The sequence below is a fragment of the Centropristis striata genome, chromosome 6 (assembly GCF_030273125.1).
Source record: "Centropristis striata isolate RG_2023a ecotype Rhode Island chromosome 6, C.striata_1.0, whole genome shotgun sequence".
Taxonomy (NCBI): Eukaryota; Metazoa; Chordata; class Actinopteri; order Perciformes; family Serranidae; genus Centropristis; species Centropristis striata.
Genome location: NC_081522.1, coordinates 7,535,725 through 7,679,903, shown reverse-complemented (window position 1 = coordinate 7,679,903; position 144,179 = coordinate 7,535,725). Strand labels below are relative to the sequence as shown.

General features: G+C 40.0%; 3 protein-coding genes and 1 long non-coding RNA gene across 4 annotated transcripts; 3 read left to right on the top strand and 1 right to left on the bottom strand.

The window, feature by feature from the left end:
• Positions 1-9,875: 9,875 nt before the first annotated feature.
• Positions 9,876-11,665, top strand: LOC131973601 (hepatic and glial cell adhesion molecule-like). Its single transcript, XM_059335640.1, has one exon. The coding sequence runs from the start codon at positions 10,011-10,013 to the stop codon at positions 11,022-11,024; it is 1,014 nt and encodes a 337-aa protein (XP_059191623.1). The 5' UTR covers positions 9,876-10,010; the 3' UTR covers positions 11,025-11,665.
• A 17,172-nt stretch (positions 11,666-28,837) lies between these two features.
• Positions 28,838-117,784, bottom strand: LOC131972702 (A disintegrin and metalloproteinase with thrombospondin motifs 20). Its single transcript, XM_059334375.1, is given in 39 exon segments — positions 28,838-31,931; positions 32,216-32,320; positions 32,640-32,731; positions 34,402-34,535; positions 34,683-34,777; positions 34,878-34,972; positions 35,840-35,969; positions 36,167-36,373; positions 36,929-37,099; positions 37,957-38,130; positions 42,020-42,187; positions 54,696-54,872; positions 55,283-55,444; positions 58,372-58,641; positions 59,569-59,733; positions 61,371-61,478; positions 63,093-63,212; positions 64,176-64,346; positions 65,235-65,399; positions 66,037-66,247; positions 66,346-66,472; positions 67,308-67,437; positions 68,364-68,530; positions 71,099-71,194; positions 74,992-75,109; positions 76,479-76,615; positions 77,376-77,557; positions 77,880-78,025; positions 87,833-87,937; positions 88,615-88,756; positions 92,345-92,491; positions 97,080-97,185; positions 97,517-97,557; positions 97,648-97,772; positions 98,543-98,626; positions 101,506-101,759; positions 112,721-112,889; positions 116,990-117,354; positions 117,514-117,784. Coding segments are annotated over 39 exon segments (5,922 nt in total). The 3' UTR covers positions 28,838-31,841.
• On the top strand, positions 44,140-51,332 carry LOC131972703 (uncharacterized). The gene is made up of 2 exons (XR_009394489.1): positions 44,140-44,383; positions 45,235-51,332. It is a non-coding gene; the product is annotated as an uncharacterized LOC131972703 (long non-coding RNA).
• Positions 117,785-130,126: 12,342 nt separating the features above from the next.
• On the top strand, positions 130,127-133,382 carry LOC131972700 (uncharacterized). The gene is made up of 7 exons (XM_059334373.1): positions 130,127-130,271; positions 130,425-130,515; positions 130,617-130,931; positions 131,110-131,415; positions 132,223-132,501; positions 132,593-132,713; positions 133,053-133,382. The coding sequence occupies exons 2-7, from the start codon at positions 130,443-130,445 to the stop codon at positions 133,159-133,161; spliced, it is 1,203 nt and encodes a 400-aa protein (XP_059190356.1). The 5' UTR covers positions 130,127-130,271; positions 130,425-130,442; the 3' UTR covers positions 133,162-133,382.
• Positions 133,383-144,179: the final 10,797 nt, after the last annotated feature.

The following is a 144,179-nucleotide window of genomic DNA, read 5'->3' as shown; positions in this document are numbered from 1 at the left end:
CAGCTTTATCTCTTGGATGCAAGCAGGGTTTTTGATCTCTTGATCTTTTCTCACATTTGAACCCACATCAAAGGCTTTGAGCTATTCAAAGAAGGTGGGGAATATAGCATCCTGTCTTCATGTGAGCTAATCCAAGCCAGACAGAAGCAGAGAAGAGGACTGAAGACTGATGGATAGCCTGACATACAGACGTAGCTCGTGGCACCGCCAGACCTGCATTGCTGTGAAGCCTGTATGCTCCAGACTCTTTGTTTAAAACCTGTCACTGTGCTATATTGCAGCCACTTTTATGTTTGTCTTATGCTCTAGTGCAGCTATTCTCAACCTTGGGGTCGGGACCCCAAGTGGGGTCGCGAGATGATTTCTGGGGGTCGCCAAATCATTTTGGAAGTCAGCTCTGTCTCCACTGTGTTACAGTGTTCATGTGTTTTAGTCTTTTTAGTCACTTAATGTCTTTTTTTGTCATTTTGTGTTTTTTTGGTCATTTTGTCTTTTTTTGACCATTTTCTGGTCAATTTGTGTCTTTTTTGGTAATTTTGTTTACTTTTTTTGTCATTTTGTGTCTTTTTTGTTTTTTCTTTTTCTTTTTTGGGTCATTTTGTGTCTTTTTTTGTCATTTTGTGTCTTTTTTGTCATTTTGTGTCCTTTTTTTAGTCATTTTGTGTCTTTTTTTGGTAATTTTTTTTCTTTTTGGGGGCATTTTGTGTCTTTTTGGTCATTTTGAGGGTTTTTTTTTGGTAATTTTGTGTCTTTTTTTGGTCATTTTGTGTATTTTCTGGTCACTTTGTGTCTTTTGGTAATTTTGTGGTAATTTTGAGTGTTTTTTGGTCATTTTCTTTCCTTTATTTGGTCATTTTATTTCTTTTTTGTATGATCTGAACTGTGCGTGTGAGATTGTGTTCAGTGAATGGGGGTCGCGGACAACATGCATGTTAAATTGGGGGTCGCGACTCAAAAAGGTTGAGAACTACTGCTCTAGTGCACCTCTGTTTATTTGTGCATATTTAAAGCTTCAGTAAATATCTTTACTCTTCCATACTGAATAGTTTTTATATATATCTCTTTATATTCACATGAATTCATATCTTTGATTATTTAACTTATTATGAAACCATGATCTGTCATGCACTTGACTAAAGAGTCAAGACAACCTCTGTGACAAAAAGAAGTCAAGGTGCTGTGTTTGCCAAGACCATAAACCATGATATTTTGTTTTAACATTTCTTTTAGGATTAAAAAAAAAACAAAACATTTAAAACAAATTTGAAAGTATTCATTAGTGAGCTTTGGAGGTGCTGGAAGATGCATATTTGAACTTTGGACACAGCCAAGCAAGCTGTCTCCTTCCTTTTCCAGTCTTTATGCTAAACTAAGCTTATTGCTTTCTGGCCATATGTATCAGTTTTCTCATTCATCTCTCAGCAAGTCAGCATATAAACTCATTTCCCCAAATTCCTTGAAGTAACCTTGCTTATAAGAATTAAATGACTCAGTTAATTCCAGCTTCACAGAGTAACACAACAATTTGCATCTTTTTAGCCACATTTGGCTCATTTGCTTGGGTTTACTACAATGTATAACTCACAATTTCCCAAATTCATTGCAAAGGCTTAACTCTGTGGCTTTTTTTTTTGGCCTTTTAAGCTGGCCAGTGTATGTTTAAATTGCAACACATTACATGGATGGAACCAACACAATGTCAGGAATCATCAGGCTTAGGTTGTGGTTATGTTTGGTTTTTGAAGCCTCTGTTCCTTCTTTTTACAGCTTTCTTTTCTGTCTAAAGTGAGACACATGCTGTCTCTGGCCTCCCTCAGACAAGAAGAGGCACCAGCAAATCAATCAATCGGACTTTATTTGTATAGAACTTTTCATACAAGAGAAATGTAACACAAAGTGCTTCACATAAAGAAAATAATAATAATAATAATAATAATAATAATAATAAAACAAACAAACACCCTCCACACCAACCCCAATTATCCACCCCTGACCCTCCATCCCACCCATCCCATTATAAACAAAGCACAAACTGAGTAAGCTCCATCTCAACGTGGAGCAGTGAGGAAACACTGGAGGCAGTTTAGAAATTAATAAAATAAGATTTTAAAAAGTCAATAATAATGATAATAATAATAACAACAACAATAAAAAGGAATAAAGCTAGATAAAAAAGATGAAAATAATAAATAAATAATTAAAAAGTAAAGTATGATGACATATTTATACATAAATAGACTAATAAATAATAGAAAATAAGTAAATAAATAAATAAATAAAATTAAAGAGAAAACTACCCTCTTTTATAAACTCCACCCGTAATCAGTCAGCAGGTGGTGAAATCCACCAGAAAGCAACTAGGTGTGACTCGTTTTCACTAATTCACTTACCTGAGGGCTCAGGAAAGAGTCAAGAGAGATTTAACCCTCAAAAAATAAAGAAATCTTCAAATTCACACTAGTGACTGACTACTAACTAACAAAACACACACACACACAGACACACACACACACACACACACACACACACACACACACACACACACATACACACACACACACACACACACAGCGTGTATACCTGAAAACGACCTAAATCACTTTGACTTTTAATTACCTCTCCACCAGGACCTGCCACTCTATTGTTTATCGAAACATCAACAAATTGTGTCATATTTCCAAACTTAAACATGATGGTGTAAACTGTATAAAGTATCACATCTAAATTTTGATGGGATTACTCAGTCTGCCTGGCAAAGCAGTAGTCCCAGACTCTTAAGTTCAACAGACCTCATAATTGTTGGTTGTCAACGTGATGAAATTGTCCATTTTTCATTCAGTGCACTTAGTCAGGCTGCTATTTCTCACCTCCAGCTGTGCAGTGATTTACGGGCCCGGTCCTGTGTTCATTTTGCCCAGTCTGACACATGCTGTATTTTAGCTTGTTCAACAAAGTCAATTTAGCAGATATACAAGCATGTAATCACAGGCTTCTTGATTCATACCCTTACAAACTGTATCAAACCCACCCCACCTTTCACTTCATCACTGATAGTGCTGTTGTTGTTGTTTTTTTTAAGTCGCACATTCCTCTGCAAGTATGTAATTATAGAAATGAAAGATCTGTCTGGATATTGTACAGTAAACACATCAAAATGTATTGCGTAGTACAAAAAGATAAACAAACAAAGTCATTAAATTTACACAAAAGGCAGTGAGAAGAGAAGCCAAGTCTCAACAAAAGTAATTAGGGAGCAAACAATGAGATTAAAATGGGTTTATATTTCACATTTACTGAAAAAATGCAGAGCCACATGATAAAAAGAGGAGATGAAAGGAACACAAGTCACAAATCAGTGAGCAGAAGAATGGAATTTATTATAACATTAAGGTTTGGCAGCATTGTTAACACAGAAAACAAAAGGAAAGGCCCTGGAACAACTGGATGCTTCATCTGTGTTGGATTAACTGTTCATTGGTCATAAAAGCAAAGTGTAAAGTACAGGATGACCTTCAGGCAAGTACAAATGGCCCAATCTGTGATGCAATCTCAGAAAACAAGTGTTTGTTCATTCTCCCCAGCTGTTGAATTAACATTGGTTTAACAGATTTTTTTTGTTGGCTTTGAGAGACCGAAAACTCTTGTTCAGATAAAGTTAAGGGGTTGTTTTGGTGTAAACTTATACTTGTAAGGAACGTAGCTTTTCTGATTGGATTTAATTATACACAAGTACATTAGGTTAATGGAGAGTCCGGAGTTTATGGTCAGCCACAAAATGTCTCAGTTAAATATCCTCCTCAGTTTTCATTGGCTAGTAAGACACCGGAGAACAGATGCCCTGTATCCACAAAAAAGGAAAAGGCGGAACAAAAACAATCCTTCTCAGTTGTTTAAACTTGAACTCCAGCAGGCTGATGGGAGGTAAGTTTTGGGGTCATCGGTGCAGAGTGATTCCCCTCCCTGCATACATCAAAGATCCTCGGCATCAGCAGATAACTGGTCAAGCTGGTGAGCAAAAACAGCTGTGCCGGAGCAAAACAAAGATGATATAAGCGGCTTCCTCCTTGGTGGCGTCAACAATGATAAGCCCCAGCCTATATTGTGTTTGAAGCGCAGTTTCCCCCCGCACCACCAGCACCACCAGCACCACCAGCACCACCAAAACCAGACAATTTAGAGACCCATGTAATGCAAGAGGAAATATAAACTGTGATCTCTTGAACCCTGTCAAAAGAAAAGGTCTGGCTTTTGTCTCTACAACCATTTTGGGGAAGTAGTGGGAGTGACTTTAAGTTGCAAGGACTGTGATCTGTGAAACCACTCAAACGTGCCTCAATGTCAGCAGGGGAGACAGGGGGAAGTATATCAGAGCTACGCAGGATGTGATCGGACATAAAAATGATGCTCATGTGAAAATATTTCTCTCTTGATTTAAAAGTCTGACAAATTGCATCCTTGTTCTTCTGTTGTGGAAGATATGGAGAGCTCATTTTACATCGGCCATCATGACCAACTGCTTATACACTTCCTGAAACAAATAACAAACAACATTTCATGCTGACAGACACAATAGCCAAAGAAAGATGTTTCTCAAATGACTCACAGTGAGCAAAACGGTACCGGCTGTGGTGACTGCAGAGCTCTGGACAGAAAAAACTTTCTTAAAAAGATGACATTTTCTTGGACGGTACCCAAGGTGGAGGTAAACGTTATCATAGGATGTTCAATTTCCCATCGGATTTAGCTGACAGTGCTCCAGGCCTGAATGACAAAGTGTAAGCAAAAATGTAACCTCAGAAGTTGCCAGGAAGGTCTTATTTTTTAAGTCTTATAATATTTACTTTTTTAAAACAGGATGCAGTTACCTTTTGACCCCATAAATATACCTTCAGTCATAGCGACAAGGATCGTAAGGGAATAAACTTTTTGTCCAATACCACTGGGGTTCTTATATAATCCAAACAAAGTGACAAGGTTAACAGGATAGAGCAGTGGGAGGAATTATGCAGGATTATGCAAATGAGAGGGCTAATATGATAATTGTGTGCACATGCTGTAGGCTGATGAGATTACTTTTCATATTGGAGGGTGAATAATTGTTTTACATTATGTTAATGAATGTGTATGTACAACCCCAATTCAAAAAAAATTGTGATGTTACATAAATAAAACAGAATGTGATGATTTGCAAATCATTTGTGACATATATTCAGTTGAAATCTATACTCTATATTCTACTCAGAAGAGTAGAATATAGAGGAGGAGATATCTTTACATTTACATTTATGGACTAAGAGTGAGATGACTTCTGTAATTTAAAATAAGGCAAACAAAAGATGTATTTTGTCATTTGGTAATTTATGAGAAAGAGTGATCTTTATTTGCTAGCCCATTTTTCTAACGTGTCTTAAATCAGTAGTTCTCATTCCCAACTCATCGTGTACAGATGCTTGGTCATGACCCCTTGTTGTCAGCAACTTAAATAACGCAACATTAACTTCTAGTTTCACACGGGACTGAAATGGCGGTCTCCTGGGAGAAAGTCATGTTTGACCTGTTCAGCCACGCAGTGCTCCTCACATTGCAGACTTTCTCACTCTTTAAAGGGTGCATTGTGCATTGGTTTAGACACAGAGGGCTGCGACAAATCATTGCGATTTGATGACCTTTAAATGAGTCCGTCTGTTTTGATCTGCGTATACAACCAGCTATGCCGTGAACAGAATTGTTTACATACTTGCTTATGTATAATGTATGTTACCAGAGGATTCCAATAGAGGGCACACCAGAGAATTCAGACTGTACAGAACGATCGAATACGGCAGAAACAATGACATCGACAACATTGTAGATCATACAGTATATGTTTGTGTATATCAAGCACGTTCTGAGTATTGCCCTTGCAATATACCCTTATATTGCATCTTGCAGATACACAGTGTTAATTTCTGGTGCACAACCAACTCTCCAAACAGAAGCAGTATACATGCTGCAGCTATGTATAAGGTAACTATATTTCTGTCTCTATTGCAACCAGTTGGATTTTGGTTCATTACAAGTGTTGGTGTGACCAAAGCTCATAGCATCTGTCTATCCAGTTCAAAGAACTTGGCTCAGAGTGACATCACTGTCCCCCTGATTATATTGACTTTGGAGAGGGGCCACCCAAACCCCCTCATCCCCCCTCCGGGGCCATCCAGAGCCACAGCCGCGTCTGGTGAAAGTGTGAGTCGAGGAGCTCACAGCCAGGCTGTTACGCCTCCATCTGGGCCCCTGAATTAAACATCAGCTAGGCAGACAGGCTCCCTGCCGGAAAGCTTCAGGGACCAGGAACAGGGGCCAATTAACCCATGCCCGGTCTATTCAGACCTTATTTTGTATCCAATTAAGAGGGCATATTTCAGAAGGGGATCAAAAGGGATGATAAAACGGTTGGGTTTGATTTGACATCAGGCACACAGGGAACAGTTTGCATAAAATCATTGCTAACCCTAACCCTTAGCAATGGATGTATCCATCATAAGCTAAGTAAACAAGTTCAGAATACCCTGGATAATAATTCATATTAATTATAATATATATATAATAATAATACTAATTAGGTCAACTCGATCTTGTTTTCCCAAGGCTTCCATGAGCTCCAACTATATTTGCTTCTGGTATTTTAGCTCTTTTGCTGAATAATTCAACATGAGAACTCTTGACATCACTTCTTGACATCAGCCTCTGTCACATTGTGTCAGATTGTGCCACTATGGCATCAGCTCGCCTTTGCTACAGTGCAGTTCCTCTTCTTCATCTCTGACGCCAATCTAGTGTGAGGAAATACTTCTCTAGATGAGACTAGGAGAGGAAACACAGCAAATAACAGAAGCAGAAGTGAACAGAAACAGACATTTGTTTTCTCCTACCATTGTAACACATGGAGATGATAACAGATGTGGCTCAGCCTAGCTTGCTGTTATATTTCCCAATAAAATGTACTATTGAGCAAATCGTGTCTCCAAAGATGCCTCATTATTTATGTTCCTGTCAAGAAAAATAAATGGATTTTTATAGAGGAGTGGTGAGGCGGAATCACCAGTTTCCCTAGATGGTGAAGGGGAAAAACATTTGTAGGTTAACAAGATGCAGACTGAAGTTGATTTACCTTCCATGGACTGGTGCTCTGAGTGTCCCCAAACAATATGTCTAGGATTTATCTTTGTACTGTGCAGGCTGTAAGAATTAGGACCATGATATGTTTTTCATTGTTTTGGCTCTGGTCCAGCACACTGAATTTGAAATGAAACACTTATGAGGTTGTCGGTGCTCACGTTGATATTGCATGAACATTGCAGGTGGGAGGAGTGGATGGGGCTATATATGAAAATGGACACAGTATATATGTGATCTGGATGTAAATACTATAGGTTAAAGATGAAATATGTCCTCTTATTCTTATTATTTCATTTCAAACAGAATCACAGAGGCAAAACAAAAATGTCCTAATACTTACAAACTTCCCTCTTTTTAAAGCTCCTACAGCTTAAAGGACCTGATCTGGTCTCCTGCAGAGCAGTTTCCCCCTAATTGGCAGTGATTTATTAGTCAAATGTGTTTGTTTTGTGAGAACTTAGAACCACAGGCATGCAATTAATGGGAAGATGGATCATTATTTAATGGCCTATAGTATTAAATAATCTGATAACTGTTTTTTATTTCCCCAATGCATTAATCTTTTGCTGGTGCTGCTGACACTACTGCAGACGGGGAATGTAAAAATCTGGATCTTTTAACTCTTCCAGCTGACAACTTTCATTGCATTTCTGAGTGAGGTTCTTTTCCAGATGCATTGTTGCAGAATTTGATCAAAAAGTAGGAGATTTGGGAATAGTCACCTTCCTTGGCTCACGTCAGCTACATTATAAGACATAAGCATACCACATGTCTGCTCTGCCTTCTCCCTGTATGCGAACCTGCTGCTTTCAGCTCAGCTCAACACACTCACAAGTCCTTGTTCTTGTGTCTTTGTGAGGACCATCATTAAATAATGTAATCCCCAGCCCCTTACCAGAACCTCAATCATCAAAACTAAATGCTGAGCCCCAACCCTTACCCTACACCGAACTGTAACCTTAACCTTAACACCACTTAACCTTCAAACAGGCCTTTGAAGAAGTGAGGCTTCCCAAAATGTCCTTGCTCTTTTGGTTAAAAACCTGTTACGGTCCTCACTATGTAGGAAGTACATGTATACACACATTTACACACATGTTCCCATTTGGGAGCCGGCAGGGAAAATACTTGGAGATATAATCTTTACAACATTTGTAACTAGGAATTCATTGCATTCAGCTCTGAGTACGCCCCTCCGAACAGCTAACATTTTACATCAATCTATTCCCTCAGGGTAGGAAAAAGTGTAATGATGGTGAAACTAAAAGAAACAGGTGTTCTTCTTGCTATAGGTGTCTTTGAAGGTGCTGAGAGTTACAGAACGATTGTGAATCACTGCTAATTGCATGAAATTATAGTCATGCGGTGCAAAATGAACTCATTCTAGTGCAGCACAGTTATAGTAGTACTTTGGTGGAGGGTTTTAGATGCCATGAATTATAGAATGACAAGGGTATTTCTAGATGTTAACTGAAAAATGACTCTGGTTTACTGGAAATGCTGTAGGGGATTTACAGAAAGCTTACTTGATTATGATGATTGGGGTTCATTTTAAGAGCAATTTTTTTTATTTAATAACATGAAAAAAATGCCAGCTTACTTTCACATTCACCAAATTAAAAATTCAAGGAAAATGTGCCACTTGGAGACTCAGATTAAAACCACAGAGCCAAATGAGGTCAGGATATGTCTGGGTTTGGCTGCAGCTTCTGTTATTGTTTGTTAAAAGTAAGAGACTGCTGGTGCGGCTTTCTGTAGAACAGCTCTTCTCTCAAGAGAAGATTTATTGAAATGATTTAATTAGATTTTTTAATTGACAGCATAGCCCCGTCTCTAATTACAAAATACACATACTCTCTCGTTGAGCTGCTCAACTGAAGGCACCAAAACAAAAGCATTTGCAGCAGATATTTACATGGGACTCATTATTCACTTGGTTTATCAGAAAAGCCAGCCCTGACTAAACCAATTTAGAATAGACAAACAAAAGTCATTTGTATTCTTTGACAGACAAAAACCAATAACCAGTATGAATAATGGAAAAGTCTGCAGGGAAATATCTGACATATAATACATGTTGGGACTCCTTTAATAATATTTTATTAACTTAATATACTCTGTATCTTAACATGCTTGTATATTAAACTGTGTATTGGTGGCTGTGTCCTGTTTGAACAACACATATCAAAGCAGTTATTACCTGACAGAGTTATTCATGGTGTTTTAACCCTTTTCTGTTCTGTGTGATACTTTTTCCCTCATTGTATGTCAGACCATATGTATTGTTTAAAATATGTTATCCTCAAAAACAAGGACTAAATAAATACATTTCATATGACTTATGTCAGTGTATGTTTTTAAAAAAAATAAAATATCTATAACCTTCATTTCACAATATAGTAAAGCATACTCAACTTTTTTTCTCCCTAAATAGTACCAAGTTTCATGTTGTTTCAGTGGCACATTCAGGTCACATTTGGGCAATAGTTTTGCCATCCGGTCATGCTTATTGCAGTGAATTGCGAAATAAGACATATTTCTATATATATTGCTGTGATTTCATCACATGGTCAGAAATGTCACCACAAGACTTTGACTATACTTGTTGTCATATTCAGAGAACTGAAAGCAGACTCTTGACTCAGAGTTTCCTTCCTGCTATAGATTCACTTCTCTTGAAGAGCTCAGAGTTTGACATTTAGGCGGCAGTTATATTCAGAGAGGAGATTGTTACAACTCATCTTGACTGGACTGCTTCTCGATCAGGGCAGGGATAAAGCTTACATTAGACTAATTCAGGAAATAATTATATATTTGATATATTTGGATACCTTGGTCTCCCCTCGTACATCATGGCCTGTTTTACTGCCACGCTTGGTGTTTTCATCCTGTCTGGATTCATCAACTTCTTAGCAGCAAAAAAGGAAACTTGTGATCTTTATGCTGTCGTCGGACAGAGTTCAACTCTGCCGTTTGTCTTTGAGGGACTTTCAAACCTACATGTGCTGAGATGGACTCATAACGGCACAATCATTTTCTACAGACAAGGCTTAGTGTCTGCTGGCAAGTCGGAGGACATCTCTGCAACTGGATCGCTGTTGCTGAAGAACCCACAATTCTCAAGTGCAGGGACTTATGAAGCAAAGGTGCTGAATCCCAATGGCACCCTGGCCAAAGCATGGACTAATTTTCTCTGTGTGATGGACAAGGTATCAAAACCTCAACTCACTTATGTGTGCAACCCCAAGTCTAGTGCTGTGAATCTAAACTGCCTTGTAGCTAAACCCGAGCGTTTGGTGTTCTCATGGACACTCGATGGAAAGACCTTAACAAGCGAAACAAGACCAACACTGAGCATATCGCTGGCACAGCTGAAAGGGGAGACGAGCTTTACTTGTAGTGTGGCAAACAAACTGAGCAGGGAGACGAGTGATACTGTCCGTCCAAGTTGCAAAAGTCCTCCACCACCTCCTTTGCTCTGTTTTCCATCCAAAACTGTCACCGCAGTGCTTGCAGGAGGAGCCGGTCTGATTTTGCTCTTGCTCACCATAATCATCATATTATGTTGCTGCATCAAAAACCGAATGACACGCGGGAATAAAGGGCAGCTGAGGATGCTTTCTCTTAACAAACGAGATCCTGACTCCATCAGCCCAGATTATGAGACGATGCGCCCGTCTGAGGACTCTCCACCCCAGAGTCCCGCTTCTCCGCCCAGAGCCTGTTACGAGAACGTTTCTCAGCCTGAAGCTCAGACTGAAAACAGGCCTGCACAGCTGTCCACAGATGCTGGACAACAACCTTCAACTTCACCTTCACCTGTGCCGAAGCCGAGGACGAAGACTCCCCAGACACCAAACATCTGAGTGCATCCCTCTCTCTAAAATCTCCCGTTTTTGTCTATAATTTGAAGGTACACATTCTTTATTACTTTAACATGTCAGTGTATGCCTATATAGATGTTGCAAATAAAAACAGAACTGTCTGTCTCTAGGATCAGTAAGCTTTGTCAAAATGTGCTTGAGACAGAAAAAGTTTTACTTTCTCAGCAACTTTAAATGTGATATCATGACTTATCAATGTTAACGTTTTGTTATTAATGATCTCATTTTAGCTGTTAGGGACAGGGCTTATGTGTTGGTGGTAAATATAAAGAAGGTATTATCTGATCCCATGTACATGTTATCATACTGTGCTAGAGGAATTTCAATATTGATGTTTTGTTGTGTGATTTGTTAATATAACTGATGGTCTTGTGTGTTTTATTATGAATTCTTTACAGAGCCAATGTATGTCTGTGTCATAAATAAAGTGATTTCTTGATAAAACATTTTTTGTGTAAAATATTTATTAAAGGATATGACTGGTGATATTCTATATTTTTCTTATTGTCAAAGAAACTTTAGAAATAACCAAAACCACCAAAGCATTCTTCTGTATTTCAGCTCTTTTCAACTTCCTTAAAGCTGTTTATGGCACTCAGCCCCAGGCTCACTAGTTCCAACCAAGGACATGCATCTTTAAAAAAAGGATTGATTGATTGATTGATTGATTGATTGATTGATTGATTGATTGATTGATTGATTGATTGATTGATTGTCTTCATTTCGAACATGCAAGCAATAAAAAAACAAGTTTAAATATTAATAGATGAATAAATAAAAAACAAAACAAAAAAGTAAAAAAAATTGAAAAAAACAGACACTTTCTGCAAGCTCGAAAGGGGGTAGGAAGAAGTAAAAAAATTTCCTAAAAGTCCCACCCCTTAACAGGTCAGTATATACATACATATGTGAATAATCAATATAGTCACATACAAATATTATAAATAATTATATATATACATATACTATAAACAATTTATATTACATTGTGAATACCTATACAAAAAGAAAAGAAAAGATCCTTACTAATATCAATATATATTAAGAAAAAAGAAATATATACTTTTAGAGCTGGGCACTGTTGTATTAAAATTACACATACCTTGTGAACACACAAAATCATAACAATTCACCAGCCATTATATAGTAGTCATGTTCAGGCTGTCATGCCAATGCTTTAATAGTTGTGGGACAAACAGTGGTGATCTATGGCATGGAGAAATAAGTTATTTCAGATACACAAAAATATCGCTAGTGATTCGTGGGGATTTTCATCTTTCCACGGTAATTTGTTGACACTAAGACAAATATTGCCTATCTGCATATTTGTAAATATGTTCCTATATGGAATAAGAACTATGGTGTTACATCAAAGATATACAATATGAAAAAATAATGGACATCTTCTGTCTGTGACACAACTATTCACCACCTGACCTGTTCTTCGCATAGGCATTGTGTTGAAGGCTATTTTTAGCAGCTCCACTGATATTTGCCTTCACTTGAATCTTTCAGGAATAACAGTTACATTTTCTACAATATACAGTAATCACACAATATGTTTACATAAATATGGTGATCTTATGATCTTATATCTCATATTTGTGTTGAGAAAAAGAAGAACTTATCCGTGTCAAACACAACCCTTTGTTCCAGCTTCTTACATGTCAGCATTCTTGCACTTATTAAAATTTGCCTGCTTGCAAGAAGTTATTAAAGGGAAAAAAATCAATAGAGGAATGGATTAGCTAAGGCAAATATCTATTATCTCCAATGGGTAAATGATAATCCACACATGAAAGTGTTTGCTGTCTCGGCTAATGCTGTGTGACAGCCACATAATGGAATCCCCCTGAGCGTCATCGCCTAAAACTTACAAGCCAATGTCATCTTTTGTCAGGCCCCGCTCCGCTCCTGCTCTCTTTACATGGCTGAAATTTCAGTCCAGCCGGCAGGGATTTGGCAGTAAAGCTGGTATCTGCTCCTGGAACAATGCCACTTTTTCTTTCTTGAGAAACACTGAGACTTGGCTGGCAACACGCCACGTCACTTCCCCATACCAGCTAACAATGTGCACCATATACACAGACAGATAGAGCAGCACACATGAACATACATAGGCATACTGTATTCTCACATACAGTACACACACACACACACACACACACACACACATAGGACTGCATTTCAAGATACAACTTAATGAAACACATCTCTTATGCCTTTGCCAGATCTGGCCTGGAAATTGAAGGGAAATACCTCTGAAATGTGTTTAATCAGTGGCTCTTAGAGTCTAGAGGATATACCCTTTTGATCTTAGAGCGTGTGTGTCCAGGAAAAGGGTCAATTACCCATGGAAAGTATTTATACTCATGTCAGATCATTCTTATTACAGTTCTCTCGTTGTCACGGGCTGCCAAGTGTGGGGAAAGTACAAACCAAATCAGAGAATCAGAGGTCAGCCAGCGCCTTTTTCATCAGATTTGTCTGAAAATACAAAGATGATTATGAACTATTAGCATTCTTGAGCCAAGCTAGCAATCTGTAACCTCAGTCAGTTTTTTTCTGAAACTTAAAGCATGCGAAGCATTGAGTGAGTTGAAGTCAATATCTTCCAATCAGTCCCAAGTTTATTGTCGAAGCAATGTGGCCAATTACTCTTGGAAATCAAACAAACTGAGATATCATGACTTGGAATACCATGCTGTTTAAAGTAATAGCCTTTAAAAGTCATTCAATGTGGAAAATGTGTGCTTGGGTTGGAGACTCGCATTAGCAGCGTATTAAACAGTGGTAAAGCCCTTTTCAAATGTCCCATTAAGAATCTAATTTACACTAGCTGACAACACATTAGTTCTATTTATTTCTTCTTCTCCATCTGTGCGCCTCACATTTTTTCACACCACACATTTGCAGTTTGTGGACTGACTCTGCACAGTCTGTGGCTGTCTGTAACACACCAAATCAATTTCACAAATTTACTGAGGACTCAGGCTGCATTGATTTTTAATGGAGGCAGAATACTTTCCAGACCTTAGCGAGATTTAGCACCTCACATATATGGGATGTCTGAGGCCAAAGCAATGTTCAGTGCGAGGGAGTTTTCTAATATCTGGCTGACTCTAGTCTCACTTGTTAGCAGAGATATGGACTCACAAATTGGATGACTTTAGACTCAGCAACATCAAAAAAGAAAAGCAACTTTACATGGATTTTGGCACCAATTACTTATGACTTCAGTAAGATGTAAGGCGTTTGAATAGAAAATGCTCAATACCTTATATGTGGCTATGAATAAATTTATTCACTTTTTTTTCCTCAAATCAACCAACGTTAACGCTATTCATTTCTCGCATTCCCTGAATCCACTTTATTTAAACTAATCCAACAGCATCCAATCCAGCTGCAGAAGAGAACACATGAAGAACAAATAAATCCAAATTTTGAAAAAGCTTTCATGATTTTTGTAAATTTAATATACTGGCTAAATGAGACTGCAGAGGTTGGCTTAGTGGAGGTAACACAGAAGTCGTCAACTGTGGTGTAGTTTGTTTACCCTAACGTTAGCTTTTACTTCTGGCTATTGCATTTATATTGCAAAAATTGTAAAAGTGCATTCATCAACTTCTATTATTTTATGCAATTATCTAAAATCCAATGGTAAAATGACATTGTTTTTTGTCAAGGGAACCAGTGTGTGCTTAGGTAATCTCTGCAGCACTCTTATGTAAAGTCTATGGGCTGAGCTTTAACACATGGGTAAGGCCAGCAGCTCTGTGTGCCCCAAAGCTAAAAAAAAAGTTTTTGACTTAAGCACCAAACAAGCAATTTTCATGCAAGTGAGAAGGTGCATTTTTGAATCCTATAATGCATCAATAGGTGTGACAATCTGTTCTAATAAAGGACTGTGCAAATCTTTACTCAGTTAACATTTAGGCCTACATTATACGCTAGAAGGGATTCACTTATGTCTCGATCAGCATGGCCGACACATGGAATCCTGCGCGATTAAAGCCAGGACCACCGACTGGAGGATCTTTGGTTTGAGTCCTTAAACAACCTGAAAAATACAACATGTTGCTCACACAGTATCCTCTGGGAAAGGAGGCCACCTGTCATTCCAGATGAAATAAAGTGTAAACAAAAAACCTCACATGACAACACATCCTGTCCTCTGGAAGTTTGATAGCTGTGTGTGCTTCTTTGTCATGGTTACCCAGGGATAGCTTGTTGAATCTCTGTTTATAAAAGGATTTTTTTACCGGATTTACTTAGCGGAACATTTTCTCTGTTCCCTGCCAAACACTCTATCGTTGTCTACTTTGACATGGTGGAGGAGACTCCTGCAGAGGCTGATTTCAAGAACACCCATGACAAATAGGCGTCTAAAACGTCTCTGATCTGTGGCCTAATATTTTTCGTCATGGATGACTTAAAGTTGGAGATAGCATGTGTTTTCAACAAGGTGTTGGAAATTTTTTTTCAGAGAATGATTGTCTTGGATTCATTTTCATGTTTTGTTGCTACGTCCTTTCTAACTCCTGCACTTCTAAAACAACAGCTCATTAAAACTGAGTTTATAGGTCTGCTGAGGTCATGGAGGAAAAATCTAACTGCATATCTGGCTACAGCTCAGTGTACTGGTTTATCCTTCTGCAGCGGCAAATTCACCATATCATGTGCCCAGGAAATGAGACATGGGGGTCATACAGGAAGAAGTTTTGGACAGATTCAATGTCCAGAGCATATTGACAGTGTCAGCGAGTAGAACAAATATTCCCATAATTTCATTCTAATGCCTCAGCAGCTGCTCTGAGCCAAAGAGGCTGGCGTGTGAAAAGAGAAAAGGCTGGGAAAACAACAGCCCTTTGTCAGACACAGACAGGAGCACTGCTGCCATTTGTAGCCAGTGAAGGAATGTGACAGCACCAAGGTCTACAGACATGATACAGAGCATCACCGCTCCCAGTAGATACTTTAAAAATAGTTCAGTGGAGCAAAAAACTACTGTATTGTGTAGACACTGTTTAGAATAAAACTTGCAATAAGTTTCAAAAACCATCCATGGGTTGCTGAGTTACACTACTGCCCTGAAGGACAAGAAGTTGGGGAGCTACTATTTTTTTCTTCTTTTGACCTGCCACTAAAGATTTCCAGAAGTTATTGTACTTAACGTTTGTGCTATCTTCTCCCGATTCCACTCCACTATGCCGCCCTCAATGAAGGCCGAACCAACCTAAACAAGGGAACAAGTCGTTTGCCAATGACTCTCAAAACAACAACCATTGTGAAATGGTGGCAGGGTCACGGATTTAAAAACACTTGGTTATTTGTAGGAAATTGTGTTGTGATGTTGGTGATGCCATAACTCAGACATTAAAGTTAACATAACTGAACATTGAGTTTTTGCTGCACAAAGCAACATGGACACTGGTCTCCTGGATGAAAAATCCATGCTGAGTTATTCACATTAAGCTCCTCCATAGACTTCCATCGGCCTTTTAAACTCATCATCAACTCACTTCCTATGGCCACTAGAGGTTGCCACCTCTGTTGTAACCAGCTGCTTCAACGGATGACCTTTCCGACTTTTTCTTAAGGGGAGGATGGTCTGAACCAACCAGTACAAAGACAGAAATAAGTAGAGGCATATTTGTGTCAGATTTTTAAAAGCTGTGCGGATACCTGGTTCTGTTTTATAAATCCAAATGAATGTGGAACCATGGGTGCACAAGCACATGCACCATTTCCAGCCCATCGGTTAGCCCTAAATGGACGTAGATACATCTACATCTGACCCCAGGTGTATCTCACAGCTTCTCTCCATCTTGGGTGCTGCTGCAAATTCCAGGTGAAGCTCCCATTCAGTGGATGAGTCTAAACAAACATTCCAGGAGAATCAGCTGTAGACAAAAGAAGGGGGTAAACTCCAGTCCACAAATGCTGTAAAGCAGACCTATCATTTACACTACAACCAGAGCTCTATAATAAAATGCTTCTATCAGCTAAATTACCTATCCATGGTTGTGCACCTGATATAAATCAGATGGAAGAAAAATTCCACCTTCTGCTTTAATAAGCATCTTGTGTGCACAGACTCAACATTCATACAAAGATCAAACATTCCTGTAACATTCTTGGAGATATAGGGCATGTGTGCCAACACAAAATTACAACCTGGCAAAAAAAAGAAGAAGACATTTTTACACCCCGGTGCTGTGCATTTTGCACAATTAGACTTTTTGCTTTGACATGTGGGGCAAAAGCATTTAAGATGATTCGCCCTGATAGCTATAATACCTTTTGAGGAACACCCAGAAGAGGTAATTTGGATAGTTTGGAGCCTTTGTCTTGGTCTACGGGCCTATCTCCTCTCAGAGAAAAGGATCCCTTAAGCCCATTGTGTGTGTGGATTCATGCAAGGATAACAGCATGTCAATGAAGGGCCATGCGACAATAGTTGAAGATGAGAGAAGTGTAAAGGTGCGACGGAGGGCTAACAACACAAGGCTTTGCTTTGGCTATGCCATGTCTATCTAGCAGAGCATCAACACAACACAGCAATGTCCTCTCTGTGTGGCCTTTGTTTCTTCAAATATCTTTGAAAGGTACTCTGCTTCGTGCAGTGGCCTTTCCTGGAAAATCGCCTTGAAAAGTACTTTATCACCAAAATAGATAAGAGCTTTGGGGAAAAAAGTGTGTTTGCAGGTTATTTATTGCTGCCATGGAGACAAACTACTTGAGTGAATTACTCAGAGAAAAGTAAATACACAAATTCAAGCTGAGCGAAGCTAACAACAGAAATTACAAGATCCCTAAATGAGCAGTAAAAGATTATATTGTTATTGTATGAGACACATGCCATTTTCAGTCTTTTGTATTCAATCCTAAAGATTGCAACAATTGGTATAGAGTTTGAGCCACCTTTAAAGTGTATGTTTAGCTATGTGAGTAGTCAGGATTTGTCAGAGAGGACAACTAAATAGAAAATTATACAACAATAACAGAATACATGTTACAATATGACTGGTTGCTGTTAAAAAGAGAGTACACATTTCATTTACAAATCAGTATGCAAGGCTTTTTACTTGAACCGTGACTAATTAGAATACATCTAATCATGTGTCTAACAAGTCTTCTGGGCCAATTAATCCGAGTCAAATCTCATCCTTATGGCAACTGACAGACAGTCTGGTCAAAGTGGCCACTGCTGCTGCACTTTGTGCCAATAAATGTGTCACAAGCAGCTGGGTAGTGTACGTTGTTGAGCTGCGGTACCATATGGAGTGCTAAAACTGCATCAAAAATCCTGCTGCCATCATGGCATGTGAGAAGCTCATGGTTCTTTGTTGCAGGACACATTATATTTCATTCAACACTGTCTGGAAATCTATGTCCACAATGGGAACAAAGGCGAGGGGTAAAGGCATGAGGCTTGCATTTGAGGTTGCTTTGAAAACAACACAGGGAGGCAGCAGCACATAAGGTGGCTCCATGGTTCATTTTTGACATGAAAGTTGAGAATGCATATGTTGGTTACTTTGTACGTTTCAGAGCAGTAACCGTTTTGATTTATGTCTTGCTTAGAGAACAAATCGTTTCTCACAGCAGAAAGATTCTGACTTTCTATAAAAAAATCAAGATCATCTCAAAAAATGTAGTCCTCACAACATGGTCATTCACACACACTGGAGCAGCTGGGAACTACAGTTCATACAATCAATACAAACCAAGTAGACAACAAATGCTACACCAATCAGAGGCAGATTAGGGCGCGTCATGACTTCTCATTACGCACTCAGATACCAATGTACACGGAACACCTTTGCTCCAGTTTTGGACGTGTCAGGGACAGCGTGTTACTTTCTGCTTGTTTCATGCACAGTGACGTTTCATAATGAACTACCACATTCACAGAAAATTGTTAACTTTATGCAAGGTTAGGGTAAAAGAAAAATGTTGGTCTTAAAAACAACTACTTCTGCACTTAACTACCTGATGCAGTTATGCAGATTGACTCCAAGTAACAATGTTGACTCTTGGTTTCACACCGGATACGAACAAAACCCTCCTTTGTCAAAATCCACGGCTTGTTTGACACAAGAGTTGACTTGAGCTTGCATTGCAGTATAGTTAATTAGAAAAGCACACAATTATACACGCTGAGGGCACCACAGCCCATAGACACTTTTAAAAAAAAGGGCTAAAAACTTTCCTTTTTAGCTTGTATGGATGTATGTATACTTTTTCTTATGTTTTTAGCTGTTTTATCCTTTTTTATAATTAGACTATTATGCTTTTAACCTGTAGCACTTTGAGATTTCCCTTAATGTAAAGTGCATTACAAATAAAATGTATTATTATTATTATTATTATTATTATTATTATTATGAAAACTGTAATATGATTGTCATAACCTAACCTGTTAGGAGGTCAAGCAACTTAGAAGTTGGATTTATGCTTTTTTAAGACTTAGTTTTAGACCAAATTCCACCCAAAAAACATTTTGAGGATGAGGACTAATGAATTTAGGGACTTGTTAATGCTCAATGAGTTTGCCTAGAGTTAATGGACTCTTTCCCAAATCCCATTTAGAGCAGCACAGCAACACTAACTTTAGCCAACACTCCAATATGGTAACATGCCCTGAACAAGGCTGTTCTACCTATAATCAAACCTCTTGATGTTGTATTTCTGATCTTGAGCATGCTACTGTAATACTACTTACACCACTTCACCAAACCATTGAACGCTGCATGATTGCTGCATTTTACAGTTAAGTCAAAAGCTGTTTCAAACAGACATGTTAAACAAAGGTGTGTAGGTCTATTTTAATGCACCCACTCTGTTCACTCAAGTTCATTAAATGAATCTATTGCCTCCCATGATCTTTTATTCAAAGCTCAGCAATTACAGGCAAGGCGTACTTTAAAATAGAATAAGTTAATTTGAATAAAAGTATACTCTGAGAGTGATAAAAAGCTTCTCACTGGCCATTGAACTGGCCAACTGAAGTGGTTTTGTCTGTGTGTGATGAGCACTACACCCAGACAGACTGGTGGAGTGTGCCTCTGGCTACGCTCAAGACTAGTTGAATGTGTTTTGTGAATGTGGGCATATTTGTTTGAAGCACTTGCACTCACATGCACACACAAATCAAACAAATAGACAAAGAGATACGTAGACACATCCACTGTCTGCAGCCCAGACAGGAACACATGCTCAACACAAGACAGCGACACTTAGACTGGCGCTTAATTAGAGCAGGTAGACAGAGGGGTGGAGATGTTTTGGGGGGAAGCACGTTGTTGAGGTTTTGAGGGCTTTTTGAAGCATGAATAGCTGGACAATAGTGAGCCTTTCTTGTGGGTTAAATAAGATCACACCCTCATGCAAAGAGAGAATGATTTATAATGATAACAGGAGTTTCATTAAGTCACAGTGATAGAGAGTGTGCAACCAAATGTATGAAGTGGAATCTCCCATTTCTCTCTTATCCAGAGATGGTATCTTCCTCTGACATAGTGGGGCTAGTCTACATGTCTGTTGGGTACAAGAAACCAGAACCTATTATTTAGTCGAGCGCAGAGAAAAAGTGGCTTCTGAGAGCAGAAGACCTTCAGAGAAGTGATTGATGTGCGTTAACCTCGTCAAATGCAGGGTTATGGATCAGTGCAAAATGGGACATAAATCACTTCCAAATGGTCCTACCTACCACTGTTAGATCACACTGATACACTCTGTGGTCTCTCTGCTGCCGCTATGCATGTCTGGAACAACTCTATCAAACTAGCATTTCAGGTATTTTTATACCAACAGGAAAACTGCAGAGATTAGCTTATACACCTGCTGGGGAGCTTAGACTTTTCCCATCTTATTTCCTGTGAATATACTCAAAAGGAAGACAAAATATTGCAGTTTGACAATAACGTCAACAACAAAGATATCCACCTCATATATTAATCAATTTCCAGAAAACATGTTATATCTTGAGTTAACCATTCTGTTTTTGAATAAGAGCCCCTTTCTTGTGTTACTTATTTATTTATTTTTAAGTTTGATGCATCCCCTCTAGTTTGAAAAAAGTATTTTCCGCAGCAGCAGGAAAACAATTGGGTATGGAAAAAAGGACATAATCTATTCTGAGCTACCTTGAGAAGAATTCCCTCATGACCACTAACATTTTTTTCATAAGCTCTGTAAACTTTTCCACTGAATAAATACAGCATGTCACTTCTTTTCACACAGTATATAACCCCCAAAATGCTGAAGCCACAAGAAATAAAAAAAATAATTTTGTGGCGCTGGGGCTGGGGGTGGGGGGTTCTGTTGCTTGTACGGTCTATTGTCTGTATCATCACATGACAGGGTGTGTGTGAATATCTTGATTGTACTGTATATACCTCACAGGCCTCTTGTTAGCGTGAAAAGCAGCCGAACAAAGGCGACATTCTGTTAAGAGGTTTAATATACCCCAGTGACGTGAGCCACAACAGTGTGTAAAAATCTCCAGAAAGCTCATTTGATTGGAGTGTTAAGCTGTTAAAAATAATTAGCCTTTCCCCCCCTCTCTTGTTATCCAGTGTCTTGCCTGCTAGTTTCACACACAAAAGACATGGCCACAGCTCACAGCTATAGTCAAGTCTGGCCTTTGCCTCATTCATTCTAAGTATGCTGACATGGGCAACATTTTCCAGGCGTCTTAACAGCCAAAAGTTTTACAACGGGAAAGTATTTTCTGCAACGAAAACACTGCCACTGGTCATAATGTGTGCGTTTCCTAAATGACTGTCAGCAGGCTTTTATGAGCATTTTGCTTTGTTCACTGTGAGAACTAAAGCTTTGTTTGTGAAACAAATAAAATGTTAACCTCAATGATAGCTTCAAAATGTAAGATATATCGCCTTATTGCACGAAACAAAGATCACTAAGCAGATTCTTCTGTTCACTGCAAGCCTTAATGTGTGATTCACGCCAGAGTCTCACATTCATGGATCAAACAATGCAGGACCATTTTTCAGCACACCACATGTGCATATGGGCTATTGGCACATACACACAGACCCCAGGGGTCCAACACCAACCGCCCACCCCCTTCATACCTTCTCCAGTTGGACCATGTCTGTCTCTGACAGCATACCGCCTGGCCATGTGCAGAGAATAGGTGGTCAGCTTTGGACCTAGGCTTCAGTCGGCCACACATCACATGCAGCTGTTACAAAATGGACACTCTAGACGTGTAACACAATACCTAAAAATGACCTCATTCAGTCTCAGCCAGTTAAAGTCAAAGCTGACACGATTTCCTTCAAAAGCGCTGGCAGCCAGGCTGACGGTACAGCTCATAATGCCTGTGAGGCAAAATGCCAACAGCTTCTACCCTCAAACTACCGATAGCCCAGTTGGCAGGGGAGATAACTGTGTAATCGTGTGTGGTTTTCATGGATTTTGAAGCAGACATGGTGCATCAAAAGATGAAATTGATACTGTTCAAGGCCAACTGTTCCACTATAGGATGGAAGGGTGTGTGTTAGTGAGTGAGTGAAGGATGGGAGGGAGTGGGAGATGTGTGTATGTGTGAGGTATACAAGGATCTGAGCTCGTCTAAACAACCTTCTCCTACTGCAGCAGCTTTCACTGTGGAAATTGTTTTTGAGAACACTTGACCCAGGAAGCTACATGGTTCTGCTCAATGCTGTTTATACAGGCGTTATACAGCTCTGTAGGAAAAAAAGAAACAGAAAGAAGAGAAAATATGAAAACTGGAGCCAAAAGATAATCTCCAATATGTATAAGCAGAACCCAATCATAAAATCAATTCAATCAATCACTTATGATATGTGATATGCACACAAGTAAAATGCAGACTAATGAACAGATTGCAGTGCAAAGACAGTGGTATGACACATGATACACAATTTAAATTTTGTTTGAATAAATTATGAAAAAACTAAAATATTAAAACTATATCATGAGTGTGTGTGTGTGTGTGTGTGTGTGTGTCAAGGTTATAATCGTTTTGGATTTTTCATTAGTTTTAGTTTTAATTTCGTTGTGAATTTTTGTTTTCAAATTCAATTAGTTTTAGTTAGTTTTTAGAGTGAGTTTGCTAGTTTTAGTTTCATTTTTATTTTTTGAAAATGCTTAGTTTTAGTTTAGTTTGTATTAGTTTTAGTGTTAGTTTTAGTTTTTTTGTAATGGGTATGTGCCTTCATTTCCTTTGGTTTATCCATCTTGGCCTCAATAAGGTTATTAACTCTTACAGTTCGGGGTGTTTTGTGTTTTGGTTGGAGTGTGGACATCCCAGTCTCAGTAAACATATTTACCATGTGTTCCTGCATGTTGAAATAGAAACACTGAATTATGTATGAAAAAAGTTGACAAAGATGAAAACTAAGGACATTTTCACTATAATTTTAGTTAGTTTTAGTTAGTTTTGTAACCACACAATACAGTTTCAGTTAGTTATCGTTTTTTTAAAAACTCTTGTTTTTATTTTTATTTCAGTTAACAAAAATGTTTTTTCAATTTTAGTTTTCGTTATTTTTCGTTAACTATAATAACCTTGGTGTGTGTGTGTGTGTGTGTGTGTGTGTGTGTGTTTGTGGTCACAGTTGATGTTGCAGGGCCCTATAGAATACCATGGAGGTAAGCCAGCTCGTGGTTGTGTGATGCTATGCTGCCATCTACTGGTCAGCAACAAAGATGCATTGCAATGTTTACAGATATACTGTGTATATATTACAGTTCAGTTCCATTTAAAGGGAATGATACTGTGTTGCACTGTAAAATTCAACTGTAAATCATAATAAAAAGTTAAGCTAAAAAAAGTGAATTCTTTACAATTTTTTCTACTTTTTGGTACTGTGCTCCATTTACTTACTACAATTTTGTCAATTTCAAGGTTTACTTGCTAATCTTAATGAATGTAACTGTCATTGGTTGAATAAAAGGATTATGGTGATTATGATAAATTGAAAGAAAATATTTTGAGGGCATTTCAACAAGAACTGTGATTATGCCTGGCCATTTGCAAATATAGTTAATCAATAATCATTATTTTTGTCCTGCAAATCACTGTTATTGATGAGCAAATTAACCCTACAGAAGAATACTGATGGCTGAAACCCATTTCCCTGCTTTGTTGTCAGGGTCGTGGTGTTGTCTGGATCACTGCACACTGTCAGGGGCACTTGAATGATTTGTTAATGTTTTAAGTTACACCTGTGCTTTTCCTACAATCACATGTGTGTCTGCTGTGAAAAAGGTCGATACTGCAAGGCAATGTAAAAAACAAAAAAACCCAACATACATAAAATAACAATACCAGCAGACATTGGAAGGTATTGTTCTCAATACAAGTATGATTGTTCAAAGATGAAAGACACTTTAACTTTCTGTCTGTTAAGCCCTGGCCAAGGGGAAACAATCACTGCTGCGTTGAAATGAGTCTGCCCTCTTCTCAAGAACCCCAGCAACAAGGATAACAGCACACAGTGCAGGATTCATAATTTCTCACAATTATTACACTGTAAACAATTGTCTTGTAAATTAACAGTAAAGTACTGGCAGCAGGGTTGCCAGCATTCTACTGTTAATTTTACAGTTCAACTACTGTTATTTACTTTACAGTATGTTACTGTGATAAAAACCACATACTGAATTACAGTAAAATCCTGTATATCCTTGATTTGACAGTAAAGTACTGGCAGCTGGGTTGCCAGCATTCTACTGTTAATTTTACAGTTCCCTTACTGTTATCTACTTTACAGTATGTTACTGGGATAAAACCACATACTGAATTACAGTAAAATCCTCTATTTCATTGATTTTTACAGTAGACTAAAACACAGTATAGTGCTGTATGAATTCACAGTATTCTCGTGCAAGTTGCAATATTGTTGCAGTATACAATTCAGTCATTTTTTGTAAATAGAGCATATTACTGTCTGAATGCCAATTACTATGAATTAAGTGCTGTCTTCACTGTAACCTCAGTTATTTTAATATACCATAGGCCTATACTGAATGAGTTTGTTAAGTAAAATACAGCCATTAAAAATGTGTGCAAGAAGAGACTTAGAAAATATCAATTATATAACCTTTATTTAAAAATGATCAGTATTAACAGTATGTTCATTTACTGAATACATACAGAGGATGATTAGATGAGGAGTTGGGGGTACGGTGAGGGTCTTCTCCATATCATCAACTGGCAGACAACTGTAGGGCACAGACAGGATAATCATGGTTAGAACAGTTTAGTAAGAACTACTGTAATGGAGTTTTTTTTCACATTTTTTTAACTTCTGGTCTCATTTTTTACTGACCTTTTTATCTTTGTAATTAAACTTTTGAACACACATGACACACTTGAAACTGAATTTGTAATATTCTTATGAATTCTCATGTGGCTTACATATGCGGATAGAGTGGTATATTCAATAGAACAGACCTGGCATGGAAACAGTAAATCCAACAGTGATAAAAAAAATAAAATTAAAAAAAACTGCCAATACACACACCAAAAAGAGGGTAAGCTCACGTTTAAGTGTGATTCTTGTTAATGTAATATGTACTGCAAACGTTAAAAGAAAGAGCTAAGAAGTTCAAGCAGCCTCACTGCGTTGTTGATGTTGGCTAACTCATGTAGGCTAACATCAGCACATGAAATCAAACAGGTTGGATACAGCTTCTCACCACTTTCACCGAAAAAGAACAAACACCTGACAACACTGAACAAATAAGAACCAAAATAACTATCTTATTTGAAATAGAAATCTGCCTTACAGCCAAATTAACTATAAAAAAGCATGCTAAATGTTACTGCTGTAGCTGTCCAGTCACCGCATGGCAAGTTAAGAGGACCATATAAGAATGATTAATCACTGTTTAACTAAAATAAAATAATAGTAGGATAGCAAGCAAACATCATCTAACAAATAAAATATAGTTCAACTTACCCTGTGATTTGCTGAAGAAATGCAGGATTAAAATGGATGTCCAGAGTTGTTTGAGTGACTCCAACGTGTTGTGGCATGTCTCCTCTAGAAATACAGTAGCTTTCCGTATTTTCGCGGCCTCTCTGCTGTTGATTCTAAGATCACTCCCAGAATGCAATGCTATTTACGGTAAAGTACAGTATTTTATGGGAAACGGCAAGCTACCTACAAATATTGCCCAGAATGCATTGTTTTCTACAGTATAATACCTTTTTAATCGAAAACAGCATGTTACTGTCACAATTTGCCTGTTATTTTACAGCAATTTGTTACAGTGTAGACTCAGTTTAACTTCAACACAGACTAAGAGTAAAATAACATACAATAAGTTACTAACGTAATCAACGTCAAATTAAAAAATCTCTTAACTTAAACTCCTAACTTAGAAAAACAAAGACAAAGTGTGGTCAAACAAAAATTCTACCCATCTAAACAGATCCCAGGACTGCTATACATACTTACATAATACTATGTATAAACCTTTAGATAGGTCTAAAGACCATAGCAGGAAATATATTGGATGGACTGAAACACTGGCCTGACATTAATCCTTACACAGACAAAAAAATCTGTTAATTTTGCAACCTTTTCACAAGAACATAACATAACATAACATAACATAACATAAAACAGGGAGAGTGAATGTAAGATCTTGTTTGACTCAATAGGGGTCACTGTTTGCTCAGTTAAACGAAATACATGGTTCACTGGGAAACAATTTGAATTAATTAAAAAGAAATATCAAAAAATGAACTGATATGATATAAGCTGTGCTAAAGGTAAAGCTTTGTACACCTGTATCTTAAGTGGCAGATATGGTTGAAATTTTATTGTAGTAGTTAAATAATAATAAATAATTCTGGACTTTGCTGTACTTATTAGAGTAGATATTGCACTGTAACCTATCAACAACACTAAGAAAGCACAAACATTAGTTGCCAAAAGATAAAGTCAGTGTCGGTGCAAACCAGGTGAATAGTGGTGTGTGGATACGTGCTCTTTAGTGCAGGTTGCAGCTGCAGATCTGCACTGGAATGTCTGTGCTGTTACCTCAAAGCAGCCTGTGCTTCATGGTAAACATCAATCATTAGTGTCTTTTATGAGGATTCTCGGTGCAGGTTTGTGTTTTTCAGTTCAGTCATTAAAGATGTCTGGTTTGCACTCAAAGCAGGCCAGGGATGCTTTTTCCTAAGAGAGTCTGGAAGGACCTCAGCACATCTTGGTTTCACTGGAAAACTCTTTTTAACGGGAGTTGTTGTTGTGCTCCAGGACTCTTCCAAATCCTTAGATTAGATTTTAGGAACCAAGGCAGGCTTCTGGCAAGAAATCAAAGTGGTTCTTGAGGGACCAAAGTATCTGTTTTCATTTAATGTACAAAGCTATCTCTGTGAAATGAGCCCTGGAAAAGTGGCTTGTATATAAACAGTTTGGTTTTACTGAAGTACCTGCACCTTTATTACTGAGTCACTCTGGTGACATAATTCCTTGAAAATGGTACTTTCCACCTTTTCATGAAGTTTTCAAAGCCTACTGGGAACTTACCTCGGTGATTTGACATAACAATTTGATGAGTCATCGAGCAGTTGACAGCTTCAGCTGTTTCCAGAGTTTGTGTACTTCAGTGAGAAATGGATTTAAAGGCATTTGCTCTGTTTATGTGTTTCTTAAGTGGAACTGAACTCTTGAAAGTAATGTTGTGGAAATGCAACCAGCACCACTAAGTGAATCCACATGGAGCCACAATCTGGCGAGCGCAAGCACCCAACCAGCGCTGACCTGCTGCCCTTCTTTATTATCCAATTGGCCTCTCAGTGGTGGAGAGAAACTTTGCTATGGTGATAACAAACACATGAGGGTTTACTCACAAGATTTTGTTTTAACCTATTATTTATTATCTCTGTAATGAGTCCCCCTCTGTTCAAAAATGTGTTTTGCATATTATTAATTCATCCGGATGTTTGACCTCCACCGCACAGAGTGATGCATGTGCAGTGTTTGACACCAGAAAGCTTCTTTTTTTCATCTGTCATAAGGGGAACATTTTTCTGTGTATGTTTATAGTTTAAAACATGTATGTAACAGCATGCATTTCAGACATAACTTTTTTAGAAGCCAGATGTGGTTTAGTATGCAATACTAACGTGCAGATTGAAGCTTCCAGTGAGACATTGGGAATGGGCCTTTAAGTAAAATTTGGAAATAAACAATATTTGTATAGTCAAATATTACACATTTGTTTTAATGAGGGATGAGGAGTTCTTAAAGGTGAAATTGAACTTTTTTCACAAATTATTATTCAAGCACAGAAGGTTTATATTTATCAAACATTTATTAGGAATCTTCAAAAATTGATAGTCTCTTCAAAATGAAACACATAGTTTTCCTCCTACCTGTAGTGCTATTTATATTTCTAGATTGTTTTGGTTTGATTTTGCCAAATGTTAGAGAAGGCCAACATCTCAACAGCTGATATCTCCAACACTCGGCAACTCACACCAAAACAATCTAGATTGCTAAATGACAGGTTAGTGGGAAAATAAGTAATTTTGATTTTGTGTTGAACTGTCACTTTAAGAACCATGTTTGCAGGGGTAAACATCAACAAAAATCAACTTGTATGTAAGCTGAAAAGCATGTTTTTATTATGACTTATTTTTAACAATGTTAGTTTAGTAGCAAGACATACAGTATAGGTACGGTTAGTAAGCATAGCACCAGAATCAATCATTCATTTCTTTTATACAGGCTACATACATACTGTAGGTACATATGATTCTTAAAAACATCTTTGGATAAAGCATGACAAACAAGCACACTGTTTCTCTATTCAGTAGCAATGCCCATTCAATATTTTAGCACACTGTTTACAATTCAAGTATGAATATTAAAAATACACATATATCATAAGTTACAAATCTTAACGGTTATTACAAATAAAAACAAACAGGATTACATTTCTACAAAATGTATGGCACATAGTGCATCAAGTATTCTTTAAATTTCTGATACAGACCTCATAGAACAATTGCCCATCATAAAAACAAATGACGGCCAAAGGTTTTCTAGCTGCTCATTGACGTATTTTTTTATTTTTATTTTTTCAGCCATTCTTTCAATCAAAAGAAGCTGCATTGTCTGAGAAGAAAAAAAAAATCTGCATCTATCTTCTAACTTTGGTTAAAGCTGAACATCAGAGTACCAGCATGTTAGGTTGCTTGATAGCTGTAGACGTGGTCATGGTGAAAGTCATTTAGGATGAGTTAAGTACTACTCATGGGCAGGTTTCCTCATGCAGTGGTTTATCTGATATATCTGGCAACCTTGCAGCTAGATGAGAGGACCATTACATGCATTCTAGGCAGATCCTACATCTGCCAAGGAGCCATAAGCCAGTGTTTTCCTTCTCAAGATCAGAGGTAATTCCAGTAGTTCAAAAGCACCATTCAAAAGATCCTCATTTTAGGTTAGTGGTTATACACTACATATAGTAGTAGGCTAATACCTTTTATAGCAAAGCAGACAAAGGACAAAAACATCAGACAATGGCTTCTCCGCTGGTAGTAGTCATTGTACCGTAAAACACAGAACATATCTACAGTCAATACAGAATAAATATGGTCAAACATAAATATATTACAACACATATCTCAGTAGAGTATGGATGTTTGTGAGAGGTAGGGGTTGCAGGTACCTACAGTAGGCCCGATGGAGGGTGTGAAGTGAGACATCACACCTGATACTGTGTCACGGTGTTACAGATGAGAACTTGTCTGTGTGGCGTAATTAAAGAAAAACACTTATAAGAATCTAAAAATAATGGAATCCTTGTCGATTTAGAAAAGCCACTATACTGTACTGAAAATATTGAAAGATTTCAACTATTTTCCTCACAAAAATCAGTGAACATACCTGACAGCAGACAAACTAAAACTATCTGTAGTTGTTTTTAAGGCTCCTCACGCTCTCCTAAAGTTTGACCTCTGAAATAAGGCAGGTCATATCAGTAGTTAGTTGCGAGCTTCACTCTTTCTTTAAGTCTTGAGGCCCAATAGTTTGACATTTTGGTAAAAAACAATTTCCCTGCCTGAGTGAGATCGATACCATTCCATGTCTGTAAAAATACTGGGAACATTGTTGAACTCTAGATTTTATGTAAAGATGTCTCAACTTCTTCCAGTTCTTCAAAAATGAAGCCAATATATTGCTGCCATCTTGTGCCAGTGATGTCATTTGGAGCCAGAGTTTGTTCAGTAGTGAACAGGTGAAGGAGCCACAATATCGAGGTCTCAATTAGAAGCACAATGTGAGCTGTCAGTCATTTTTTAAAGCATCAAATAACTAATTTAAACCAAATTAATCTGAAAATCAAACAGCTTTTAATGCAAATTATGACCTATACTGCAGTCAGCCACCAGGGGGCAATCAAGATGTTTTGGCTTCACTTTTCAGCAGCAGTAATGTTGTCTTTTTATACAGATTGTGGGGTAAATAGATCCAGTCCAAAGACAAAGGTAAAGATGGAGTCTCTGCTGTTTTCCTGACAACTTCACAAGTGATGTCGAGACTCCAGGAAGTTATTGTGTTATTGTTTTTGTTTTTTGCCATCTCGCTAAGCTAACAAGTTGCTGGTGGTAGCTTTACATTTCTAGTTTTTACATTTACTAAACATGGGAGTGGTATCAATCTTCAAACTCAATCTATCAATCTGACAACCTCACAAGTGATGTCGAGACTCCAGGAAGTTATTGTGTTATTGTTTTTGTTTTTTGCCATCTCGCTAAGCTAACAAGTTGCTGGTGGTAGCTTTACATTTCTAGTTTTTACATTTACTAAACATGGGAGTGGTATCAATCTTCTCATGTAACTCTCAACCAACTCTCAACAAAAAAAGTAAGTAAGAGTAAATACCAAAATGTCAAAATATTCTTTTAAACTTGAGTTAGGCCAAGATGATCTGCAGTGTAGCTCATTAAGTAGTCTCAAAAACATACAGTGTTTTTGTATTAATTATTTTTTATATCAGTCACACTGTAATGATAACCATCCCTCACACACTATTTCAATGTCTGTCCATAGCACTTCTTTGTCACCAGAGGATTGCAATGATTATAACATACATACATACAGTGTAATGAGTTCTATACTATCTGATCAATTGCAGGTCAGTTATATAAGTGGTAACTAAATTCTCCTTACAGTGTAACTCTTAAAATAAATATCTATGTACCGGGGAAGGTGCCATATAACAAGATTAGTTCCACGTACTTCATGATGAAATTCTGGAATAAGTATTTAGCTTCTTTTTTTTTATAGAATATGCTTCACTTCACAGAATAGCCATTATAAGTGTTTTCTAAAGATGAGAATCTCTTCCTTGAAGTATAAGGTTTTCTATTTTTTGTGTAGTCGCTTTCCCAGTGTTTTGAAGTTTTATATCCCTTTGTATGATGTTAAAAAAAATGCACAACAGTGTCAGAAAAAAAAGCATTTCAGGTTCCAAAGCGCAGGTGGGTTTGATAGCAGTTGCAACACTGTTGGCATGCAAATATAGCTTGCTCTGCTTCAGAGTTTACAGTTTGGATGAAGGACCTGACGAGGCCCGAGAACTGCACAGAACGTAGTGTCTTGTATGCTTAGCTGCCATGTGGAAACCGGGGAAGTTTTGTAGGATGATTATTGTTAAATGCTCCTCCATTAAACTCACAGATGGTGAAGGGGTGCAACAAATCACCATCATTGCATGTTCCTGGACTACTGTCTCCAGGATAGATTTAGGGGTTTGGTCTCTGCATGGCCCTCAGTGGACTTGAAGGAGTAGGCCGTTGTGAGCCTGGGGAATGCACTTCCCACAGAAACCACCACAGCGGCCGTAGATTCTTGTTCCGTCCTACAGACAAAGACAAACGAGAAAGGAAAGAGTGGGCAAAGGGCAGCTTTTAACGCGGGGAATGAACGCTTCATAAATGTCAGTGGGGATTCCTCTTCAGTGAATCAGACAGAAATACTACATGGAAATTGAGATGACATTTGAGAGAAACAGTCTCATTCCAATACTCCACGAACAAGAAGCACAATTACATCTCAGTTACAAGATAACGCATTCCTTAAGAGGCAAAAAGCATCAGTCTGACAAAGGACAACCATTTTATAAATCTACTGTCAGCTTCTTACCTCAGATCTGTGGACTTTGACGGACACATAGTTGCCCTGTGATGTCCACTTGGTGGCCTCAGCCACTTTGAGACCAGTGCCGATTAGATTTATGCTAAACTGGCCCTGGGAACACACATCAGATTGAGTTATTTCTGAGCTGTTATTTAACCAGGAAGGTCGAGCTCATTCATATTTATAACTGCAGTTACTGCAGAAGAAGTGGCTTAAATATATGCTACTATGTGGTTAGCACTTGAAATGGAGTAATAGAGTTAAGTTAATGCAGGGGAAAGGGCATTTTACCCCACAGGTCCGAAGATGATAGCAGAAAATGTTTAGTAAAAATCTATTGTCTTTCACTTTCGGGCCTCTAACAAACATATGACACAAAAACACATATGAAACATTTCTATGAAGCCATATTTAACAGTATTTCACCAACCTGTGGACACTTGGCTGCACTATAACAATCTCCCGCTGTAGCAAATGGCACAGGTCGACCAAGAAGAGTCTGGGAAAACTGGAGGTCTGTGACTGGCAAACAGCAGAGACACAAATATAGAGTCACAATGCGCAGCAGCAGAGGTAAATATAGACTGAAGACAGCGGTTGATGTCACTTCACTGTCGCCAGATGTTTTTCTCTTTCTAAAAAACATTCACACAACGAAAAAGTTCTTGCAGTGAGATTTGGGGTGTAAATTGGAATACAGTAATTCATCTGCTTATCAACTCTATGCCCTCAAAAACCCCAAATAAACTGTAAAGCAACTACAAAGAGTTTTTAATTGGTTATGAAATATGAAATACTGATGCCTCTATATGACTAAGTTTTTTATTTAATATTTTAATGCCATTTTCAGGTAAAAATCACAGAATTACCTTCAAAGAACAAAAACTCATATTTACTCTGATGTGTAGCTATTGTACACTCACCTGCCACTTTATTAGGTATACCTGTTCAACTGCTTGTCTATGCAAATAGACAAATTTTGTTTTGTTTTTAATTGTTTATTGTAAGGTGACCTTGAGAGTCCTGAAAGGCGCCTATAAATAAAATGCATTATTATTATTATTATTATAAATATCTTATCAGCCAATCACATGGTAGCAACTCAATGCATTTAGGCATGTAGCCATGGTGAAGAAGAGCTGCTGAAGCTCAGTGCATCAGAATGGTGAAGAAAGGTGATATAAGTGACTTTGAATGTGGCATGGTTGTTGGTGCCAGACGAGACAAGATTTGTGAGGAGACTAGTTTTATGTAAATCAAACATTTTGATTCAGTAACTCAATCTGAACCTCGTTTCCCTGACTCTTCTGTTCATTCTCATTTATCCTGCTTTGTCACACATGAGGACCATGACCAGTACCTTTTCCTGCACTCCCTTCCAATGCCTGTATAAAATGATGATAGAGTTCACGAGATGCTTCCCTTCATCTTGAACTCATTATTCCCCCCTCAGCTCTCCTCAAGCCGCCTGAAAGCCAAATGAGTACCATGCAGAGGGGGATGGGGGTGGGGTGGGCTGGGTGGGAACATGTGCTGTCAGGACCCAGACCAGACGAGGAGGATGGGAGGATGACTATGTAGGTTCTAATCCAACTTCCCCTCAGCACATACACACAGACACACACTGTACACTAATCCACATACTCTAATCAAAGGCATACTTGGACACAACAGGGGAGGTGGAGCTGACTGTTATAATGAGTGGAGGAATATGGCCTGAAGATGTGTGTGCATTGGTGTGTCTGTGAATGTGTGATTGCTCGCATGCTAGTATTAGTAAGTGTTTGATATTGATGCGACTGCATGCATGGGTGTGTGCGCTTCTCCTTCAGGTCTTTCTTGCGTGCGCTCGCCAAAGAAAAGATGTGCGAGGCAGCATCACTTATTATCTGTCGGTGCTTGAGCAGGCACGCATGTCTGTGTGTTGCACGCACACATTCCTTTACTCTTGCGCTCACGTGTTTGTGCTGAGAGGCCCGGTTTCAAGTCCTTCGCTTAGTGATGTGAACACGGAGCGCTTAAAGGTCATCATTCTGACTTCAGTGGAGAGAGTGTGGAGAAGTTGGCACGTATTGCTTTTGGACGTTTCGGTATTATACGCTATGGGACGAGGCGTTTGAGGGTTAAAACAACACTGATGTGTGGTCTCATTACAGTAGACAGTGTAAGGCAATCACACGGTAATTACGCACTCATTATCCTCAGGGAGCTCAGGTCCAGACGAACTTTGTGGAAGAGTGTGTATCCCGCTGCTGAGTAGTCGTTCCTGCAGTCGCAGTCCTGTCTTCGGCTGCCGTTATACGGACATTCAAAGGGGTTCAGCAACCTTTGTATCAAAAACAGTGACAATTGGTATTTATTGAAGACAAACACAGGAATCTAAACACTCCTACAAACACTACATAGTATGTACATGGTGTAACATGCAGCACAGTAACGCTGAGCACATCAGTCATCACTGCATTATACACACCTGTGACCGTACACCTCGGAGTAGTTGTCTGTCTGACCGCTGCGCAAGGTCACATACTCCTTGGGGAAATCAGTCTGCATCTCAGCACAGTAAATCTAAAGGCCAAACACAGTGAGACAATACATGAGAGCCTGTGGTGAAGCTGCATGTTGAGTTAAGATGTGTGCAGGAGCATTTCTGACATAACAGGCACACCTGGAGGATCCTGGACTTGACTTTGAGATAGTATTCCCCATCTATCTTCACACCTAGTCTCATCTGAACCTCTCGGCAGGAAGTGAACAACTGGCCTGGGAGAAGAGATATGAAGGGAGGAAGGAGAGGTTTCAGTGCGAGGGCAAGGAAACAGAAACACTGAAGCCTGCAACTACTTTTGAAATTCTACCTGCGCAAGCAAGTCAATACATCTGTTGTCAACAAATGCCAAAAAGATTGCAAAAGCTAATAAATTAAACACCACAGTGAGAAAGCACTGTAACCTGGCTCCCATCTTCTTAAATGAGAGCTGTTGTAAATGTCCCATTATTTGTGCTGCCTCCTCTGTTTTCCCAGAGTGCTGTAGAGCCCATATCAGGCTGATTAGCTGATTAGTATTAATACTTGACCACAGAACTGGCTGTCACCCGAGCATATCATTTTAATTTCGGCAGGGCCTGACTTGGCAGAAGCCAAGTTGGGACTGAACAGCCCAATGCGCAAGTACTGAAAATTCTGAATTGTGGGGGAGTGAACCTACAAACTTTGGCCCGCTGCCGGGTTTTACAGAGCTTGCAAGTTCACAATGAAGGCTGCCTCGGCCCAGCACACACCCCTGAGGCGTTTTGACAGACTGTCCATTTCACAATCTGTAGAAAAGTGCTGACTGTCTATTTATTGTTCCACTAAGTAATCACTCCAAGAGGCTTTAAGTGGAGGTCGCTGTTCCGCCTAATGTGTTAAAACAAAGCTAAAAGTTGAGTTTCTGTAAACGCAATCAGACACGGTGTTGATTTCCATATACAGCACAGTCAATTTAATAGCATCGCTCCAAAAATTCCTGGTTGGCAGTAAGAACTACATGGATCTAATGGTAACATTTTTAGTTATGTACTTAACAGCCAGAAAAACCTCTGGGTGTTTGAAGAGCAGAGGGAAGAGAAAAAAGGAGTCTGACTCACATTCTCTGTCTTGACAAGCAGCTTGAGACTCAGGTCTTTCTGAAGGACGGCAGTGTTTGGACGGTTGGCCTTTGGAGGTCACGCACTCCACTCTGCGCTCCATCACTCCGGCCCCGCAGGTCTGCGAGCACTGGCACACGCACGAAAAATACACACAAAAGCATTCAATCCCGCAGCTACGAAACAATTGGCAAATAAGCTGCAACCAGATCCAAATCCACAATTGAGATTTATCATCAGAATGCACAAGTCATCAAAATGTTTTGTGTAACTGGCGATTAGCTCGAGAGGATTTTCTCACTGCCTAACAAGCGCTTTCTGTTTCACCTTGCTCCATGGGCCAACTTTCCAGTAGGTTGTGTGCGGGCAGTCCCTGAGGAGGCAGGGCCGGGAGCCAGGAGGGTGGGGCTCGGGGCAGTGGGTGCTGGCAGAGGAGGACTGGGCAGCAGCATACGGGCGCAGAGCCTGAGAGGAGGGCACCACGGAGCAGGAGACGATACGCTGCTGGTAGCCCACACCGCAGCTGGCAGAGCACTGAGATACACACACACACACACACACACACACACACACACACACACACAGACTGTTACTACAGACTGGCATGAGCACATGTTCACACAGAGCAGCAGTATCAGATACACAACTGGATTTCTTATTCTGGGCCTCAGTGGTACTTGGGCCTTTAATGAGAATCTTTCTGCTGACTCATTGTCCACTGTCTGCCCTGTATCAAGATTATTTCTTTTGAAATCCTTTATTATAGTATAAAACCTTTATCTCAAAGTGTCAACAGCCTTGTTTTCAGCTTTATGACCATGTAATTTAAGATAATCCAGTGGGGGTTTTAAATGGTTTATTTAGCATTAAAAGCTTGAGAACCACTTTAACCTTAAAAATAACACTTAGTTCTTTATTTAAAGTATTATGAAAAATTTTAAAAAAAACACCAACATTTGTAGATCCATTTAGATAGCAATTGGGGGAGCTCCATTCTATTAAATTTATTTTAGATTTGCTGCTTTTCTTTGTTTAATGTTATTTTGTCTGTAATACTTTGCTGTTTTGAATAACTCCTTTTATTCCTACCTGGGACCATTCCCCTGTAATCCACATGTAGTGGCAGGGAGCTGCTTTGCAGGGCTGCTGTGACTGTGGCTGGGAAGATGGCTCACAGTAATCCTCCTGGACAGGTGTCATCCCTGGGCTCATGCACCCTACCTTCCTGCTTCTTATGCCTTCTCCACAGGTTGCATTACACTGCAAGGAAATGCAGCAGGGGAAGAAATCAGTAAGAGTGAAGAAGAGTTGGCAGAGGGGGGGCAGTGTTGTACTTTCAGCAACACCACCACCAACTTCTCAGACTCCTGCTTGTTTCTTTCGCTCTCCAAATGGACACTCCTAATTATGTAAAGGTTTACACAAGTAGGGAAAATTAAGTGTTGTGTGACAACGCCAACATTAGCTCTGGAGAAACGCAATCCCAAACATGTGCTGTGGTGGACAATGTTTCCATAAAAGATGAAAGTTAAGCTGCTTCCCTGCGGCTCAGTCATGGTTTATAGCAGCATTAAAAAGTAATAATATATATGAGAATCTTAAAATTAATTTATGTAAGGAGTCAGCTGTGTGTGGATTGTCAGGGCCCAGCTGTGAAAGAAACAAGGCAGTAAGTTCTTGAGGCGACACAGACAGGAATCTGAACACTGCGAACATTCTGTAGCAGGAGGACACCACGCCATGTCCCTACATGGTGCCCCTCTTTTATGCCTCACTTTGGAGGACAAAGCATGGGACATTAAAGAAAGATGAGCAGAGAAAATAACAGTCTGCTAGCGTGACACAGAACAGTGATATTCAGCAGGACAAAAGAGATGATGGCCATCGGTACTTTGAGGTCTGATATGATTTGCCGACTGATGGTTATCACCAAAGCCCTCACGATTGATGTGAGAGAGCAAGGGTACCTGCAGGTTGTCCATTTAATGGTGCAGAGGAAGAGAAAAAGAGCGGAGATCTCAGCCAATAAAAACCTTAATGAGATGGTTAAACATCTGTTCATGGCGGACGTGTTGCAGATAGGAAGAGAGAGAGAAGGAATGAGTGTGTGTACTTACTTCCTCCCATTCACCAGCAGCCCAAGTGTAATGTGTGCATTCCGCAATTTGGCATGGCCTGGCAATGGCAGGACGCTGGCGAGCATCACAGAGGTCCTCTCTGACCCGTCCACTGCCCTTCAGCCTGCAGTAAACATCTCGGTTCTGAATTCCCACTCCACAGGTGACAGAACACTAGGTAAATAGACACAGAACACACATCTGACTGAGAAAAAGGCAGCAAATGAAAAGTCATTTTATGGCATTCATATTTTTTATGTGTTTCTCATACCGTACACAAAGCCAAGGATATAGGAGAAAAAATGCTTATTATAACAGCATTCAAATGTCATTTCTCTCATGAGGCTGATTTTAAAGGTGCACTCCACTGACATCACACATAAAGTTCTGTTTACTCTTCATGAGGAGTAATACCGATAATGTCATTGGGTAGTCTTTGGAGAAACTTTTAACAGAAAGTCTTAAAAGAAAGTGTATTGTATTTGTATTTAGAAGTCTAATGAAAAACACAACTGAGTAACATTTAATAGAATAAAGTACATTTAGACTTTGACCAATACTATGGACTAAAGGTCAGGAGACGTTATCCTCTGCTGCGTAGCTAATCTTACTGTAAAAAATGACCGGCACCCGGAAGAAGAACACTTGACTTGGATATCTGTCATCTGGTTATCTGCTGGCTTCAACAGAACCCAAGAAATATTGGTTGTTCCCCCCAGAGGCTAAACCATTATCAGACTGATAGTTGATGCGGTTTAATATTTACCAAGGCAAATTTTAGGTGTGAGGTATCATTACATGATTTGAAGGGCTCAGGGAAACATATGAATCTACATTTGCACTGGGTTGTACATTATGGAAGCTTATTAGCAACATATATTGCAATAAATGTGCAAGATCTTAATATATCCATTGTGGAACATCAAGTAAATCTTTATCTGTTTATCTGTGATGTGCTTAAACATTGTGGCACAAGAAGAAGAGTTATAAAGTGCATGCAGTGCTAACATAAACCACTATAAGCTACTGGTCATAAAAGACAAAACAGGGCTGTAACAGCAAAACAACTGCGTGTATTTCATTTAGTACGTATGCCTTTATTACTCATGAGGTCAAGTTGCCATTTTGCAAGAGAGAATTGTGCTATTCCTCCATTCAAACGTTTTAAAGACTCACTTTAATGTGAGAGTAAAATGTTTGTTTGGTCTGCAATGTCAGATTCACTGCTTTGATGCTCCTGAACAATGTACTTAATAAATCCAAAGCCAGTTTGTCGCTTCTCTGTGAGACGTATATCTGGGGTCACACAAAGGTCTATCTCAAGCATCTCTTTGATGTGCTTTGAGAAGCATACCTGCATACTGAGGAAGCACTCTGTAAGGCTTGAGCTGATCAGCCTGATTTCTTTCCAACTCTCCTACAGACCTCAAAGAACTGCACCAAGCCTCAGTGATTTCACACAGTCAGAAAATCTCTGCATTATACAGCGGGTATCAAATTTCCAGAAAACTTCCAGATGTATTTGTGTTGTTCATTTCTCGCTGCAATTGTGTGTTATCATTACAGAGTGTGTGGTTGAATGTGAAGGGTCAAGGACTTGAGTTTGGAAAGAGAACAAAAAGCACCACAGGAAATCTGACCTTCAAAAAAAAAAAAAAAAGGCTTTTTTAAGTCCTTACAAAGCATGAAAATCAAACCTGCTGTTAAAGTGATTATAGTCGCTGTTAACTGCTACAGCTAAAGAAACCGGATTCTTTTTTCCTTCAAAGACCTGTAGTCCTTTTATCAGAGAATGGGGACATCATGGAACTATAGATGATACATTTTGAGACTATTTTATGACTTCATAGTGGTGCTGTCTGAGCTTCAATAGCCCTTAAATGGTCAGCTCAACAAATACACATTTTTCCACTTCTGTCTGTCTGTCTGTCTGTCAGACAGAAGCTGTGCAAATAAAACCAAATTATCTTTATGGCTAGATAGCGCTAAACAAGAATATGAAAACATATTTTATTTTATTGGATGCAATCGAAAATATTTCACAGAATATATGTGAGCACAGCATTACAAACAGCCGGTAAAAAGAGGGAAATGAATCTTGTGTCCTTGTCTTACTGGGTAGTCCACACCCCTCAGCTCCTCTGACATATTGCCCATTACCCCCCCAGTCAGAGGTGACTGAGGAGGCCGGGTAGCCGTGGAATAACTAAAACAGTGGGTGCTGAGGTTTCAAAGTTGTCACATGCATGGATATTAAGATATAAAACATGTCTTTATGCTCTAGTTGAGGATTTCATGGTTGCTGGTGGTATGCGGAGGAAGATGATTGCTTCCAGACACCAGCGCGAGAGAGAGTGAGAGGGGAGGAGGACACCCTCAAAGTAGGGGAGTGGAAGGAGGAGGACGTGGGTCTTCATGGATCTTTTGGGATTCAACAGTTACATAGAAAGGAGGAGGGTTATTTAAGATTTTCAAACAGGAGATGGAATAATTTTTGCAATTGAAAAAAGGATTAATAAATTGAATAATTAAAAAAAAGATAGGTATGAGCATATTCCCAGATTACACACACCTCAAAGCAGCTAGACAATATTTTATATTTTAAAAATGGATCTCATGACTTGTATTTGAAATAGGTCATCAAGTCATTTGGTCTATAAAATGTATAAAATAGTGAAAAATGTTCATCAGTTTCTTTAAAGATATCTTTAAATGTCTTGCTTTGTTTTGTTGAGTCTAAAACCCAAAGATATTTGGTTTTATATGATATAAAACAGGGAAAAGCTGGACATCTCCATATCTGAGAGGCTGAAAACAGCATTTTTATCAATTTTGCATGAAAAGTTAACTAAATGATTGATTGGTTATCAAAACAGAGGTTGATCACTTTTCTGTCAACTGAGTAATTGATTAGTCAACTAATTGTTGCAGCTCTCATGTGATGCGGGTCACTTATAGTGATGAATCTACAGAGCTCTTAAGTGTTTTTTTTCTTATTGTTTATTTTCCAGTTTGGCAACCTCACCATTTTGGTTCACTCTCTCTATGTAAGTGCTGTGTTCACAGATGTTTCCCAAAAATCCCCCTAGTAACCAAAAAACCCTGCTCTTGCAAGTTTAAAAAGACAACCAGTACAAGCTTTTTGCATATATTGTGTGTTTTTTTTTTACCAAACAGTATGCTTATTCCTCAGGGTAATCTGACAGGCCATTCCTCACTTCTTTCTGCTCTGTGACTTGTGATAAATTTGGTTTTGAATATTTCCCTCCCTCTGGGAACTGGACATGACTTTGAGTCATAACTGTGTTGCGGCTGCATACATCTCCTCCTGGCAGCAGATATCGGTGCTGTGTGGTCGGCTCCACGATGACTGTGACTCCCCCCCCCCCAGTGACTTCTTTTTGCATGGCCTTTGCCCCGCAGTGTCTGGTTGCACTAGTGTACAATGGTACAGAAACCTGCTGAGCTGCAGGACGTGTGTCATTCTTCACATCGTGCTTTCATCTGTATGGGAGGCCGAGCTCTGCCGCATCAGCTGCAACTCTGGAACTCCGTGTTTACTGGGTTTCATTAAGAAAGCATATTTTGAGCAACACACACATTCTTAATAAGATTTAGTGTATGGAATGTGGTTAGCATGAGCAATTTTGTGTGTCGTGCAACATACGATGCTCTTGAAACATTCTGGTCAGTGTGTGGTCTGACGGAAAGCTTCAAAAGCAGAACTCGCTCAGCAGAAAGCTGTGCTGTCGATTACACTGCACAGCTATTTCAGCACTTTCTCTGAATGTTTTAAACCTGACTAAACTTAATGTGGAGTGCACCACATAAACAGTTTTACAAATCCAGCCTACAGTGTTTAGTTCACACTTGTGGAAATGACACATCACTCTTGACCAAGAATAAACTGAGTGGCGCTTGGTGTGGCCTACATCTGCGGCCTCTGGGAAACATTCTGTGTTTGTGCTTCAGCTGCTAGAAGAAGTTACTCTTACTGCGGTCCCTGAGAGAGAGCCCGGGCTATTTTGTGAGCCACAGGAGATGGCGAGAAGAGGAAACATACCTCACTCCACCTGTTGGCCTTCCAACTGGGGCATCCCCGCGCCCGACAGGCCTTCTGCGTTCGCGGCCGAGGGAGATGACTGCAGTGTTCCTCCTCTATTTTGGTTTGGTTCTGATAAACACAGGCTATCTCCCGCTGCTTGGTCCCCCGACCGCAACTCACCGAACACTGGAGAGGGAATGGGAGGGAAGGGGGTTGGAAGTTGGGTAGAGGATGAGAGAAAAGAAAGTCTTATCAGCAAAGTCCTGCTGGAAGGTCATAGCTTTCAATCCCTCTAAAACTTAAATGTTGTAAGAACCACAAACACAAATCTATTTTCCTTCAAAGAACACGAATCAACAGAGCCATAGATATAAACATGGGTATATAACAAAATGTTTCGGTAACACTTTCTATGAAGACTACATCTATAGTGCATTATGAGCGCATTCATAGTGAATTATAATGCTCATTATAATCAATCATAATGCATTATGACTGCACTCATAAACACATATAAAGCTTCATGATGCACTATATCAACAGTTATAAATTTAGCTTATAATGACTTTTAAATCCAAGTGTCATTGATCATTTATTTATACTTATGGCATTCTATGAGTCCTTATAACAATTGATTGTTGAGGTGTGTGTATAGAGGGGTATGCGTAGTTGTAATGTATTATAAGCCTCATCAGTCAGCCTGTAGTTTATAACCAGTCAAGAGCACTCATAAGACACTTGGATTTATAAGTCATTATAAGCTATATTTAAAACTGTTGATATAGTGCATCATGAAGCTTTATATGTGTTTATGAATGCAGTCATAATGCATTATGATTGATTATAATGAGCATTATAATTCACTATGAATGCGCTCATAATGCACTATAGATGTAGTCTTCATAGAAAGTGTTACCAATGCTTCTTTCAGTACGTATAGACCATTCAGACCTCGACACAAGAGCATTGGTGCGCCCAACAGCTTCCCTGTTGCATTTCATGGCCAAGTGACCACACTGCAAACACATTTAACTGAAGCAACTTAAATGGATTTCACCAAAAGCTTTGGTCAAACACTCACACGCTGATGGAATGCAGCCAACTATTTAACCTGTAAACAGAGGAATTACTTTAAGAGCTGCTGTGAACGGCAGAGGCCGAGGCAAGAGGAAGAAAAGATGCAGAGGGAAGCATGGATGCATGCACACGGCGAGACAATCATCTGGTATGAATAAGGAAGCAAGAAATACTTCAGGAAAGCTAGAGAGAGGAAAAAAACATGATGAATAAAAACCAGACACCCTGACAGCCCTGAAAAAGGCCTTTGCCTGAGATTGTAGATGAAAATATTCGAGAGTCTTCGGTCCCCATGAGGCCAGACAGCAATTAGGGTGCCCGCTATTGCTGCTTGACGAGTGAGCGCCCCCATACAAAGCAACTCTAAAAATGGGGTGCTGGAATCGAATACACAAGACGAGGATAGTTGCATTTTGTCTTAGCGTATTTTCCAGTCCAGATAATAAACATAATATTGCATTGTCCTCTAATTATGATCTCAGAATGTTGCATAACACCAAACACACACTGTGTGCTCATAGTACGGATCATACTACAGATGATGGACCACGGAAACCTAAATTTGCAAATGTCTTGAGGATTTTTGCTTTTCTTCTTCCAATCTGGAGGAGCTAAAAGTCACTAAAAAACTAGCAAGGTTTGAGAATCCATTGAAACCCTTAAAACAAAGCCACCTCCAGCCTTTTCTTCTTAAGTGTTGTGCAGGCGGCAGTGGTTGACACTGCACACACATGCATCATACACATAGTAATTACAGAGGCATTTTAAACACAGGGCTGGCTCAGCTGACGGAGAACATCAAAGCGAGGCCGGAGCTGAGTGACTAGTCCTGAGCATGGCAGATTCACATACCCGCTGAACACTCACTCAAAAATGATAACACAACTCCCTCTACCTCAGACAAGAGCAGAGTCAGGCAAACATGTGGAGTGGAGGGGGTGGTGAGGCGGAGGGCTGGCCCCTCCTTACTGCTGTAAAAGCAGGAGGAAAAAAAAGGAAGAAAAAAAAGGGAGGAAGAAAGGAAATCGCAGCCATAAGGGCTGTGCTCCCCCAGCTGAACTGTATCTGCATTTTAACGGTGGGAGAAAAGACGCTATATGGCGATGTGCTCCTCCCTCTACCCTGCCAACCTCATCTGTCAGCCATTAGTTAATCAGGGCTGGTAACACAGAGCACAGAGAGCTGGCACCGCTCGTGGGACCAGAGGACAGCTTCACCTCTGAGAGCAAGAAGAGGGCAAGGACTCAGGGACCTCTGCTTCACCGATCTACAGCTGGGCTGCTTCACTCAGCAGCACCCACTCAGGTAAGACTATTCCACTTATCATTTTACTTTCAGTCGCTACAAGTGTGACAAGTTGCCGTCTAGCTGCTTTATTCTCTTTACTTAGAAAAAAGTGGCGCCTGTGTTTAGAGAATTTCAATTTTGAAATGGATGATTGCATGTCTTCTGAAGGTTGGTGTCTGATTATTAAAAAGCTATATCATGAACTAGTTTAGTGCATCTACTTTATCTGAACTTTATATATCATATTCACTTTAAACAGGTTATGCTTGTGCTCTTGTGTTACTATGGATATGAGTGTTTTGAATATATGGATAGATTCTCACTTTAACATGAAGGAAAGGAGCACCTCTTTAAGAAAAACACATAAATCAGTGGGTCACATGGGAAATGAAACACTCTTGAGACAGATCTGCCCACCCAAGTTGTCCCAGCAATTAATTTCACATGATTACACCAGTTAAATCTACTATAATCCAATGAGGTTCATCTAGGTATAATGTGGATTACTATATAATGGGATGACTCATTTGTGAAACAAGTTTCTTCCAAGCAGAACAGAACAGCTGCAGAGAGGGAGACATAATTGATATTTAAAGTCATATGTAATGAACAGGCAGCTCTCAATGATTCTACTTAGTGGCTACAAAGCGGCTTTCTTGATTTGATTTGAGTTTCACAGTTCTGGAACAAATCACATAATTGAGTGCTAAACCAGACTCAGCTAAATTATGTCTTTTTAGAGTCATGCAAAGCCTCGAGAGGTTTGAACACAGTTGTCTGACTTTGATTAAATGAATATGTTTCATATAGATGGATTCATAACTAGACTGATATCAGACACTTTTTTGAGCATTAATGTCTTTGTCTAGGACTGGCAGGCGTCAACCTCAAGATGACCCCACCCACTGCTTTGCAGGTAAGCCATTGGGACACATGGAAACTGTTAGACGTCCAAGAAAAACTCAACTCGAGCTTAAATGTCTGTCACTCATCCAATATGGCTATCAAAGCAACTAATACTGTAGAATACCTCACACAGAGAGGGTAGATTCCAGAAAGCCAACAGAGATCAAAACTGTTCTGTGTATAAATGTGTATTTATTTGATCACTATGGCCTCAAGCAGTGCATGAAAACATTTATTATTGTGAGAGCTATAATTACGCTACAGAAGTCTTTTTGTTTGGTGATAAAAGCAGGATTGAGTGTTTTGAAAACAATGGTTTATTGGGGCTAAGCTATAAAAAAGACTGATAAACATAATGTGAGTTTTTAGAAATGTGAGATTTTTTCCAGATAAGTGATGAATATATCTGTATTTAACATTATTGTTTGACTTGCTGGTTTAATCCTTTGTTTCAGACTGTTTCTTAACCACTATGATGAAAATATTGAAATAAATTGTATGATGAAACAAAATCTGCTTAAAGGAGTACAGTCAAGTTGGTAACGCACCCTGAAAGTTTAGAAGAAATGGTGCATTGTAAAATATTTTGTAATATGCTTTTGTATATTTGTAGTCCTAAGCGAGACCATATCTTTAAATGTGAGAGCCAAGGTTGAATTCCAATCACATTGCAGCACAATTGCAATGCAAGAGGATGGTAATACCAAGCATATGGTAACTGTAGTTACATAGACTCTTCAAAGGAGCTCAGTGTTGACCTGGAGCAAGAACAAACTTGCAAGTGTAGACTGTGAAGGGAGTGTAGAATTATACCCTGGGCTACATGTTGTCAAGGCTGTGAGATACTAAAAAGGCTTTACATGGTCCACCATGCTAAAATCTTAATTTATCTTTGCACCAATTCATGCAAATAGTAATAGTTTAGGAACTGAATGCACTTTAAGATAGAGTCTTTTGTTATAGCTTAATCAGAATCACTATGTCCTCTCTTGTGGAGATAAAACTGCAAATCAGAGAAAGAAAGAGACAAGGGAGGGGGGAAGATAAAGGGCCGGGGAACATTCAGGCTGTTTTTCTGTTCATGGTCTTGTTTTCCAGGGAGGTTTCAAAGACAGAAGTCAAAACAACACATGTTGTCAACATGGGAACAGCTGGTAAGCGCGGCGTCATGGGGCAGAGGAATGTCAAGAGTCATAGATCTTTTATCCATCAGGCTATAATAGCTACACGGACTTGTTTGAAACCACGTACAGGAGCAGTGTGAAATTTATACATCCAACTCACCTCACTCTGACCTTTACAAAATCAATCCATGACCAATCTCACAACATGTTTTGAACTATAAACAAGAATATAGACAAAAATTTCTACATGCAAAATGTAGTAAACAGTCAAATGCAATAATGATGAATTTCAGATGTGAGAAGTCAATTTTTCCACATGCCACAGGATGCGACTGATTGTACGATGTGGAAATAATTTCCTGTCCCTGTCCATGCAGTTCCTGACACACAGTCAGCTGCAGGAGCTGCGGCACATTTCTGATTGGCTATGACTAAACGGTATATTCTGCACGCCATGCCAAAGTATGACTTTGCCATCTTTAAAGAGTTAAATAAACAGCCAGTTGAGTAGGCATATACAGTTTCTCCGACACAGTTTCCTTTTTAAGTCAACAGCACTCAGAAAAGATACACCAAGGAACCATAAGTCAAAACGAAATGACAAAACAGCCAAGTTTTTCCATCCGTCTAAACATTCCACTGAGAGCTTTTTCCATTACTATGTTATACTGAAACATCCAGCACCCTGCTGCAGATGGAAATGAGGAATAAAAAAAACAGAACAGAAAGAAAAAAAAGCTAGTTCTTGATGACAGAACTTGAAAAATACAGCAAACCAGCCGTAACGTTATAAAGCAGTGACCTTTGACACAGAACATTCAAGTCTAAGTCCTTCTTCCTGCTAAATGTTACACAGCTGCTTTTCTAATCTGTCATAGCACCCGACTTGCCATGGCTTGCAGACAGGGAAGTATGGAAACGCTCCAAAAAGTGTATGATCCTGACCTTGCATTGAAAAAAAAAGAGGAAAAAAAGCAAAATACCATAGTTTTGCTTTGTAATAGATAAAAATAGGAAATAAAGGAAAATGCACACCCGGTATCTGTGTCTTATCCATCTTTTTATGGCAGAATTATAGAGGTGATAGGAACTTTCCTAAGTTCCCCCTTCCCAAAACTCCCCCTTGAGCAAATTAATTATCAAGGGAAAAATAAAAATAGATAGAGCTGTAGTTAATCAATCAGTTGTGAGAAAAAAGTCAGTCATTCAATTAGTTATCAATAGAAAATGTATTAGCAGGTATTTTTAATCCATTATTTTGAAATAAAAAGCAAAAATATGTAACATTTGATGGTTTGGGTTTCTTAAAGGCGAAAATTTACTGCTTTCCTTTATTTTATGTAATGTTATGTTGGACCTGGGTCATCAAAATACTTATTCTACAGACAAAAAGAGTTAATTAACTATTAAATGAATTGTTAGTTGCAGACCTGGCAATTTACCATGCAAAAATACTTAATGGGTGGATTTTTTTTCTTCTTTAAATCTCGGTGTCTTTAAGTAGCTTATGGACATAACTTTGTAGAATAGTGCATTAAGCAATGACTGGTATATCCGCACATATGCAGACAAGTGGCCCAGCCAACATAGACCCATTAGAAACAGACCTGACAGGTAGCTAACTCATGTATACTACGATACAAGTACAGCTAAATCTCTTATATGTTGGAGCTGAAATGTTAGCTATTAGCTCCCTGTTACCTAAAGGGGGCTTGAACACCCAATCTATCACTGTCTCACCCATAAGAGGGGAAAAAGCTCTTTGACAGCGATGCCGAGCCCCACAAACTCCATTTCACTCCATCAACTTGATAGCACTGACAGGCCCGAACAGGACCAGGCCCCGGCGAGTCTGACGCGGTATAGCCTCATGCCAGAAGAATATACATTTAAGTGGAGTCTTGGAAGCGACTCCTAGAGGCTTTAAACCACTTTATAATACTTGACCGATGAGTTGAGGAAAAGCAGGCGCTCTCTACCTGTGTCAAAGCGAGGCCATGTTCCCTATCATTCGATGAGCCGACCTAAATGCTTCCAGACTTTCACGCCCTGTCTCCTCTGATTTCATCTCACTGCATCTGCTCCCAAACAGGATCACCCACAAAATAACACAGAGCCTTACTCCTTTCTTAATCTCTTCCAATGCCCTGCACAACTCATTTGTGGTTACAAATCAACTCCTTTTCAGATGGGACGGGACAGCATGAATGTCATCTTTTAATTGCTCTCTAAGCTACAATAAATTGTGAGGATGGTTATGCAAGTGCTGGCAAACAAGATTTATCATACAGTGGGTAATATGTTAAACTTATCTTCATGTAATTCAAGTGCCTGACCCAAAAGAGACTTCCATTCCTAATGTGAAAGCCATGCTGTGATCCAAATATTTAGAATCTTCAGATAACATCTCACAGCATCTGGTTTTTGCCTCCCAAGACTTAATGATTTGCCAAAATCTGTAGGCCATAGTGCTTGACTTTTAACCAGCAAATCACCAACTGAACTATTTTTGCTTTCTCTCAAAAGGCCAAATTGAAACATTATCTCCAGACTCAGATTTAAATTAAAGCCATGACAAGAACCATGCTCCATGTGAGGACCAAGGGGGGGGACCATCCAGCCACCGCTTCAATTGCTCACACTCGACTGGCATATGGGCAGCATCAGAAAACACAAGCCCGATGATGTCACGACCAACTGACCCCAGGGTGACAGGTTTGTAGAGTGTTCCCGCCCGCTGCCCTCAGGCCAAAGTCAAGTATGTCAATGTTGTGCATGTGGATTTCATTTGAAGCAGCATGATTAGTTCACCGACGCTCAACTGCGATCCCCCTCCATGGGAAACCCACTCTCGACAGGAAACGGTATGTTTTTGTTAGCAACAAACAGGCCTAAATTACTAAAATGGTGCCTCGGTTGCCAATTCATCACACAGCCTTATTGTTGCTGCTTGCACACTTTTGACAGCGACATTGCTTTTAAGGTAATTACCATTAGTTAATGATATTTACATTCCTGATCGTTTATGTTGAACTGTGTCTGCAATCATACATTTGTGCAATAAATTGGGTAATTGTTTTGTGTCTTTTCTTCTTTATATATGACAAATGTGTTTTGATTTGACCTGTATTTGGGAAATGAATTTTTTTTGGCATTTATTCATTCATTTTGTCACTGAAAGATTATAAATGATTAAAGGTGCAGGGAGAACATTATTTTATTATTTTGAATAGACAAATTAAAGCAATGATTTATTAACATTTGGGGGAAAAATGTAGAAATTATTGTGCTTCTGTTATTGAATGCCAACAAATACTGTTATTGATTAAATGTTTATATGGAAGCAATGCACATTTATGAATATTGTCCAGATGGTAGTATGCCATCATTAATAAAGTTATTATCCTGTTAAGAAGTTGTTAGGTTTATTTACAGGATTTTAGCCTACATCTGAAATATGTGAAAAATATAATATTGAAGAAATGGCTGCTCTAATATCTTAAAAGTAACATTATCTGTGGAATAATAAATGTATAAACTACATTCCTAAAAAGGGATTAAATGAAATACAAGAATATGGAATCTTTTTTTTTATCTATCTGTGACTTGTTTTCATGAGATAAAAATTTAAGAATATATTTGATTTATTGACAAAACGTAACAGGAAAGTATGTGATTGATATTGCTGGTTTAAGAAAATAAAGTTGCTTTTATTTGGCATAAGAAAATATTTTTTTTGAGATTCTACCAACAGAAGAGACCATTGCATAAGGTAAGGCACCATCTGAGGTTATGAGAAATATTTTGACAATGTTATGTAATAAAAGGAGCCCTGGATCATTTTATCACCCTCTGGCTTCTAACAACAAAACCTTTGCCATTTGACTAAGACTATTATTTTTTGTTTTATGAATGTATAAATATATTCATGAAATGGCATTAAAGCTTCCTACAATATATGATAGAATGCACTTGAATGAAGGTAATTTGATGTTAGCCTCTGATTGAAGTCTAATTATTTTAGTTTAATCACATGTTTTGCTTCACTGTTGCTTTATTTAGAGCTACATTAAAAGGATGCTTCACTGCAGACATTTAATTACAGGTTTCCTAATGCAGAATGTAGTGATGTGGTCTATTTTTAGTTGCTTGAAGCCGATGCTAAAGTATTTACTTAAATGACTACATCAGTTGAATATACTGCAGGATGTTACTTCTCACGTAGGTGCTTCAAAAAGCTACTTTAATGTGCATTTTCCTTCAAAGAATGACCTCGGGACAACATCAAATACATAATTCAATCAGCAGTTTTCTGTAAATACTGGCTTTCCAGGGCTTTCTTTTGGATCTCCTCAACAAAACAACCCTTGCCAGCATGCATTAATACCAATTATTGTTGTAGTAAAAGTAATACGCCGTCGGTCTCCTGCCAAATGCATGACAGAGAGCTCCATTAATGCAATGGTAAACAGATGTGCCACCCAGCGCCAAAGTTTGATTTGGACTGTATATGTTTTCTCCAGCGAGATTACAAAATAATATGTTAAAACGCATAAAAGGAAAAGGCCTGCGGTGGTTTTACACTACATTATGCAGAGGAATGTGAAGCACTACGGATACTGTAGAAACAGATTTAAAGTATGCCCCCAAAGACTGAATTAATATGTAAGGTTTACTGAAAAAAAGCCACTTTACAAAAAGTCAATTGAGGGTCAAATACCAAAATACCACATAATGACCTGCGAGTCAAGTCTTTTCTATGAGCTGTTTATAGTAACTCACCTACACACTATATACTGCATAAACATGCCCTACATGCATTTCATGCCCATGCATTACCAGAGCATATTTGTGTACAATGAAACCACTATATATGCAAGAATAACTGCTGAACAACTGTTCCCCTGTTGAAGCAATAAACTATATTCCAAGTGTTACTACTCTGCAGTGAACTGTGTCTTGTTTTGTTTTCACATCTTGTAAGGCTGTTCCCTAGAGAGGCATCTGTAGGATTTATATGTGTTCATAACCTGCATAAATTAAGCTCTTCCTGTAGAGTTGAAAGCAATTACTAAAGTTGTTAAAGGTACAGTTCTGCATTTTACTTTTTGCCAGCAATATACTGCATTGAGAAACAACACAAATTTCACAGTTATGTTTCTTTAATAATCTTTACAATGGGGAAAAAGCTAATTCAACACGTTTATGTATTTTTGCATGTGAATGAAATAAATAGCAAAAAGAACAACAACCAAACAAAATATGCAAAATAAAGTAGAGTTGCCTTATAGAGTTTAGCAACCTCGCACCATAGGTTTAAAGAAAAAATGAAGGAGTGGGAGTGAAACTGCCATGGGTGAGGAGTCTTGGTTGTAGTGGAAGTCTTGGGTGAGAATGACACACACACACACACAGCGAGAGAAGCAAAGGAACAAAGGAGGAGACTGCACACATCCTCACTGCGAGGACGCCGACATAAATACAGACCCAACTGCAACACTTCACCTGAAATATGCGTCATGATCATTTAATGTTGCCTTAAACAAAATATTATTCAGTGTGCATACTTGTCACATCTTAAAACTGGACACAAATTGTTTGCAGGAGCCTGATTTGCAAAAGTGCACAACCACTGCAGAGAGTAGCTGACTCAGAGTTCAACATATACGCTACATACACTATAGGTTATAAATCACCTTGTAACCTTGTAAATGTAACTTGATACCTGGCTAAATATCAATATATCACTGCCTAATTGCATCTGTAACCACGCCCATCAGCGATGTATACCTCTACATCAACTCAAACTCATAGAAATAGAATAAGAGTAGAACAGTCATTGTATTGTTTGCCGTTGTCACTTGGTGGCTCATAAAATAGCAATTTGTCAAACACAAAAGTGGGGCCATAAATTGTGTCAGCAGCTCTGAAAAATATATCTATTGTTGTTTATAATTGCTCTTGTTTTGCAATAACAGAATTGAGTGAACAAAATTTTCAAAGTCTCTTACTAAGCTGCGACAAGAGTGCGAGGATTAAGCACAGGTCGTTAAATTTTACTTATTTAGCGGCTGGCTCTGCATGTTTTGTACTAACCCACTGCTCGGTTGGTAGTTACTCTAAAACTTGACCTCAGTGAATCCGCAACTTACCAAGAAGTTAACCAGTTATGACGGACACATTTCTTGGCAATGGTACTCATAAAAATGAGTTCTGACCATCCTGGTATGTGGATTTGAATGGGAAATGCCTGTTCTTCTCTCATTTTACTTCTATGGTTAAAAGCATTGATGTTCAGTAAAAACAAGATTTTCTGCTAGTGTTTCTCAGCGTAGTTGTTTTTTAAGGCTACAACACGTTATATTGGCGCACTAGCCAGAGGGATTCAGATGTATATGCTGTTGTCATGCTGTAAACTGTCAAAAAAACAAATCAGTAGCATATTTTTTTAAGTATGGATTGGAAAAAATATTGGCCTGAAAGGGCCAAAACCCCTTATGTGGAAATGCTTATATAACTGGCCAGGTAGTATCATGTTGATATCACTGATCAGGTCACATGACTTTTTGCATACTGTAAAAGGCTCTAACCAGTAGATGACATGTTTTTTTAATGACAAATAATTCAAGTAAAGTGTTACAAAAATCTAAACTGGAACAAAACATTAAAGCTGCAACAATTAATAATCTATTGTAAACAAATAAATAAGTTTCATTTGAAAAAAAAAAATCCTTCAGAAATACAAAAACTGGCCAAAGGAATAAAGAGACACAGCAACAAATGACTCTGACTTTAAACGGAGGAGGTATCTGTGTGCTTTAGTTTGTTTTATGGCCATCTGTGAAAGCTGAAAAAGAACGGCTCAATGAAAACCCCGATTTACTGCATTGACAGTTTTATGTTCAATAAGCTGCGCTGATGCTGCCTACCGTTAGCAGAATAAATAAATTCATTCTAAGCCTGGAAATAAAGTAAAAGTCTATCTTCATGATACCGACAATGCACCATTATATAATGTTAAATTTGATAGCACCTGATATAGATTGCATTTTAAAGTTGCCATTTTTGTTCATGTGGCTGTTTGCAGAAAAAGTGGATTAAACCTCAGACTCACTTCCTTTCACAGATATGATGTTAGGATTTAAAAGTGCCCATCATTTTAATTTTTGTGACACAATTGCTTGTGCCCAATGGCTTGATTGCATATATTGTTAGAACCAGGAGAAGAAAAATGAATGAATAGTAATTACAGTGTAGTTTAGAAGCATTTACGCCTGTTTTCCTATGTGATATAGACTACATCATATATTGTACAATATACTTTATTATAACTTTAAATAACAATTAATATCTTAAGAAAAATGCTTTCCTATAGTGTTTATTTTTCAAGCATTCTGCATTTTAAGGCACTTAATTTCAGTTTAGTTTAGGAATATTGTTTTTTTAAGATGTATTTGCATGTTTTGTTAAAGAGTTTTATTTGCTTTTGTGACAATGTAGATGACGTAGAATAGTTTAACCTGACAGAGATGAAGCCATTCTATATTGCATTTCAACTTAAGTAAAAAACACATTATCAAAAAATACAAATGAAACATGTTTTGAAAATATTTTCCTCTGTACAAACTGCATTTACTCATAGAGAGATACGAGAATTCTGACCAAGAGCACCAGCAAAAATATTAAATAGAATATTCAGTAACGAAAACTAACTACTTGAAAAATAAAGACATACTGTACAAAGATACACATACAAAATGCAACGACAGTCATTTGTTGCTGTTCCATAAAGATCATAATATTAACTCTTATACACAAATATACACTTGTGTACTTGGGATACAGGGAAAAGACAGCAATAACCACAAAGAACATTTACTTCACGCCTCATATATGAAATAAATATTTTCTAGTGTTATGCCTCTAAGAATATATGGCATTGTTGGACAACACTGTCCTGATTTATAGGTCTTAATTTGAAGCCTTGCCTCTAAATGGGATCCATGTGTTTTTAATGATCCCCTAAGTGGAGCAGCATTGTGTTTTTGTGTATTTCTTTTCTTGATTCTAATCAGCACCATGTCACTGCGGGGCCCATCTGGGTGGGCTGGAGCTGGCTCGCCAACAGTGGCGCTTGATACCCAGCGCTCACTTCAGGATCTCCTACAGTTTTTAGGCTAAAAAACACACTCAGTACACACGTCTGAAGTCATTTTAGCACACACCATGCCTACTCACAGTGACGCACCCTTAAGTGAGGAAGATAAGTGTTGGAGGAAAACGAGTTAGTACTATCGTACCGGCTTCCATGGTCGGCGGTGCCAGGAGGCCGAGCCTGGGCAGGGCTGCAGGTTGCATTGCTCCATGTCGGGCGGCTTGTCCAGGATGTCGCAGTTGTAGTCGTTGAGCCTTTGGCCGTTGGGCCGTTGACAAACCACCAGGCGAGTCCTCCTTCCTCCACCGCAGGTCTGGGTGCACTGAGGTTAACAAACAAGAAACTGTTTAAGAATCTTTTATAACTACATAACATTATATTATACTTATAAAGTGTTTCAGTGAGGCTTTTTTTGAATGGTTTTCGCCACTGACTTTATAAGACCAGTGACCTAACTAACCTGACTATCTGTTGTTGTTTTTTTTGTTATTAAACTTTTTATTTGAAGAAAAACAAAACAGCACATACATGTTGCTCTACATCTTGTTAACATGTCAAGTCTTTTCATCAAAACATAAAAAGAAAGAAATGGTTTTAAAAAATAAAAATAATATAAATAAAATCAAAATCACATCCTTGCAAAAGCATTTAAACTATATCACAATACTCTTACAAAGACATACTTATACCTAAATTGATAGGCCTATCTGTTGTTTTTAAATATGACCTCACCTCTCCCCAGACGCCGTAGTTCCACAGAGGACAGGGCCCAGAGTCACAGCTCTTCGACTCGGCAGGTTTGACTCTCTCGTCGCAGTAGCTGTTGCTGCGTCCGTCTGCGTCCTGACAGACCACCACTCGCCTCTGGAAGCCTCCTGCACAGGTACTGGAACACTGCAGAGAACACAAAGTGTCAATGAGGACTAGAACACATGCACACATGAAGGTACAACAGAAACTTTATGCATTAAAGGTCTAGTATGTGTAATGAAACATGATTTCTTAGTTAGACGACTGGAATAGGTGGAGTGTGCATTTATAGTATATTTTCTGTTTTGTTCTAAAATGCAGTATAAAAGCTAATATATAGCAATCAAAGTTCATATATATATATATATATATATTTATATATATATATATATATATATATATATATATATATATATATATATATATATATATATATATATATATATATATATATTGCTCTGAAGCTTTTAACTGTATCTGATAGTTTTCCTGTTTTTTTTCTCCAAGTTTTTGGCCAACATAGATGTAGGGTTCTTTTTACAACATTTTTAAAAATTGTTGCGAAATAATCCATCCTTAATATACAGTATATGACCACTTTTCATCAAGTGACTGAAATGTTGCTTTAGAAGGTCATGGGGTATGGATGAAAGCACCAGGAAGCGTTAGCAGATACATTTCTAAGAATGCAATACATTTCTTCTTTCTTCCACTGACTGAAATATGGTGGTTTCAGTATTTACATACCAGAATAATGCACTTGCACATATACAAACACACGTAAACACACATATATATATATTACACATAACATCCTGTTACTCTGAATTTACCTGAGTCTGACCACAACCAAACCCAGCTGCGCTGTTCTAAATGATCTTCCAAAAATGGAAAACATCCGACCATGAAGGTCAGTCTCAAACACTGAAACACTGAACAACATCCTTGAACAGAGCAGTAGGTACACTCTGCATCCAATTAAAATGACACATCCCCACTGTCAATGGGAGTGAGCACTTTCAATGCTCCCTACATGTGAGGGAGGACAGCACAGAGTGAGCCTGAACAGCAGTGCTTCCAGACAAGTTCACCATGTGAGACTGAACAGTGTTCTGGGATGAATGCCTCTGCTGGGGGGGATAGAAAACAGAACAATGTTCTTCTCATTGCTTTCAGAAAAACAACATGAAAAAAATCTCTAAAATAGAGTTTCATGGTGAAATAACAGCTCTTTTGATGCCGTAACAGCCATTTATCAACCGAGTTGTGCTTTTTATAAATTAAATTATAAAATGGTGCAAGATATGGTCATTATCCTCTTGCAATGAGCAGATTTTCCCTTTAAAACAACACACTGGGCTCCTGTCCGGGCATAGGCTCAAGTGAAAGCACAAACACATGCACACATAAGCACAAACTCAGGTTGAAAGAACTCATACCATATAATGGCTACAAATAAAGGCCCTAATACCTCCTAAAATTGCTTTGGGTGATATAAATAGTAGGAATCACTCATTATTTTAACTTGTGCTATCTATGAAATGCTGTTTTTATTGCAAATTCGCCATTTAGAGCCAAAAATAGCTCTTTGCTCTTTGCGATAAGCTTTGGTTTGGGTGCATGAGGGCAATTTCATGGCGAAATAGATGCCAAAATAGCACCATGCGAACAAAACTACACACAGGAGACACAACCTCAACTGCACCATTGCACCTACTTTGCCGTGAAAATAGCAGACACGGTTAAACGCAAAAAATTAACTTGAGCCCGACAAAATAAGTACAATAATTGTGCCTGCTTCTTTGACAATTTGACTCAAGGTCAAGGGAGAATTAGGAGCCTGAACTAGCCCCAAACCATTTGGGTTTGTTCATGCCCAATCAACTTTTGCCAATACAATCAAGGCTCTATCTTAAGGTAATCCAGGATATTTTTTTGATTACAAATCTGTCCTGTACATCTTTACATACTATATATACACTCTGCATTCCGCAGTATGCATTGCAATCTGTCCCTTGGTGCTGTTGTAAAGTGCTTTACCATGTATGGCCCTCTGCCCCAAGAACATCTGCTACCTCCAAGTGAATGTGTTCACAAGAATGTGTTTACAGACACACACGCAGGTCTACATAACACCACAGTATACATACTACTGTATGCACCACGCTGGAGATACATTGAAACAGTTAATTCTTGACAGGTGAATGATGCAAATTCATAGCCTGGGTATACCCAGACTGCCTTGCGCGCTCAAATTTAATTTTGAACTGCGAAAGGGTCTGGAATCCAGGACCGTTTCTTAGCCCTGTTTTAGGGATCCAATCACAGAGCGGGGAGGGACGGCAAGATGATGACGCGTACTACTCGGCATTTGGAAGCTTGTAGTTTTCCGGATCCAACATGGCTGCTGCAGACGCGAAACTCTCTTTAGCTGTAGACGGCGTTTTAAATAGTTTAGAGCGAAAGTTGAAAGGCGAAAGATCTCTCGGCGGCACCGCTGTCCCCCGGCTCGGAACGAGATCACCGGTAGCGCCGGTGATTAGCGCCGTACCGGCGAGACCGGCGAGACCGCCGGTCACCGCCGGTGATCTCGCTCCGAGCCGGGGGACAGCGGTGCCGCCGAGAGACCCGCAGCAGCTTGTTTATTGCCCATAAAATCAGTGGATGTGTGTGGCTGAATGACATGAGGGGGAATAAAGCGTGAAAATAAATAATCTTGCAGAAAGCGAGAACTGGAGAAGCAAAGCAGCAAGCAACACTCTCTCACAGACACACACACAACAAACATCCATTTCTGTCGCTCTACTACGTCATCTGGTATAACTGATCTGATTGGCTAAGAGCTACCTACAGACGCTTTTGATAGACATTCTAAGCGCCCAATAAACGGCTCCGGAGGATCATAAACCACACCTCCTCTACGGAAAAATAGACCAGACTAGATCTCATTTGAGAATAGTCTGGTGTTAGCCAGGCTAGCAAATTCAGGCTGGAATTTCTAAAATGATTCTACCACAAGACAAAAAAATTCTGCACAGCCTTATTTTTCAAAGATCACATGCTGAACATACTGCGCCCCAGGGTCCGGTCCTCCACTGGTTGTCTGCGGAGGGCACATTCCAGCTGCTGTGCCCAGGATGACGTCCCGGGTCCTGGGGATACCCGTAGGGCTGGTCATTGATGCGCTGACGGTGGTACACGGAGGAGCAGGGTGCAGCTGTACAATCCTGCTCTGACGCAGGCTTCTCATCGGGGTCGCAGAAAGACTGGTCCACTGGCTGGTGGTAGTTAGAGCACACCACCTGCCTGGTGGTTCTTCCAGCACCACAAGTCACTGAACACTGGGGACAATGGAGAGAACCAGGTGTTAATAACTGAGGAAAGGGGATTGTCAAATGTATCTACCTTTATTTCTGCTATCTCAGCTTTCTATTTCTGCACATTGGGTTTAGCAGCACCAAAGACCAATGTGACTGGTGTGAAACAAACAAGCTGGAGTGATTTTTCGCTTATCCAAAAATTATAATGGGTGCAGCCAGAACTTTGTCAGCTGACAAAGTACTGTGAAGATCGGTCTGGCTATGCAAGGCCATGTTTAGCTACATTGGTTTTAGTAACACATAATTCTAAAATTATAGCTTTATTTCGAGACAACGGCTGATTTGCTAAAATGGCAAATAAAACGTTCCTGTTGTAATTTTGCTTATTTTAATTAACATTTCCCGCAATTTTATTGCTTTTTTCCTGTTCTTGAGAGCTGACTATTTGCAGTGATATGTCCTCATCTGATGTAGTGTTACATGATCATGTCACAGCCATGTATGTATTGCTTCATAATGTGAAGCCCTGTGAGTCTGTAACTGTGAATACAATAGGAGTACAGATCTACTAAATATGACATGAACTCAATGAACTTTGTCCTCTGATAAATTGAATTTGGGGTTTCAAATTCAAAAGGATTTCATTTCACATGAACACATGATTAAAAGATCACAACAGTATCTGTGAATCATCTCTGGCTGCTTCACTCCAAGTTTAACAATCCCACCACGGCTCTTTAAGTAACATCCTCCAGAGTTTTGGCTCTCTTGTCATGCTGACATTCACAAATCAATACTGGATTGTCCAAGATCACAGCATTACTAAATGCCCAGTTTGTTTTAGGGGTTCTTTAACATTGTGGGAAAAATAAACTGAGTGATTACTGAAAGTCTACAGAGTGGAAAACATCTGTATTGATTGGACACAGTGTTGGATGTTTAACTCACAGGAGACCACTCCCCAGCACGCCACTGGCCACAGGGACTGAAGCAGGCGGAGGACTCCGGGGGCCGGGGCAGGTGGGCGCAGTGTGACTCGTCTGCCACTCCTCCCTGGGCATCTCTGCAGCTGACATATCGCGCCCGCTTCCCTTTGCCACAGGACACCGAGCACTGGAGGACATGCAGATACAAGCAGAGCCGAGATAAATATTTGTCCTCTGTGGAATTTAAAAAATGTTTTTATCATGTGGTTTTTAAAGAGATGCCATTAGCTGCATTATACTTTTCCTGAGTCAGAATGAGCATGAGGTGGAGTGTGACTGTTTACAAAATGCACCACAAAATTGACTGGTTTAAGCTGTGCCATACAATTTTTGCAAAGTGGAAGCCCACACCGATAATAAGAGCATTCTATATACTTTATACAATATATATCATGTATCTATAGTACCTGTAGTAAACATATAATTAGTATAAAGTGACATTGGTAAGCTGCAATTATGTTCAATTTGAAGTAAGCAAATGACCCCTTATTTCTTAAAAAAAATGGTTTAAAAAAACTCTGAATTCCTGATTATTTTATTCATATGTTTCTGTGCAGTAAGAACATTTTATGATCACCTACTGTCTGTTGGAAAGATTTCCCACCGCGATACAAAAAGTATAACTTAAGAAAGTTCTCTATGATAAATAATTCTGTCAAGCACACTTGTTTTAAGGTAAATGGTCTTCATCTTTATTTCCTTTTTCTATATTTCTGCTAGAGGTAGAGCTCAGGTTTGTTTGCTGGCAGGATGTTTTTCAGCTCAGTAATACTTCCTGACATGCATTCATGTTTTAAGAAATAAAATACATTTTTTATACTGTAATAGATAAGGAGACATTTTTTCCGGAAAATGATATATTGTGGATACCTGGTGTCACAAATAAAGACAATTGTGATTGTCTCTAACGTTGCTGGTGTCCTGAAATGACTCCATGATAAGTTTTCTGCAGCTTAAACTCTACAGCTGTGCCTCTGCCAACTCCAAGGGACAACACAGTAAACATTTCTAAAGGGATGAATACCTAATGCAATCAAGGTAGATCTGCAGATCCGCTGCTTGGGGGAAATGCATGCATGCTTATGTGTGCATGTGGTGTGTATGTGTTTGTGTGAGACCACACTGGCGCTGGCCTCTTTGACATGTGAGCTCACACCGACATTCAGATTGACAGACGGGGTTCAATCTTAGAAACCGTAGACTCGTGTTTAGATGAAATCTGGTTTTCATTTGCGACGAGTAACAATGCAAAGTATCAGAGAGACAGAGGGGCCTCTCAGCCCAGACAGTGGAGCCTGTGTGTGTGTGTGTGTGTGTGTGTGTCCTTATATGTGTGCAGATGCAGCAGGGGGTAAAAAAGACAATGCCAAAGAGGATCATGGTCTTGTACAGTATGTGCTGTCTGAAGGAATGTTGGGATATACAATAAAGTTTAATATGTCAGCCTAATATTTGCAAACACACATGCAGGAGATCCATCATTCCTGGAGTGTGGTTTTCTTCCATTAAACACACAGAAACACACACGTAAACATTATGTAAACAAACATATCATCAGCATTCTTATTTTTCATTCTTTGCCGTGAATGAGAGGTAAGTCTGATTCCAGCAGATCATTTCCCTCAAGCTACACACACAGACGAGAATTTGTTTACAATTCAACAACAACCGCACAGCTTTTGTATATTCTTTGGACTGTATAAGGTAAACCCACAGACTGTAATGTGCTCCAATAGACCCATTAAACCCAATTTGTTTCCTTACCGCAGTCCAGGAGCCGTATCTCCACTGAGTCAGCAGCTGAGCGGAGTTGTCAGGACGAGGTGTGCTTTGCACCGGAGAAGCCCAGGGACACACCGGCATCTCACAGTCCTAGCAAAAACGCAAATACAGTAATGTTAGTATATAACTACAGTGAAGCAACAGGAGTAAATATGCCAAAATATTTCTAAACACATTTCAGAGATTTCATGGATGCAAAGATCCGGAGGGAGGATGTTTCCAGATTTTATTGTTTAGCTCCATTTCCCACAGACTGTTGACCCGGTTTATACAACGTCTGTCTATACATCTGTGCACATCTGTGATTCCAACAGCTGAGACAGATCACCTATCTGGAGGCTGAAAGGTCATCAGTTTAACACACTGTGCCTCCGTCTAAGAGCCCTTATGTAACACACTTAAACCCCTCAGGTAAAGTGTGCTGCAGCTGCATGGCCTCTGTCCACCTTGACACTTATTTGGGTCAGTGCAAAGCAAAACAGGCAGTTTAAATTATATTTAGATTGTTTTCTCACAAGTAATGGAGTTGGAGATGATAAGCAAGCTAATTTGCTGATTAGTCTTTCAACTATGAGTGATTTTTTTCAGGCTCAAATCTCACCGCAAAAACAAAGCTGGGAAGATTTAAAGCTCTTCTAATCAGTATCTTTATACCAACAAGGCATCAAATTACGTGTAATGTAAAAGGGACTGATCATAGTGATGAAGCCACTTAAAATCATCAGTGGATGAAAATCACTTTTTCCTGTAGTCGCTTTGGATAAAAGTGTCTGCTAAATGACTACATGTAAATGTAAATCATTCCTCTGAACTAAGTATTTTAGTGTCTCTTAGTATCTTTGGTTTTCTGGCCCCATGACTCGACTGTTTGGTTCAGTCCAATGGCTCTCATCACTCTCCTTTCCAGCTGCAGCAGGCAGCTGTTTTCACTGAAAAGTTTTAATAAACCTACTGTATGCAAAAAAACAGAGGGAAACGGACAATTTATTACCATTCGTTTGTAGTCATGGCCAGAAACAGGACTCCAAAAGGATGTTAATTTTGTTCAGTGTGTGCTGGATGAATTGTTTTCTTGAGTGATGACATGCTAATGTTTTGTTTAATGATTGTTTGTTCCCTGTGCTGATAGTGGCCAATAAAATTACTTACTTAATTACTACTGCTTATACTTGGCTTAGAACTGGTAGAACTGATTAAAATAACAAAGGTAGCCTAAATTCCTTGTCTCAACACTGGTATGACTTTAGCATGTCTGGTTACATGATACACAGTAATAATCAGCAATATTCTGAACTGTTTAAGATGACCCAACTTATTGTAAACTGCAACTTTCAAAAATTATTAGACACATTCCATCAGCGAGAAAATCACCCTGAACCGATATTCTACTTTTGCAGCCAAAAAACTGTTCCACTGTTTTCATCAACTGTTCTGTTCACTGATGTCATTAATCCCCTTAATTAAATAAACATTTATGCAGTAGCAAAGCTGAGCAAAGCACACAGAAATCATTATTTTTTAACCATAACCACTTATCTTGTTTGCATCTTGATCTTAAATGATGCATATGACATGTGCATTTAATCCTGTATGCAGCATTTAATGCCTTTGGTCTTTTTTGGTCATTTTTTTTGACTGTCTGACAAAAATAGGTTGACCTTCAATGTTTGAGTTTGGAGAGTGTATTAGCAACAGCTTTTTTACCTGGCTGTCTCTAGGCCTTGCCGCAGCGTTGCACTCTCTGTCGTCTACTGTGTCACCATAGTTCCCCGACACGCACCTAACAGCTCTCATCTGGTAGCCATGGCCACAGGTCACCGCACACTGAAAGACAAAATTGCACACATACATACACACGCACATAAACACAAGGAAAGAGAAGCCCAGTCAAGCGCGAGCTATCTCAAACTCTATCTAAGTATGTCAAGGTTGATATCTTAGATGGGGCCTCAGTCCAAAATCAGCTCACCAGAGCCTGAATAAAACATGCATGCACACACACACACACACACACACACACACAAGGACACAATGGGTTCACATACACACCCACAGTCTAAACTCGACCCTTTACCCAATTCTTAACTCAAATACGAGGCGGTCCGACCACATTCAGGTACAACATAGGAGCAGAGGAAGTGCCACAGGATAGGTTTATTTGAGCAGCAAATTATAATTACACAACCATTAACAAGACGATATATTCCAGCTCTGTAAATACCACAGAGCACTCTCAGTATCTGACTTCATACAAACACGTGAGGGAGGGCATTGGCTCTAAATGTATAAACTTGGTTTCATTCAATTTGTGCTCTATCCTAACAGTGCTAAATATATGCATAAAGTTGGAAAATTAGAAATTTTAATGCATAGGAAGGTTTGTGTGTGCATGTGTGTGTGTGTGTGTTTGTGCACTGTGGGTCAGGTTTAGTCTGACAGGATATGAGGGCAAAGTGAAAGCACCGTGGAGGAAATGGCAGCTGGAGTCGAAGCACACTCCTCCGTAACTTGCCAGTATATCAGGTTGCACGCACACACACAAACTTGAAATATACACCGTCACTGCTACACACCACATTCTCTCTCTGTGACAACACATGCACACACACACGCACACGCACACGCACACACACACACACACACACACACACACACACTTCCAGATACGAGTCAAAGTCCTAGACAGCAAGCCACACATGAAACCCATTTCCTCAGTCAAACACTGCACCGAGTCACCTCGCCCTGGTGTGTCTATGTCTCATCTGCGTGTGTGTCTGCAGGACTCACCGCTCCCCAGACGCCGACCTGCCAGGACGCACACTCGGGCAGTTCGCAGCTCCCCACAGCAGGAGGTTTGCTGGATGGGTCACAGAAGTGCTCGCTCAGCTTCTCTTCCTGGGCTCCCATGCTGCAGGACACTTGTCTGTGCCTCATCCCTTTCCCACAAGTCACCAGGCACTGAGTGGGGAAGGTGGGTGTGTGGTAGGGTGATGACAGTGGAAAAGGCAGAGAAAAAGGAATTAATATGACATTTCCTTCTTAGAAAAGAAGCAACCTCTAATACTATGCAGACAAGTAAAAAGGAATTACTACAGTCTGTAAAATTATCATAGTTACATTAACCCATCGGTGTCAATAAAACCTGAATATAACCTGAAAATATTATATATATATATATATATAATTGTTTATAATATTTGTATGTGACTATATTGATTATTCATACAGTATATATATATGTATGTATATAGATATAGAGACCTGTTAAGGGGTAGGACTCGATAAGTTTTTTTACTTCTTCCTACTCCCTTTCGAGCTTGCAGAAAGTGTCTGTTTTCTCAAATTTTTTTTGCTTTTTTTGTTTTGTTTTTTATTTATTCATCTATTAATATTTAGACTTGTTTTTTTGTTGTTGTTTTTTACTTGCTTGCATGTTCGAAATAAAGACAATAAATCAATCAATCAATCAATCAATCAATCAATCAATCAATCAATCAATCAATCAATCAATCAATCAATCAATCAATAAGTAATGTAAATATATGAAAAAGTAGGATATATTTCAGGGCTGTTATGTTGGGCTGCACTGGAAGTGGCTCGTCATCTAATAACTACATTATGTGGTGGTCAATTTATTATATTATACACCCCTGACTTTACTGTTAAATTGTATTTGTGCCTAGCTGTGCTGTGCTGAAGGCTACACATAACAACAAAAATCTTATTATGAGTGTCAGAGGTTGTAGATCTATGTCTTGCAGTCCCCCTCTAAAGAAGAATAGAGATACTTTCTTGTTGCCTTTGTATGTGTGACTGTGTGCATGCAGGTGTGTAAGACGTTCCCACCTCACTCCACTCGCTAACAGTCCACTTCGGACACGGCTGGTCGCTGCACGCTTCAGTGACCACCCTCTGGTATTCGTTGCACTCCCTGTCCGCCAGCCGTCTGCCCAGGTTGTTCATACAGTAAGAGTCTCTGCTGCGGCTCCCACGACCACATGTCTTAGAGCACTGTTTACAAGAACACATGAAACATGTTCAGGCCATTTAATCAGGTGTTCCAATCCAGTGATCCAATAATTAAAGGATTACGATAATGCAGTTAGAGTACTAATCAGAGAATACTGTTCAATATAATTTTAATACATTTTCTGTCCAAAGAAGACTGAAGCCAAAATACATGCACAGAATATACAGTATATATAAAATGGATGAACCAAAGTTTCAGGGCCTTGGACAACAAAATGGCACTCGGAGAGACACATTACAGGAGGAAGAGATTCAAATTGACCACAAAGAGACACAAGAAGACAACAAGAGGCCAAAACAGCTTCAAAGGAACACAAATTAACCACAAAGATACTTGTAATGACTATGAAACTACACAGAGGCATAATGCAACTGCAAAGGGGCACAGAATCACAGAAAGATGCATGACAACTACAACTAAATAACTACTAAACTACAAAATAACTACAAAAAGAGGCTAAACAACTACTAAGTCTGTGTTAATTACTCCTATGCAAGAAAGGTAGTGGGGCCCTTTGCACATTTGTGCCCAGTGGGCCTGAGATATATATAGACCTGAGAAATATAATAATAAGACATAAATAATTGGAAAATATGCTCCCAGTTCCAGTGAGTGTACCTGTGACCAGGCGCTGTACTGCCAGCTCTTAAGCAGACAGTCTCCATGGCAGGACTCTCTGGTCTGAGGCTTGGCAGCGTCTCCACACGCGCTGGCCTCCATCCTCTCACTCTGTCTCTTTACTAGGCTGTACTTCATACACTGAACATCCAGGCTGCGGTAGCCTGGGCCACATTTAGCAGAACATTCGCTCTTTCCAGCGACATGCCACCTGTATGAGAGGAAGTGCAGAAAAAACGTTTGGCCGAGTGCACTTATAGGACTTTGTTTTGAGGGTGCATGTGTGTGTATTTGTGCATTCATACGCACCTGACTTCACAGTCAGTGCTACAAGGCTCAGCAGCAGCAACAGGACGAGGTAAATGTTCACAGCGTTGGTCCGATACCTCGAGGTGATCGCTCTTACGCACACATACCGCCTTTCGTCTTCGCTCACCTGCACACACACACACACACACACACACACACACACACACACACACACACACACACACACATGCAGACAAGGGTTCAAATCAGATAACATCTGGTGTGCTCAGTGCGCTTGCCAAAATATCAGATTTCTTCACCTTTAACAAGTCTTCCTGACATCAAGTCCTTCATCATGCAAACCTTAGGGGTCCATGTCTGTCTAAGACCCCACTAAAACATCTCTTTACTGGATCCCACTGTGCCCTCTGACCCACTGGAAGCCTGACTAGCTTGCTTCTAACAGGGAAATTTGAGGGGCTTAGCCTGGTTAAGGGCCAGGCGAAGGGGAAGGTGTTGGGCGATGTGACTGGTCGGGGTCACACTGGGGTTGCCAGGAGGGGGATTTATGGAAGGAAGGGATGAATGAGTACGTTTCTAAATCCAGAGGTGAGTGTAAGTGATGCAAGGGAAATGCTAATCCTAATGTGCCCTGACACTTAGTTCCACCTCCGTGTAATACGATTTCATGTAATAAGATCTGGAAGACGCATTATGGTTCAAATAAATTTCACACTTGTTTCAGATTTTTAGTGGTAATATTTTTTATAGATTTATCAACAGCAGCTGTGATATTTGTGTGTCAGTAAGACCACAAATCTCGACAGCAATAATCACATTAACAAATATTAAGATTTGTAAAATAACTACAGGCCTCAAAGTACATAAATTATGTACTTATGTGTGGATCACATGTGCTCAACATCTCTTGTGCAGTTGTAAAGCTTTTAAAGATTCACTGAAGCCAAAGAGAAATGATCATATTCTTCATGTGTGGGGTTTGGAAGCGGGAGAGATCTTACCCTGACAGATGCGGTTGCACTCGAGCCAGGAGCCCGAGGGATCCCACACAAACTGCTCCCTGTGCTCCTCGATGGGTATGTTGAAGGAGTAACGGACGTCTGGGTTGTAGAGGTTCCCCACACACAAGACCTGTGGAAATAATGGTGGGAAACGCAAGGTCAAAAGACTTAACAGTGCTGTTATTATTTTGTCTAGCTCCACATAGACATATCACACTTTCAGATAGAGATCTAGGTCAATATATTGGGAGGTGAGAAAACAGCAGGCTTTATCAGGGAGAGATAGAGAGATCAAAACGAAAAGGGGCAAAAACCATAGACTTCAAACTTCAAACTTTAAAGTAGATGTAGCCGACATGACATCACTGTACCATCACCCATCTGTTTTGGCATTTTGGTCATCACCATCTTGTTTTTTTAGAACCAGAAATGACCATATTTGGACAAGAGGGTGGAGCTAAGCTACCAGCTAATGCTACGCTAATTAACTGTGACATTAATTGCTGCTGCTGTTGTGATGCTGATTTTCACTAGCATAAAACAGGCATCAAATAAAATGTACTTTCAGAAAATAATTAACAGCAACATCACATTTTTAGGCGATCAAAATGTTGCAATTAACTTTAATGAACAGAAAAGAGCAACTTGCCCTGAAGCACAACCTGCTTTATCATCTATTTTACTCTAAATGGGAGCATCATTTTAAAAAATAACATCATGTTTTATTCAACAAGACATGCACTAGCGATTGAGGCCATAAACTCATTAGGAAAATCTTGATTGAGGTAATAAATCAAATGCGAAGTAAAGCCATTTTCTCATTGACTTGTATACAATCTGACTTCTCTTTGCAACCAGTGGAGTCGCCCCCTTGTGGCCGTTAGAAACAATACATGTTTAAGGCAGTTCTGCATTGGCTTCACTTTCAAAGTCTTTTATACAGTCTGTGGCAATAACTGGGTAATCTACTGTACTGTATGTCTAAAGTAGGACTGTAACGGATTAAGAAAACTTTGTAATTACAACAATCACAAAGAAAAGAAAGCCTCCTCCTACCTGCAGAACGAGCTCGTCTTCAATGCGGTCAGTGCAGTTGATGCGCTCCACTTTGGTGTCTGAGCCGCTGTAGTCAATGACGGTTCCCTTGAAGGTGATTTCCCTTTTGAACATGGCCACCACAAAGTTCCCATTCAGGAGGGAGTTCGACTGGCTGTCTGATAATGCTGGAATAAGAAAAGGACACAACACATAAACAACACAGAACTCTGAATGTGAAAGAAATCAGGGTAAGTGAAGGAATGTTTGGTTTCCTGAAATGAGTTTGGCTCTTGAGGTTTTGGGGATGTTTATGAGATGTGGCATTTATTATTTCAGGCTATATGTTAAGTAAACAGTTTTTGAGTTGCCAACCTATTGTTCTGCAAAACCATTGTTGCAGGGGAGGTATGTTGAAAGTTGAAACACTGGTGGCACTAAATTGCAGTTATTTGGAGTTAGACTGCGTGACTCTTCCTAATGACTGACATTGTAATGCAAACAAAGGACCTCCACTGACTGCAAATACAAATAAGTACATAACCATAAACACAAATAACACAGGAACACATGGATAAACAATAACACTTGGCAAACAAACAAATAAACCCAAAATGAACACCAACCACCACTAGCTCTACGTACCTCGAATACTATGGCTACAGAAAACATGCAGTTAATTACAATCTTTGAGTGCATGCCGAAACAATGTATGTGATTAACTCCCTGAACACAACTTTGTTTACATTTAGGTCTACACATTGCTGGATGCCAGCAAGTATCTTTTGCTCAAAGATGACTGTGGGGTCTGTGGGGTTTCGACAATGATCTACAGACACAGAAATGGGGGGAAAAAAGGGAAAACAATGCCTTAGAAAATGTGCAGCCACATAGAGACACACATTGAGAAAACACACATGAACATTTTACAGTTTTCTTATGATTTTTTCTTATATTTTCTTGCGCACAAGCTGTTCTAAATACCTGTACGTTTTGATCAAGATGGGTCAAAAGGAGACTAACATGAGGTGTCCTAAAAAGGAGCCACGTGAGCTTCCAGAACAGCTTCTCTTGGGTTAGCATACATTCTTTAATTCTCTATAACTCAGCATTTTTTCTCGTGGTGGAGTGATGATGTGGCTGAAAGGCACTGTTTATTGCATTGCTCCAAAATCTTCCATAGATTATAATTTGAGTTGAGATCTGTGGCTGGAGAGGTCATATGAAAATGCCCCACATCATTTTTATACTTGTAGATTTGAAAGTTCATTTTAAAAAAGAGAGAAAAAGAGAGACAACCAAATGAAAAAGCATATGTGTATTTACTGATCTAATAAATAACATCAGAAAACACACAGCACTGTTTTTACAGTACTTTGTTTTCATGATCGCTTTCTTTGTTGATTTATTCTCACTTTTTTCTTAGATTTTAGAGTTTCATTGGGAACAATAATTATGACTTTTCTCATGTGTACTTGACCAAAATTCAGGTGTGAGACTTTGATGATATTGCAAGTTCAAGGATTGCCTTTTCTGCACCATGACAATTATTTACCAATATTAAAATGAGCAAAACTTTGCTTTGTCATCACATACTTGCATTGGACCCACAGTATTTGTCCAAAGTGAGACTTTTTGCACAACAGAATTGAAAAAAAGAAACAAAGAAAAGAGAGACAACATATAAAAGTAACAAATGAAATAGATTGGAGATTATGATTTGATTGAAAACGAATAAATAAAACTAAGTAAAGGCAAATCTAAACAGATGGCTTTTCAATTGCTTTCTAAAGGTGTCCACAGCATCAAAGTTTAACAGGAGAGAGCTTCAAAGTTAAGGGGCCAAGACTTCAAAGGCAAAGTCTCTCTTTTTGTCATGAGTGCAGTTATCTTCTCAAAAAAAAAAATTCTGCATACTGTACCAGCTGGAGTTACAAAATTGACAGGGCGTTGCAAATGCCAACCATGTTTAATACAGACGCTCCCTGCTCAATGTGTGGTTGTGGCACTCAGGAACAGCGTGAGTCGAGCTTCTCACAGCAGCATGGCAGTGAGACCCTGCCAGATGTGTTTTCTGACAATTTGACTTAAAACATCTTGAACCTGACTTGAACCATCTGAAAATGGGCGCTCACCCTTACAACTGAGGCAAAACTTCTTTTCTCCTTTTTTTGCTCTCTCTCTGTCTGTCTCTCTTTCTCTCTCTCTCACACACACACACACACACACACAGACACAGACACACACACACACACTGTGAGCCCGGTGGGTCCATCTAACCCTATACCCCTATATCCACTTTCATGTGGCCTGGGCTCCACATGCCTCTAATTAGCACCTATTGCTGCCTCATTTATCTTTCTCAGGGGCTGACACTCCATTTGCTTTCCCAACCAAACCTCTTTGCCATGACCAGATGGACCAACGCCCCTCCACGCTTCCTCCATATACACTCAGTACAAATGACAGTTTCCTTTGCTTTATGAAAACAGTTTGACAACAGTTTGGCCCATGTCTCGTAACCTTCCTTCACTAAAAGCCTGCCTCTACATCTCTGGGTCACCAAGTTTGGGAGGTTTATGGTCATGTTAGGGGATAATGGCATTGACCTATGAGATGAGAAGTGAAGGGGTGTAATTTATACATCTTATTAGGTTGGACTGCTTCCAGTTTGGATTGATTGTCCCGAGAAAACCTGCAATTTGATACAATGTTTCTTAAAAGCACAACGTTGCACTGACACACAGCACACTCACCGAGGTAGTTGTCGTCCTCTGGCTTTCCAGAGTAGCTGACCTGTTTGATATCAATGTTGGTGGCTCCGGCTGGGATCCGCACCACTGTGTTGTAACCTGAAGAAGAAAAAATATGGAGAGATGGTCAAGAGAGTTGAACAGACAGCATGGGAAGTTACACATTTAAGAAATCTCAAAAGGGAAAAAAGTAGCCACAATAACAGCAGTGAGTGGTCCCACCTTGATTCATAATAGCTTCACTATGCTACGCCAAACCCCAGTCAGGGATGTCCGGTTCCAACCACTGGGGATTTAAATGTCACACTTGGAATAATACAAAAAAAAAGGTCTAGTCCTCTCAAATAACCTGCAGGAGGCCTTGTTTTAGTCTCAGAGGCCCGACCGTGAAATGATATGTAATTATTCCCTGGACCTACCTTTGGCCTGTAATTACTACACCGGGCCTGTTGTCCCATGATAAACTAACACACAAAACGAGTGAGCATGAGAGAGGGAGCATGTGAAAGCAAAGAGGCGACAAAAATGTGGGCATGGAGACTGAACAAGGGGGAAGGGTATGAAATATGCAAAATAAAAATAAAATGGGATCAATTAGAGGAGAAAAGAATCTGGAACTCTTCTTGTGAGAAGTTCTGGGTATGAAAGCTAAATATTTTTTTGGCAAAGACTGAAACATATTCTTAGCAGCAAGTATGGAACATTTTTAGCTGACACTAAATGCTTGAATAGAATGGACTCTTTTATTCTTGTTTTTTGATCATCCAGTTTTGTATAAAATCCGAATTTTGCCCATTCTAGACTGATTGTTGTTGTAGAGTCATTTATATTTGGAAAGCATTCAACAATAAATAAATAAATAGTGAAAGGATTTTGAGATTTAGCAAAGATTTTGGCTACTGGCACTGGCAAAGATACTGCCACACAATTATTATATCAGTATAAGTGACAAAAACATGACCAGTTCTATTCATGAGAAAAGTTGCTAGTTTTTTATAGTTTAAAAAAAAAAAAGGAGAGGAGATGAGACCAGAACTCAAAGACACAGTTGCTTTTTAACTGCTATTTAATCAGTTGAGTAAGAACATATTCTTGTTTTCAGCAACACTTTGAAGATTACAGGGGGGAACACCACAAAGACTAATAAATTCACTGGAGGTTCAAAGAGATTACCGCAGGTATAATAATGGGTGAAAATTACTGTTACGTATGGTTAAAGTCAGTTCTGTCTCAGTTCTTTCATTATGAGAGTCCAGGTTAAGAATTTGAACCAAAACTTGTTCGGTAAGACACCATCTGGGCTTTCATCTACTTACTGCTGCCTTCAAAAAAATGTTTTAAAAATGAATGGAATGAGAGGAAAGGTGTGCGCTGGTGTGTTTGATGGTTAGTCTGACACCTTGAGCCACTCGGGGGCAGCACTTGGTTTACATATCTTCCTCTCATCAGCCATGTAGATCTTTTCACACACACACACACACACACACACACACACACACACACGCATACACACGCATACACACGCATACACACGCACACACACGCACACACACACACACACACACACACACACACACACACACATACTCATCTTTGCCCCACCAGTTTATTGCTCATTTCTGGGATCCACCCTTTCCAGTGGTTCTACATTGCTGTAATAAAATCAGGTAACATAAAAAAAAATCCCAATCACAAAAATTACTTCAATTTAACAACATTTTAAACTTTTGTCTACACACACACACACACACACACACACAACCAGCCATGTCAACCACGACTGAAAAACTTTTGTTTTTCGCTGTACAGGAAGCTACTACTACAACTACACACACTCACCACAACACAAAAACCTGCATATAACTTACTGTTACTGCTTTGTGTGTTATGTCAAATTCCCTCCCTAAACACTGGTGACAGGATAAGCCCATAAAAAAACAGGGGCATATGAACTTTAGAAACCGCCAACACACCCTCCCTCTGAGGAAACATGCTATCCACAAGCCATCAGAGGCCTCGGAGATCCCTCAGCTTAGCAACTGACCACACACACAATCCTCCGCCACCACAGACTGACCCAGGGATGAACAGTAAGTACACCACCTCAAGGGAAAAAAACACAACTTAGGGAACGCTGGGGTTTACCTCAAACATGCTCCCCTCTGCCACGAGCAAGAAAGAAGATGATGTATTAATAGCCTGCAGGGGAAAATTAGAAGGCGTCACAAGCTCTCCCTCATGCAAGCTGTCGAACCATACTGGCTGAGTTGATAACAAACATCTGCCTGTTTTGTAGTTACTGTGATTGGACGACGAGACATTTAACCTAATCAAGTTTGTTTTTTTGTTTTTCTTTTATATACAAGAATCCAGAAACTGTAGAAAATATCAAATGTATCAAGTCCACTTGTAAATCTCAGATAGAGCTTTAAATCTTAAAGCTAGGGTAGACAGTTTTCTGGAAAGGCGAAAAAAAACCCCAGCAGAAGTAAAGCCCTCTACCTGCAGCTGTATCGCAACATTTTCTCCAAAAACTGACAGATTCTTCATTAAATTTACTGTCAGACTCTCTTATATTATTCACCAACAGGATCACCCTCTCTCTGAAATGCCCTGCCATTGGTCAAAGACTCCAGTCACCGGCTAAACTTCCTAAGTCTAAAAACAGAGCCAAGGGGAGGGGCTTAAGTCTAGCTTTCTCTCAGACCGCTTATGCTGAAAAAACTACACAAATAATGCCCACTTCAGCTTTAAGCCACTTAAAACATGGTCATTTAAAGACATCACCAAAACATTAAACATTAAAATGTCAGCATAGATGCATAGATTTAGATTTTAATTATAAGGCACATGCATTAACAGGAGTTACACCCTTACAGGAAAATGTTAAAATGCAGTCATTTCCATGGGCAGCATTCACAAACTTGGCAAGTTTTAGACTTGCATCTTGACTTGATTATGATTATGAAAATGTGACTTTACTTGGACATTCCCAGAAGACAAAAAATGCTCAGATTTTACCTTCAAATTTAGTTTATCTACTCTGGTGATTAAGGGAAAGAAAGAATGAGACAAAGACAAATATTGACTTAAATTAAAGAGAAGAGACAAAGGCATAGACTAAGACATAAAGAGACGTCAAGCAGAAAAGGGTGAAAGACGAAAAGACAGGCCTAGAGCCAGGAGCAGAGGGAGACCCTGCCTGGGCTGCACTCCCACTTGTGTTCTCTTTCTTAAGGTCAAGCCAAATTTCCAGTGTTCAGCGCCTGGTTTGGTTCAATACAAACCCTGCACCCCCAGCAGCCGACAGAGTGCAGAGAGAAAGCAGATGGACAGAGACGCTAAAGCTCAGCACCAAATAATGTGGAGTAAACATGACGGAGGACACACCCAGGGCTCTTATGCTAATGCTTCGGCTGTTTTGCTGCAGAGACCTAAAAAGGATTGGATGCAATCAGCAGTTGGCCCACAATGAAGCACTGCATTAAGCAGGACAGTTCAAAGGGGTGATGTCAGGTTTGTGTTTGCTATCGAAAGACCTGACAGAGTAAGATCGCTGTGTTATTCACTCTCTGAAGCTTTAAAGAAGATTGGTGCTCTGCATTTTTCCAAATTCGGCTGAGGCACGTATCGTTGCTGAAAATCAAGCTTAATATGTTTAAACATAACCAGACATGACATCAGCACCCAATACATTCATACAGCACGTCAGCATTGCAGACACGTGGAACTGAAGTCTTTCTTTGGTCTTCTATGTTTACGGCATAGCAGAGACATGCATATCATAGTTCATCTGTAGAAGCTGCTGACATACAGTATGTTTAATAGCAACACCTTTTTTTGTGGACAGTCTGCTATTAGTGTACCGTACATGTAATCTGAGTGGTGAGACTTACCATACTGAGCATCGTTGAAGGTGCCTGCCAGAGTTTTACACGACGAGTTGTCCCCGCCGCACACTCCGCACTTGTCGTTCCTGGCCTTCGAGTTGAGAACATGGTCACAGCCTGCTTGCTGAAGAGAAGCAGACGAATAAAAGATATGTTAATACATAGTCCTCCTCTTACCTGTGGTGACATTTATCATCCTATATATTTTTGGTGCGAGTGTTGAATATATCAGCCATAGAGGTATCTGCCTTCTCTTTGATATAATAGAACTATATGGCAAAAAAACTAATTTGAAAGGATTGGGGCCAGGTAGGAGAAAAATATAATGAGAGGAATTTGTTTTCTTTCTCATGTACTTTGACAAAAAAGTCGAAATGACAAGAATACAGTTGAAATACAATATAAAGGAAAAAGTAGAAATGATGAGAATAAAGTAAACTTTTTGTGTTTAGTAAAGTTTGAAAGATATTCACAGATTTTTCATTTTGTTTTTCCTGTGTCATTAAGTCAGGAACATTGTTTTCAGAGAAACAGTGTCTACCCGACCAGTTAGGTAGACTGCAAGCTACAACCTGATTTTCATCAATGCCATAAAATGAACAATAACCACAATATTTAAAGGTGCTGTAGTACTTAAATCCCCCTACACATAAATGAGCTATCCTTGCTAGTAGTTTACTAGAATTATTGTTTTGGTAAAATCTGCTTCATGTAATTTATGTGAACTGTATGGACATATATTAGATGTATTGAGGAAAATCAGGTTGTAGCTTGCAGTCTATTTTACCAAACTCAAAAAGTTTATTTTTTCTCGTAATTTCCACTTTTTTCCCCAAAGTGCATAATGAATTTTTTCCCCTCTACTCTCATTATTTTTTTCTCCGACATGGCCTTAATCCTCTTCCATAGTAAGCAGTTTCATGTAGGAAGTATTTTCTTTCCACCAAATACCATTCAGTTCCAATATATTTGAGAGAAGGCAGACATCTCCAACACTCAACAACTCACACCAAATCAATCTAAACTGATAAGTAGCACTAGAGGTAAGAATAATAATATGTATTTCTAATGTATTATATGTATTTAAGGTGAACTATCCCTTTAAAATGATTAATTTAAAAGTTTTGAACTACACATTTGTAAGCAGTGTTTCACTTGGACACTATAAAACTTGACAAATGTGAGTGTCTCTGATTGTGGCCTACAAACACTTCACTGAAAACTCAAGCTTCATCCTCTCCAATAATTACAAAACATGAATCATGTAAAAGTATGAGAAGGCTGAGAGTGTTTTTCTGCAACAACAGCCAAAATGTATCTCTGACAAAGATATATGACACTACAAATCATGATAACGTTAGAAAAAGTTAAGGCTGAGATGACGCTGATGTTGCAGCTTGTGTTTGTGTGTGTGTGTGTGTGTGTGTGTGTGTGTGTGTGTGTGTGTGTGTGTGTGTGTGTGTGTGTCCATGAGTTCATTATAACAGATATACCCTGCAGAGGCCTTGAACACAGATGTCATAAGTATCTGGCCCACACGGCGTGCCGTCGATGACGCGGTCCTTCAGCTGATAGTACGCCATAGTCCCAGCAACCCGGCAGAATAGCTTACAGCGATCCTTCATTAGTACTGCATGGAGAAAGAAAACAAACTATGGAAAAAGTTGGACTAAAGCTCATTAAGTTAATGAGATTAATAAAATAAAAATCCTGAAAACATAACAAGATGAAAAGCCTAGAGATGACTTCCACGTGCTGATGAAATAAAACATAGCACATTTTTTATCTTTTACCTATTTACATTTTTTGCAAAGTTCAGAAGACTCTTGCTAGAATTGCCAAGTTTTTATCCGTTGTTTGGGAGAATCACTTTGTATCTGACAGCACACTGGCTCCAGGGCTTGGCCTGTTTGCTTGTATAGCATCAATTAAATGAATGAATCACTTGCAGTAACTTAGACATGGTGGTCTTTGCCAGATGGTAATCTCATGTAGCTGGGCTAGGACATCTCGGGAAGGAACGAGATACGGCTGCAAGAGGGAAAGCTGCCAGGAATTTCATATGGAAGGACTGTGTGTTGATGTTGTTTATTGTCAGCTTAAGGTTTAGCAGCACAAGGTTTGCAAAGAATGGCAAAGGAAAGACACACACACTGATGTGAACCAATTCTTTCTTCTCACATCATGCTTTAAAATGACATTAGATTCAAATGCAACAATGTGGATACATAGACATGACAATTATGCATGCCTTGGCCTCCACATCCCTCCTACACACAATAATGTGCAGCATTCACTGGTCTCAAACTACATTGTATAGTTTGTAGTAAATGGTATCATTCTTTCAAAATGGCATGCTTATGACATGAGGGTTACTTTGGTGTACTCACTGCCACTGTACTTGGGGACCCAGCGGACGGTGGGAGGTAGACCGTTGATGTTGAAGTGCTTGCCGTCAAACTGGGAGCACTGCTCTTCTCTGAAATCTTTGCGTCCTCGCGGACATGGCTCAGTGTTACAAGAGCGGAACTTCATCCTGCGACCCACGCAGAACTTCCCGCCATTTCTGGGCCTAGAGTAAGACGGGCAGGATCACAGGAGCACTACACTTAATTTCAATTAACAGATCATGTTTGCTCTTGTTTGACTGGTGCTTTAGGGCTTTAAACCCACATTGTTTACATTTGAATTTACACTAAGAAAACAAGCTCTCTCTGACTGTTGCTTAAAACCAGGCTGAGGCTAACTGAATCTGACATGCAGGTTTGTTATTCACTTTAGTTTGTTTACAGCTCTTATTCAGGCATGACTGCTTCTCTTACTGGTGCAGCGTCTTACGCATATTTACAGTTTGCAACAGCTTTGATTTTCACAACTGTCTGATTCTTTCTTACTCAGGCTTGTTGCAGTCTCTGGCGGTGCTCCGGGTTCCTCCACCACAGGACCTGGAACAAGCACTGTAAGCCCCCCAGGGACCCCACTCCCCATCGACTGGCTGCAGGTCCAACTCCTTGTTTACACACATCCCGTGTCTGCAGTACTGCACGTGAATAGACAAAAAAAAACATGTAGACCTGAAGACAAACACAGACTGCAGAATTAGTGCAGACACAGCTGGGAGTGGTGTTCCTCTTTGCCTTCTTAATCCTCTGTTTAGATCTCAAGCTATATTTTAAAAGAAATCCTAATTCAGCTATTGTTTACCCTCGAGGAAGGCGTCCAACTCTTCCAGCTGTCCAAAGAGACATGGGAGAGGAAGGGAGCGGCATGGATACAGACAAAAATAGAGATAGTGGAAGGGAGTAAATACTAGAAACTGAAATGTGTTGTATGTTTCAAAATAGTTCCTATATCAGCAAAATCTATAATGCATTTGAGATTGTTTTTCCTGCTCTGTTGTTATCATATGTCCCTACCTTTGGACTGACTGATTCTAAAGCCAAATGATGAAGATGCTCATCAAACAAATTATGAAAATAATGTATTACTCAACACAATATAGGGTCAATGATTAGATGCATTTTAATGCAAACAATTGCAGTTTGAGACTCACAGGTTGTCAAATGTAAATATAAAAGATTACTGTTTTGCAGGCTTTTTTATTTGCATAAAATAACTCCACATAGACTTTCTGTTTCCCATAAAGGGAATATAAGCCTAATGCAACTCATTGATATAAGTGGTGTTAGACATTCAACACAAAATTAGTTTATAAGAAACATATAATTTGCTATGCAACAGACAATGGAGGAAATCCATGCAATCTTTCTCCAAATCATCATCGGCTCAGGTAGTAAATACAAAATTACATAACATCTTTCATACAGTAGATCCACTTTGACATACAAAATAAGGCGCCTGGTATCAAACAGTGTGTACCCACCAACCAACCTTTGCCAAGAAGTGCTAACACGGCTTTCATAAGCAAAGCACGGCAGGCCCATTTCCCTTTGTGTGTAACCAAATCCCCTTCTCAATGACTAAGATATCATAGGGTCCTGTTCACTGAAAGAATGCAGGACAAGACGGCGTCTGTCTGGGTACGCAGCCCGCCGTCCGGGCACACAGGCACGAGGAGCAGTGGCACCGTGATAAGGAAACTTTAGAGTTGTGATAACAAGAGGAACAAAGTTCATTACTGGCTTGACATCAGGAACTCCCTTCTGCTGTTCAGCTGTCTGTCTCCTCAGATGCACAGTTTAAAACCTATTACATGAATAGGATGCTCTTTGTGGACACCTCTGTTTTATTTTCCTCACAGAGTTTGGTCTGTGAAGTTGATGCACAAGCTGTTACTTCCCTTGCCAGCTCTTTCCAAATGAGAAATGCATCTACTATCATTTCAACTGGCCACACGCCCGTTCCACTACAAGACATTCAATCCCCTTCTCCAGATAAAAAAAGACTCTTGAGACCTGAGAACAGAACCATGTGAGATCCGCTTCAGTGAATTTTCATAATTACGCTAATAAACCAGGGAGGATATTAATCAAAGTGATCTCCTGGACAATGGCTAATCTGACCAGTTTCTGTTTTCCATAAATCTTGCAGCCATTACCTTAGGTGAACACCTGCAAAAGTGCAAAGTCACACACACACAAACACATGTCAACCTACAGAGAATTTGGCACCGCTGCCTCTGCTATCCTGGCCCAGTATGCATGTGTGTTTTACACACTTGCAGGATCTAATGATGGAGTGTAAAGTCTGTGCACAATGACAGACAGGTGTTAACAGCTGCAGGGTATGGACTAAACAAGCCACAAACATTTCCATAATGCAGACCTGGTTTGAGTTTCTTCCTGTCTGGTTCCACTGTAAATGCAAACTGAGGGCACTGATAATTTTGTTGGAGCACAAACATTGGATTGTGAAGCAATTCAAATAAAGTAACTAAAGGAATGTGATAAAAGATCTACATGAGTGGAAATGGCTTGCACGCCATGAAAAGGCAAACAGGTGCTGGTCCTTATTGGTTGAGCAACCTCAAGAAAAAAGAGCTAAAGAATCAGAGCTCATTGGATTGTCAAAGACACACATTTTAAGATTTTTTTCTAAGGCATTTCTAAGAATTCTCTCCTGACACAATAAAGAGTTTCCTCCCCTTATAGGCCTTACATCCCCTTCCCCCATCCCAGCTTGGAGACTGTCAACCACGACCTGGGCATCCCTTATATACCTCCTCTCTACAGCCACCCAACCCCCCTTATTCTTTTTTGGGAAATTGCAAGGGCCACACTGGGACCACCACAGTGCAACCAGGCGGCAGCACCCGAGGAACTGTCAAACACAAGGCGGACTGTCTGTCAGAAAGGACCAAAGCCTGTGTAAGCCTCTGAGGCATTCCACTCCCCCCACTGGCACCCTGTGTTTACAACCGTTTTGTTTGGCTTGAAAAGGTGATGTGGGTGAAAAGAAGAAAGAAGGAAAGGGGGGAGTGGAAGGAAAAAAACATCTGTGTGAGATGATGTATGTGTGTGTGTGTGTGTGTGTGTGTGTGTGTGTGTGTGTGTGTGTGTGTGTGTGTGTGTGTGTGTGTGTGTGTGTGTGTGTGTGTGAAAGTGATTGCTCATAGTCTGGAGGCATCTGGGGGCCACGCTCAATTCCAATTAGCCTCTCTTTCCGAAGTGCACAAACACACCCTTGGAAAACGCTGAGGTGAAAGGCAAAGAGCTCAAACAAGCACTAAGAACACTGGCGGACCCTCTCCCAGAGAGATTGTCAAAATTTGCCCTCAATTGGGAATGTGGTGAGACATTTGAAGGTCTTGTGAGAGAAACCTGTCCAGCTGTGACTAGCATGTGTTTCAAATTAGGAATTTCACAAAGACACACGCTGACTCACCAACTCATACCACTACATGTGCATACACCTATATCACGTGCATTCATTTTGCACATACTTTATATAGATACATATATGATGCACTTAGGGTAACACACACACAACAACACACTTTTCCTCTCTCAAATCACTCACAGACAGAGTAAATAAAGTTTAACCAGCACAGCCATACAGACACAGAGAGCACAGTCATTTTAGTCTTGACAGTGGGAATAGTATCTCAAGACAGCAGCATCTGCTCTGAGCTCCTCAGCTGGCTGGTTTGGAAGTTAGTGCCCTGTAATTGCCAGGAAACTGTTGCAGTGAGCACCTCATTTCTGAACCCAAGCCATACATCACTGCAAGAATGAGAAGGCACAGGACTGATTTAAAAAGCCCTATGCTCTTTCATTTTAACACGGCCATTTCCAAAAGGCTTCACCTTTCATGTTGCGGTGTCTTTCTCATGGCTCTGGGTTCGGAGTTCACTTTGGCTTTAAGCCTGTTGGGGGGGTTGGGGGTGGTCTTTGTCTCTGATGAGTCCACTCTCTCCAAAATGCACAAATAAAACATGCTGCACAAAAACTGAAACATATGGAGTCACCTGTGGCGCAACTTGGACCACCACCGTTGATTTCCAATAAGTCATCACTCACTCTAGCATGTCTGATAACTTGACCTGGAGGTGTGAGGCAACAGAGAGCCATGAAGCCATACAGTAGTATAGGGATGCTCTGCAGAGCTCTCTCTGGGCGGGCAGGGGACTGGAAATAAGTCAAATGACAGCTGTTATTATCGACTGGATTTACACCGCCTCATTTTTCAGCAAAGACATGCATGTTTTTTCCCAGTTAGTTCCATATTTCCTTCTTCCTTTGTGTTGAAAGGGTGTGAAGACAAGAGGAAGAGAGATAACAAGAAGGAGGGGAAGGTGAGCAAGGCAGCCAACATGATGCAACCGTGACCCCAGCCAACCTCTCTTCACACTATAGCTCCTCATGTTGTTTCCTATCTTTTTTTTCCACTCTCAGTGATCCCTCCCTCCACACATTTTTCCAAGAAGTGGAAGGGTTGTCATTAGAGTGAATGACTAGTTTGGCCCTATCAGCTGTTCCATTCACGTGCACTTGAGAGACACTTTAAATGTTGGTGTTTCTCATTTATCATTTCTGTACCACTACTGAGACAGACACTCTAGCAATCTTCAAAATCTTAACTTAATCAAAATTGTTTTGTATTTATAACAGAGGAAATTATTACGTTAATGTAAAAGGTGTCCTTGCAGTGACAAAACCACAGAGAATTCAACTCTACAGAGCTTTTTAGAAGCTTCTTGTAGCCTGTTATTGTGCTATTAAATTTGCATTCATTTCTTAGCCACTAGGGGGCACTACAATAAATATAAATACTGATTAAAGCAGCCGAAGGCCCTGCAAATTCTCCTCTCATTAACCACACTTTATTCAACAGCAGGCAGTAGTTTTCGTCAAAAAAGTTATCAGTTACTAAGCTACTTGTTTTTTCTCAGGAGTTGCTGGATATTATGAATATTCTGCTTTTAATAGTTTTGTCAAGTAGCCGATGCCAAATGCTAATCTTGCTCCGTGTCTGCTAGATGTGTAATAACAGACTACAAAAGAAGAGGACGTAACCACGGTCACCATCACCATCATCCACTGGTTTGTGGACTACAGTTTTGTAGCCTTGAGTTTTGATTTTCTAGCACCAGCCTTCAAGCTTGGTTAGCAAGGTGCAGCCATCATTCAAAATGAACAGCAATCCCCCAACTCCTAAGAATGTCTTTAAGTACAATTTCACGCTGAATTTGACAAGGGAAAAATAGAGGGAAATAAATCAAGTGAGGAGTAGGGTGAATTTTATATTGACTTTTAAACAATCAGACTTCTTCTGCTTCAACCAGTGGAGTCGCCCCCTGCTGGCTATGAGAAAATATGCAGGTTTAAGGCACTTGTGCATTGGCTTACCTTTTTTAGATCTGGAGGTTGCTGCTTGTGTGTAAATAGGGAACATTTGCTAACACAATAGCATTAGAACTTTATAAGGTACTGCATAGGTCAGATGTGTTTTCAGCTTCTTTTCAGTTTCTTTCATTTTTTACACCTCCTGCCAATTTCCAATGAATATATCACCTTTGAGACAATAATTTAATTTTAAATACTGTGTATACAATTTTGGTCACATTTTGACACCGCACTGTAATCATCTGAATACATCTTCCTCCTTCACCACTGCCAGCAATGAAAGCTCTGCTCAGTGGCTTCTGGACACAGTAATTCCATCAGCAAACTATGTGAATGCTAAAACAACAATCCTCTTGTTAGCCCAAATCCACAGATATGTCCGTGATGATGACAAATCAAAGTGGCAACATCCTGAAAATATCCAGAGATCAGCAGAGAGTGACACTGATACCAGTCCCAAGCTCCAGTACAGGCACACACAAACACAAACACACACCCCGTCCCTACATCGTACGACAAGTCTGTCAGGCTGCCAGGAAGCTCCAGCCAACACTCACCGCCTCCGCCAACAGACTCCATTCTGCTCTGGCTTCACTTTTCAAGACCTCACTATCTCACTCTAATTGGCTGAAACCAGAGCAGGTCGTCATTCTTTTCCTAGGAATGCTCTGGAAATCAAAAACAAGTTCCCGTTTATTCACTTACAAGAACCACTCAATTAAGCATCTATTAAGAGGATATGGGAAGCTCTTCTGGGTTTAACACGTAAAGAAAAGCTCAGCAAGCGAATAGAATGAAATCAAAAACACTTGAATATTCTGTTTGTGATTTTGCAACAAATTCCCCCAAAATGGCAAGGGAGCATTCAGTCAAGACCACATTGAAATTGACAATAAAATGAGCTAAAGTGAGAACAATAAGAACTGTGACAACAGAAAACCACAGTTTATTCAAGCTGTGTTGCTGCTTTTTTCCCTTCACCACCCACTGAGCAATGACGTGGTTAGAAGCGGAGCGGAGATCTTCAAATAGTGTCGATGTGGAAACAGGGCTAAGTGGTGCCCGGCTTTGCCTTGAAAGGCACCTATTGACCATGCTGACGGCCCCTTAATCTACATACACTCACACAAACATGTCTGCATGTGTGAGTGCACGTACACTTTCAGTAAATGTAGTTAACTTTGCATGAATATAAATGCAACACATACACACACCCACACACACACACATACACACACACACACACACACACACACAGAGACAAGTACGACATGCATGTATGCACACAAAATCAAAACACACACACAAACAGACGCACAGGCAGGATCCTTTTGAAGAGTGAGAGGGACCGAAGGGAGGGTGGGGGGCTTTAAGGGAGAAAGAGCAGGAGAAGAGAGGATGGAGGGGAGGGAGGGGTGGTGGCGGTATTTATAGACAACAAGTGATGGGATGCCCTCGTTAGTGCACGGCCCACTGAGCCAGATGACAGACGCGCCGCCAAGAGGTCATGTGACCGCATTACTCACTCCGGCGCCCTGTGAGAAGGCCCGTTGAGCAGCAGAGGGAGAGGGAGCAAGTGAGGGAGGAAGGGAGAGAGGCAGAAGTGGAGAAGCAGAGAGAGTCATTGAAGAAGAGAACAGAGGGGGAGAAAACTACCCATGAACCCTGCAGTGCTCATTGCCCTATTTCAGCTAAGCTGTATACAAACAAACTTTTTTTCACTCTTCATTTAGAGGACGTGCCTCTCTCCCACTTTTTGGGCACTGACCTCAATTACCCGATGCGCTCACAACTTTGTTTCGTAACCAGATGGAACAAACTCAAACTCTTCCCAGACGACGCAGTCACAAGAGGTGACAGCTAGCCGTTCAGAAAATGCACCTTTTTTTTTTTTTTTTTTTTTTTTACAAGAGGTGACGTTTCCTGCGTAATCGCTTAGAATGACTTGGCAGGCTTTGGTCTAATGACAGGCTTCCAGAGAGATCTTTAAAGGGAAGCTGTGCTTGCTGAGACAATACCTGCTGCTAGTTTCCCCCATAGAGGCCAAAGCTGTAATCCTCCAGATCTGACACCCCCCCCCCCCACTCACACACACGCCCCTCCTGGCTCTGCTGACACCTCAGAGCCAGGAGCTCGACCCTGCAAAGCCTTAGACCTGGACCTCATGACTTCTTTAGAAGAAAGAATGAGAAAGGATTCAGCAGGAGAGGTGAGAAGGTGTGATAGCTGCAGTGATAAGTCTGTCTAGGAAAAGAGAGTAAAACGCAGTGGATGAATACAAGAGAGGCACCAAGAGACACAAAAAAAAAGAACAATACATAACTGACGCAGGAGAATCAGATAGACTCATCTGGGTTTGTAGATTATCAGACTTTTCAGGCACACAAACAGACTTGAACTTACACACTCACGGCATCCCAAATACCACATAAAAGAGCTCTTGTATGGGCAGGTGAGTGTTGGTGCAGGGTCTCTTTCAACTCAACCTACTTCAAACAGCCCCCTGCATGAAGATGAAACTGGGCCCTCAGCACTACAAACAAAGGTGGTGCCTCCACTCAGACACACAAAGAAATGAAGGATAACTGTTTGTGCATTTGTCCATATAGAAAACAACCACCACTAAAAAACTATTCTATGTCTTAGATTCCATTTTTTACTTTATTTCTTTTTATATGGACATATGAAACAAGCTCTGTAACTGTTGGGAATACAGTATGACAATACATTTGAAAGTCTTTTTCAGTAAGTCAGTTCTCCCATAACTGAAATATCTCAACAACTTTTAGGTGAACAGACATGAAATTTTGCAAATAAATTCATATTCCTCAGAGGATGAATCATAATAGCTTTGATCCCCTGATATTTTATCTTGTGCTACTTTGAGAATGCCACTTTTGGAAATATATTTCAACAATTATTGGATGGATTGCCATAAAAATCATGCTGTCCAAAGGATGATAACAACACTTGGGTAATTCCTTAATTTTTCAATGTGATTTGGGAATCAACAGACATTTAGATGGCTATGATAAAATGCAGCTTAATATAAAAGTATCATATGCATTTACATGGCTACGGATCCTGATTACAAATGGATATAATTTGCACTTTTCAAACAAATTTCACCTGGTTCTTTACTAATTCTTGCTGGCTGCTCTTGTTAAAATTCTGTTATAGGGCTCCGGCTTGCTTGTATTTCTTTAAGCCAAACACAATTCTCTTGGGAGACAAAAAGCCCGTATTCACCAACAATGCCCATGCAAAACTTAAAGCAAAGATTGCATAAGGGGAGGACAATAGCATGAGAGAGATGTGACCAGTGCCAGGCTTACAGCAACAGTCTGCCTTCGAGAGTCAGACTACTTTGGACCTGCAAATTACCCAATCAATGTATACAGGGTTCCAATAAAGGCCAGGCATCTATTGTAAACTAGCTTAGTCAGCTTAAATAATGTTAAGAGTTTGTAGCTTATTAAAGCAAACCACTTAGTGTGATTAAACCAACACCATGTCTCCTCAACTGTTTCTCCCACGTATATGGGCTGAGAGCAGTATGGGAGCTGCGATCCCAGGACCGTTATGGTTTAGTCTGGTTGTTGTAGTTGGATTAAGATGTTAGCTATCCCCTGTTAACCTCTCCTCACTAGACAGGGCTGATCCAGGACCTAACATGGAGAGGAGGGCGATGGAGCCAGATGAAAGGATATAAGGGATATAAGACTTACATGGGCCCACACTGCAAAAGGCTCCTGGAGGGCAGAAGGTTAAGGAGAGAAGAGAACCCTCCTTCTCTCTTTCCCTCATGCATGTTCCGAATGCTAAACACCAGCCCACCACATCCTCATCCCCCTGTACCTCCTCCTCCCTCCTCTCCTCCCGCCTCCTGCGCTGCAGAATCACTGATGTGAGGTCTTTTGTGAGAACGCTGGCTGGCCTCAGCCCGGGCTCTGTTACGGCCTGACCACTGACCCACTCACCCGCCTTTTAAAGAGGTTTTAGGGTCATGGGTTCACAACAAGGTGACTCAACTGTGAACGGCGGGTGGCATCCTCTTTCAAAGGGCCCACGTCTTCACCTTTCCCTCTCAAGACTCTCTCTCCCTCTTTTTCGCCCCCTCTGTCTCTCTTTTCTTTCCTCTTTCTCTCTTTCTCTTTCTGCCCCCCTCCCCTGCAGCCCTTCTTTCCATGTATCCTCAGCGACTGACCCGCCGTCTCAGCCCTAATTAGCATAGCATCCCAGAGCGAGGAGAACATGAAGGCTAATGGGGGTTGGGGCCCCGTAACAACACTGAGGGTAAAGCTTCAAGTTTCTAACTAGGGCCATCACCTGACCACATTTACATGGGTTTCTGCAACCAGAATGCAGACAGGAGAGTAATGCATGATAAATTATTCCTTTTTCTGGGTAGAGGAAGTGAACTAGAAGGGAAAGGCATCAGGATTCAAAGCAGCGCTGCATGGGAGGTTTGGCTTGTGTCAGTAATGTATTTTGTCTAAAATGCCATGAGGCCAGCTTTAACAACTATGCTGATTGGGGTACATTGAACATGCATTCTGCGTTGCATTTCAGTGATCTGAAACAAATATTTAAATCCAACCCATTTGAGTTTAAAGCTAACTCAGTCTGGTTTCATGGTAGCTGCAAACAATTCAAGTTCTTTTCACTTCAAAAACTGGATGGGTGGGCCCCACTGCATCAGGATAATTTAGTGTGTCAATCCAATGGCCGACTACCCCATAAAAAAAAGCAAAAGGCTATTCTTTTGAGATACAGATGCATTTCATGTCACCACACGAAGCGACGAAGAAAACATTTTGGTATGAGGCAAGGAGACATTAGAGTCATTTTATATGTTGTATAATATTCAGTGATTGAGACTTACGCCGACAACCCCCAAACTGCAAGGCCTTTAACATCGACTGAAGTGTCGTTCTACTTACTACAAGATCTGCATGTCAATTAAAAAAAAGTTTTAGTATAAGAAATCAAACTATGATCTGTTCATAAGGCAACACAGATCCACATGTGGATCCACTTACCATTCCATGCCCACAGTCAGTCCCATCAGCCAGTGGCATGTGCTGTGTGCGACATCCTTTATGATCCCCCTCTGCACTGGTACACCACAGCCTCTTGCACTGTTTCTGTGGTAAAAACAAAAAAAAAAAGCACTCAATTAATCACTTTGGCTGAAAAGAGCTCGTCTATAACGTGAGAACACAAGCTTCCAACACATGCAAAATACACTTATGGCTAGAAATGTTTCATTTATTCAATGACTTTTGACTTAAGTGGAATTTAACTGCTGTTTCCACCCATATTGCTTTCCCTCTTTGAAGAAGATAGTGTGGCTGCAGATTGAAATATGGTTGTTGGTTTCTTTAAGCAATATTTTAGTCGTGGTAGCCGGGGAACTGACACTTTCTTTTATGCTTCATTGCTTTTCAGGCATGTGCATGTTGCATTTTAATGTCCCAGCATTAGGTTTTAATTTGTGGCTGTGCATGCAACAAAAGGCTGAAATGATCTGTCTCTTTGAATTTTGCTGTAATGTGTGCTATACAGTCCACATGGGAATTTAGATTTAATTTATTCTACTGTATATTACAATGAAGAGTCGTAAAAACTAAATGCAATTAACTGACTGTGGATTCATATTCGCTGGCCTTTATGGATAAATGCTTTGCTCATGGTTCATAAAAACAACGTTCTTCTGTACGTCTGAGCGGACGACAACCACATCAGATCTACTTCCACCTTAAGTCTTAATTCTTCACTTTTTCAGCGTGGTTTTACTTGCTTTGATAGTGGGCCAACTTACCATGTAAGGGCAAATTTGGGAACCGGGTCCAAACATCAGTTCACACTGTCTGTTGGCATTGTAGATTTGACCAGGGAGGAGGGTGGGGAGCTCATATGTCCTGCCTGTAGGTTCATCAAGGAGACACTCTCCATAGCCGGTACTAAAAAAAAAAAAAAAAATGTATGAAAAAAAAAGAATGTATGTACAGTCGATGAAAGGGGAAGCACACAAACACACAAATGTACACATGCACAAAGCAAACTTGCACAAGAAGAACATTTTCAGGATAATCCCGTATATTCTGACCCCAAAAAGTATCAAGACGTGTCATCTCGTTTTAAAGTAAACATTTCTATGTCATTGTCTGTGATCACCCTCCGATATGTTTTCCCCTGTGGGTGGTCTGTAAAGTTACCTTATAGAGAGACTGATACCACTTCACCTCAATGGCCTGTTAGTAAATGCTGTCACTGTGAAACTGGAGTCAGGCGCCAGAGACTGAATAAAACAGCATTTTGATACAGACTGAAAAGGATCTGCATGCTGACCACATTTTCATCTGAGGTGTATTTATCTGTGCTGAAGGAAAACAAGAGAATTTGGAATCATAAAGCACCCTGATTACGTTACATAAATCAGTGCCAGCGCCAGCATTGCAGCATAATGACAGATTGTGCTGTATATCAGCCACACCCTGAGCTACGACACAGTAACAGAGACAACAAAAGCACAGCTGGACTGAATGTATGCACCGACAGCCTGCATATCAAATCTTCAGCCTTTACGGTTGTGAATAGGCACAAGTCAAACATGTTAGCAGAGCGAGCCGATCCTCAAAGGACCTCTTCTTTTTTTGTTTACTTTTGAGAAAGGAAACTGGTGGATGAGACATGTATAGATGTGTAATTACACAACATGTCTGCACCGCTCTGACAAATTTAATCCGGGATTGAGCTGCTCAAACACCTGCTCCATACAGCACCAGCTGATGTGACAGGCCAATAATTACACAGGATTATCCAGGGTTACCGTCACTTTGTTTCTTTCCCCTTTCATTTCCAGCTATAATGTCAGAAACTGCAGCAAAGAGCGCTGGGTGGCAGGGGCATGATTGCATGAGAATAAACCAACGCTGGAGGATTCTGTGAATGAAAACTATAGAGCAGCCTGTCACGGAATCATACAGACAGTCGCATATTACAGCGTCTTTCAGCAGTTGGTCATCTGTCTAATCAGTGTCCTGGAACCTAATGGAATGATTATTAAGACCGAGACGGACAGACAGAAGGAGAAGGGGTCAGTGTGGTCATTTTTTAAATGAAACGTCTACTTTTTTCCCTTTCTTTTTTCTGTAAAAAAACCCCAACTATATCAGCTGTGCGGATTCGAGACAGCGAGGCAATTCCTCTCTGGCACCAGAGGAGATTCCACACCTGGCAGCCATTGGGAAACTTGAAAGTGAGTTTATTTATAAGATGACTTATAGTTGGCTGTTGTGTGCTTGTCATAGGAGACTAAACAATAATAGTTTCCATGTACACCACACTGGATTTCCCTCCGCAAACAGCGCAATAAGTCTACTCAGATGTCAGATTGATGCTTTTTTGCAGAGCAAATGACACAGAGCATCAATGTACAGTGTTTGATCAAACAGTGCCAAGTAAACTGCAGCAATGCTGTCATGTCAGAGTTTGGTCTCTGACAGCATGTCCTGATTATTGTACAAGGAGATATAGAACAAAATAATGACGGAGGTTTAGTTGAATTTGGAGGAATATACCGTAAATAAAGATCCATCTTGATTTTATTAAGAAAATCACGGACTGGGAAAAAAATGTAAAAATGATTTCACATGGGAGTTTAAGAGTGGCTGCTGCTAGAGTGGTTAAGCTAATTTTTGAGGTGTGTAATGGAAAATGATAGGCTTGCCCACTACTAATGATTATGTGGTTTCAACACCCGGTGAACACAACAATTAGTGGGTGGCAACAGTCACCGATTTGCATTTTACTTTTATATTTGGATTTTAAGGCTTAAATCAAACGGCACAGTGCCATTGAGGGAATGAATGGTTGCTTTATGTTGCGGTTGACACATAATAACACTGCACAACAGCGAGACGCTTTTCATCAGCTCTCAGGTGTGGGGGTTCAGTGCACATTATTACAGCAACAGTAAGATAAGGAGAAGGAGGGGAATCCTTTGCCTTTTGAAAAAAGGGATGTTTGAGAGGTGGCACGGCCTTTCGTTTTTTAAACTGGTAATAGAGTGGTGCGGATTGAATTTGCTCTCTGGGGAGAATGGGCAGTCAAAACACTGACGTACTTGACCAGGTCAGCCTACTGAGCAGGAGCGGTACTGTAGAAGTGGTAGTTGGAATCAATGCTCCTCATTGTTGGCTGGAGACGGATTTCAAAAGCACTTGGACGACACTTTCAAGGGCCTTTCCCACCGCTGTGGCTCCCACACTGAAATACTCTCTTCATACCTGCATTGTTTGTTATATGACCCATATGATGTAATTCATTCATTCATTAGCCGTAACCGATCATCCGCACTTGGGTTGCGGGGGGCTGGAGCTGATCCCAGCTGACATTTGGCGAGAGGCGGGGTACACCCTGGACAGGTTGCCAGTTTATCAAGTTTATCGAAAAATGTGTTTCATATTTATTAATAATAATAATGATAATACATTCAATTTTTATAGCGCTTTTAAAGGTACTCAAAGTCGCTTAACATAACAGGAATTAGACACACACAAACACAAAATGCAGAAGAAAAAAAGAACTAAACAGAGAAGAGATGAGAGATTTGAGTTCAGGTCTTGTAAGCTATTTTGAAAAGGTGGGTTTTGAGTTGATTTTTGAAGGAGTCGGAATTGCGGATGTGAATAGGGAGGGAGTTCCAGAGGGTTGGGGCAGCAGTGGAGAAGGCTCTGTCGCCAATGGTGACAGCACACTCCTGGTTTTTGTGCAGAAATCAGTCACACACAAACCCAAGACCTAATAATAAAGAGATTCATGGAGATTCTCCTCATCTTCAGCTAAATGTTCCGACCACTCTGTGTTGAGGTCATCGCTGGCTGGAAACTATGTGAAGCACAACCTTAAAACTCCATACGAGGCGTCGCCTAACACTGCGCTCTCGAGATGCATCTGGTCAACAAGGCTGTCCTTTGTGAAGGCCTCCACAATTAACAGAGGAAAGGAGGCAAAGATTAAAGGGTCATGTCCAGGGAAGATATAATTATAACTGACATTTCCCATCTTAAAGGGAAGCCTTTCACCAGGATCAGCGACCACGGTGCGCTTTAGGAGTTGCTGAATGAGCCGTTGCCCCGTGTTACAGGTTTTAGTGGGGAAAGCAGGCTAGAGACTAGATTACTGTTTGCCCAGCATCTTGAGAGCAGGGCTCTGTCTGAGTGGGGAGACAGCTGAGGGGCTGCAGAAGATCCATCGCTCAGGTCAGCCGAGGAAGACCCCCAGATTCAAACAGGAAATACTCTTTCAACACCAGGCAATAACAAGTCTGCACAGTTTACATTGCGCTGACCTGTCTACAGAGCACTGCGAGATGCAGTTTTGTTTAGCCGGCCACGTCACAACAAGTAAAAGTTAATGGCGCTCTAAAAATGTGGATGTGATAATATGAGGTTGGAAAAGGAAATGAAAAGACATCACTTTCTTCCAACGGAAGAGCCCATTTGTTGTATTTTGTCAGTTTCCAACTGAGAAGAGTTGGCACCTACTCTAGAAACTCTGTGATGTACTTGCGGCTGCACTTGGACCACGACCAGGGGTTGGTGTCATAGTTGAGAGTGGGAGCCATGACATGATACTGGTGCTTCATGCCCGCCTCCCGACACTTTGGGTTGTCATCGTGAGGCATGTTGAACCTGGAGAAGAAAAGGAGGGTTAGAGATGGAGAGAGGGATATAAGGAACACACACAAAGTGATTATCAGCTGCTTAATGGCTCAGTTGTAGCAAGGAGGATAAATGTCACAGGATTTACATTCAGCCATTTCTAACAGGGGATCACCCCCACGCCATCCCTGTGGGCCGCCACACACAGATGCACACAGACACATCTATGAGTAATACCACACACTTTGCACCTTACTCTCCACTCAGCAGTTAATACAGTGGAGGAAAATCCCAGAAAGGGATTAAAAAATCAAAACGGCCAGTAGGTGGTGCGACATTTAATACAAATCATAACTTTTCATCTGTCAGCATCTATCCGCTCCACCATCAGGGCCAACGTGCCAGTGACAACCACCTCTAGCTCAACCCTGAGAGGTCAAAGGTCACCATCTCACATTCTCAAAGGGCTTAATGCAGAGGGAAAGGTAAGGGCAGTAACACATCAACACACACATGTATGTTTCTCCAGTGTAACTACTGATTATTTTCATTATCATCCATTCATCCAGCCATTATGCTTTTCATCTTTTAAGTGTCAGAAAATTGTGGAAAAATGTCCATCACAAGTTCCCAGAGCACACGGTGGCATCTTTAAATTCTTTGTTTTGTCTGACCAACAGTCCAGAACTGAAAGATATTTCATTAGCACTGTTGTAAAACAGAGAACTGCCGTAAATCTCCACATTGAGAAGCTTGATATTTTTGCTTTATAAATGACTTAAAAGCTTAAAAATAGTCGCTTGTTGATTTTCTGTTAATCTACTAATTGTTTCAGCATCAGTCATAAAAGACATTACAATTAGAGTCTTCACAGACAAACAGCTGTATATAGTGAAGTGCACAGCATGACATCTGCAGATTAATTTATTCTTCCAAGCTGTCTGCAGTTGGCAGTCTCATAAAGCCAGTTTTCCTGAATATCTCCAGAATAGCGTAGCATACGGATGTCCTGTTTTGTGCTGCGGTTTGGCGTATACCCATAAATACATGTAGTGCATGCACACAAGCGTGCACTTGTATATATACACACAGGAACCCATGCAGCTGTATGATGTCTGAGATGTTTACAACAGGATGTGGGCCAGTGCTGGGCTCAGGACCATGGCTAAGGGGTCGATCCATACCACCACACAAACAAGACCTAGCATGGCTGGCATGAGGCCCACCCTACAGGGGCTGAGGGCCTGAAGGCAAACACCCAGGGAATAATTAAGCCTCTGGCACAGTAATGAGCTCTGCACACACAAACTCAAAGCTGTTGGCTAATGCTGACAACATCAGAACTGGCTCAAATGCTCTTTGCACAATTAACTAAGTATTTTTTGTCACCTTCACAGGTGCAAATTTAAAGGGACTGTTCCCCCCCAAATTAAAAAACAAAAAATATATATCTTAATTGTAGTGCTATTTATCAGTCTAGACTGTTTTGGTGTGAGTTGTTGAGTGTTGCCATTGAGATGACTTTCAAATATATTGAAGCTATTTTCTTTCTAGTATAGTTCCTGTATGAAACTGCTCACAACAAGTTCTGTGGTTTATCTTGAGTAACCGGGTCAGGATTTCATGGAAAGAGACATTGCTGTTAAGGTTTTTAAATGTATTTTTCTGTCATTTTGTGCACCACAAGCTGAGCCATTTTGTTTCAACTCCTCTTACAAATAAGAAGAAAAAAATACAAATTTGATTTTGGGCCGAACTGTCAAATAGCTTGAGACCCTGCCTTGACCATGTAGACTTTATTATCAGGATAATGATTTGTGACAAGCTCAGAACAATTTGTACTCCTAACACATTCTGATGATTAAGATGACAAAGATCTGAAGGGCACAACTGAGGATACTGGCTTGAAATCCTGAGATGAGAGCATTTTAGTCTAATTGGGTTGTAAATCAGGAACTTTTGTGGCTCTCCTGGCTTGGTAACCTCAAGGGACATATGAGTCCATTCCAGTGGGCGGGTACCAACCCCAGCACTTAATTATAAGCATCCAGACCAAAATGTGATTAGTTAGAGTCCACTCACTTGTAGTCAAAGCACTCAACAAAACAAGCTGCTTTGTACTCCGCGCACAGCACATCCTTCATGCCATGCTGTCATCCAACTTGATTTTCAGCAAGACAAAAACAGATTTCTGTGCTGAAATGCCCATAAATAACTGCGAGAGTAAGACATACTGCTGGAGAAATGACGACCTGAATTCCTGCAGACTGGGTGTGCATAGTATGCGTCAGAGCAAACAGTGCAGTCTGCGGGAACAGCTTTTATCAGAGTCTCAGTGACACCCGAGGGAATAATGGATTGCTACCTTGTCAGTGGATTACACATTTTAGCTCCTCCAAATTAACTCCTCCACAAAACAAACCATCTTTGACAATTGCAGTAATTGCTGAGGTTATGTTTGATGAGGATAATGACGGTAGAGTTTCGTGGTGTAGCCTTTCATATTTCAAGAATAAAGCTGTAGAGTCTGATGTCATATCTAAATGTCAGGAAGATTTATTTTTGATCTAAGACATTTAAAGCCTCGGCATCATCCAGTGACGAGCTTGATTATATGTGGCACCCCTTGAACTCCTCTCAAGTGACACAGCCTTTCCTAAAATCCCCATAATGGCTATTAGTAATCACACGTCCTTGCAGTCATCTGAGAAAGGCCTCCTATCCATTAGTCTAAATCTTTCTTTAATCTGCAATGCTGTTGAGTGGCTCCCACTACCTGACACTGGCTTTCCCAGAGCGCTAAACACTCCAGAGAGCTCACGCCTGTGAACGCAGCGATTAACCACGCCAAGAGACAGAGCCAACTGGGCCTCCAGCTGCTTGAACTTTAGCATAAACAGATCCACACGAGATGCGAGGGGAAGAGGGGGCCCGTAGACTCGTCCATCTGGCGGCTCTGGTCCGATCTCTCACTGGAAGAATGTGTGAGCGGGTACAGAGGAGGCAGAAGAATATCTTTCATTCTTAACCAATGGCTCACACGACACTGGTCCTTTTTGCTAGCCTACGTAAATGGAGAGGCAGACCGGAAAGAAAATCTCTCACTCACTTTCACTTGTATACTCTGCGAGGGAGGTGGGCAGGAGAAAAAAAAGCCCTCTCTGAGGTGGAAAAGATGTTCATGTGAAATAGGAAGTGGTGTGTTTATCTTCATATCTGAGTTAAATAGTAGGAATGCACAACATGAATCTTTTTCAGCCGATGCAGAAAACCAATAAATATGATACCATCACAGATGATTTCACATTTTCGTATTTAAAAAAGAAGATCATAACCAGTAATTTATGCACACCTGAGGGTTTGAAAAGTGAACATGTAGTGAGCAAAAATGACGACTTAACCTTTTGCCTGAAGAATTGAAATGAAAAGTTTTCACGTAATGTGTCATATCAGACATGTCAATGTATACTCAATATGTCTTTATTGATGGATTACAAAGTTTCAATGTGCATACCAGAGTGTATAGATGTTGTGCTTCTCAAGTCAATGAAATCAATCATTTTGGCATTCAGCTTATTTTTGTATACTCCTGTTTGAATTAAATACCTAAGTACTGACTATTTAGAACTTAAAGCATTGTCCAAATTATGTTAATATTGGCATATTGCAGTTGACTACTGGTCTTTCAGTGTTGCAATAGAAACTATAAATGTGATTGACATTTTATATCGTCATATATCCCATACCTAATACATAATAATATACATTTTCCATTATCAGTCAATAGTGTATCAGCCCTATATGTATCATGCTTTCCTAGCTAACAGTGTTTCCCAATTTGAATCACATTTCAATTAACAGAACTGGCTTGTAAGAGAGAGGCAGACATTTGTGATTGATGATGATTTTGTCTGATGGATGTTTGGAATAAACATCTCCCTTATAAGAGATAAAGTCCTGTGTTTTGACTTGGTCATTTGGATACAGATTATACTTACATCATTTTTCACTTCACACAAGTGGCAATATTTGCATGTTGTGAAAACATTCTCCCGCAGACAGACACGTTGTGATAACATTGCCATTACTCACGAACGCACAAGTTATGAGTTATGTAACACAAGTTTCATATGATGGCACTGTGACATCTTCAGACTTTTGTTTTATCAGTTTTTGGGACTGATATGAGAAAAAGAGGCTGGGACCAAGCACGCCCCTGAATAATAAAACAAATATTTAGCCTTGCACTGTCTGATAAAGTTCTGTGTGCCACTTTCAAGAAATCTATGGATGTATTTTCTGTATTGAGGGAACAGAAAAACCTCATATTTTACAACATATGCACACTAATATTTTTCTGAGCTCGTCATCCTCTCAAGACAAAGCTCTGACACATACAGGGTTAACTTCTTGAGCTGTATAGTAAGGTATTATAGGCTGGCATGTTATTAAAAGTCAAGTTTATTATGTTTTGCACCTGTGTCTGCAGCGCCCTACGTCTCTTGATAAGAGGGCTTTTGTTGGTCAAAGCTGGCTGTGAGGGGTGAGATAGGGTGTGTGTGTATAGTGTGTGTGTGTGTGTGTGTGTGTGTGGAGGTGGGAGGGAACTGTAACTTACACATGGCCCAGCTCATGAGCGATGGTGAAGGAGGCACTAATTCCATTTTCCTCACTGATGGAGCAGCTCCGGTACGGGTCACACATGGTCCCCAGCTCTGCGAGCCCTACAGGGTCACGTACACATGCAGAAAAACACACAGATGCACATGAAAACAAAGACACACAGCTATTTGAAGAAAAAAAAAACTGCCTCTTGAGTGTTAAAGGCGATTAAACCATCAAAACTTCTGTTCCATAAGAGAGATTAGCACCGCCACCGACTCCCTCCCTCCTCCCATTTCTACCACTCTGTTCTGTCACTATAATATTATTAGCTGACAGCTTGCCATAAACTCATTACTCCACAGTGTATGAGCTGTGGTTACCAGAGTGGAAAGTTAATCGAAAAGGACTTGAGGTGGAGATATTTTTACAAAGAGAAAGGAAAAAGTTTACCTAACGTGTCACATTTATCTTTTGCACGGCAGATGTCCTCTCTGAAAGAAAACACACACAGTGCTGTTAGCCCCTTTTTCACTTTTCTGGAGCAACTTGGCTTTGCTTTAAAGTGAGAGATGAGTGTGTACCTGGTGATGAGGAGTGCTGTGTCATGGTGGGAGGGGTGGCCGTCATCCTGGATGTTTTGGCCCTGCTGCCAGACACAGAAGTTGTGAAGCGTCGTGGCAGCATTGAAACTCACTGTTGGCCCTTCCTGTTTTGGATGAAACACCATTTCAGACGTGACCAAGAGACTGGGTATATATACTGTAATGTTGTAAGTGGAGGTTGGAGTAAGTACATCTTAAAATGTCATGTACCCAATAGGGATATCCCACATTTTTTATTCTTAAATGTATTCTTTATTTCCTCAGTTTTCATTTCTAGAATTGGTTGACAATGTACATAAATACTGTATGTATAATGTGTCTTATGTTAAATTTTCTTTAATAAAGTTAATTGTTTAAGAAAGCAGCTTCCTGAATACCTTTGCATGGTGAAATTGGTGCAAAACTGATGCACAATCTGCAAGCTATTTTTATTCTAGCGTAAACATTCACTATATCAGGGACCATATTGGCTTTATTCTCAGATTTTTGTCCATTGTTAATACCAATCATGACCCTGAACTTACTTTCTTCATTGTCTTTGGCAAAAATTACATAGATTAGGGCAAAGATAAGGAGCCTCCCTCCAGCTTTCCAAACAACTTTGGTTCCCTTTATTTTAACTATTTAAGATTCAGTTACAGTGACCGAACTACAGTGAGCCTCTTCAGCCACCTCTCATTTGCAGGTGGCTAGCTGCCTCACTATAGTATCGTTTGTTTTCCAAGGAGACCTCTCTTGAGACTTGAAACTGACAAGGCAGGCAGTGTCCTTTGAAAAAGGCCCCAGAGAGAAAAGGCCAGGCCAGGGACACCTGCACTGACGTCAGCCATATTGGAGACCTGGATACAGGTAGCATTCAAGACCCCGCACTCACCTGTTCATTGTGAACGACGACTAGCCTGACAATCATGATGTTGATGAGGTTTCCTACGCTGGGGTCCCTGTACACTGCTGCTACCTGTAACAAAGATAAAACACAGACAAAAAATGCAAACCTCCACTAACCTGAACCAGAGCACAGATAGCAACAATATGAAGGCTAGCCTACTTCTTTTTACTTCAATCAAGCCATTACTTTTTCTGGTTAAGCTCCACAGGGAAAGTCAAAAGAAACAAATGATGTCTCCTTCAGGTTAAGTTTAATCAACATGGTATTAAAACCAATTATTCCCCCACAGACCTTGGCAAATAAAAACTAAACTAAAACCTGGACCCAGCAACAAATGTGAAACTTCAGCAAAGCTCAGAGCCCTCTGTGAGGACAGCAAAACATTCCCTCTGTAGTTTTTCCCCTCCGCTTCTCTTGCTTTTCACGGCACCCCTGTCACGGTCGGCCGGCAATCTCTTGAGGCCGTGTGCAGCCTCCTGACAGGAACTCATTAGTCCACTATAAACATTTAGCCTGTCTTAGCCTAGGGGGAGGCAAACGTGGCCCAGGCCTGTCCGGAGCGGGCAAACGGAGCCTGACTTTGCACGCTCTAAGTCCAACTGTGACACCGGATGTTGTTCTTTATGCTCTCGCCCCAATGTATGTTTTTGTATGATCAGTGTAAGAAGCAGAAGAGAGGGGGGCTGTGCCCTAAACTGGACCGTCACTACAGTATCTCACACTAAAATAAGCTCTGAAGGTACAAAGAAATATCAGCAGGACCGTAGCTTCTCTCAAGGACACTGGGGTCATATTCTTGTTAATAGTTCTGGGAATGTTTGCGGTTAAATGACCAGAAGAGGATTGTTCGATTAAACCACATAACTTAAAACTGCTCTGTCAAATTTTGGCTGGTTTGGTTAAACTGTGTCTAAAGTAAAGAGAGTGCGAGACTGTAAATGTGTGTGTTTGTGTGTGTGTCTGCACCACTGGTCTGCAGACATAAGCATGGTAGAACTAATGTTTTGACTTCAAACCTGGCAATAAAAAGTGGCCTGGCAGATTTAACACTGACTGTACCCTCACAGGCTTACTTAAGGATAACATGCCACTGACAATCATTACTCCGTTATATGTTAATGAATGTTTTGAACAGTCTGTCTGTCATACAAGTGAGAGACAGACAGCAGAAGGTACACACAGTCCAGTACAATTGATAACCTATCCTGCTGTGACACACAGACTCCCCCAACGCTTTTACTCTACAGAGACAGTCAATCAGAGCGTTACTGGCTTGATTAGCAGCCTGCTCTCCCAGTCAGATACCAGACTCATAAATAGGTCAAGGTGCTGAGTCAGGATTTTACCAATTAACTGTGCCATTTTTGTTGGAGCAGCAGCAGCAGCAGCACGCAGGGTCACATCAGGGTTTACAACCAAAATGTCAAACAGTAACATCTGAGGCTAGAAAAACACAGACCTGGACTGAGGGATTTTTTTCACCTTTTAAAGGCTTTTTTCACCAAATTACAAAAGAAAACATGTCTTGCCTCCATTTCCCAAGGAGATAAATTAGGTTTTATTTTCTCAGAGTTCTGAAATGTCAATTTCTAAAATTTCTGCTATCACCCCAATACAATGAGGTAACTAGTTTTTATATGGTGCTCACAGCTCTCAAAAAAAACTTCACAGCATATAAAAAAGACCAAGTTTTTCTAGAAAAATTCAGACCCCACTGTTTTCATTGGGACTACTTCCTGAGAATGTAGGTTCACTGAAAACCTGTTCACAACAGGGTCTAATTATCTACAGTAACAGGACCATTGGAAAAAAACATCCAACTTTGTCTGAACCAAAAAAAAGAGGTAATTCCGCCTCCACTTTAACATTTTGTGAAAGTCCAGCAAAACTTCACTGTCATGTTCATCTTTGGTGAAACATGAACCAATGGAGATGAGCTGGAGAGTTGAAAATAGGGGGAGCTTATTTAGCTGATTAGCTATGTTGCACCATCTGCTTTTATTTAACCGGCATCTGCCAGTGTGTATAAACTGCCCCAGAAAAAAACATGTCAGGTATGAGACAGTACACATCTCTTGAATTAACTCATAGACTGTTTTAAACAAGTGGACAAGTTGGCATCGCGTTGCTCATTGGTTTGTGGAATAACATTTTAAAGCCTCGAGTTTGGCATATTCGGCGTCACATCTTGTTTTTTGGAGCCAGAAGTGACAATGAATGAATGAATTTTTTTAACTCTAAATTTACAAAAGGGACATAATGCTATTTAGGAAGACTTGAGACTAGCAATTGAGACCATAACCTCATCATTACAATGTTTGAAACCAATAAAATTAAGTGAAAAGTAGGGTAATTTTCTCATAGATATATTCAGACTTCTTTCTGTGGAGTTGCCCCCTGCTGGCCATTAGAAAGAATGCATATTTAATGCACTTGCATGATGGCTTTGCTTTTCAAAGCCAGAGGCTAAATCAACTTCTTTTACACAGTGAATGAATTAAGTCTTTGTGTACATATGTTCATGTTAGTAACAGAGCTAACTTGCTCCAACTCAAAGTTAACTGACTCAGTAAGCTAGTGTGACAGGCTAGTGTTAGCATGTTCTTGGCTAGTATATTTGCTCACCAGTTAACCAGTTTGCAAGTAGTTATTATGTCACCAAGCTTTTATTTGGGAAATATGCATTTAATATGAATTAATATTAATTCAATGTGTAACTTCTTGTTGTGATTAAGGTGGGGGAAAACATTTTATTTTTATAATTGGGTGGATTTAAAATGAATGCACATTAATTTGCATAAGAAGGACACAATAGTGTGTACACATACGTACACATATTCATCTACAATGATCCTCAAACTCAAACCAAATAATCTAATAATACTGAACAACAAAAAACTTCAACTTTGAGACCAAATAATAATTTTTAGAAACATTGTTTTACTTACTACTGACATGATTGTTAGGATGTAGTGCTCGAGGTTGCGTCCATGGTGACGCACCATCTTGGCATCCGCCGTCACCATCAGCTCAACATATCGAGGGTAGGAGAGGAAGCGCTTGTGTCTGCGAGGGGATTTGGGGTGTGTGCTGGTGGAGTTGTTGTCATAAATGTGGTGATCATCTATGGTGGCTCTGAGAGAGTCCAGCTCCTCTCCCAGACTCCCTCTGCTCTCAAAAGCAACAGGCCTCGTAGAGTTCTCTGTTGAAAGAAAGAAAAATAACGATGAGTGATGATGTGGAGACATAATGTAAAAAGCATGTTGACTGGATTTAAATTGTTGCTCATATGGAAGAACTGGACTCTGAAACACTCAAATTCCTCCACACTGGACATACACTGCTTTATGTTATAAGGCATTTCATGAGAGAGCATGGTACATCTACAGTAAAGAGCCAAAGGTTTTAGCTTAGCTGAATTCCAATGACATAACAGAAGCACGCTGGACCTCTATGGCAAATACCCGCCATAAATTATTGTGTCATTCCAGTGCTCAGGAAATGCTGTACCAAGAGACACGGGGTCAGCTTTGAAAAATACGTTTTTAGGTCAGGCAATGTGCGATCAAAACCATATAAACTAAATGAACTCCCATGATGACATTTTACTGACTCAGCCTTAGTATGCATCTGCAAGTGGATATAAAAATATTCAGATTATCTCAGAGCCTGGCCTGTTTATTATCTGAAAATTAAATAAAATGTGGAAAACCATGCTGAGAGGCAACATCAATAACACAACACATGATGCCAGATTGAAACAATTTAATTTATAGGTTGCAGCAAACAACACTTTCAACACCAGCTTTATATGCAAAAAAAAAAAAAGAACAAGGACGTCAGCCATATACTGTGCAAACTCAACCGGCATTATCTCAGCTGAAGTGCACGTGTTGAGCTGGCCATGAGCGATAGATTCCTTCAGCATGACACAGTGAAGTTAAAAGAAAGAGACAGAGGCAGAGAGAGAGCGACTTGGAAAGTGTGAAGAGGGAAGAGAAAAATCTGCAAAGGTTAAGATGAAGCAGATTTAATTACACATATGACTGTCCATGTCCAGAGGGCTGTTTCCTAAGGTTCAGTATCCATATGGTGGGTTGTTTTCTGAGCACCAGCCTTTTTTTTTTATCTCCAATGAGGAGAGATTGTGAGCATATGCAGCCACCCAGAGAAAAAGTGCTTCACCCAGCATCTTTTTGTCAGAGCGCTCTGACTTTCATGTGTGGCTGCTCTGAGCGCTTCTAGTTGAATCATTTTCAGAAAGGTGCTGGTGTCATCACTGTGGCTCCTTTTCAGGGCAATATTCCAACAAAGAGAGAAAAGCCCGTTTGTTGGAGGAGATCGACTGAACTTTGACGAATGTCGTGTTTCTATCACTATATGCGTTGTTCGCTTTGTAGTCAACTGCAGTTGACATAAAAACAAAAGAAACACATAGTCAGCACTTTTTTGATGAAGAGCTGGTATGATGTGACTTTAGTTTTTTGATAGCGTTTGGAAGAGCCACAAGTAGGGCAGGGGAACAAGTGGGTGGACAGGCTTTCAAGTTGCTCCAATTTGTTCAAATACTTTTTTTTTTTGGGACACACAGCTACAGAATATTCCTTTTACTGACCAGCAAATCACCTGTTACTGAAAACAGAGTGATGGATCTTGCTTCACATCATCAATCAAATGATAAACACATAAAAAAATCATGTGCATATTCTGAACATCAAAATGTTTCATCTGAAATCTGAAATATGTATATATATATAGAGAGATTGAAATTTCCATAGCCAGTTTGTGTTGTAACAGGCCATTTGAAGATTAAGTACTTGCACACAGGCTTTTGTGCTGTCCAGATTTGCAGTGATGCATTGCCATATGTGAAACAGTGTAAGACACACTGCTTGCAGTAGTTTCTGCCAGCGGAAGATGAATTTAAGCAGCAACAAAGTGGTACGAGTGAACAGTAAATCATGCAAAGACACAGATGCAGCAGCTGTAAGGGAACAATCTGAGAAATCTTCGACACGTTCCTATTCCATCACAACTAAAATGTATTGCTCCAATTTTTTGCAAATGCAGGGACACATTTTTCACACCCACAACTCATATTAAAACTTCTACTTATGTGGCCCAAATACGCTTATATGTCAACAGTTATAGCTTTCGGCAGTGTTGCCTTTAAGGAAACATGCATACTCGGAATGAACAATTTTGAGAAATAAATTAAACATTGAATGACATTTAGTGAACGAATGACTTTCAGTAATTTTATGACTGCGAGTGTTTACGAGCCGTGCATAGTTTGGAGTCCGTCATCCTAAACAACCTCCTCAACTTTAGATAACCCGATTATAGTGAAGAGTTCCATTGTCTTTGAAAAACTCAATCTTTCCAGACAGTCACACAGAGAGAGAGAGATTGTGTGCAACTGTTAGGTCAGAGAAAAGCACAAAAAAAGAAAAGAAAACTCGCTGAGCGCTCCAAGATTATTCAAGTGATGCCCCCAGCGGGCACGCGAGGCGGAGCGTGACTCCCTGGCACAAAGGCACACAGCTCTTGCTGCCGTGAGGCCCAACCCCATGCCAGTGCCAGCATCCAAGTACGCGCCAAGCCTGTCTGTGCACACAGCCCAGGCAGCTGGGCCAGAACAGAGCTTTGTATTTTCCAGGAAAAATCTCTCCGAGGCCAAACCCACTACACTAAACCCCTTAAACAGACTCATCACTGCAGACAGTCTGACATCAAAGGGATTATCAAAGCACAGAGGAGTATCTGCATCTACAAAAATTGGTGTTAAGTCTCAGAGCAAGCGAGTGTGAGATGAAAAAAGAAAAGAAGAAGAGGAGGAGGAGAAAATATGGTCCCTGTTATAATAGTCTTTGAATCAGTGCAGATTAGCCACACACAACCTTTCCCAAATCGCCTTAGGTTCAAATCCCCCTCTCACTAGGTAGTGAGCTGCTACTTACACCATGAGAAGACAGGGGTGACTGCCCTGACCCACCGGACATACAGAGACATGACATCTCCCTCCAGGCACTGGGCATCAAACCAGCATCACGCACACACCCACATGTTTTTGTATTTGTACATGTTGGAACGGATAAACAAAAATCAAAAATCAAAATGTTCACTATCAGCGGCTCAGAGATAAAGTTCTATAAAACATGGGATCCTTTTTTATTATATTTTCATAATACCCAAACAACATGAATGTGCTCAACTTTGGCCCTTGACATAAGCATTTGCAGCCTGACTCCCGTGAGGGAGATACACCATAAGCTAATCTTTAGAACTGTGCCTTAAAATGCTCTCAGTACTGTAAAGGGAGGGGGGAGGGGGGTTGCTATGTGCGGGACTGTTAATTGTATTTGTTAATCCCTGCACTTTTTGTTTGTTAAAATAAGGATCTACTGTCTACTTTGTAATCAACATGAACATGTGTCTGAAAAATCCAAATAAAATATTTGAAATTAAAAATCAAAATGTAATAAATTCGATTTCTTTTACACTTCAATTTCACAACCATGAGCTTATAAAATCAGGCTCCAGCGGTTCTTCATAACAGAGGACAATAAAAGGAGGTCTGCACAGCATGAGTGTAAGCTTTTATAAATGTTGTAATTTGGTTGGCTCCAGTATGCACATAGCTGAAACAGACCCACACCACACTCACTTTTCTGCTTTAACGCCTGCTTGACTTGTAAAAATCTTTTTATCAATGTGCCAGAAGATAATCAAACACAACGAATATTATAAACAATGTTTGTCTTTTCACTCAATAACATGTTTAAACAAACACCAAGTATCCCACACGCGTTATGACTGAACAGTTTCATACATATTTAAACTTCCAGTTGGGCATGATTGCATATATTTGTTTATTAAAATTAATTCATAGCCATTAAAGTATGGAAGTGTTTTGCCGCTTTATACACACTTTCTGTTTGAGGCCATTCATGTTGGTGGAGCCTGTCCTAAAGGATCTCATTGAGATTTCAATCTACATCAAAGAGTTGCTCTTTGACTCTCCTTCAGCTCTCTGTCAAAAGTATCAATGCCAACAGCCCAACAATGGGGAACACACATTTCATTGTTGAACTAATTAACATTCTTTTACAATGGCCCGCTGAGAGTTAAAGCGCCCTATTCCCCGGGTGCCAATTAAATAGACAGTATACTTTACATTGAATATAGGCACTGCTTTGGTTCTATACGAGGTCAGACACTCTGGTTACTGACAGTACGACTCAAGAGGGGGAAAAATGTCAAAACTCCTGCAGACAGAGGCACAATTAAGTGCAATTCTGTGGCTAGACAGAGAGAAGCAAAGGCAGCTAATTGTTGCTGCTGAAGAAAGCTTTTAAAAGTGAAGTGGCATGGCTTTTGACCTCATTGGAAGACGGTGGGCTTTGTACACTAACAGTGCTCTCAGAGTTCAGTTGTTATTTTCAGTTCAGAGACATGCTAAAGACAGCATGGTGGTCAGCTGAAGAATGTGTTTGGAGTAGCAGACCTCCTCCAAGGAGACAAAACACTACTTATGGATCTGGACTCCTAATGATGGGCAGGGGCCTGCAGTATTTCCTTTTGTCAGACTCAAACTGAGACTTTCTGACGATCGGATTTTAAGAAATTCATCCTGAAAAACTCTAGATTACATGATCGAAGGGTGACTTGGAGACAAACTACCTGGAAGACTGCACAATTTTTTGTTTTAACAAGACAGGACATTTTTAAAAATGGGTGTGTATCAAAGACAAAATTGCATCAAACATACAAACAGGGCTGAAGAGATCCTTCCTTGATAGGGTTAACTAATGAAATTGCGTTTAAAAGGCCACTTTACTGCCAATATGATTTTAAACTAGTTTGAAAACACAGATCCTCATTTCTAGTCGTTATCTATTGCATAAGGCATCCACTTTAAGACAGGAGGTTGTGGTTTACAGTGTAAAGTTAAGGTGAGAAGCTTTTGAAAACCATAGCATCATAAAACCAACAATTAACATAGCATCTCAGTTTGGCATCTAACGAGAGCACAAAGAGGGGCACTTAAAAGATAATTCCGGTTAATTACAACTTGGATCTTATTTTCTGAGTTTTGGCCAACATTGTACACACCAACCCTTGGGAACAGCATTGCTGAGCCAGGCAAATTGACTTTATCATAGCAGTGTTGCAATGCTACCAGATCTCAGAGTTATCTTCAGAAATGACAGTCCAAACCATGAGAAAAGACTTAAGTTGAAATACCAGTGGATCAGAATCTATATATGAAAAAGTTACAAAAGCCACAGTTGCGATTATATATTTTGTTAACCAAGAAAAAGAATGAATTATGATTGTATTTCAATACTGTGGAGGGTGATATGACTAATGCTATTGACACAGTCAATATGGATGAAGTTAGGGCTGCTATAATATCAGATTTTAATTATCAATCATAAAAGGATGTCACGATAACGATATTATCTAGATATCTATAGAAAAAAAAATAATGCCATCAGTAAATGTTTTGCTTATTGTGCTTTTTTACTCTATTTTGCAAATTAATTACACTCAAAATAGAAGTGTAGGGAGGCGGAGAGACATTGCGACACCCCTAGGTGAAGTCATTCCATCTCCTGTGTTTTCAACCATCCCAAAAGCTGAAGACCCTGAGACAAATAGCTCTGCCCTGACATACACAAAGCAGGTCTGCAGTTTTGAGTGAATTCTGGCCTCTCAGATGATAAACAGCCAGAGCCACAGGCGATGACACTGATGTTTCACTGGCCAGCTCTCAGCGCTGCCTCTCTCCAGTCCACCTCAGTGGGAAACTGTCGCTCACCTGTCACCCCCCCTCACCTCCGACTGTCACCCATGCCACCATGCAGTCAGTCACTGTCACTCAAGTTGTTCTAACCACTCCAATCAGCCCCCATCTGTTAAGAATGCCCAGACAGTAGACAGTGGCAGAAAATAGCCCCAGCTGGAATCTGTCACGGGAACTCCCGAGACAACACAACACATTGGGTTCAATAGGGCTGAGGCCTGAGGGCAGGCAGACACATGGCAGCTATTAAAGTTATAGTCTGTCAGTAGTTGCCCAGCCCTGTTCGGCCTCGTCCAGAGTATCTGTTATCTTAAAATCAGATGCCAATGAGTGCAATTGGGCATATTATTAGCGGACTGCATTATCTGTCATGCAGTGTTATGAAATGAGAGGCAATGATGGGACAAAGCAGCATGTCTGAAGGGAAAGCTTGCTCATTACGCAAAACTAACACATGTGCTGGCTAAAGACTCGCAGTGCATACATGGAAAAACACATTTTTCAACTCATTTGACAACTTAGACACTATAATCTTGGCTTTCCAAAGAAAACGCCATTCAAAAGTTGAATCAAAATCCAAAAGAAATAGTGAAAATAGTTCTTTTTCCTGCGTAGAACAATAGTAAGGCAGTGGTTGAGAGAGCTACTCTAAAGGAGCAGGTGTAAAAAAAGAAAGGCGGGCAGTGGGAGTTGGGGGGAAAAGGCTGGGGCCTCTGCCAAGCTCTGCAGCAAAACCGACAGGCACATGCAGCGCAGGCCAGGGCAGCTCAAACACATGAAGAAAGAAACTCCTCTCTCCATTCCTCTGCAGTGCTTTGCTCAGCAATTCTCAATACTCAGCGGGACTCTTCATCCACTGACAGGCCAGGGAGATGACATGCACTCCTGACATGCACTCACAACCAAACCAGATCTATGGATGCACACAAAAGGCCAAAAACAAACTTTTTGTCCTAGTAACAAAAGGTACTTCCTGGTATGGGGGAGGTTCTGTCTGTCCAGGGGGCATGAGGGCACAGAGCAAGCCTAAGCCTTTTGGAGCCATCTGACATTCAGAAGCTCCACACCATCTAAAGCCAGCCCCTAAAGGTGAGAGAGGTTGTCTGAGTGATCAGCACCCGTCCATCACACCCTGGCCAGCCACCTTTCCTGACCCCTGTCAAGAGCTGGCGTTAAGAGGAAAACAAAGAGCTTAATGTATACATAGTTCCAACTGAGGCCTTGCAAACAAGCCAGCGAGCCCAGTAACCACGCACCTCTAGGAGGGGGAAAACTCAAGGTCACATCCACCCGTCCAGTGAGTGACTCCAAACAAAGAGGGAAGTGAGGTCACAATCAACAAGTGCTTCCATTCACATACATGAAAGCGCAAAGGGAAAGCGGGCAGCGATTCAAGTCGGCTAGTTCAAACCCCAGGCGGGGGAGGGCATTTTTCCATGTAAATGAACCCATTGACCAAAAACCTGATGCTAGCATTTGAACTACCATGTATACACAGTGGGCACCAAGGGGGGAATCCTATACAATGATTGTGTTGAGGGTCAGGGGGCACAGATGCCATGTGTGCCAAGTATTGCTGCATCAAAGCCAGTCACTTCGCTGTCCCAGCTGCCCTCAGTTAGCCATCAAGAAACAGGGAGAAACCATCAGGAGCCGACACTGGAGCACTGGTGTTTGGGTTTACGGTGGATAATGTTTGCTGTCAAGCTGTCTATATTCAATTCACTGTTTCTAATTCAGACAAAATATGACACCCCACAGTTTTAGAAGCAGAGCCAACAACTGTGAGAAAGAGATACTGCACATCTCTCCGTCTCCCGCTTGTCTTCACATGGATTTTAGAGAGCAAAGAGAAGAGGCCGAGAGGAAAGAATCTGCCCCTATCTGTAACCACCCTCATCCCTGTGGCTACTATCTCTATCGAAGGCCGACGCAGGGATTCACATGCAAGCTTGGAGACAGATACCCCGTAGAATGTGTCATTAAAGGTCGGGGCTGTGTTGTGATTTGAGCCCAGTAAGCTTCTTCCCCAGAGGCTTTTAAAAGCAAGAACCAGGCACAACAAGGCACTCTGTGACGTTAAAACATTAATCACCCACTCAACAGCTATCTACACTAGAGGTATTCTAAACAGCAGGAAAGCCACCCAGGTTGGCTGACACAGACTGAAGACTGATACAGTTGCTAGAAATGTCAGTCAGTGAGACCGAATTTCATGGTCATAGCTCTTTAGATTCTTTGATTTACTCTTACATTTCTGATTTGAAGTGTCTGATGTGTTTTTTTAGTGTGTTCATTCTTTCGAAATTGTGCATTAAAACCATATTTGAACTTGCATCCATTCAACAGCACATAGAACGAACACACACAGTGAAGAAAAGCAGCTGAAGACAGGTATATAGTCATGTCATGGCTGCTGAAATAACAAAACTTTTCCATCAAGGGAACACTTTAAAAGCTCTTATCATTGCACTTCTATTTCTGACACTTCACAGGTTGTGATGGCACATGCACGAAAAAGTCAAGTATTTGTACATGTCAGAGACGACAAGTTAAAAACAAATCTTCATTTTTGCTAAATTCGTGTGGAAACATGGCCTTCCTCTTCTTTCAACACGTTTTTGCAGAGGTGTGCAGGGACTGTACAAACTCTGGAAACTCTTACTGCCTGAGTAGATACAGAAGTTACAGTTGTTGTCTTTTGGTACTGTCTGTAACACACTTAGAACAATGGCACATCATATCTGAAGGAAAAGTTTATCTCACCAGTGTTATCTTTCTGGTGATATACATGTTGCTTCCTGCTGGTCTGCTTGATAAAACACAGCTTGTTTCATCTTTTCTTGCAGATGAAGAATAATAATCACCACAGTCAGTAAATAAGTCTTGCAAAACAATGTCTTTAAAGAGGGAAAACGCTGCCTGGATAGCAGATTGGAGGCATTGTTGTCCACTTTACATTTCCATGTGTTTGGACCAACTGTGATAGTTGGCATGTTTCAGACCTAGAAGACCCATAAAGCTTCAAACCTCTTCAAAGTCCCAAACCTGCCAAACCCCTAAGGGCTAAAACTCCAGCTCCCAATTTTGATTTAAGGCAAGAGTCCTCTTCACAGGAACATAAAGTGGAGAAAGAAAAAGAGAAAGAGAGAAAGAGAAAAGGAGAGAGGGCCATGAGATGACTGACCCTGACAAAGAGTGCTTTTATAGCTCCTCAAAAAGAGGAGATATTGGGAACGGCCCCCCGCTAACACCAAAGCTTCTTTGGTCTATCGTCTACATGATGAAATAAATCAGAAACTTTGAGTCTTAACTTGCTATATATCAGTTGCTTTGGGGGGTTATACTCAAGACAGAAATGCACAAAACTGAAATAAAAACTTGAAAAGCATCTGTTTCTTAAACCAGTTGGATAAAACAGTACACAAAAAAAGCATGTCTTTAACAATCTGTTGGTGGGTTTGAAAGGCCTGCTTTTTTCTTCTTTTTTTAAGCCAAAAATCACACCATTTATCTTAGCCAAAAGCTGTAAGAACTAACTTTTTTGTGAGAATTTCAGCTTGCCAACAGTCCTTAAATGAGTCCTGTGTGATGAACGCTTCCATCAGGAAAAATCTAAGCTTCAAATAATAATATTAAATTAAAATGATTACTTTATTCCACAAGACAGACAAACTGGGTCAAAAACATGAACTCCCTGGCAGAGATCAAAATTAGATGTCATCTTCATCATTTCCTCACATTTCTCTTTTAGAGGCTAAAATGCAGCTGCTTAGAGATCCTTTCCCCAGCTAACAGGGACTCTACTTGTTGGTGCAGTGTTTCTCTACATAGAACTTGTATTTCTCTCAGCAATTAGGCTGTGGTTACAAGCCCCATACTTAGACACTGATTTAGTCTGATGGGGAACATAAGGAAAAGACAGACCGACAGACTGTACAGACATGACAAGAGAAGGGGAGAGCTACCGAGACAAGAGTGTAGTACACAGAGTTTGATGTGCGCTACATGTTATCTCAAAGATTTTAACACATTTGAAACTCCAAAGCCAAGAGGCAAATGTCCAAATATAAGACCAGGAGCAGCCACTACGAGTGTTTTGCAAGCAGAACAACACGTGCCAAGCCAGTGTTTATATCTAACCGGCTAGTAGCAGCGTGTACTGCACTCCTTCCCATAAAAAGACAGGACAGGCCTGTTAGTCTTGGCTTAGAATGGCCTTCAAAGAGCACATTTATCACCGCATCTGGAGAGGGGCCTATCTGATAAAGCTGAGGAGCCGCTGCCTGGGACACCTCACAGTCCTATCCCAGTTCCACTGGTTCTTTTAATCCTGCTGCTCATTGTTTACCTGCAGCCCTTTGATGAAGCAGGTGTCTCATCCATGTACGCATTTTCCTCCTTACTGTCTCCTGCTGTACACTAAATATTATTTATACAAGGCGTACACAGGTACATATTTGAGTTTATGTAGTAGGATTAAGTAGATATAAAAGGATAACTTGCTAAAATAACTGAATGGTGACAATGAATGTTCTTGGGACATTCAGTCAGAGTCATTCACCAAGCCCCCAAACGCGGCTCTTAAGGGAGAGTATATTTAAAAGTGCCTCATGAGTGGGGGCTGAGAGACCCTCCAGATTTCTCAGTTTCTGTCTACCACACACAGACTGAGAGAGTGAAAGGGCAAAGCATATTAAGAAGGTATTGACCTGGCCCATCAGGTCAGTCCAAGTTCTTTAAACCGCCGCCACACACAATGGCCACCACCAGGCGACAATGGCCGGGCTCAGACAACAAGCAAATCAAGCGGTCCTCACATAAAAGATTTATTGCAGCACACAACAAAGGCCGCCCATGGAGCTCCCCGCGAGGACGACTCTAAGGCCTTCCATCGTGGTGAACTCCACTCAGTCACCCCGCTTTCTCTTGAGGGCCTCTCCACCAACCAAAGGCCTCAACCATAAAAATTCAAATGAAATCAGGGGAATTTTCAAGCAGCCTCCCATGCGGAAAACTTCTCCTTCTTCTTCTTTTCATCGCAACTGCAACCTGAAAAGCAATTATTCCTTTCCCTGTGAGCTCCAGCAGAACGTGAGTGAAAACACCAGGCGGTGTTGGAGCGCGCTTTGCTTAATTAAGTTAAGGAGTTTTCAATAACACCCCTTAATCAAGCCTGAAATCTTTTGGGTATCATGCAAGCCAACGATCACGACTGGGTGTAATTTCTACTTCGGGACAGTGTTTATAGCTCAGAAAGTGAATGCAGGTCATCAGAAGGTAAGTGTTTGTGGGTGAGAGTCAGACAGACAGCGGTTACAGGCAGTATAGTTAGGCAGTCTGTAGTCTGTTACCTGAGGCAGCACAGGGCGATGTGTTGTTGTTAGTATGCGAGATGTTCTTCGTCCTCTCATGTCGATAGATAAGATGAGGTTTGTTGTGTTCTTCATCATATTCTTCCCCCGCAGCATTTAAAAGAGGCTCCAAGAAGTATTCACCATGTTGTGTCGTAAATGTTCCAATCTAGAGGCAGAAAAAGAGATGTCATGGATGGCATTGGTATGAAGCGTGCACTTGCATGTGTACATACTGTACTGTATGTGTGTAGGTTTCATTTACAGATTAGGACATAGTTTCATTCAAAGAAGTTGCGGTTTAATTGCAGTCATTCTGTGTTGCCCTTGGGCACCGCTTTGCACATTTTTTCCATGCTTTTGAGCAAACTCCAGTTTTTTTGACAGATACACATGGAAAGATCATGCTGACTCACAAAGGTCAGAGAATATTCGCTATCAGTCATTGTTGAAGTTGTAACCATGAGAATCAACAACAAATGTGACACATTTTCAACCTTTTTATACGTTTAACCAAAGAACAATTCTCCATGATTCAGTTAATCATTTGACACCTTTATGCACAGGCTGTTAAAGAGAGCTTGTTCTGACTGTGAAAATGCATTTCCCCATTTCACATCCTGAGGACAAGTGACATCATCATACATGGACAGAGCTGCTGACAGAGGAATGCTAATATTGATTTGGCAGCTCAGTCACTTAGAAAGCTTCTTAGCTCACTCAGCCATGAGGCACAATGGTGTTTGTATGGTAATTTCATGCGCACACTTAAACAGGATATTGGACGCTGGAATGTTATCTTTAAGGCAGCAGTATTCCATAACCATCCCAACGAGTGATGGACATTTGACAATGGAAAACACACGTATCGGATATGGAAAACGTGTACAAAGTGTATGTGTACTTTTCCTCTCCGCCTTTCAAAGAGTGAAGGATTAGTTGGCTTGGACGTATGAACCATACTTCCTCGAAAGTGCTACAGGCCTTGAGTGCTACATGTGTTCAGTGCTGCAGTGTAATGAGCTTGTGAAAACAAGACACAGGAGAGAAACAACCACACCACTGAAAAAAACACCTCAGACCCTCATTGTACTTTACCTCAAAAGGCTTTCTTCCAATATTATCATTTTAATGAATACTACACCCTTAAAATGAACACTTGTATGTCATTTACTCACCCTGTGTTACCTTTAAGAAAAATGTTGCAGTGCACAAATAAATCCTTGGTAAATTAAAGTAAATGGGGGCCACATTTAACAGCTATGTGAAAACATCTGTCTTTTGCTCAATACTTCCCAAACACTTTCTCTAAAATCGGACTATTTATGTAATAAATGACTTGATAAATGAAACATGGATTATTAACCATGAGTTGTTGGAGAGTTCATAAGCGGATGATTTGATAAAGTTGTGCTGCAACTATTAACTTAAATTAAATTAAGTATTGACAGAATCCAGTTACAGCGTGCAATTAAATGATTTATAGTGTATCAACTGGTAGATGTTTACCTGCATCTTGTAAATCACTATCTGTGTTGAGTTAACTTTAATTAGACGATTATGGTTGAGCCTTTCTAAAGTTCTCATGTGGTGTTAACGGATGGCTGAACAGACAAATGCTCTGTTTAGTCAATGGAAGAGGGCAGAGTTTCAGGGTTTCCCAGCATTAGCTCAGCAGCAAATCTGGCAAAAGTTTGGACAGACACAATGGTTGCTGTTCAGTAGCGGGTGCTGAACTGGACCTTAAACTGAGGGACTCCTATTTGAAGCAAGGTCACCATCATGACATGGATGGAATGACTGTTAGCATCTGTTTTTATCAAATCCCACAAAGACACTTTCAAACCCTGTGTGCTGAGTCACCCAAGAGTGACGTACAGTTGCAGTCAATCTCTAAAGATAAATAGGACATAAAGGTGTCATGAGCCTGATCTTTACATAGAGGTACATTGCTTGGTGCTGGAATGAAGATAGCCTCATTTCTCAGGACAGGCTGACTCACCACACACTTCTATTATGTGAGTGAGCTGAGAGAGCAAGCTTCTTCAGGGACATTTCCCACGCTGTGAGCAATCCTTAAGTTCCTCACAACCTTCATTGGCAGTTGTCTCCTCTTCACGGCATTTCTCCTCTTTTCTGCCCGTCACAGCTCACTTTGAAAAGGCCAAAAGCTCCTCAACCCCGCCCCCCCGATTCCCCCCTGGGGACGGCTTTGAGCAACTCTGGACGAAAGAGGAACCTGCTTTTTCGAGAATGACCCCTTTGTTTTAGGGCTTAATTATTCCTTAATGACCTCATCCTTACAAAATGTGCCTGGCCATTAAGCCCCAGTGATCAGATACGGACACATTTATGACCCAATAGCCTCTGGTGCTGTCTCCATTGTCCTGTCATTCTCAATGAGTGATGATGCGGATAAGCAACAAAGATTGCTTGAAAAAGGATGCAAACATGTTTGTATAAGCGAGTCATACATCAAAGTTGGGCAGAGGGGCAATTAAAGGCTTATTACCCTGATAATTTCAGCATACCTCATGTCTTAAATTGCTTTATACGGTGGTCTCTTTTCCCCAAAACTACACCGAACGGGACTTAACCCCCATTAAGATGCAATACACAATGATTATTTTTTTTTATTATTACGCCAGGAATACAATCACTGAATGCATTGTGAATGTACTAGATCAGCATGCTATCCTGGTACTGTACAAAGTGCACCTATCTAAAATAAGGGTTATGTCACTGATAGGGGTTGTGACGGGGAGGGAGACTCAAGGCTACTGTCTGTTTTATTGCGGCCAGCCAAACACCCCCACCACGTAGAGTCCACGCCAGAATCCGGCTGGCGCGACTGAGGTCAACCCCCTGCCCCTGGACCAGTAACCTTATGTGACCCATGAAGTCATCCCCTTCAACACTGATCAGATTCTCTCACACAGGAGTCAGCAAACTGAATGACTTGGGCATCAGGATCCTCATGTGGGGCTGTAAACTCATTATTTCACAATAAATCTATTACAGCTCCATAAGATCTAAAATATATGATAAAGAGCATTCAACAAGCAAACAGCTGCTTTGGACTGACTGATAACATCTGTTGTTTGGGGCTTCAACTGATGATTACTTTCATTAAATGGCTGATCAGATGATTATTATTTTAAGTCTATGAAAAGTTCAAACCTCAAATCACAAGATCAGAAACCTCGGGTGAAATCTTCAATAGCTGGTTTTGTCCAACCAACAGTCTCTAACACAAAGGTATTTAACTGACAATAATTTAAAACAGAGGAAAGCAGCAAGTTGCATCATTTGAGAAGCTGAAAGTAGCAAATTTGGGGTATTTGTGATTGATAAATCATCAACTAATTGGTTAACCAACCACTCTTTTTAGCATGTCTGCCATTATTACCAATTTTTCTGTGAAAGTTTTGAGCAGGGATACTTAACTTGCCAAATCTGGCCAATGATAGAGTGCCCACTGACCATTTTGAAAATAAATTGATTCACACTGAGATTTTTTTCCTCTTTAAATGTAAATAAGGTGCCAGAGTGCATTAAAAAAAACATCAATATAAAGCTTGTTGACCCAAGCCCTAATTTGTCATATGGGCCTGGACTCAATCCTGTGTCAATGTTTATATGTATTTATCCGATAAATATTGTCAATGCTAGTTCATTACCTGGCTCCTCGCCTCCTGTTACTTTGCAAAAGTGGCCCCTGGGGCAAAGCAATTTGAGTATCCCTGATTTAGAGGTTTCTTAGCAGCAAATAACTTGTTGATAAAATGAAGGCACAGACATGACACCAAATAGCTTTGTACAAATTATACAGATTTTTTTTTTTTTTTTTTTTTTTTTAACTTTGTATGGGAAAATAAGCCTTTTCACTCTCCCTATCCTTAGTGACCACACATCAGGATCAGCCAAAGAGCAGCAACCCCAAGAGCAAGAGCTGTTTTTTAGTTTCATGCTCAAGAGCACTTCAGCAGGGTGGAGGCTTGTTGCCACATCAACCCCAGAGTCTCCAACTACTCCACCACCCTGATGCCAAGACTGCACTGTGCACTAGCATCACCTCCCCACAGATGCAGAGCTGCGCGCTCTCCTCTTCACTGACATTAGTCCTGTAACACTTGCTCTTGTTACACTCCTACACACTTCACTTAAGCTGCTTGTTATGGGGGACATGCATGGATGGTGGCCTGTCAGCATCGCTTGATTAAAGCGTCTAAAAAAAAAAGTTTAGGTAGTGAAAAAGTCAGAACTCACAAGGCCAGTGCACAGGCTGAAGACGGCAGGGTACTCGCTCTTGGCGTTGACTTGTCCGCGGAAAAAGCAGTGGCGCATATCGCTCGAGTCATGGGTGTAGTGGGTGTCCGTGGCGTTGCTCTGTTCCGCTCCCAAGTGTGTCACAATGTAAGAGGGGGCGATGAAGCTGGAGTCTGCGGTCAGATTGAGATGAAAGCGTTCCCCGAATGCATCAATCCTGTAGTGAACCCGTAAACCCGACAGGGCATCATTTAAACTTCTCCGTCTCCTTCTGTAGTGCAATTTGTGGGGGAATGATTCTCCGAAGTCATTCACACGGAGCGGGGTGATGATTTCATACGATGACAGCTGCTTGATGAAGCTATCTGTAAATAAAAAGTTAAGAGAAAGTAGTGGCATTAACAGCAATGTAGAATGATGAATGCAGCTGCAGCCTGACAACTCCACTGTGCCCTGGCATCAACCTTAAACACCACACATTACTGTTTAAACACCTTCAGCATTGTAACAGTACAAAACGCTACCTTGTTTCGGATGCAATCGGTGTTGCAAAGTGTCCCGGACAAGCGCTGACAGATGACACATTAGTCCAACCAGCCAGATTGCAAACTGCATGATTTCCTCCGCGAAGAAACCCAGGCTGTCGTCTCCAAGGCAGTAGCCTACCCTCTGTCTCTCCCCCTCTCCCTCTCCTTTTCCCCGGCTTGTCAGCAACAGGTCGTGGGATCCGCGGAGACTCTCTGCAGCGCAAGTCTTGCAAAGTGCACTGGCCTCATCGCATTGCTAAACATGCATCCACTACCCGCTATAAACGCGAACTAATTATGACACATTCATCCCCCTGTCAGAAAAAAAAATGCTGCCTAATGTAAACTGCAGTCTATACTGAAAGGAGGGATCAGTGCCAAGTACGCTTTCCCTTAGCCATCCCTAGAACACCCCGTGCACCCTAAGCACTCACCAGCCGCGGAGCTACGCCCCTATAGGCTGCCGAGCCAATGGTGAGTGCGCCTCGACCACCACACATGGGGCAGGCTTCAGTGCTGTAGTGTTGGAAGCATGTGAAAATCAACAAAAAGACCTTAAAAAAACCTTCAATTTTAGATTTTAGGTTTGTCATCAGTGATTATCACTAGTACAAAATGTTCATGACACAATCCGAGGCACTGGTAATGTAGCTATGCAATACTATAATAAGTTGTTCTATTCTAAAATCTCTTATGATGAAATGGAACAATAATTCTCTATTATAGATCAGAATATTAATAACTTGTGATGTGTCTGAGGTGGTACAATTTGTATCACTAGACCGATATAGTGGCAGAGCCCATATATTGACTGATATTATTGTCATTGATAATATCTGTATGGGCTAAATGGAGAAACTGCAGCACAGACATGAAACAATATAATTAGGTGCAGTGTCCAGGATTTAGGGGGATTTATTGGCAGATTTTTTTTCCCTCAAATTTCCTCAAAAGTTTTCCTCAAATTAAGAATCGCGTTTTTTTGTTAGCTTAGAAGTCACTGGGTCCTCTTCCACAGAGACCAACATGTTTCTACAGTAGCCTACAACGGACAAACCCAACACTTAAGAGGACCTTATACTTTTTTATGTTACCTGAAGGCCACTATAGGTTCTGCTCCACACTTGGAAAGGGAGGGGTCAGGGGAGAGGTGTTTAATTGGTTGCAAAATGCAACCTCACCACTAGATGCCACTAAATCCTACACACTGTAAGGTCATCTAGAAACAGTACCTCTATTAGAGAGTACTGACAGTGCATTCTATAGCAGTAACACATTACAATAATGTAATTTAGTAACAAGTAGTGTAATGAAAGGGAATACAATTTGAATTTCAGTCATTATACAACATTAACTAATCAAAATGATGTGGTTGTGTTTTCTTAGCTAGTTTGCCAGTCCTCTATGTGAACCCTGTTTTCACTAGGAGGATAAGGCTTCACTTCACTGTGGCTAACATTAAACTAGCTGTTGATAAATATAGAAAAAACATAGGCTGCCTGTGTGACCATAAATGTCTACTTTTCTATTTAAAAAGTAACAAGTTACGTAACAAGTTAGGTAACAAATTACGCAACAAATTACTTTAGTTTATGAGTAATTAGCAAATTTGTTGTGGTAACTGAAAACATTTTTCAAGAAACTTTAACGTTGCTGACAAGTTTATTCCTTTAACAGAAAAATGTCCGGCCTCTAATAAACAGTTTTAGGGCATTTTTATAAGAAATGTTTATTATGCTTAAATGCTTATTATAAATGAAATTTAACAAAAATGAATATCAGCTGAGTATCAGATTTTTTTCCATTGTTATTATTTTGTAGACCGACACTTTTATTGTAGCTGTAGTTCAAACTTCTAAGTTATTGTGCACTACAGTGATTACAGAACAAGTGATGACAAGAATGGGAAGACATATGGAGCAAAATAAAGGAAATAAATATATAAAATATAATAATAAAAAAGAGGGAATAAAAACATATTATGACAGAAGCATATGAAAGAAAATGGATCCTTCACACCAGTGAAGTATTTATATTGGGGATCATTATTTGATCATTTTGTCCATGACGAGAAAAAATAATATTATAATACACACTTACATTCTTTTCTCCAGGAATATATTAGGGTCAATATTGGCTCCAGTAATAATACTGATAGTATAATTGCACAAATGCACATTTTGCTGCAGAAATATCACCAGTGCAAGTCTGTGACAGTGTTCATAATGTTTATATGATACACACTGACCAGTCAATTTAACCTTAATGAGAACATTACAGTTTAAAATCAATCTTATTTATTTTATTGTAAGTTTAATGTATTATATATCTACAATTGCATGTAATTATAACTCGTGGGAAAATATTAGGCAATCAAGCACAAAATCATTAGCACAGAGGCCATTATGAGCCATTCTTCACTGTCATCCATTGGAGGAAGTTAGACTTCCTTGGCCATGATGTGGTCAGCTTCTCGTTAATCATTTGGGCACGTAAAGTCTTACACAAAGTTGATGGACGTGTGAAAAGAGACTTGTTTTTCATGTCCTTTGAAGACTAATGTCACAGCATTGTGAGTAATTAGACTCGGTGGGCTCACCGGAAACACTTTTGGATCCTGTAAGCTCTTTCTTTGACACAAAACATCTAGTCTCCAAGTCATGGCTATTACTTTTTAAAAGTCTCTCTTTCTCTCTCTCGTCTCTTTCTCCCTCGCTCTCTTTCTGTCTCTGAACTTAGTGGTTTCATGGACACATTTCAGCTAAGATCACATTGTGGTCAGTGGTTGCCCAAACACTGGTTTGCCACATAAATGTTATTGTGTTTTTGCTGAATATCAGATATGGTCCTGTCATCGCTGCAAATACCCTGGCGTTAACAGCTAAAATATATAAGACTAACTCTAAACACATTTGTTTTGTGAGAGAGATACATTTCTTCATCCCAATCCATCCAGGGTTCCCTCTTTGTCTGTCCAAATGTGTAAACATCTGCGATAATAAACCCTTATAATGTAACTTCACACTGAAAGTCATCTGGAAACAGTTCAAACCTGCTAATAAAACAACAAGATTCAAACATTCCATTAGTTTATAGTTGAAAACGTTCATAAAATAAAGCATAGAGTCAAATCAAATGCCCAGTGTTCAAGCTGCATCTGGATTTCAGAGCTCCTGAGATGAAGTTATTGTTATTTTGAGCGAAATCTCTCCACTGTAACTCCTCTGATGCCTCCCTGATGTGTTATTCATTCAGTCTCCAAGCCTCCTGTGAGGCTATTCATTCCTCTAACCCACTGTCACTGTTCTTTCATCATCAGGAGCCAAGTGAGAATGTGCAAAAAGAATTGAATTTGACAAACAGAAACCACTTGTGACAATCAGGCATATTCATATGTAGCTTATTGGAAAAAGCGGTAAAGCGGTATGTAAAAAAACATAAACAAATATTGGTACAACAAAAAACATCCATATACAAAATATAATATATTGTTCTAATGCCAGAAAAAAAGTAACATCTTTAAAAAATTATAATGTAAATTGTTTTTCCTTTTTATGAAAAAGGGTGCTGAGGCAAAAAAAATTATAGTAAACTTTTTTGGGGGTGAAAATAATGATATTGGCCAGATGTGCAGCTTTCGTCTCAGACTGTAACAACCACTGCAGGGAGGTTACCTAATGGATCCTGTGCTGCATGGTACAAAAGTGCCAAGGCCTGCAGCCATCACTTTAACTCCATTTCACCCAGCCAGCCACTAACTAGCTTTTATCACCTACGGCACATGATAAAGTTAGCCATATGACTGCACTGAATAGCTTATTTAGGGTTAGTGTAGCTACCCACATACTCATTAATTCTCCACAGATGCCAAAGTTAATGGATGCAACATCCTCAATTTCTCCCAGATGTACAGAGTCCGGTCCCTGCATATGAGTCAGTTTCTGCTTGAGGCCTTTATATATTGTGGAATCCTTATATTCTGTGTTTTACCACTGTGTTCAATAATATGGATCATATAGAGGCTCAGAAATTGAAGGATTGGACCCAAACACAAAAAAAACTGATGAGATAGGAGCAGGAAAAGTTCAATAATTTATTGTAGTAAATTGCTTACAAGCTGAGAGTTCAAAGGCAGACAGGAAATGGCAGTCAGGTACCAGATAGAGCCGCAAGACTGGTAACAGGAAATAAACTTGGAAATGCAATGCACTTGGTGAGAGGACAAACTGGGGAAAAACAAGGGGAGCACAAAGACGAAATACACAAAGAAAGGAGTGTGATTATCCAGGTGGAACTAATCAGGGTGATGTAGGCCATAACACAGCTGGAAAACACACATAGTGAAGTTATCTTATATAGGAGACAAGGTGAGTATTTCAAAATATAACTGGAAAGTGTGAATGAATGACGTGCAACAAAGGACAGGACAAATCCAGCAGGAAGTTACGCCCCCAAGTATTACTAATTATGCACATATTGAGGCCATTGCTTCACAGATCAAATAACACGCTTAATAACAAAGTGCTGATCAGTGCTGGTTGGTTTTCACACGTAATGCATCCCCCAAATGCCTCCCATCTGCAAAGATATAATCTAGACTGGCCCTCTTCCTTGCACAGCCCTTGGCCACAGTTGACCCTGTGGGGTCAGGGGAAAGGGGAGGTTGGGGTTTAGTGAAATGAGGACTAATTACTGAGGACATGGCTCTTCCCACAATGCAGCAGTATATCATCTAAGCAATTAAGAACAATAAGCACTTAACCTGCTTCATCTTTAGTCAGTATCCTAACTTTGTTTTTAAGCTGACAACTGGCTAAAGGAAAGAGATGTACTCCAGCTATGTGTGCATGTGGAAGATGTTGCTTATGGGAGCAATAAATTGTGGTGAACCACAACACATCAATAGAAATCATGCATCAAGTATGGTACACTTGACTTTATAGCTTTTGATGGTTTGTGAGGCTGACCACAAAACATTTAATAACATTCCAAGCCTTGTTCTCCATTAATACTTTTTCTGTATGCATAATGTGACTCATTTCTTTGGCAGTTTTTTCTGTTTGTATGGAGTTCATACAAATGTCTTTATTACCTTTCTAGCATTCGTTGTTGCATCTTTCTGTACTCAGACAGTCAGTGACTTTTGACACTTTTTTCCATCATAACAATGCAGTGCTGTTACTCATTTTTTTGCTATTTTAATCCAAGGAGATACATTTGAAGTTAACTTGACAGAGGGTTAAAAAAGGTGACTGGGCCATATGACTACAGCTGAAACACAACATGACGTCATTACACTAAGTTATATTATATTACACTGAATCAACATTAGGGAAATCGATACCAGAGATTGCTGCCAGATATGTTTGGAGCTCTCCAAGAATCACTGTACAAAGCGCCGCTCAGTTATTCCTACTGTACACTCTAACTAAAGGCAGCAGTGGAAGCTCTTCCACTGACATGTCAGGTGATTTATCATCCAGGGCTTGACTCCCTCCCCCTCCTTTTGCTTTACCCCAAACTTTTGCAAAGCGCTTGCCTGAGAGCTCAAACAGCTCCAGAGCCACTCTCCCTCTCATGGTTCAATGGGTTTGAACTTCCCAGTCATAACAGGGATCTATACCTCCTGATACACACCAGGGCCTTGCTTTTGCGAAACACTCCTAGTGGCGTTGCAACCTCTGCTTTCTTTGACACATATCTGCACGTGTAAGAGGTCTGCCGTGCAGTGATTGTATTGTGCATGACCACAGAGAGTGATTCCTCACAGGAGAGTAACTAAAAGCTGCAATACATCATAGTATATTCTTGTAGTCGTGTTTGACAACAAGTTCATCATGACAATCCGCAGAGCTCAGGGCAATACTCTGCAGCATTACACAACAGGTATTGTGTTGCAACACGATAGGTACTTGAACTCTTCTTGTTGTATTATAACTAGCTGTTCTGCACTGAATTTGTAACTACCCCACAAAATAAATGCACTGAATTTTACAAGTATGCCAGAAAAGTACACTACTGGTCAAAAGTTTTAGAACAGTTTTAGAACTTTTCCAGAATTTAATTGAAAATTATGCAGTTTAATGTCTCAGTGTACTCTGAAATGAATGCACATTTGCAACATTTAAAATTCTTTATTGAGCATGATAGTGTTTTGAAAATAAAAAAAAATTCAAAATCACATTTTATGTTGAACTAAAGGACTAAAAAAGACACAAAATGACCAAAAAAAAAAAAGACACAAAATGACTTACAAAGACATGAAAAGAATTCAAAAATGGACAAAATAGCCCAAGACTCCATAGAGTTAAGTTGTTAACCCATTTCTTGTTCCCTGTAAAAAGGCCTACTTGCATAATTCTGAAATGTACATTATCTTTCAGTTTTTGTTAACCTTACCTTTTTTTATTTACCTCTGGCAGTTCACCACTTACCTTTGTACCCTTTCAAGCTGTTCATTTGACATGAACTGCTTGAATTTCAATAAAAAATTGAAAAATTGGGGTGTTCTAAAACTTTTGACCGGTAGTGTATGTCAGTTTATGTTGCATTTAGACTGCAGCTGCATTAAGGGTGGGTGGGACGGGAGGTGGATGGCACAAACCAAAAGGGCTTTGACCCAGTAGAGCGGCATTTGTGTCTCATTAGAAACTTTGTTACTCATGTTCTATCTCACCAACGTAACAGAGTCCAGAAGTTCCATATGTAAGTTACTTATTATAAGCCTAACTGGTCGTTTTTATGGTTTTGTTGCCTCATCTCTAGTAGTTCATATATACCAATGTGCTTAAAAAAGCAATCGTTATTTCGTAAAATATCGTAAGTTTCATCATTAGACATCATATGTAGCTGTTCATGAGAACACTTTGATGGGGCAATGACTTTGAATCCTCTGCTAATGAATAAAATTCAGTGGGGTGTTTGGCAGGTTACTGTGTCACTGAAGGAGTTACCATAACATACTGGCCCAACTATCCTATCTCTTCTCCCACCCTCCCCCTTCTCTGACCGTTCAGGTGGTTCTCATGGTGCAGTGATCAAGGAGCTCGGCCACCTGAGACTTGTGTTGGCTTGCACCGCAGATTAAGGCCCCCCCTAAAGAGGCTTCCGCCCCCCATTGCCGCAACGAAGCTACATAAGCCGCTGAATTCCTTGTGCCCTTTAAACACAGTGGTCTGTCAACCTCTTTCCTGCTCCCATTGAGTGAGGCATTGTCTGTTCTAGCCCTGCAGACAGCTGTAAAACAATGCCAAAGCAGCACTCTCTCACCACTCTCCTGAGCACTGTCTCATTGATGAATCATCATATTATGGGAAAATAACAACAACAAAAAAGCTGACGGAAAACAAAAAGATTCCTTCTTAGCGAAGGAAACAACACAATGACACTTGTAATTTTGACTGTAGGCAGTTGTGTAAATAAATGATGAGGTCGTGCTGCTGCCACAAATACAGATCTTGTATTCTGACATCCTCTTTTCATGGCAGGATCAGTGTTTATTATAGTGCTGCTGAGGTCATCACATCACAAGCAAAAGCCTGTTGAGTGACCTAAGTAGGAAAGCTTGTAAGGGGCAATTATCAGTTACACTTTACAATATAGGACACAGAAATATAAATACCCACTAAAGAAGAAATTAACTGAACTAAGTGACAATGAAAGCATTAATATGGTTGTAAATAACTCTGAACTTGAGACCTCTCTAGTAGATAATATTAAGTTACATGAGAACAGACTTTGAAATGCTCGAAAAATGGGCTACCAAACAACATTATGAAACCGTTGATACCTTCCATGTCATGATTTCTGGTCAAGAAGGGGGCTAAATGGGTTCTATGAGCTAATCCCATGAAGTTTGGGGAAGAAATCATGCAGTTTATCTCATGCTGTAAAAAGTTGCTTTTTTTAACCTATTGTATTGAAACATTTCTACATATAGGGCTCCCTAAAAAGTCTTGGTATTTCAGAAATTGGGCATGACAGGGAGGCTGACCATTTTTTTGGATTCACTTAGCCAATTTCCCCACTATTTTCATCAATTACAGAGTGTTTTAAAAATGGTTAAATTTAGCACCAGATCTGTGTAGAAAATGAAAGCAACCCACAAATTGCTGCAACAACTTATGAGACATAATTGAGCATGGAAATTGACTATATATACACTAATTGTATATATATTTCCATCATCATGTTCGAAGCACTTATACACTTAACAATGTTTTTTGACGAATGAATGTATTAATTAAAACTGTAAAAAAAAAAATAGATTCAAATTAAAGAAACAAGATTACAAGATGAGTGTTTTACTAAGTGTCTTGAAGAACTGCTTGCAAGTGATTAATAAATGATTTGTTTGTTTCTATTGGTAGCTGTTCAACATTTTGTGTACAATTGTAAAGTCTTACTGAGTCATCTTTGTTTATTTCAGCATTGTGTTTTTTTAACCATTTGAAGCCATGGAGGCATTTAATATCCTCCTTTTTGCTCTCTTTTCTGTGTCTTCTTTCAGCCCAGATTTGCACCACATGTGAGCTCTATCCATCAATAAATAGGTTTAACTCAGGAAGCAACAGGCTGATTCCAAATATGCATCATTACAAACTCCCTCATCTGTACTTTGTGACTTCTCAGCTGATCCCCGCAAGGGCCAAACACTTACTTGGCTCTGTTTCCCATACCAGGACCTGTATACATTTCCACTGCTAATAGGGACCGTAGGGATAGAGAGGTGAGAGGGAAAAGTGGGGCTTGTTGGGGGGTTAGGGGAAGGGTGTAGAGGGGAAAGGTCTGGCATCATAAAGACCAAATTTAATATATCACATGATTGTATCAATTACTCTAAAATGGGGAGGCAAATAATACATTCAAGCAAAGTGAGATCATGTTTAATGCAGAAACTGACTTTAAAAATATCACCAGAGAGAGAGGGTGGTCATAAACTGTAAAAAGACATCGTGGTGCAGATGATGATCCTAACAGAAGCTATGAGAGCATTTCACGCTCAAGGTGTGCCCGCCGTGACTCCGCTCACAACACGACGCCTGCTAAGTCACATGACTGTCTCTGAGTGATTAGGTTTCACTGAGAAATGTATTCCCCCTCTGCAGTTGTCTGCAGGCAATCGTCGCAATAGAAATAGTGGGTGCTGATTTCTTCTGACATTTTTCTCACATTCTCCAACACCAAGTGTTGATTTATTTTCTTTCTGAGAGATGCATTTGTCTTCCCCAGCAGGTGGAAAAGGGTTAAAAACCAGTTGATGGAGGCAGATATCAGTGGTGGAAGAAGTATTCATATCCTTTACTTAAGTAAAAGTACTAATGCCACACTGTGAAATGACTCCACAACAAGTAAAAGTCCTGCATTCAAAACTTACTGAAGTAAAAGTACAAAAGTATCAGCATAAAAATGTACTTAAAGTATCAAAAGTAAAAGTAGTTGTTATGCAGAATGGACCCACTCAGATTGTTTTATATATTCTAAATATATTATTAAATTATTATTATTATTATTATTATTAATGCATTTAAATAAGCAGCATTTTACTGCTGTCAAGGTAGGCCTCATTTTATCTATTTAATATAATTTTATGTGGTTTAAGTTATGAACATGCATAATCATTTTACATTGATTATGTCTTTTTATGTTAAATCTCAACCTGAAAAGTAACTAAAGCTGTCAGCTAAATGTAGTGGAGTAAAAAGTACAATATTTGCCCTTAAAATGTAGTGAAGTAGAAGTATAAAGTTAAAATGTGGAAATACTCAAGTAAAGTAAAAGTACCTCAAAATTGTACTTAAGTACAGTACTTGAGCAAATGTACTTAGTTACATCCCACCACTGGCAGATATACATATATCAGATATATCAGTTTTTCAGCTTGCTTGATTTTGACATCAACTGCCAGATCATCTATGTGACGGATATTAATCTGCCACCTGATATGTTTCCATACTGTTATTGGACACCTTACAACTCACCAGCATTCATCATGTTTTTACTTAAAGTGTGACCAGGCGGAAAAATGCTGACCATTTCATTTTGCAGGGCTTTGCATTTTTTCGTGTCACATAGTGGACTAATCTGGTAGTGATAAGTGGCACAGGCCTTGCCAGAGACAGCTGCCTAGTATTTGGGATATTAACAGCTGTGAACTTTAAGCAGGCAGTGACTCATGAGATTTGATGACAGTCCAGCAGGGGGTCCTTGGATCTTTCTGCGGGTCCACTTATAGTATAGTACAATATACACATAACATCCTGGAGATGGAGCCATGTCTGTGAGGTCATGGTCCTGGTCTGAGCTGAAGGTTTCACATCACTTTATTATGCATTACACTTATGATTATTATTGTGAGGATTTTAAAGTTTAGAGACATCTTTGGCAGATTGCTGTTGAGTAAGAAAGTCAATGAAATTATAAATGTAGCCAATCAATTTTGCATTTCAGTAATTAGTTATTCAATTTAATAACTCTTTCAATTCGTAAGTAATGTGTAAATAGTAATTAATTGCATTTTTTCGGGTAACAGACAAGTTAAGGAGGTAAAACTGGCATGATCTCTAAAATACAAGCTTGCTATATCAATCATGGTGATTGCTATGTACTTTTAAAACATAAATCTGTGCATATGACTTATTAAAAGACCACACCAGTGGTGTAACATGCTTAAGCTCATATACTGTACAAATTTGACCAGTTATCCAAACTACGCTACTCCATCTACAGTCAACAACTAGAATGTAGTTTTAGTATGGTTCCCATTCCTGAAAATGTATTACAAAGTTGAAAAATGTATTTTCTTCCCACAAAAAAACATAACTTGAACTAAGAGTAGTTGAGATACAAAAACTTCCACACACAAAACATCTAAAATGATTTGCTATACTAAATACAGAGCTAGAACCTAGAAGGTGATTACCCTATCTTTACTGGAAGCACATAGAATAGGGAAATAGACTTAAATAATGAGAAGCTGTAGGTTTAGGGTAGTGAGGCAGCAGTCACTTTGCCCTTTGTTGTAGTTGGCTAAGAAACAGTTACAGCACAAGACTCTGCCTTAAACCGCAAATTGATGTTTGTACGTTACTGTTTGTGTGCGGATGAAACAAATGAGATACAATGTGTTGTTGATTGCTGACCTTTAAAGGTGCTGTTGGAGGATGGAGGATTTTTAAACTTGGTAGAGAGTAAGACTAGTTCTACCCCCCTGTACTTGACATACAAACGAGAGTGGGAGAGAGAGTTGAAAAGTCAGCAAACACAGCAACTGTTTCCCAAAATGAAGCTTTCCCTTCCATTTGCCCTTCTCTTTTTCTTCGCTTTTGCATTAATTCAGATACAAATATGCAAGTTCCTTTTCTTACTCTAAAGCTAGCTTCTAACTGGATGGCTTCATGCATTAAGATGACATTATAGGTAACTCACACACACACACACACACACACACACACACACACACACTGTCCATTTGTACTCAGGTTTGACATTTAACTACAGGGAGGGTCAGTTTCAGTTCACAACCAAATGATGTTATATGCACAAACTTTTCTGAATATAACTGAGCTTTGTCATTTAATAACTGGCCTGTGATATTCATGTGTTCGAAAAGAGGAGGAGAAATTACAGGATAAAGTAACAAATCCCCAAAGGCAACAGGCAGAGGACAACTGCTACACTATTTGTGACCAGCAACCAAATATAATGGTGAGGTCACATGGGATGGAAAAAGATAACCACTCAGAGTGTGGCGTGAGCGTTCTGTACTTCCATCATGGATGCCCGCAAAGTGAGCTAGCCTTGAGGAAAACAGTGATTGCTTTCTGAATCATAACCCTTTGTTCTTACATTTGGAACATTCGGGCACACCTAAAAAAAACAAAACAGAAATTGAGTGTTTCCTCCACTCCCTCCGAGTCTGGTGACCCTCTTTCAGTATGATTGTTTCATTACAAAACTTAGTATCTCATCTTTTTACATTCCTTAAAAGATGTTCTGATGTTAAAGATGTTAAACAGATGTTCTCACAGAAAGCGTTTTAAAATATATGTGACCTCAAGAAAGAGGATGCATAAAAAGGAAGCAAAATCTGGTTGGCTAATGTCCCTTTTTATACACGTAGAATGGAAACAGAATCCAGTGACGAAGCAATTTGCTTTTTAGACATTTAAAAAGTATTATCGTCCTGTTTGTCAGAAAAAAAAAACTCAGTTTTTGCTGTGTGTTTAATTCTACTTTGAACCATTTTACTAATACTTGTGGCTAGGACACAGACATTACTTTTTTTTTAATAGCTTTTCTCTAAAGTTTTAATGAAACCCTAAAACGTTTTTCTGTTTGTTTTTGTTTTATCCGTGTAATACTGGAAAACAAGAGGTGAAATTACAGGATTGCCAGATTGCACAAGTTAACTTCTTCCTGTTTTTGCTGCAGTTACGTATCTGTACTTTGCATTCATGTCAACAGTCTAATGGTCATTTCTTAATCCTTTCATTGTGTGTGTGTGTGTGTGTGTGTGTGTGTGTAAGCACAAAAGCACCAAAATAAGGCAATGTTTCCTGTTTGACCACTTCCTTTACAACATTAATGCATAACAGAACTAGTTGTTGAACTGTGCAGCACTCTAAAAGCATCGCTATTTGATGTTTTGTATATTAGTTTTTAATAATTTGACTTCAGATTGCTGAAAACAAAAAAGGAAACCATTATCCAACTGCTAATAAAACACTGACACTGACGACACTGCAGACTGAAGGGTGAGTACAGAAACCAACACTCTAATACTAAGACTACTTCATAGTTAATATATATGCTTAAAAATGACAACAATGCTTTGCTAAAATAGGATATATTAAATCTGAAAGCATTACATTTTATTTGCTAGTGATTATATATCTATTTTTCCCCAGTTTTACCAAAACACAAGAATGAATTTGATCTACTCCGTCATTCTCTGCCTCTTTTTTAAGACCAGCAGCTGCCAACTTAAGTGTGTCAAAGGTATGATATACTGGATTTAAAGTACATTTAATATCTATAAATACACACCAAATTGAATAGAATTTTGGAAATTGTAGTAATTTTTGCTTTCTTTTTGACAGAAACTCTTTACGACCACGATTTTTTCATCAATGTGACCACACACTTTAAAGCAGAAACCGGGGACTGCATTAGGATCCCATATAAATTAATGATTCCAACAAACAAAGTTACAGCTCCATACAGAAAAATTTGGTTCAAAGGAGATCCGCAGAATGCCGAAAATACAATTGTTGTTAACACAGTGGAATCTGAGATGAAAGACACTTACAGCACAGGTGGCCTACCACCTGGGGAGTATGAGTACGGCTTCAAACTGGAATGGGAGTGTAATCAGACGTATATTTTCCCAATGAGGGTTCGGATCTCAGTTTCTGGTGAGTAATTCATGTCCTGGTTATTTAATATGAATTAGTTAGTTTGTATGAGATGAAAATATATATTGCACGTTGAATATGTAAACATTTTAGTCCGACTGCAATAAATATGACGTATGCAAAAAGCACAGACCAAATATTACAACAGATTATAATCCTGGCTGTGTTTATTTTTCAGCATTAACCCAAAAACCATATGTGTATGTGCCTGCTTTGGAAGAAGGACGAGGTGTCAGGCTGCAATGTAGAGCTGACCGTTTATGTTCTAGCAGAGCACAAGTCTCCTGGAAAAAGACAACAGCTGGCGGACAGTCGATACTTCAAGATGTTAATGAAGATTTTTATAATAGAGAGATTGGCAGGTATCGAGGAATGTATATGTTAAACTACATTCCTACAGCAGATGACCACAACATCAACATCACATGTTTGGCAGATTATGGTTACACTGTTGCTGAGACAACTGTCACCTTAAATGTGAAATGTAAGTAACTTGCATCGTTTGTTATACAATTTGGACAACATGATATTAGCCTATGACATGGTCCAGGCATCTGCAACATATGCACATAGGGCTGCAAAATTATGGTAAAAAATTGGAAATTTTCCATGGGAATTAACTGGTATATATGGGAATAAACCAGGAATTTACAAAATTGAAGGTTGGCCCAAACCAGGGAACGTAAATATAGTTGGGGAAAATATATTTAGCATAATCTTGACTAAAACAACCAGTTCTCATGCAAGTACACTTGAATATCTCTGCTATTCCTCAATAGAATGCACATAACACACTACTGCAGGGCTACTGAGGCCACGCCCCTATTGAGGCCACGCCCCCACATGCATTGTGCATTCCTCCATCACGTGTTCAATTCAACATTTACATCATTTACATGTTGAAATGGGACTGTTTTGGAGGGAGAGGGGCTTTTTTCATTTTTTTCATTTAAAACTATGAATCGTAATTTTTGGAGCAGTGGGGTCATTCTACTAATACTTTTAATTTTTACTTTTTTGAATGGGTGGGGTTGGGGTGTTGAGTAATATTTAACTCAATATTAATGTTTTTGTTTTTCAATGAAAGAATTGATTGTTCAAAAAAAATACTTACTACTACTTGCTACTTTTTTAAATTTGGAATATTTCCAAAATTCCCCAGCTTAACTTCCAATGGAAAGTTTCTGGAAATTTACTGGATATATTCCACCCCTTTGCAACCCTAAATGCACACAGGTTAGGATTTTATTATTACAACTGCTGAAACATTTCTATGTTTTGTCTCTTTCAGTTTCTCCTAAAATTCTAAACAGTTCCCAGTGCATGACCGATGGGAAGCTTGTGGTCTGTGTGTGCAACAGCCGGGGGAATCCGCTGGCACCAATCACCTGGCCTTTGGCCTCTCTCACTGACTTCTCAGTCACCAGCTCCAGCAGCATCCTGACAGTGAGCAGCACCATCACCATGCCTGCAGCTGCTGACTATCACAATACCAGTGTAAAATGCATCAGCAGCAATGAAATGGGCCAAGCTGAGATTGATATTCCACTTCAGGACAACAGCAAGAACTGTGAGTCACAAACCAGACTGGTGCACACTCTTAATAAATCGCAAATGTGGATTTATGGCAGATGGTAAATAATGTTTCAAACTGCTAACAGTTCCAACAGATTTGTACGGTGGGAAGCAGACGTTTAATACAACCACTCCATGGATAATCGTCGGTGTGTCGTTCAGTCTGAACCTGCTCCTCCTCATCCTGATCATCAGCATTTACAGACGGTAAGAACCTAATAAAAGTGCCCTGAATGTGAACCATAATCAACAACCAACCAAAAAAAACCCAAATACATCAAACAATAACTGTCAAAACATGTTGGGTAAAAATAACAGGGTTTGGCCTAAAAACACCAGTCTATGGTTTAGAGCCCTGGGCTGGTTGGTGCCATCTATCTATCTATGGTTGATTGATAAGGCTTTTAACATCACATTGCTTTTTCAATAGATAAAAAAACCTTTTCAGATAACGTATCTGTTTGCTGAAAAATAAATGCATGCAAACATGATTTGCTGGCAACTGGGCTGTTTCAATGACAGTTTTTCCTCTTTTATGATTTGCAGGGACAAACAAACGCAGATGAAAGTTTGTGAAGAGACAGACACGTATGCTTCCCTCAGAAAGGCAGATGTTGAGCAAGAGTACAGTGTTATTTCTCCACAACCAAGATAAAAATGCATGCCCTATTTTGGAACCCTTTCACTTATTCAGTGTTTTCATTCTTTTTTTAATATAGCATTTTTTCCCCCCAGTTTTACAGTATGTATACATTTATTTCATTTGAATGTATAATTCCATGTTGTACATTACGTGTTTTTTTGGAAGGCCAACTATTACTCTTACTTTTTCGCTTGGATGCAGTATGTACATTTCTTATAATATATATATATATATATATATATATATATATATATATATATATATGGTGTGTGTGTGTGTGTGTTATTTAAGTAAATGCAAATAAAATGCTGAACTGTTTCAATATTGCTCATTCTTTTCAGGCATGAAGTAAAGAATCTATCTATAAAAGCAAGAAGCGTGTGTGTGTGTGTGTGTGTGTGTATGTGTGTGTGTGTGTGTCTGTGTGTGAGTGTGGATGTGTGGATGGATCTAGGACATATCTTGCTGACCGTTAGTCAAACTGTAGATTTCGTATGTGGTTTGCGCATGGCACGAAGGTGTGCATCCTTGATTTTGAAGATTTTTGAATTCATTTTTCAAAATATCATTATTTACGTAGGACGTGTTGCGGCATTGCACTGTTTCTGATCGGACGCTTTTTAGGGGAGCTCCACCCCGTTGTGTGATAGGCTTACACCTGGTCAGTAACACAATTCACTCTGGTTAGATTTTCCAACAATATTCAAATAGTCTCCAGTGAATATCAATGTTAAATGTGTATGTGCTGGATGGTGTGGTACCTTATGAAAAGTTAGTGTTTTATGGAGTTGCAGATGTTGTAGTGTGGCATGTAATGTACAAATACATACTTCCTACAGGCACTGCACTAGTACTATTAAAATTGAACTAGCAAACAAGATATTTCTTTGCTGAAGTTAGTTATATAATGTGTTCAACTTTTAGTCATATTACCACATTAACAAGGACCACTTTTTGTCCTTTATCTAGTACAGGCATGCATGTTAGCCATACATAAGCCTATGCTATGCCTATATTGAACAGTTCGAGTCAAGTCCCTCCGAGAGAAATAGTCTAGAAATAGTTGTCTTTGTCAATTTTTGTGTGTGAAAGTAATATGTATGAGGATGTTGAGTGTTTAGTGACTAACTTCCTCTTACATCACCAGAGATGTGCAAGGAAAGTGTAAGGGACAGTCAAGCTCAAAGTAGTTCCTATTTTCTTAAACAAAATAATATATGGACCAATTACAAGAAGTAGTTTCCAGCTTGCTTTAGTGACAAAAGAGCATCAGCATGAAAAATGAAAAAGTAATAAATAGATTTTCAGGAACTACTGTAGAGGCCACCAGGTATACAGAGGGCATGGTCGATCATTTGTAGGCTTTAACAGTGTCAGTCTATCTAAAGTAGGGCTCATCCTTTTACACACCCACTGAGCTCACTGCTATTCTACGCTTTCACAAAAAGCTTTTCGCCTCATTTCATTCCCCTACAGCAGGATTAGGGCCTTGTAGCACAAAGGTGTTGATTGAACACCCACATGCACACATGCTATTTTCTTTTTTACTCTCTTTGTAAAGACCAAAAATTGATTTTAGAATCAGATGTTGCGTCTTTAACCTAAAGCCTTAAAAAATAGGTCCAGAAGATGGACACCAGCATCATATCTGTACGATAAATATAAAGCTATGGCCAGCAGCCGATTAGCTTAGCTTAGCATCAAGACTGGAAACAGTAAGAAACAGCTGACCTGGTCTAAAGGTGACAAGTCTTTCAAAGGTCACAAATGAAATTAAATGGTATATCTTGTTTGTTTAAACATAACTGTTCCTTCAATGCCTCATCAACTCTAGATCAATAACATTTTAATGTTATCCCTAAAGATAATCTAGCATTAATTTATCAATAATTTTAAACCGCAAAAAAACACCCACTGGATCCACTAACTCCTCTTATGAGTATCCCTTACAAAGATACAAACACACACACTAAAGCAAACTGTGTTCACTCTCTGCTTGAGCTGACTCTGTCAAAGGAGGGTTTCAGTGTGCCAAGGTGTCCCTTGATGAAGACCTGGTTCTCCCAGAGAAAAAAGATGGCAGCTCTCAGAGGGCCTGGGGAACTTTCAGCCACAGATAACCTGGACATCTAAAATTAGTGTTGTCAGAATGCATCATGATAAGGAAGTTTGAGATTTCACACTGCAGACTGGTCGACACTTTGCTCAAGTCTCACTGCTGCTGTGTGAGTACAATCTGTGAGAGAGCCACAGAGAGCAAGAATGACTGTATGCCTCTCTTATATGCATGCGTTTATTAATGTTAATGCATTTATAAACCATAGTAACTGTGTAAGAGTGAGCAAGCAAGCAGTGTGCTCTATGAAGTTATGAGACCACATAGTTCTCATTAAACCCGAACTCATACATACATACATGCATAACAGATGAAAAAACATACACAGGAAGTTTACTTAAACTACTAATGCTCATGAGAAGGATAATATAACAAATACTGCATGTTTCCACCATCCATTTTTGGAAATAATGAATATGATATATTTTTTTAAACAAGGTATTTTAAGCTGTGTGTAACTTTTAACACAAGTAAATGGCTTATTATCAGTCAACCCATTCATATATTTACTTAAAAATAATGACAATCTGTATATGTCTATGATATATAAATTCCAGTGTCTGATAGCACCACCACAACACCAACAGGCGTGACCCCACCAGGATTTGAAATGCCAAAATGTCACAAAGAAAGCAATTAATTCCAATGGAATTAGAGGATGTGCTAGGTAATATGTGCAAATGTTCGTGTTTGGTTGAACTTCGGCTATGACAGAACTATGACACAAGAATTTATAAAATAGAGGAAACTATGACAGCTTAATAGCTGTTTTGCACCATTCGACCTTTTAACCTTTTAACCTTCTCTGTCAGAGTAAAAAACTGTTTCACAAAAGAGCAAAGCCAAGAAACTAAATGGAATTAACTTGTACTTTTCCTACTGTAGACATGTCAAAATGTCCTCAGTGGAAAAGTTCCAAACCTTAACAGCTTACCAGGTTTTTATTCCATTTACTCTTAATGATAGAGAGCAGTTGGGGGCGCATTCAGTTCACAGTGGAAATGGCTTTGCTAGATAGATTAGTATTTAGTAATAGATGCACCATTGCGAGATTATGTTCCACTATTAGACAACCTCAGGACATTTCTTTTTCCACAACCTGCGTCACAACAATGGTAATCAATTCTCTGCAACATTTGAGTCAAAGACTGTTGAAGTATTTTCTGCTTTCTGTTTCCTCTTGTTAATACAGAGACTACATGCAGAAAACAGGAAATGGGTGGAAAGCCAGGTTGTCGGCTGTCCACTTTTACCTTATCTTGAGATATATGTAGACAACCAGTCTCCGTAGCTTATTTAATCATGTTATCTTTGTGTTTGTGTATGTGCATGCATGTCGGTGTGTGTGTGCTGTCCCGGCGCAGTACAGATGTATGTGATTTATGTTTGGTGGAACAAAGTCAAATATAACGCCAGATTATTGTTTGAGGCTACTTTCTTATACACAACTTCAAAAGACTGTATCCACAAACCTAACCTTGATTAGATAGAAGCACAATGCAGACTTTAAAAATTAGTAAATTGTATACGCATTCAATTGGAGTTACAATTTTATCAAGTGGTCCCATGATTTGTTGACAGATATGATTGGGTAAAAACAAACAGATATGGATATGAAAGTTGGTGCAAATGTGCCAGGGAGCGTGGATACACAGTTTGGGAATAGGAACCATGTGTCCATTTCCAGATCACAAACACTTAATCCAAGACAGGCACTGAGAATTGAAAGTTTAAAAATGAATACATTTTATGATGACAAATCCATCACTCATAACAACCTCCAAAAGGACACACTGTTCAGCATGAGCTATGACCTTTGGCAGCTTCGTGGCATCAGAGACTTACGAGAAAATGTTCAGTACCTCCGTCCTCCCCACCACCTCCGTCTACTCTCCAACCAAAAGAAAAAAAACCCTCATAGGCCTGTTTCAAATCCAAAACTGTGTAAATCCTGTGGCATGAGTCCATGAAGCGGTCTTGGGGAAGGAGGATAGTGTTTGGGGGATTAGCCCCAGTCCAGGTGGTCTTCATTTAGCCCCCTACCCCCATGAGGGGGCTGCGAGCTGCTGTAAGAGCTCAGCACGTGGTCACCACAGCTTCCACCCGGTTCTGATCTCCCTTCCATCCATCCCGGCTCTGTTTTCGATATACACCTCAGCGATATCCACCTGAACGCTGCAGCTCATGAAACAATGTTGAATCTTTATTAAGCGTGATAGGGTCCACGATGGACTGCAAGTCTCAACAGGTTGCCTCTGTTTTGCAGGTGTGGTGTCAGATTATTACTGCAAAATTAGAATGATTGATGCAAAAAAAAAGCAAAGCAAAGCAGAATACTGTAATTAGAGTGTTCATGTTGAAAAAGGGACAATGAGAGTACTACAAAATAAAGAAAAAGGGGAAGTCAAGGAAGGAAATGAATTACATTACAGTGATGATAATGATCAACTATGATGAACTGAACAACAGGACTAATTCAGGGCAAACTCATCCAAATATGTCCTCCACTATACATCTTCCCCTGCTCCTTAAATGGGTGTTCCAGGTATTGTCCCTCTTGTAGTTTGAGTTTGAAGTTGTGTAAACAGGACTAAATGGCAGGGAAGCTGCTGAAGATCTGAGAGAAACTCTGATCAAAGGCACCTTTACATGCAGCCGGTGTCAGCGCAGTGCATTTGTGTGTGTGTCCCACAATGAGATGACAGACATAAATCTGTCTGGTGTGGTTCCTTCAGAGGCCCTGCTGCATTTTGACAGTCTCTGTTTGCACAACACAAGCCGTGGAAAGCGTGCTCACCTGCAATGGTGCTCACACAACACCTCACATGGACTGAGGCTACCAAATTAGTGTAAAAAAAAAAAAAAAGCAGATCTAATGCTGACATTTTAAAGAAACACTGGAAACACATCAATAGGGATGGTGAATGGACAAATAACCCTGCTTCAGCTAACTGGACAAGTGGCATGTGACTGATGGACAAATTCTCAGGTAAAAGCTTTGTGAGTTAAAGACACCTTTATCCTTGACACCTCTTGAGCAAACAAAGAAAGGGAGAGAAAAGAAAGAGGAAGGGTGAAAGAGAGAAAAGCTGAGGGGGTTGGGTTCAAGACAGCTTCCCTGCTCAGCAAGAGCTGCCTTTGAAAATCCCTTTAACAAAAAGAAAGGGGGCAAAGTAAATGTCTTTCCAGGAAGTCCAAACTCTGGAGCGTTTTTGCCGATTATTGTTCGAGGTGACATTGCATGAGAGCTCTTTTGGCTGGGCTGCTTCCATGCAGTCCAATCCCGAGGTAAAGGGACCACCCATTAGCCTTGCCTGAAGAAATGCCCATTCAGTCTATTCACAGACCTGCCTGTCTCTTCGGGCTTGCTCCTGGCCAGGGATTGTGGCTGGGGAGTGGGGGGAGTGGCAGGGTTCCCTAAAAGCGAGCTCTGGGGAGTGAAGTCTGGTTGCCGTGGGCTGCCGAACGAGCTAGACCAAGCCAGAGTCGAGGGGGTCTCCTGCTGCGGGAGAGCAGGGCTTTGATTCGCCACTCAGCTCCACAGTCGTGTCCCAGAACAATCGACAGCTAAAACCCCAGGGGCCAGGCTTGGTGAGAGGAAAGGTTAGCGGTAGGGTGGGCGCATGTTGTGCATGGTGGTGACAGTGACATTGACAATGATGGGGGGACAATGTGGCGGCAAGCAGCTGTGTGGGAGGTGACAGTGGGGTGAGGAGAGAGGTTGAGTCTCAAGGGGCTCTGCTAACAGACTTCTTGGACTGAAGTATTAGAGTGAAAAGAGGAGGCTTCATTTGTCGGCCTTTCCTCGAGCTAAGAAATGGGTCAGCATACCAAGTGCGAGTTGAAATTCTGGGGGATTTAAGTTCTGTTTGTGTTTGTAGGCTTTGGTATAATGTGTGACTACAGGACTCACAAAGCTAAGCTTTCTTTTTGGATGCAAAACATGTAGTTGTATTTGTCCCCTCCTTGGATATTAATCAATGAAAAGAGAATGTTTATGTTTCACTCTGTCATTGTCCGTCATGTAAGTGCTGTAAAGTTAAAGGGCAGCCTTGACAGAGCCCTCATGGCTCGAGCAGATGGGATCAGGCCCACCTGAGTTCAGCCTCACGTGTCTGCTTCATATTACTGTTCCCAGCAACTGACAATGTGGCTCACATTATGGGAAGCTGCACAGCACTGCGGTGAGATCGGAAATTGATTCAGATAGTGTGCATTGAAGGGAATGACCTAATTACTTGGCAATTCATCAGTTGCAGCAACCTCCCCGAGAGCGACTCACAAATAGACCCCCTGACTGTACATTTTATTGGGTGTCCCCAAAAATTGGATTTCCTTTGACAGATTAGAGGGCTTTGTGAGGTTTACTTCCCCTCAATAGCTGGCATGGAGCTGAATTACACTGTAGGTTTGTGTTACAAGCCATGCAGCTGAGAGTGCAGTGGTCCAAACTGTCTGACAATCAGAATTCACTTTGGTGATCAATGCGGCACCAGGAGCAGGTCCCAAGAAAGGAAAGCAATTTGCAGCACATAAAGGCATGCAGTCATATGCGTTTATGCTGATGTCCACCTGCAACAGCAACTGTCCAGTTACAGAAAATCTTTGAGGCAGGCGGTACACATCTTTGAACCACTTCAATATGGATTTTATTTGTATCTGACAGAGATAATTAAATTCCTTTTTTTTCCTTCCTGCATCTGCAGCTCGAGATATTTTGCATAATCTAATATATATTCTTGTTTATTCTCCACGCAGGGACATGGATTGGAGAGATGGGTGGAGGGTTGGGGGACTTAAAATCTTTTTAGTTTTTGAAATACCTTCAGCTTTGTGCTCTTGGAGCTGACCAGCTAATCAATGGAGCAAAAGTTGTCTTACTGGGGAAATATCGCCATCTATAGGTCTACTCCAACATTGTCATGGGTGATTGTTCTATGCTACGATTGTTGTTATCATGCTAGTCCTTATAGAAATAAAATATATTGAGTAAAATGTTCTTCTGTTGGTCTAATAATTAATTTAGAATATTGAACACCAAATGTATTTGCCATTGTTGTGGACCCTGGATTTGCAATAACTGGGGTCCAGATTATTATTGGATAGTTTAAAGTGTAGCGGATTTGTCATGTAAACATGAATTCATCAACTCTACTCTATAACAAATAAATAATCATCCTCAATGTTTGCTGGACAGTTGGAAAACAAATAAATACCAAATTACCCAAATGATTCTACATCTTGATATAGATTTTAGGTATTCAATTATCTCAAATTGCTTGAAGAAAAGTGTATAAAACTGCTGTAAATGGGAGCTCCCAGTGTTTACAACATCTGGCTCTGTGCATGCAGGTAAAGTTAATGTTTCTAGCACTGTTATTGTAGCTAATATTATTATTTTCAGCTGTTAAATTGTCCTATGGTAGAAAGAAAAGTTACACAGGCTGTCAACAGGATGTGGACAAATGTGTGACTGAGATTTTATACAGCAGATAGACTCACACATATACACAGTCAGGACAATGCATACATATAATACTGGCATATTAATACCATTGTATAGTAGGACTACAATACATGCTTAGAATGATCTGAGCATTACTTAAATGAACTGCAGGGTCAGCCAGTGCGTGTGAAATAAGGCTCTGTGTGGCGCCTTTGACGCTACATGCCAACACAGCAGAAATACCTTGTTTTAAAATAGCCAGTCTCATCCCAGAAGACACTTCCAGCACAGAACACCTCCCTTCTCCTTGAGCTTGCTGGGGCCCAGGGAAGGAGCCCCCAGAATGCTGATAACTCCCCCCACCATTCACCGACACTCTGGTTCATATTTTTGCAGAGGTCCATTGACTTTCTCCTTTTCAGTCTCCCTTTAATCCCTGGGTCTGTGTCCTCAGTGGCTCTCTACAGAGGGGCTATTATTCAGGGCCTTATTACTGCGCCCCTCGCGGCTTATCTCCTTCCTGGTGACAGTCTTTTCAAGCCTCTCCCTAATGACCTGGGGAAGCTCACATGCTCAACTTCCCAGGGCTGCGGGGCCCCGCTGATGTCAGAGGGGGTGGCCCCCACGCAGGGGCTCCTGGTCCTGCCAAAGAATAAGAGAGAGGCACGGAAAGGTCCTGCTGAAGCCACCAACGCATTTCACATTCAATTTCCATGCTCCTGCTGCCTCCTTCTCTTCGTGCAGGTAACAAAGCCATGCCCAGTGTGCAGAAGGACTCTTGTACCAAACTTGGCCCGTTCTGATTAAAGTTCGGCTCCTCAAAGGTGTTATCAGGGTATGTGTGGGCTGGGTAGATGTGGTACCTTTGTGATTTAGTTTGCGGTGTTGATAGAAAGAAATCAGAGCTGGGTGATGTCACAAAAGTTTTTTAGGTGACAAGCAGAAAACTTCAGGTGAAGTGAAACATTTAAGTGATGCACTTTCATTAGTTAAAAGATCCAAATCTCATATTGATATTCCAAAGTGGTCTGCTGGCACACGCAGAGATACATTCTGTATTCCTAAGCCTTGATTAAAAGTCTGCTATAGCCAACCATTCATCTTTGTCAAGACAAGTGAGGGGATTGAATTGCATTTATATGAGTGAGCTTTTCATTCTACTTACATGGAATTTCTTGTCCCAGTAAATCAAAAGAATGGATCCCCAGATGGGCTCTCTTCTTCTATTCAATCATACTAGATTGCCTCCAACTGCCTTCAACATGTCCAAAACATTGCATTACAACGTACAGCAAATATCATGCAAAGAGGCTATAGAAGCACACAAACCTCCAGCTGTTTGCAGCTCAACTAGCTTATTCACATGCAACTTTTAAATCACATGAATGCTATAGGAATCAGTGAGGAGGAATGAACTCTCTTTTAGGTGATTGTCAGTGAACACGGTGTCCCACTGGTGCACCTTCTAATCATCATCCCCATCTCTCTGCTGAACCCTGTGGTGTCTTTGGAGAGGTTTGAAAAAGGACATGGCTGTCCATTATACTTTCATCTGAGATTGGACCCCCAGGATACAATAAGCTGACTACAATTCGGTCATCAGAGCAGGCACACTGCTGTCTGCTGTATACAGAGATCCTGGGAAATGTGACACAGGTGTCTCCCTGCTTCCTCACATGGCATGCAGGCCTGTCGCCCTGAGGCCGGGGGGAAACGACACTGCTTAGTGTTTGTGTCTCTGAATCATAAACTACTTAAGACTTTGACAAAACATGTTGAGTTGGTCCAATTAAGAAAGTAATGCCTTTAGAGAGGCTATTTACAGCACAAAAGCTGGAGACATGCAGGGCAAGCCCTGGAGGAGGTCATGTAGTCTTCTTTGCCTGCACTCGCCCTCTTCTTCTTCTTCTTCTTCTTCTTCTTCTTCTTCTTCTTCTTCTTCCTTCCTAGAATCCAATCTGGCCCACTCTTTAGAGCTGCCTGTATTTTTCTGGAAATCTTTCTGAGCATATACAGTACAGGCCAAAAGTTTGGACACATACCTTCTCATTCAATGCGTTTTCTTTATTTTCATGACTATTTACATTGTAGATTCTCACTGAAGGCATCAAAACTATGAATGAACACATATGGAATTATGCACTTAACAAAAAAAGTGTGAAATAACTGAAAACATGTCTTGTATTTTAGATTCCTCAAAGTAACCACCCTTTGCTTACTAGAATATAAGACATGTTTTCAGTTATTTCACACTTTTTTGTTAAGTACATAATTCCACATGTGTTCATTCATAGTTTTGATGAATCTACAATGTAAATAGTCATGAAAATAAAGGAAATGCATTGAATGACACACCTTCTCATTCATTACATTAAATGACATGTAATGTAATGTAATGTAATGAATGAGAAGGTGTGTCCAAAGTTTTGGCCTGTACTGTATATATTTGGCATTATACTGCACATCTTTCATAGGAAGGCTATAATAATAAAATGCAGCCTATTTCTGGCCTATATGATTCAAGTAATGTTTTAAATAGTAATTGTTTTAGGTATTCATAATACGTTTGTTTTGTTCTTTTAGTTGGAAATTAGAATTGTGGGTAATTCAATTCAGGTGAAATCTGCTCCACAAGTGGACTCACTGGAAGTTTGCAGAAAATCCACTTGAGGCCCCTTGGTTCATGTTTGTGTCTAGATAGTAACCCTAGATTTGCGAAAACTCTTCAGAGACTCTCTGCCAGACGACCTATCCCAACCTTAACTATTCAAGGTTAATGCCTAACATTAACCATTTGAGGTTAGTGCCTAACTTTAACTGTTAACAGCTTTGAACGACTGTACTTGCAGTAGTTTTTTGTTTTGTTTTCCAATGTGTGATGGGATTACTACCAAAATGTTGGGGCCACTGACTTTGAGTTTTCCTTCCAAATAAATGGTCTTTGTAATGTTGGCTTGTTTGCAACCTTGTCTGACTGCTCACTTTTCTTGCCTCGACCTTAAAGAAGCAATGTCGCCTTTTTCCAAGATCACAGCAGTTATTTTGGTGAGTGCAACATTGTCAAAGCCTACCAGATGGTGATGTGTAAATCCGACCCAAGCTGCAGTTAGTAATTCATCTTTATTCCCAGAATGCTTTACACAGCAGCTGGATTCTCACAATAGCACAACCATGTAAGAATCTTCACAAGAACACACGAAAATCCATCTTGTCATGTTTCAAGTAAAGCGTCTGTGTTCAAAATGGCCACCTTCCTACAGCTTTCACCCACTAATGGATCCCTTTCAGCAAAAAACTTGTGCAATCAGCAAAGTCTTCTGGAGCAGAGCCACAGGTGCCCTTTAACCCTTTGCTTTGTGTTTTCATTGGGGCTTTCAGCCACGCCTAAACCAATTTTTAATTACCCCAAAACACTCATCCCACCTGCACCTATTGACAAGGTCACAGAGGGGACAGAAGAATGTGCAG

Bases quoted from the DNA above. Each gene is read 5' to 3' on its own strand.
- LOC131972700 (XM_059334373.1), top strand. From the start codon at position 130,443: ATGAATTTGATCTACTCCGTCATTCTCTGCCTCTTTTTTAAGACCAGC. The intron at 130,932-131,109 runs GTGAGTAATTCA...TTTATTTTTCAG, and splicing joins GGTTCGGATCTCAGTTTCTG to CATTAACCCAAAAACCATAT. The intron at 132,714-133,052 runs GTAAGAACCTAA...TATGATTTGCAG, and splicing joins ATCATCAGCATTTACAGACG to GGACAAACAAACGCAGATGA.
- LOC131973601 (XM_059335640.1), top strand. From the start codon at position 10,011: ATGGCCTGTTTTACTGCCACGCTTGGTGTTTTCATCCTGTCTGGATTC.